This window comes from Labeo rohita, chromosome 9 (assembly GCF_022985175.1).
Source record: "Labeo rohita strain BAU-BD-2019 chromosome 9, IGBB_LRoh.1.0, whole genome shotgun sequence".
NCBI classification, from domain to species: Eukaryota; Metazoa; Chordata; class Actinopteri; order Cypriniformes; family Cyprinidae; genus Labeo; species Labeo rohita.
The window spans coordinates 23,631,092-23,775,270 of NC_066877.1; the positions used below are offsets into that span (position 1 = coordinate 23,631,092).

Consider the following 144,179-nt stretch of genomic DNA (forward strand, 5'->3'; position numbering starts at 1 on the left):
GGCTGTCAGCTGGCAACCAGCAGTAATTGCTTCCCATGGCAGGACCCCACCAGCCAGAGAAGAATGTGTGCGTGGAGCTCGTCAACCCGGGGATCAATTTTCACAACAGCCCAATCATAATTGTTTTCTAAGGATATGGAACTTGTTGCGAATGCGAGCGGAGGGCGAGGCCTGATTGACACTCATTGACCGGCGCGAGCAGGTTTGGGCTGATCGAGCTCGCGGCTCGGAGGCTCGGCGCACTGTTTGTCACTCAGGTTGAGGGGAGAAGACTGAGAAACTCCTGACCCCGAAGAAGCCTCGGCCCACGCTGGAACTGTCAGTTTGCACAAAGCGAAACGATGCTGTTAGCACACAGGTTTCTAAATCGTTTCTCAATTGCAAAAATTTGAACGTTTTTAATACTTCTGTGTGATACAGAAGCACTTGAATGTCCTGCATAGGGAATGTTCAGTCCACTAACGATCTATCATCTGTCTAGAGATAATTTTGTACGCTGTCAAGCACCGAATTGAATTGTAGGACACTTGGATGGCTGCTGCCACCGCCAACGGGTCCCAAGACCATCTCAAATGTCACTTCAGCCGACTGCTAACATGTGGCCCTTTGGCCAGTGGCTCTGACACGCTATTATCTGTCTGGAGAAGAGACGACGCGGTGTTGTCAGAAACCCGTGTCTCTACACATGTATCCATCACAGAGTGGCAGATGGCTTGGATCAAATTATTTTTTGTGTAAAAGGCCGTGTGAAGTTTCAAAACGTGACTGCCGCAGATGCCTCTCACAGGAGGCATAATAGAGCATCTTGTGTGGCGGCTGCAGATGCCTCTTGCAAAAGGCATAATAGAGGAGCACCTTGGGAGAATCCAGCAGCCATACGGATGAGGCTGCGGTTTTCTTCTGGCTCAACCCAACAGATTTACAAAAGAATGCATTAAGGTACCAGGAGGCCCCTAACCGATGTGGGCCTGAACATCAGCGAATCTATTGTGTTTGTTCTGAACGTCAACACTAATGCGCAAGTACAGACTCCAAAACGAATTCAACCTTCGCTGGCTCTAAATATATGACTAAATCTACTGCGTATATAGGTATCTATTTCTGACATAAATATGTCAATGAGTATGCATCATTACAGACTAACAAGTAAGTCTCACTGGGATGCTCCTTCCGCTCTTGTGTCGCTGCCTTCATTAGCATCATCGTGAGGGGAAAATGAATGGAGTATCCCGATAGCATTGTTTAGCAGCATGTGCTGATTGCGCCCTCTTCGCTAAGGCCCTGTTTATTGAAATCTCTTTGTTGATCCGATCAAAAGTGAACGGGGATCTCAAATGCATCTCCTGTGACCACTTGCACTTGGATTTCATGGATAAGGGGCTTGCAACTACATAAAACACATATTATGTCAGTATGTTATTAGGCTATATTCACTTTTTCCCCTATATTATGTTTGCATAATCGTTATTTTAGATTAGGCAAATGTACATAAATTAATATATAAATAAGAAAATACACAGCACTAATTGTGTCACTGTTTCTAAGGTTATTTTATTTTTTATTATTTTTTTAAAATAATGTTTGCGCAATTTCTAATTAGGCAATCTTGTACACAATCTGAAAATTAAATTAATAAATTAGATTGTGAATTATTTATCAATGCACTCATTATGTCACTGTTTATAATTTGTTATTATTATTATTTTAAATAATGTTTGCGCAATCACAATTTATGATTAGGCAAACATATAAATTAACATTTGAATGCACAGAAATTAAAAATTGAATTAATGAATTAGATTGTGAATGATTCATCAATGACATGCAGCACTCATGTCACATTTTCTAGTAAATTAAAAAAAATCACAATTTCTGATTAGGCAAACATACAAATGGAAATCTGAATGTGAAGAAATTAAAAATGTAATTAATGAGATTAATTATTTATATAAATGAAAATATGATTTCAAAAAGTTAATAAATTAAATTTGTAAATATTGTTATTATATAAGCCACAAATTCAGTACTTTTCTCCTTTCAGAAAATTAAAAATTAAATTAGAAATAAAAAAACAAATAAGATTAAATTACTAATTTTTTTAAGGCACTGTTTTTATGCTTTTTAAAATTATGTTTGCACAATTGCCATTTCTGATTAGACAAACATACAAATGAAAAACTAAATGTGTAGAAATTAAAAATTAAATGAATAAATAAATGAATTATTCATATGATTGAAAATATGATTTTTTAAATTAAGTTAATAAAATAAATTAGTAAATATTGTTATTATATGGCCCACAAATTCAGTTTCTCCTGGTTTCACTGTGAATGATATTTGAACAAATCATAATTTCTGATTAGACAAATATATTAATAAATATATAAATAGAAATTATAAATAGAAATTAAAAAATAAGTAAGATTAAAGTAGTAAGTGGTTTTTTTTTAATAAATTCAGTTTTTCAGTACACAAATTCAGTACTTACTGATTTCATTGTAAGTGATTCATAAATGACATACAGCACTCATTATGTCACTGTTTTTATGCATTTTTTTTTAAATAATTAAGTTTGTGCAACTTCAATTTCTGATTTGGCAACCATACAAATAAAAATCTAAATATGTGAAAAATTAAAAATTAAATTAATAAATGAGATTAATGATGTTTTTGTTAACAATGTTTTTTTTTTTAAGTTAATAAATTAAATTAGTAAATATTGATATTATATAGCCCACAAATTCAGTTCCTCCTGGTTTCACAGTAAATGATATTTGCAGAAATTGTAATGATTATCTGATTATGCAAATGAATAAACTATAAATAAAATATTAATAAATATATAAATATAATGAAATTAAAAAATAGAATATAATAGAAAATTAAAAATTAAATTAGAAATGAAAAATAAATTAGATTAAAATAGTAAATGTAGTTTGCTAATTTTAACAATCATTTAAATTCACAATCCTTAAATTCCCTAAGGATAAAATCAAGACCTGTCCTATATTTCTTCTCTTGTTGAAATATCCTGTGTCACGCATCAGATTATGAAGTAAAATGGGTTGCGAATGTTGTTTCATGTCGATTTTAAAGCATGAATATGCACGCAGATCCATGCTGTTTACTATGGGCTACAGCAGGTGTCCCCAAATCCCACCCAGAGTCATGTACTCACACACAAACGCTCGCACCGACTGTCACCCTGTCAGTGGTGTTGTGTCAGGCCCAGAGGTGGACCTGCAAATGACTCCTCAGGCTCATCAGTGTGCTGCTCCAAAATAGTTGTCACGGCAGGAAACCTCTGGAGCTCCTTGATGTGGTGTACAGCTTACCTACAGGCAGGGCTTTGTCTATGCCAGCCTCTTCCCTGTGAGCGGATGAGTGCTGCATGACTACCGTAGCACACAGCCAGCCCTCGTACAGCAGCAGGAGACGGAGCTCACAGCAGGGTTTGCGTGCGTGTTGTGCATCTGCGCACGTGTGTGTGTGCTAGGCATCTGTTGTAATGACTATGTTGATTGGCAATCATGTGTATGTGTGTGAGTGTGTGTGTTTTAACCCACAGGAATTAATTAGCCTGTCTTTTACAGAACAGAGGTGTCTATTGTATGTTGGGACAGCATGCTGAGAGGAGTGATTTTTTTATTTATTTTATATTATTTATTTATTATGTATTATTATTTTTTACATGAGTAGTCATGCTGAGATTTTGTCTTGGATATATATGATGAATGCAAATCTGTATAAATGACTTCATACATGCTGATGAGGTCAAATATCAAGAAATTAATGCATTAATGCAGGTCAGCTGATGCTCAGTCTACACTTGTCTGAATCAGCATTTAGACAGCTGACAAAACTGCAGTGCTGGCATTTGTAGTTGTCAACAAAGATGTCTTTTATTTGCTTAAATGTGACGTTAAAGTTGGCATTAAATGAAAAATCACCCTATTTTCTTTTTTCTATAGTTTTTTTTTTCTCAGAGTGTCAAAGTCAAAGTCAAAGTCTCAACCTTCCAGTGAAACAGACTTCTCTTTGATAATATATGCTGGACCTCTCCAATCATTTTGTTTCTTTTTAGGTAATCTGCTTCCTTTACACTATAAAAAATGTTGGGTTAAAAACAACCCAGTGCTAGGTTCTTTAACTATTGCTTAAAAATTACTATATTTCGTGCTTGATGAACCCAAAATAACATTTATTACTATGTTCAATAAATAAACATTTATTAACAAGCTGAATAAATAATAATTTAAAAAAACTTTTTTTTGTAATAACATTCTTATTACACTATAAAAATGCTGGGTTAAAAACAACCCAAGTTTGGTTATTTGGCAACCTAGTGCTGGGTAAATATTGGACAGAACACATACCGGTTTATTTTGACCCAGCTGGTTGGGTTAGCCCAACATGCTGGATTGTTTTATTTCATCAACTATTGTTTATAATTACTATATTGCTGGATTAAAATCACACACAGAATTACTAGAGGCAACAGCAATAATCAAAAGATGAACATTTATTAATAAGCAAGAACAACCATGGACAAAAATATAAGACAAATTGAATTTATTTGTGTAAATATAGCAATTTAAACTTGTAATCTCTTTTCACAAAATAGTGATAATTCTTGTGTCTGTGTTTTTCCGAAATCTGAGGCGGTGATGAGCTGCTGTTCATCGGGGGAACTGGGAACCTTAGTCTGCCACCTCACGTTTCACTCGTAGCTGAAAGATGCTGTGACTGACCCCATAACCTGCCTATAAACAAACAGTACTGAGATTAGAGACCATATTTTAACATCAAATTAAATATATATAAAATGGCCTAGTGACGCCCGTGACTGATGCATTTAGCTGACTGACACATTTAGCTGGCTCACATCTTGTCCTGTATGTTGCGTTGTGTAAACTAATGTAATTTACAGCACAGTAAAGACTTTATAAATTAAATAAAAGGTATACAAACCTTTATTTTGCTGAAGAAGTGCATCAAATCAGCAGCACTGAGAACCGCTCTCTCCTGTAGAGGACTCAAAAAGCAAGAAGTTTTGTTGGAGACAGGCTCAACCCAGCGATTGTGCAGAAAAAATAACCCAGCAGATTAGTTACAGAAAAACTACCCAGCACCTGGGTAAAAAAAAAAGAAAAATAACCCAATAAAATGACCCAACAAGCTGATCCCAGCATTTGGGTTAGATCCCAGCTTTTTTTTTAGAGTGTAATATATGTCGCCTTTTGATTATCGCTGATGGCTCTGGTAATTATGCGACTGATTTTTAATTTCTAACCTATTTTGGGTTCATTTTAAGCAAGAAAAATAGTCATTTTTAAGCAATAGTTGAGTTAAATGAAACTACTCAGAAGGCTGGGTTAAACATTTTAGCCCAACCGCTGGGTCAAAACAACCCAATCGCTGGGTTTGTCCATATTTCACTCAGTTCTGGGTTGTTTTTAACCCAGCATTTGTGTAGATGTATGTATTTTCATATGACATCACACACCTTTTGATGACTATCTCATTAATAATTATAATTATTATAATAACTCAATAATTATCTTTCCATTTTCTACCTTATAAATAAAAATTGTTATAAACAGTATCAAATGTAGGTTCTTCGAATCATTTGTGGCGCGAAATAGACACATTTTAGTTTAGTTCCATAAAGAACTATCTTTGAAGGTGCTTTATAGGACATTATAAAGGACCTTTTTAATAAGATTTTATTTTCATTAATATTGGTACATTTATATTATTATTATTAGTACTATTATTATTATTTTATATGTTTTATTAATAATGTTTATACCCTTTTATCTGCTTGGATTTATAATATATTGTAGGCTTTATTAAGGGGTTTACATTAAAAAAAGTTTTATTGACATGAAATTGTCAAAAATGACAGTTGATATTGAGCATGAATAAATGCATTAAGAAGCAAAAAACAAAATAGTAGCAGAAAACAAATGAAGACCAAATATTTTCAAAATCATGCCTTTAAATTCATCATGTTTGTATTTTGGTATAAATTAAGTGGCAGTTTCTTTCAGCAGATGATGCGGTTGTGGGATATGAAATGCACATTTGAATATATGAATACTTTCATGTAAAAACAATTCTTTATGAAGGCCAAAAGTGGACAGTATGTAAGCCCTTCAAAAATTTGATATAAAGTTATGGGATAGCTATGATGTGTTTATTTTCTCAAAAAAAAAAAAAAAAAACTGTTGTAATTAGAAAGTAAGATGATCTGAGAATTAATAATGAGGTGCTTTGACAGTTACAGATTTGAAAAACAAAAAGGCAGGAAAAAAAGAACACAAAGAACCATTTCAGCATCAGAAGGATGCTTCGGGCTGATATTGTTCTAAACAATATTTAACAATATAAAATTTTTTAAAGAACTTCAAGTGGCATTTACCCTATTTTATTGCATTTACCCAAACAGAAAGTAAGACTTTCTGAATTAATATAAATGACACACAGACTAAGCGTATTATATTATACTCCATACTGCCGGTGCAACCCACTTTACAGTGCCTAACCAAGGGTCAGGGCTCAGTGTTGAGAACAGAGTGGCTAAGTAATTGCCTGTAACTCAGGTGTTAGGGGACTGTGCTGGTCAAAGGTCAGACAGTTTTTTTCCTGAGCAGAGAAAATGGCCACCAAACTGCATTCCAATTGACAGGTCTCATTATAATCTCTCCAAACGCCCGTCACTTTTCTCTGCCCAGATTTCCCCAATCCCCTACCCCCCTGCTCAACTACGCAAGACCCAAGGACGACGCAGTGTCACAGTTCAACACAGGCACCCTTGTAAACACAACACCCGCAACACGTGTATCAAGTCGGCTGATCGTTTCGGTTTCACCGCGATCAAAATTAGCATCGGGCTGGGTGCACCTCTCGCCGCTACCTTTGCAGAATCTCAAGTATCTTATGCAAACTGTGTGCGTTTGTTGGGGAGCTCTGGCAGCGACTGATGAGTGTCTCATTATCTCCACACCAGCCGTACACAGTAAGAAGAGCATAATCAAAGCCTGGGGGTACGTATTAATTATCCTTTTGAATAGTGATGAAATTTTAAAAAGATCTCCTTAAGGCTCCCATCATCAGCAGATGAAACAAAGCTCGGCACAGCTTGCGCGTTGAGGCTCACATGTGTTTTTACATCTGTTCAGGATATTTCAATTTGATGCTCAACAAGCTGAGCCTGAGATTAAAGGATCATACGTGTCATCCACACAAACATCACTTCCAGAGCAGGCGAGCGTACGTGAGCTCAGCTTTTCCAAGAGAGAGGCGTCACCGCCGCAGACGACGCAGTCGCACTTCTGTCTCCCCGCGTGTGAGGGTGTGTGTGTGTGTGTGTGTGTCCTCTGCGAGTGAAGGCTGATGCGATGCCTCTCACATGTTTGAGATGTCGAGGAAGGAGTCTTTTCTTTTCACTCTGTGTGTGTGTGCGTGTGACGAAATTTGCTTTTAAGAAATATTTATGAGCCGGTGCCCTTTTTTAAAAAAAGGAAAAAAGAAAGCGTTGTCTTTAATGAACATGTTTTAGAGATTGTTTCAGCATCTATAATTTATAAGGTAAGACTTCATCTGTGAACAGGGCTAGTTTGTAAATGTGAATACTTAATAATAATGAAAAAAAAAAATACATCTCACACAGCTGCTGTACTGGCATAATATGACACTTCTGGAGCAGACAGATATTCTCGGTAGAAGGCCGGTGTGTGTGTTTGTCTGTGTCCATATATTTGTGTGTGTGTGTGTGTGTTTTATGGGGTGGGGTTCTTCTATAGTGAGCGTACATGTGTTGACGTTGGCAGCATTTGATATTGGCAAATCAGTGTGCACAAATGGCCTCCCCTACTGCAGCGATAAGAATCTTATTACTATAGTGTACATACAATTAGTCGTGTTGCACCTAATTAGTCAGCTTGTACTTTGGAACCCTATTTAGGAATCTATTTCTGGAAGATATCTAAATACACTGCTGAGAAACATTTGCTCTGGATTTAGATATAACATAAACTTAAAAAACTAGCCGTCTACTGCCTTCATAGGCGGCTGCCTTCCCAACTAAAACAAAACCTTGTTAAGTGATGGATTTGGAACACTCCACAAAGCTAGCGTTGCTATTTGTTGCAAAAATAGTGCTCACATGTTGAAAAACCTGTTTAAAGGCACAATATGTAGGTTTTCGCCACTAGAGGGTGCATATTCAAAACAAACAAGAAACAAAGGCATAGTTTGATAATGCCATGACTGAGTGTGGAATCATGGAAGTTGTTGTCTTCATCCTCACAGCCGATGCAATCAGACAGCATGGAAGCCCCAAACATGGAAACCCCCAAGACGCTTTAATATGTCATGCATTTTATTATACAGGTGACGAACGCATTATAACAGAACTTTCAACACACTCAAGTTTGAACTTTCAAAATGCAGTTTAAATGCGGTTGTAAACGATCCCAACCGAGGAAGAAGGGTCTTATCTAGCGAAATGATTGGTTATTTTTTATAAAAATAATACAATTTATATACTTTTTAATCTCACACGCTGGTGTTGTTTTACTCTCCTAAACTCTGTGTTTTCTAGCTCAAGACAGTAATGGTATGTCGAAAAAAAACTCCCATCTCATGTTCTCCCTCAACTTCAAAATGCTCTATATCGCTGTTTTACCTTTTTTGTTAAGGGTGTTTGATCTTCTTTGCATGTTCACTTTGCAAAGACTGGGTAGGAACTTCTGCAGCGATGTAGGATGATTCTGAAATGATTTTTGAAGTTGAGGGAGAAAATACGGTCTGAGTTTTTCGACATACCCTAACTGTCTTGAACAGAATACAGAGTTCTGGGAGAGTAAGACAACACCAGCGTTTGAGATTAAAAAGTATTTAAATTGTATTTTTTGAATGAAAATAACGATTGTTTCGCTAGATAAGACCCTTCTTCCTCAGCTGTTGTTTACAACAGCATTTAGGATCGTTTGAAGCCACATTTAAACTGCTTTTTAGAAGTTCAACCTCGACGCACCATATCAATCTATTATATGAAGAAAAATCCTGAAATGTTTTCCTCAAAAAACATAATTTCTTTATGACTGAAGAAAGAAAGACATAAACATCTTGGATGACAGGGGGGTGAGTATATTACCTGTAAATTGTTGTTCTGGAAGTGGACTTCTCCTTTAAGGTGGTCTTTCAGACTCCCAGTCTTGCTGAGTTGGTATTTAGCTGGTTCAACTGGGAGGCCAGCTAGTGTCTTCCAGCCTAGTCTTGGCTGGAACCTTGGCCACTTTGCATGGCCAAATAGGCCATATGACTGACAACCAATCACGTTTCGCTTTGTGCTGGGTCATGTTTAGGGGCGTGACAATGTCCCCACAATAACAGACTGGTGTGTAAAACTTTTGGACGTATTGTAAACAAGTCTATGTCACAAACTTTACATATTTCAAATACTTTTGAAAATGCAGTGTTTAGTTATCCTGATAAGCGCTCATTGTCACAGTTGAAAACACGATGGCTTTCTTCTTTCATGTTCATTTGGAACGTTAAAGAACGCAACACACACATCTCGGAAACCCTGTATAATTCATCCAGTCCGCTAACAACTTTGAAACTCCTGAAGCGATTTCTGTTTAGTTGTCATATGCATCAGACGTTCAGCCCACGGTCTGTGGGCGTGACGTCTGGAACTGAGACTGCAAAGTGCCCAAAACCCTTCTAAACAGACCAGGCTGGAAGACCATCTAGGAACAGCAAACAAGCAAAGGCTATTTTAAAATAGCTTAGTGTTAGCATTAATGTTGTAGCACTCTCAACTTTGTTGTAGACTCAACTCTGTTGTAATTTGAGTCCAAGACCATATTTTCAGGAGCATTCACATTCGGCCTGGACATGAACTCGGAAGAGCTGGTCTCGACACGTCAAAGATAACATGTGACTCCGGACCACAAAACCAGTCTTAAGGGTCAGTTTTTTAAAACTGAGATTTATACATCATCTGAATGCTGAATAAAAAAGCTTTCCATTGACGTGTTTATTTGGCCGAGATACAACTATGTAAAAATCTGGAATCTGAGGGTGCAAAAAAATCTAAATATTGAGAAAATCGTCTATTAAGTCGATAATTTTGACCCATACAATGTTTAGTTGGCTATTGCTACAAATATACCCGTGCTACTTGATTTTGTGGTCCAGGGTCACACATGGTCTTGGATTCAAGACTTTAGTCCCAGTACAGCCTTGTCCGGTCTTGAGTACTGCAACACTTGTTAGCATGTTGCTAAGCTAACAGCATGATAACCTAATGATCATAAAAATACATAGAACACACATATGGTGTAAGTTAGATTTTTTTTTTATTTGATTGAATAGTTCATTATTAATAAGCCTACTGTTGATTGTAAATGAATTATTTCACAAATTCTATTATCTTTTTTCCACAGATTAGAGTTTATCATTAGCATATTGCTAAGCTAATGACAATAAAAAATAATTAAACACTAATACCACTGTAAAAACAATTTGTTGTGTCAACTTAAAATAATTTGTAACCTGGCTGCCTTAAAATTTTAAGTTCAGCCAACTCAAAAAAAGTTTATTCAACTTGAAATGTTAAATTATACTAAGTGACAACTTAGATATATGAGTTAAATCAACTTAAAAATTTAAGGCAGCTGGGTTATCTACCCATCTGTTAAGTTTAGCAAACACAAATATCTAAGTTGTTACTTAGTACAACTTAACATTTCAAGTTAACTAAACTTATTTTAGTTGACTGAACTTAAAATTTTAAGGCAGCAGGGTAACAAATTATTTTAAGCTGACTCAACAAATTGTGTTTTTTATTTTTTACAGTGTGGGTAAGTTGTCTGATTTTTAATTTTTTTAATCAATAATTACAGTATCATGGATTCATCATAGATTGTTTTTGTTTGTTTGTTTGTTTTTCCACAGAGCCCACAATGCATTCTGCTTTTTCTACTTTAAAATTTAGCACTCCTTCCACAATTACTTCTATAGAGTTTTCCATTAGCATGTTAGTTAATGAACAACTTGATACTCTATTGAGTACACTCTTAAAAATAAAGGTTCTTTATTGGCATCGATGGTTCCATGAAGAACCTTGAACATCCATGCAACCTTTCAAATGCAGAAAAGGTTCTTTATAGTCAAAAAAGGTTCTTTAGATGTTTAAAATGTTCTTCAAATTGGTTCTTTTCAGAACCGTTCACTGGAAGGTTCTTTGAGGAACCAAAGATGGTTCTTCAGTGGCATCACTGCAAAAACACCCTTTTGGACCCTTTGGAACCTTTATTTTAAGTGTATAAACCCCCATAGGACACAAAAGTTGGGTAAGTTATCAACTAGATTTAAAGTTTTTTGCTTTTTGAACTGAATAAAGTACTGTAATTCCTCTCAATTCACCAACCATAATTTTTTGTCCACAGAGCTCACAATGAATTCTGGGATTGCCTTTTTTGCTTAAGAAACCAAGAAGAAGGCATCTTAGAAAGCGGGATAATCATGCTGCCAACCTTTTGGAACAGCCTCAGTGTTGGGAGCTGGCTTATGATGCCTTACAACATGGCCTACGTAGGCAGCTTGCTGGGTTTTAAACCAAAGTGCCTATATAATGAATGTACGCCATTCATCCTTAAGGAACAACAGTACAGTTTTAGGTTGACCTTTGGAGAGCGCTGAATACAACACCAGCTCACTGCCGGCTCCACGCCCACTACCACGCATCCTCCTTTTTCTCCGCTGAGACTTCCTCCTCTCATCTGTGCTAGTGGCAAAAACTAATAATCAAATCTTTCCTCCCACAGACACAATGGTTTCTTTGGAAAGCCCCTGCCGAACTACCTATCTCTCTGTCTCTGTTTTTTCGTACTGTAGTCTTAATCGATGCACCAGCCCAATGACAACTCGCGTCATACTTCGAAACCTTCGGTCTGTGTAATTTGTCTGTCTGGTGTCGTCTTCCATAACCACAGAGGAGAGTCTTTGCGAGTGCCAAAGAAACAGGTTTAATCGTGACAGGCTCGACTTGCAGGTTAGGTCACAAGTAATAAGCACTAATGAATACCAGATCAGGCTTGGCACAATCAGGCTTACTGCAACACAGACCTTATACTCCTCAAACAGAGCTTTATTTTGAGCGGAGCACTGAGACTGTTAACACAGGAGGGGGAAAAAACGGCTGTCAAGCTCTCGCCCTGTCTGAGGCCGCTGTACGTTCTATACGCGCGTTGCATTTGCAAGTGATTCTTCCATTTGTCAGGCTGTTGGCAAACCTGTCACGCTCGCCCGGTGAAAAGCAAATAATTTATTTATTTGAGTTCAACATAATTAGAAGCATTACCCCACCGCTTGGCAGTGACACCTTTTCATGTTAGCAAGCGCACAAGTGCAAAGAGTTAAGATACGCTTGTTGGAGGTGTGGAAGTTCTCACTTTTTTAAGCTTTAATATAATTAAATAGCAACAAGATGGAGTTGCTTTAAGCTACTTAGTTCTCTAGAATGCTAGAGTTGAAAAATATATATTTGACTGCACCAAAAAAAGTGCTGTTGTCAACAATTTTGTGCAATCTGACATTAGGGTTGGGCCAATAGACGATGCCATCGTCCATACATCATGATGTTGAGCCTGCACCGTGATTCTCCAGCCCTGAAGTAGGAGATGTGAGAAAAAAAATATGTTTCAATTAGAGAAGCACCGATTGCAATTTTCTTGGCCGATTCTGATTTGCAATTTTTTTGTAAGTGTGACCTGCTGGCTTTTGGCTGATTATGATTTTCTTGTTAAAAAGTATAATTGACAGTAAATATATACACTTTTTTTCCAATGCCAAAAAAATAAAAAATTATTAAACATTACAATTCAGATATTCTCGATAAATGCATTTACACTGCAAAATGTCAAATGCATAAATAATTTTAGAAAATTAATTTTTAAATACTTTTCAAACATACAAATAAGAAAAGTTGTGAAAAATGCAATGATACTTTTAAATATGAAACCAAACCACCAGTAGATGACGGCAAAAGACTGTTTTAATGAATGAGTCATTTAGTCTTTATGAACGGGTTTCTGGATCACTCAAAAACATACAGCAGTTCTGCTTTGGCTTTGATCGGAACTATTTTCTACAAAGAAATTGAGCAAAAACATCCAATATTGTGTCTAAAATGTAAGTCGCTTAATTTAAACTTGTTATTTATTAACTACTATTGTATAAAATCAGTGTCACATTGCAGTCCTGTTGATATTTACAGTAGGGAATCATATTGGTCATGCAATGTTGCCTACCTAAATCATATTATAAATATATGTTTTTTTCTACGGCAGTATGCACCTATAACTTTCTGTTAATGATGTTGCACTCATTTGTTTTGATTTCTGCACCAGTCTCTCTCAAATACTTATTTTAAGCTGAGCAAGCTTAATCAGTCACGACATAAACACATTGTCAGTCGCCATAAGTGTGACGTCAAAACGAATCGGCTTTATTATGTGTAAAACCGGCTAATTCTGATTCCTGGCCGATTGATCGGTGCATCTCTAATTTCAGTGGTCTCTCTTGCAATTATATCATTGTGTAATGATACTGTATAACCTATAAACTGCAGGCAGCAGGGGGCCACTATTAGGCACTGAAATCGCTTTTGAATGCACGTTTTTTTAACTTTAAAGATTAGTGATCACACATACATAGAGTACTATGGAGCGACAGTACTTAACTTACCACACATTTTACAAGATTAGATGTTTGTCAGTGGTGCTCAGGATCTGTAAATCATCTCTCCTTACTCTGTTTATGTGATAACTTGACTGTATGTAGGCTACTGTAATGTAACAGGCTACCGCTAACAAGCTGCTAACTAGTGGCTCCCTAGAACGCGTTATTTGTTTTCAGTGCCTTTCCGAATAGAATTTTTTTCAAGATGCGTCATCAGTCAGCAGTATTGGCGGGACTTAATGTAAACAATGGCGCTGAACCGAACGAAACTCGCATATTTTGCCAATTATTGCTGCTGAAAATGGTGAATTGTTGTCATGTTATGGGCTGTAAGGTGGGGTTAAATTGTAGCACAGGTGGTTTCAATATTTCCACACACACTAGCATAATCAAATTCACGGTATTTGCTATGGCAACATTATACAGAGAAAAAATGTGCCAAAATTCAAAAGCCTTTTGATAATATCGCTAACTATTTATTTTACAATAGTAAAAGTAAAAAGCTAAAGTAAATTTTTCTTCTCAGTTTTTAGTATTCATTTAAAATTAGACAAATCTGCTATTATTTTCTATTATTTTCTTTCTATTATTTTATTAATCACCAGTTTGTTGTTTTTCAGTTTATTAATGCTTGGCAAGTCAACAGAAGACACTAACCAGTTTTACATTCCAGTCGCGCTGATGGGGAAAGTTGCAACAGTGTTACAATCTGCCCTGTTATTATTAAACTATGCTATTCTATGATATTAGCCATGTAATTTTCACTACTTACTTTTATCGATTTGAAAAAGAAACCACGAGAAACAGGTGAATAAAGACAAACAATCGACGTTTAATGTTGAGAAATTATTATTTCAAGAAATGTAAAGCATTTTAGCCCGTTTATGTGTCTCGTGTTCTTTTGAAGGGGGAGTGTTTTTTTGTTGTTGTTGTTGTTGACTAATTTACTATTTTTTGTTTTATGTTACTTCGCTTTATTTGATGTTTGATTCATCCCAGGTTCCCTCTTAGGTCATACTCCGGGGTTCCCGTAGGCATTGATGCGCATGCGCACTATTCAAAAACGGCGCTTGCAGTAGAAGCTTAAAAATACATAGATTAAAATGCATTTGTATTTAGATCGAGTGAAAGATATAGATTGTACTGTATGTTACCTTGCTTATTGTGGCCAAGAGCATAATTTATTGAGCCCATATGTCTTACTAACAAGGAACTGTGCTTCTAACCACAGGTTAGAAGTCTGTAGTTCCAACCACGTAAATTTGTGACGCTGTTTGCGAATGTTCGTTTGAACTAAGGTTCGGGAATCGTTGAACTGTGTTGGTAACGACGGAACTTGCGTTGGCTAACGGCTATGGTTTTGGGAAACGCACCCCTGTATAGCTGTTTTTTTGCGTTCAGGGCCGTCCCTGATGTTCATTGTGAACCTCAAAAAATAGATTTTTTTTTTTTCATTCTTAAAAAACGCAATTATTTTATTTGAAAAAGTTAATAATTTTATTTTACTGACAAAATATTTACATTTTTTTCATTCGATCAGATAACATTTTAAGCTGTCATATGGTCATGTTACAACGTGCCCCTCACATGTACCGTGTACAATGTACCCCACATACGGGGCATGTTGTCACTTTTCACTTACAAGACAAGTGTGAAATTAACGTGGATAAAAATTATACTCTGAACCCCAGGTGGATTTACACAAACTGAGAAATTCAGTTAGGTTGTGCTCCGTGCTCCCCTACTAATTGGTCGACCGAAAAACATTTGGAGTTCTATAGACTGCCAAAAGTTTTAACAAATCAAGGAGAAAAATGCAAAAGAACTGTCTGAGGTACAAAAGGCGTTTGTGGTTGGCCAAACCGAAATAGGATTTCCAGGTACAACATTCGTGTTTCTTCTTATGATTTCCAGTCAGGTAGGTGAAATATTAGACTAATATCTTCATTAATACTGCTCGTACATATCTTTACCACCTATTAACTTTGGTTTGTCAAAATATTGTGCCTTTCTTGCTTACTAAGTCCTTCTCTATATGATTTAGCAGCTTCCACATGTTTTTTTCCATGGTTTAGACAGCAAAAATTGGCAGAACAACATACTGAGTAGTACATTAACCAAGCAATCCATGCTGTTAGTTACATCCGAGTATCTCCAATATGGACACACCTCCGGGTATGTGGGATTTGGATCATTTGTTTCCATTTCTGGCTATTTGGCACCAGTTACTATATAAATGTTATTCATTCCTCCAGAACGTTTGGGCTTCAGATGAAACATCTTGATACTATTGTTTCTTTCTTCAACTCTAAATAATTGAATAGAAAAGAGGGCCTCTACAGTCTTTTTTATTGAGAATCTTCAACATCTGTTTTACTGTACATCCACCATTGTGTGCATTCGCATACAACCCAGAAGATGACAAAAGAGGGTGTTTCTTCCAGCTTTGAGCTTTTTGATAAAAAGAAGCATCAAGAAGCCCAGCACAGGTACAATATGGTCAGCCTCCAGTGGGTTTCCTTGCAGTAACATTTGTCATCCACCATTTACCGCCTGGGGGCCCTGACACATTCATCGTAGCATATTAAAAACAAGTTGATGAGAGTGAAAACAACGCAGAGATGTGTAGCGCTTTACATCTCCCTTAAGTGTCTGCTTCAGGGACAGTTTATGTGCTAGAGATGGCGGTTCTTTGACATTGTCATCTTCTGTCACGTCGCCACAGCTAGTCGTTCCTCCACCTGCACGTTTTTTAGGTGCCGCGTAAGTCGTCTCGCTCTTTGTGCGGAATGTCTCGGGGCCTTTATGATAATGAATGCATGAACTGGGTCTTCCCCCACTAAAGCATTACAATAAATAAAACATTTTAGTCCAGCAACGCTGATCTCTGCAGTGTGCGTGTGTGTGCGTGCATATGTGTTTCCTGGTATTTAAGAGTAAAATCATCACACATAGACCCACACGTTTTTGCTTAATGCTTTAGAGAACAATTCACCAGGGAGCACGATTCATTCCCGTTTGCCAGACAGAAAAGCACAATGTATAATTAAAAGTGTAAAGTGTAAAGATGTAATTGTTGGAGTGTTGATTATCATTAAATAGCTCTGCAGAAACATGACTGTAAGCCATATTTAGCATACTTAATTTATTAATCGAGCAAGCTGTTTGTTGCTTCTCTTATGTAAGCTGGAGGAGGTATGAAGACTTTAGCTAGTGTGAACTCTCATGTAACACTCAAGTGGTGACTAGCTACATCTGATTGTTAGCCTATTTAAGCAGACAGCAATCACCATGTATGAAATACAATGTACCACCTCCAGTGCCCCTTCTTGGAAAGAGTTCCTCTGTAAGAGGCGTAGATGGAAAATTACATATAGTGAAAGAGGTTTATCTTATCTTATATCATTTATTATTCTGAGTAAACTTTTTCTTCTCTGTTGATCAGTTTTTTCTTTTTTTTAAACACTTGTTGGGTAATTCCCCACCGCTATATATCTAAAAGATCATTTCTACTGAACTGCCAGATAGCACACAGGTGTTGCTGGGGAAATCTTGTGGTGGACATAAAGATGAAGTGTTTATTAAATTCAAAAATAAAAAGCACAAAAAACACATAAAATAATTCAAGTAAAATAGATGGAAAATTGAATTTTTTTTTTTTTTAATTCATGTACTAAAAGTCTGAAACTGTGTTTAAAAATGCATATATTTTGTAAACTTTTTTCTAGTTTCATATTTAAAAGTAACAAATTATATGATCAACATAGCATTTGGAGTGAAAAAAAATGCATGACAAAAAATTCAAATGAGTATCAGAATGTCCTAGTATTTGTTTTTTATTTTTTAATTTTGGATTTAAAATTGTTGTTTTGTAGATGTAATCTCAGACTTTTGGATCCCACTTCCTGCCTCACACATAAAACCAATACTATTAAAAAAAGCTGTTTTAAGCTGTGACAAGTACGACTGAAACTGTACATTTTTACATTCATGTATCCACCTGTGTAGCATTCGTTTTTGCTTCTATTTCATAATGATTATTTGTTCATATTCTCCTTTACCCCCAATTCCAGTTCATCAATCACAACAGATCGGAGTGTGTAGCTGCTGCCCTGGCTTTGTTACGCCGTCACACTGAAATTCCACATCCATTATGCAGTTTCACATTAATCTTTTAAATCAGTCTTCAAATTAACGTACATCCTCCCTTAAGAGAAGGCTGTTATGCTGTGAAGAGTGTGTTCCTTGTTGGCTTTGATATGGTTCAACTCTTCTTTAACACTTCAGGATAGTCAGAGTGCCCTCCATTGTCCAATTATTGTACTGCACTTGCATTGTTTGTTACAAGCTGATGTGCTCAAATGATTTTCTGTGCACTAGCTGTGCTTTAACCACAATCCTGATCACAGGAACATTTATAAATCCTACAGAAATATCTCAGTTAGCATTTCCATTCATCTCACAGGCACTTTTTTGGCCGATGCAGAAATCCTGGAAATATGTTGCTTAAGAAACATTAATTTCATCAGAACATATGGCTAATTTTGAATGGCCATTAATAGAAAAATACGCTTTTTGTATTCAGATGGTGTAGTTACAAGATCTACCAGCAGAGGCTAACAGAGCCATGCTAAACAAACCGTAATGATCACAAACCCATGTGTTACACCAATCAAATTATCAGTCTTAAAAGCATCAAATTGGCTCATCGATATGATTTCATCCCCTCTCTGTGGGCTTAAAGGGAAATATATCCCAACACGTTCTGAGAGTACTGCGGTTCTGTGTTTTTACCAGGAGTTTCAGAGGAGTAGATGCAGTATGTGCTCTCTGGGCTGGTGTTCATGGGCTGTATCACCAAAGTTTGATGTTGCTCTTCTCTTTCATTCTTCTCAATAATCTCAATATCTGTTGTTGAGCATTCTTCATTCCACTGTGTGAGGTTCCCCCTCCACTTAGAAAGGAAATGACAGACAGAATTATTTCTTAGACCCATACATTTGTAAAAAATAATGTTTATAAAACATGGTTTAGTGTGAGAAACATTTTAATAATCTAGAGCACCTTTTTCCACAATTAAAACTTTTTGTAAAATTGAAAGGTTCCGCTGATGTTCAAGTTTCTTCATGGAAGCATAGATTAAAAATATATATATATATTTTTAAGAGTGGGCCAATCCAGAAAGCATATTTGTCATTAGTTTTCCATTGGGTTTGTAAATAAGTAAGTAAATAAAGTATGTAAAAAGCATCAGTTATTCAAGTAAGGAAGCCGTTTCTGCCACCCACTGAAAAAACTAAAACTAAAAAAAGGTTATTGCCACTTTTTTATCTCACAATTCTGACTCCCCCCCTCAAAATGGGACTTTATAACTTGCAATTCTGAGTCAACTCTGAGTCTATATCTTACAGTTCTGAGAAAGTCTGAATTGCGAGAAAAAAGTCAGAATTATGAGATATAAACTCGCATTTGCAAGAAAAACTCGCAATTGTGAGTTAATATCACGCTATTCTGAGAAAAAAAAGTCAGAGCTGTACGTTAATATATCACAATTCTGAACTTATAACTCACAATTGCAAGTTTATATCTCACAATTCTGTTAAAAAAGTCATAATTACAAGATGAAAACTTGCAATTGCGAGAAAAATTCGAAATTTAATTTTTTATTTAGTGGGGGAAAAGGCCTTCCTTATTAAATGGAGAGTTCACCCAAAAATAAAAATTCTGTCATTAATTACTCACCCACATGTTGTTTAAACCAGTAAGACCTTTGCTCATCTTCATAACATCAGTGGGTTATCTGTAATGTTTTGAAGCTACGAGAATAATTTTTTTGTGCAAAGAAAGCAAAAACAAAAAATAACTTTATTCAACAATTTCTTCTCTTCCCTATCCATCTTTAAGGTGTATTAATGACAGTACCACCAGCCTGATCTAATGCAATTCATACGAATTTGTATGACCTCACACGATTTTGGCTAAATTGTACATATTTTACCCGTCACTGGTGTCTAGACAAATGAGTGAGGTCATACGAATTTGTACAAATTAGCAACCTTGTAAAATACGTATGAATTGTTCGTGAGATAGTGTTGGTACCACGCATGCTTGTGTATAAGCAGAGGAATGCACATGCATGTGTCATGGTACTCTCATGAATGCGCATCGAAGACTGACAGGGAAGAGAAGAATTTGTAGAAAAAAGATATTTTTGTTTTCTTTGCGCAGAAAAAGTATTCTTGTGGTTTCATAAATTAACGTTGAACCACTGATGCCACATAGACTATTTTAACAATGTCCTAGGACTTGGACTCGTCTCGGACTTGATTGGTTAAAGACTCGGACTCGAACCCAATACTATCCTCACTACTTTTCTGGGCCTTGAACGTGTCAGTTGCATTGCTGTCTATGCAGTTTCACCAACATGTGGGTGAGTAATTAATAATAGAAATATGTAAATGCCTTAAATAGTGTTTTATTTATATCGTTCAGATCATGGTTGAAGCCCAGCTGACATTACAAATAGCCTAAACAGCTTTAGTGTGCATGTCTGTTTAAATTTTGAAATACTGGGGAAAAGATTTAAACCTCTCAGGTTTTTAGTGTTACAGTGATACTGCTATTAGTGTTTTGTTGTACACGTAAAAGCACTCTCTGAAAAATTTTAACGGTTTGTTCTACAACATAAATGAATTTTGAAATGTTGTGTGCAAAATGTAAAGTGCTAACAAGCTGCTACAGAAGCACTGCAACTATTTTTAAAGCACAGAACGGTGTCAGAATTCACATTTGATCTATGATTGTAATTTATTTTGTAAAACAAAACCCGGAAAAATCCCTGAAGTGTGAAAATGTAAAATCTCCTCCAGCTATAAGAACTACAAACATCTTTAGGTGTATTCTGTCAGATTAATGCATTTGATATGATAGATGGCATTGGCCTTACTTGCGACTGCTCAGTGTCCATGATTTTATTTATGAAGTGTTTGGGATCGGGTACTTCAGGAAGGATCAGTCTTCTAATTCTTTCAAGACGAAAGAATGTCATAGCATTCAGACGTTTGATAAATATGGTGTCAAGAATATTATAATAATTGAACTGCAGGTTAATACTCACCCCTCTTGGGTCAACAGGAAAACAAGAAGAAAGGCGGTTAGTGGCAGTGCAATTATCAAAATATAAACCCATATGTAGGGGGATGCTTCTACCATACAAGCACCTGTGAACAAAATGTTTATTTGTGAAGCTTTTTACACACACGCATAGAATGTAATTATACGTAATAATTTACTTCTGTTTATATTTCATTTGATTTATTCAGAACAAATTGAAGAACACAACAACAGTTAATTCATACTGGAGACAAATTAACATGTGATCAATGCCCTTAAAATAGGTTCCAAAAGGGTGTTTTTCCAGTGATGCCATAGAAGAACCATTTTTGGTTCCCCAAAGAACCTTTCAGTAAACAGTTTCTAAAAGAACATTTTCCTAAGAACATTTTAAAAATCTAAAGAACCTTTTTCGACTATAAAGAACCTTTTCTGCATTTGAAAGCAGAACCAGACTTTGGACTTGAACCTGAACACATGGTTTTTCAAAGGCAAAGAGACGGTACCTGCATTGTTTCCCCAACTTTGCACTTTGGTCCAGTTGTTCCACTCCTTGTCCAGACACCACAGCTTCATTCTTATTCTGAAATCGTAATTCATCTTCATGCTGATAGTGGACAGGTTCAAATGATATACCTCATGTTCTTGTTTCACTACAATCCTCTGATCTTCCTGCATGTAAGCAAATGCAAAGCAGACTACATGATTCCCCAACTCTGAAATGCTTCAAAGAGCATGTCATTTTAGAACAGATTTATGGGCATTTATAAGTCTTTTACATACAATGGTGGCCAAAATTATTAGAACACTGGTATTTTCACCCCCTAAAAATGCTTTTACGTGAGTTCTTTTGCTGTGCTATATCCGTAGGAAATATCAGTTTATATTTCCAAACATTAATTTTGCCATTCATTGTATTAATGCAGTGAAATTTTTGTGTGCATAAAGAGTCTGACAACAGCCAGTGCTCCACACAGAGATCTGATCTCATCATCAATGTTGATTTAATTTAGTTAATAGAAGTTAATTGATAAAGAAAATCTATTTATGACATTATTTTAGACAACATCCTCATTTTGCAACACATTCTCAGTCCCAACTCGTCACATATTGACGCTTGGTCAGGACCCTTTGGCGTCACTTCTTAACATTTAGGGTACCCCTTTAGAGTCATTTTTCGACGTGCAGGGTCCTCCAGTGCTTTAAATACACTGACCAAAATTATAAATGCAACACACTTGTTTTTGCCCCCATTTTTCATGAGCAGAACTCAAAGATCTAAGACTTTTTCTATGTACACAAAAGGCCTATTTCTCTCAAATATTGTTCACAAATCTGTCTAAATCTTTGTTAGTGAGCACTTCTCCTATGCATAGGTAATCCATCCACGGTTAAATGTTCCAGACCCCCCCCAGCTCCCCCATTGTGCAATAAAAATATGTGTAATAACCTTATATTTACCACCTACATCTCAGTACATCCCGACATCTCATTCTATTCTATTCTACTCTACTCTGTTCTATTCTATTCTATTCTGTTCTTTTTCTATCATCTGTAGCACAACTGTATATACAATTTATTTATTTTCTTAAATCTTATATTGCAATATTTGTTTATTTATATTTACATATGTGTATTTTTTTATTCTCAACTTATATTATTTTCTCTGTTTTTTTGTTGTCGTCTCTGTGCACTGGAAGCCTGTGACACCAAAACAAATTCCTTGTATGTGTAAGCATACTTGGCAATAAAGCTGTTCTGTTCTGATTCTAATTCACCTTACAGGTGTGGCATATCAAGATGCTGATTAGACAGCATGATTATTGCACAGGTGTGCCTTAGGCTGGCTACAATAAAAGGCCACTGGGCATGCAAACCATTAAATTAAGACAAACAGCTGAAAACAATAGAGGACCCTGCGCGACAAAAATGACGCAAAAGGGGTATAATGGGTGTCAAAAAGTGACGCTAAAGGGGTCCTGACCAAGTGTCAATATTTGATGAGTTTGGAGTGAGAATGTGTTGCATTTTACAGCATTTTTACACAAGTGCCTAAAACTTCTAACAATACTGAAGCTTTGCAGGTAGGTTTTTTTAAGCATCTTGGGCTCTGTTTACACCTGGTATTAACATTTGTTTTCATCGATCTGATCACAAGTGGACAACGCTAAGTAGAGGTGTAAACAGGGTGTTAAGTGTTTTGAGCTTGTCCACTTTCGACCACATCCAGAGGTGGTTGAAAACACATTCGATCAGATTACCGTTGTAGTGTAGATGTGCATGTGGTCAAATGCCTGCTCTCCGCCTACTGACCTAATATGTATTCATTGCGAGACATACAAGGATGCGCGATTATCAGATGAGATTTAAACTTTGACGGGCCGAAATGAAATGAAACTACAGCAGCTGCTCTCCGCATTTTCTCTTTTATCTAATTTTATGAACGTGTGAAATTTGTCTGAGCTCATGTCTTCCATTGCTTGAAATATCTGAAAAAGCCCTTACATATACATGAACAAAACTTTGTGTGGGATGTTTGCGAATACTAGCAGCAGTAAGTACAACCTGCTCCTGTTTTAAAGAACGTCAGGGATCTGCCCATTTACCCTCCTCTTGTTGTAATCAGCACCACCGGGGGGTAATGTGGTCAGAAGTGGTCAAAAGTGGACAGAAGAGACGGATAAAAACGGCAGGTGTAATTGGATATGTGTTGTCCATTTTCCAGTGGAGCACTGGCTGTTGTCAGACTCAGTGTGCAAACAAAAATCTCACTGGTTTATTATAATTAATGGCTACATGAATGTTTGGAAATGTAAACTGGTATTTCCTACTGACACACTACAGCAAAAGACCATTTTTAAAGGAGAAGTCCACTTCCAAAACAAAGATTCACATATAATGTACTCACCCCCTTGTCTTCCAAGATGTTCATGTCTTTCTTTCTTCAGTCGTAAAGAAATTATGTTTTTTGAGGAAAACATTTCAGCATTTTTCTTCGTATAATGGACTGATATGGTGCCCCGATTTTGAACTTCCAAAACGCAGTTTAAATGCGGCTTCAAACAATCCTAAATCCGGTTGTAAACTTCCCAGCCAGGGAAGAAGGGTCTTATCTAGTGAACGATCAGTTATTTTGATTTAAAAAATACAATTTAAATACTTTTTATTCTCAAACGCTCATCTTGCCTTTCTCTTGTTGAACTCTGTGAACTCTCTGGCTCAAGACAGTAAGGGTATGTCGAAAAATTCCCATCGTATTTTCTCCCTCAACTTCAAAAATCATTTCAAAATCATCCTACATCACTGCAGAAGTACCGACACAGTCTTTGCAAAGTGAACATGCAAAGAAGATCAAACACTCTTAACCAAAAAGGTAAAACGGCGATATAGTGATTCTGACGTTGAGGGAAAACATGAGATGGGAGTTTTTCGACATACCCTAACTGTCATGACCCGGAAATAAACAGTCCAGGCAGAGTAAGACAAGCTGAGCATTTGATATTAAAAAGTATATAAATTGTATTATTTTTATGAAAATAACTGATCGTTACGCTAGATAAGATCCTTCCTTCTTGGCTGGGATCTTTTACAGCCGCATTTGGGATTGTTTAAATCCACATTTAAACTGCATTTTGGAAGTTCAAAATCGGGGCACCATAGCAGTCCATTATATGAAGAAAAATGCTAAAATATTTTCCTCAAAAAACATAATTTCTTTACGACTGAAGAAAGAAAGACATGAACATCTTGGATGACAAGGGGGTGAGTACATTATATGTGAATCTTTGTTTTGGAAATGGACTTTTAAGATGGTGTTCTAATAATTTAGGCCACTACTGTATACAAATCTGATTTCCTTTTGTGCTAAAATTGAGCCTTACAACAGGTCAAATGTGTAAGTGTCTGTGAGTGTTAAATACCTTCCATTCTTTGACACATTGGCTCTTGTACTGCACTTCAACTTCACAACACTCAGGGTTTATATCAATCGGGGTCCACCATGTTACAGTAATACTATGCGATGTATTACTAATTTTAAAAACAATCTGGTCCAGATCAGTATCTGATGGAACAGAATAGTCATGAGTTCTGTTGGTCCATACAAAATTCAGCAGAAAAATCTGGTCAATCTTGGCATTCAGCAGTATGACATTTCTCAATACTTAATTAGCATTGCTAAACAACAGATGTATAACGCAACTGGTACCATCTTGCATCTTGCTTATTTATAATATTGAAAATAAAATCAGGTCTTTTGGTCAGTGCCCTGTTCACAGAGTCGGTTTGTTTTGCAATAACAACTGGATGTATAACAAATAGCTGGATGTATATTATCCACAACTGTAATTGAAACCGAAGCTACTTTCACTCTTTCACTCTCTTGTATCACACCTCAGACTTGCTGTCATTGCTGATACAGGTCTAAATATTGTAGTGTTAAACAGCAGAAAATGTTTAAAATTTTTTAGAAAACCCTTGTTTAAACAATGTTGAAAAAATCATTACTCAGAAAATGCTGAAAAAGTCCACAGATGTTGTTTGAGATTACAGTATGAGTAATATGTGAGCATTTACAGTATGAAATTGACTGAATGAATAACATTACTGCGAAATCAGGGGGGGGGTTTACTTAATGAATATGTTCTGATGTGAATCTTTGTCGGGTATACAGGATACACCAGCTCATGAGAACGCCTCCCCCTCCTCACGCCTTTTGATGTGGTTCTCCAGACAGCTCATGCACCATGATGCATCGCTACTTATCAGCAAGATTATCATCATCATCATCATTATCAGAAGTTTGTCTAAATGTGTACTGACAAGAATGTGCTTGTCATATGCTCCATTCCTAAAAATTCAACTTATGACCTTTACACTGGGAAAACACATTTTTGTGGTGAATCTAATAATCTTCTAGGGGACTTTTTAGTTTACTCTCAATACTTTGCAAAGTCTTTTCTCATGCTCTTCAGCTACAAAACCTTCTAACAGTTCTTTATAGATAGATAGATAGATAGATAGATAGATAGATAGATGTCACATAAGTAATCAACCTGTTGCTTTAAACAAAAGTTGCTTTAAACAATAAATATTGAATATTTGTTCTGTCAGTTAAGAGCTAAAGTACTGAAGATACTAAAAAATATACAAAAAAGATACTCACCATAATCATCATTATCATCAGACTCAGCACTAGACTCAGGAGCAGAGAGCAAAGCAAGGGCTACCAGATGATACACATTCCAGCTGAACATGATATGTCCCTCTCTAGTTGTCAGTTAGGTCTCAATCTCTAGAGCAGAGAGGAAAAGGTGACAATTTATAGTACCTGAATCACCAAACCCTGCTGTTCCTCCACTCATTTCCTTTCCATCCTCTCAACCTCACTTCTTAGAGTGGTTTGTGTAGTATGAGGGAGGGCTTTGATTTTTAACTGTGTCACATGAGTGGTTTTGTTTTAAATATTTTCTTATTCACTTCACATTTATTTCTTGGGACTCCAGTAGATTCTTGGTACACATTATTGTTAGTGATTTTACCCAGTTATGGGAAACTTTAAGCTCTTTGATGCTTAAAAAAAAAAAAAAAAAAAAAAAAAAAAAAAGACGACCTTGTTTTCTTGCTCTTTTTAAAAAGATCAATATACTGATGTTAAAAAGAACCCAGGGCTTCACCTCTGGTAATGGATTATAACCAAAACCAATAGACTAATCTAAAGAATTTATAATGTAACATCACAAATATATGACTTTAATTGCCAAATGACCATACAATCAACAGAAACATGTCAAACAATTCAAAACTGGCTTTTGATAAGATGGTTATTTGCTGAAATTAATGGTGTTTATTTTCTTTCTTAATTTATAATTATCAAGTCAAGTCACCTTTTTTATATAGCGCTTTTAACAATGCAGATTGTCAAAGCAGCTTTACAGTACTAAACAGGAATATAGTGTGTCAATAACGCAAAAGGACAACACTAAACACTCAATTTTCAATTTTATCATTGAATTCAGTGATGTCGTCATCCAGCTCAACTCAGTTCAAATAGTATCTGTGCAATCAAGTCGATGATATCGCTGGAAATTACATAATTAGATTACTTTTTTCAAGTAACTAAAGTAATGCATTACTTTTCAATTTCTAACTAAATATCTGACTTTTGCATATAAGTAAAGCCAGTTACTTTTTTTTTTCCATTTATTGAATGAAAGCTCTCCAGTCCCCATGTTGAGAGAAATCGGGAGTAAGATGTTACTTTAGTTACTAAATGTGAACATGCATTAATTAACATCAGCTGAAATAATTAAATATGTGAAATAATACAAATATCCTTTATGTATTTGATCCCATTTTATTAACCAGTGTCTTTGCTGATGATGATCCAGTTCAACCATACTAATAAGCAAAAATGAAGATAAACTAACATTTGAACTTTCTTCTTCTGCATTCTACTGTACAGACGTGAATTTACTTTTCCTTCAGCCTGAAGCTTTTGGTGTGAAAGGGCTTTTACATTTGCCAAAACAGAACATTTTATATTAAAAACAAACAAGCAAGCCCTGGTCAGATTTAAAAAGTGATGTTTTCATAAAAAGTAACTAAGTAACATAATTAGTTACTTTTTTCGAGAGTAACACAGTATTGTAACGTATTACTTTCAAAAGTAACTTTGCCCAACACTGGTCCCCAACTAAGCAAGCCAGAGGCGAAGCAGCAAGGAACCAAAACTTCATCTGTGACAGAAATGGAGAAGAGAAATAGAGAAAAAGTAGTCAACGTCTTGGCAACATCTGTAATTAACAGTATCTTTTATACATTGGATCTCTTCCCCTACAGTATCTCAAAGTATCATGATTGTTTATGACTATTTCCTATTTTCTCACGGTATAGAATTTACTTCTGTTTTTTTTAAAATAACTAAGTCCAGAACAGATTATCAGAAAGTCTCACCACAAACTGTTGATCATGTAGAGTTCAAAAGCAGATATATTTAAAACGAACCACAGAGAGAAGGAAGAGAACAAGGCTCAGATAGATAACCAGGCTAATACACTTTACATACTGTTTTTCTTTTACTGCCTACTTTTTGCGAGATCTTTAAAACATTTAACACCATTACGCAATTAGCAATTTATAACAACATCCTGCCTGCAAATGAGCTTTTTGGCAAACACAACATACTTGTTAGATAAATAAAATAACTAAACTAAACTAAAACAAAATCCGACCACCGGATGGTGTTTTGACTGAATTATAAAATGTATGTTATGAATAACATCTGTATTTTTTATACTGTAATTTAAAAATCTTATATGAGTTACATTGCCCGTCCTATTAACCAAACCTTACAAGCAGCTTGATAATAATCTTTATGTTCAAGCCATAGAAGATCAAATACATGCAGTAACAACAATTTCTTTGTTTTTATTTGCACTTATCAGATGTTGGATATTAATTAGCACACAAAAGTAGATGTATGGGAAGTGTTACGTGTGAACAGGCACATTCGTTTTGTAATAGATAATGATCATGTTTTTGCACACAGAGTATATATTTCCATGTCAAAAGAGGAAGTGAGGTGCTGCTTATTCACCAAATGTGATATCTTATGAAAAAGAAGAAAAATCCTTCCAGTACACCTATTTAATTTTGTTTGTCTTTTCTTTTTAATAAAAGGACTTCACAGTTTTTGTCTAAACAATCTACTTATGTTTAAAAAAAAAAAAAAAAAAACATGCTTAACATTTAAGAATCAGGCTGATACTTTGACTTTTCCTAATGTTATGAAAAGTGATTATAAATAAAATTTCAACTTGAAAACATGCATAAGGCATTTTATGTTAAAAATGCATTACTAGTATAAAAATATATATGAATGTCATGAATTTTTCTAACTTGTAATTTCTAACTTCCTGTATTGACTCTTTTATTTGTTAATTTACTTTTTAATATTAAATTGTATTTTTCTACTATTAGTTTTACTGGGGTAAATTTGAGAAAAGTGTTTTAATGTTTTAAAACATGTCTATAAATTTCACATTTCTGAGAAATGCATCCCTATCAGGGTAGGAAATTAACGAGGGCTTGTGGCAAAACTGATACCAAAATGAATAAAAATGCCCCATAAATTCAAGACAAAGGGGCAAAAAAAATAACCCTGCACAATTAAACAACATATTACAGCTGTCGCGATTACAGTTGAATGTGAAAAAGAATGAAAAGTGTCAGTTTGCAGAAGTACACTTAGATTCACACTGCATCACATTGCTTTTACAAGCTGTTTTGTGCACAGTTGAGTCTTATAACCAATCAAACACATTTCTGTTGAACTTAGGAATGCATTGATCAATCAGAGGCGCTTAGATTAGTCAGTGCTGAAAACGCCAGAGCCGTGTTGATTACGCACTTTGCGCAAATTCCCTCATCATAAACAACACAATGTAAATAAAATATTAATTTCATAGCTCCAGTGATAATAACAGGAGTTTTTGCATAACTTGTGCTAGACTTGGCTAACGTCATGGACCGACATGTTTTTATTGTTTTCTATATCGATATTAATAATCATTGTTACAATATAAAGATAATGTACAATAATGATTTTTGATATAATATTGCAGCCAGCCCTATGAGCTCCTAATTTAGAGTCTATTGTTTTTGACAACAGTGTAAAATATTGATTAAAGTAATTAGGTAAACTTAATTATTTGACATTAAAGACAACATTTTATAACAATAAGGTGATTATAATAATTGAGACCGTAAATGTCTACAGGACCATAGTTTCAGAGATTCACTGCATCCCACTGTTCTTTCAAGATCTCTGCTTGTAATAGAGATTAATGAGACTAGTGCTCAGCATTTATAAAACGCTGAATGACACTGACCACACCAACCATGTCATTTCAATTGTGCCACAGACAGGACGGAGATGTCAAGGTAGGGAGTGAAGGGGAAAAGAGAACGTCGATTCAAAAGACGAGGATAAATCTTTGAGCAGCACTCGATTCCGTCTGGGCTGCGGAGCAGTTCTCCCCCTCTGGGAAGGGCTGCGTGTCTGCAGAGAAACCGAGCTAAGACGAGACCTGTCAGGAACAAAGAGCGAAATTCCAATGATATGTTTAGCTAAAAGGGTGAGAGAAAAGTGAATCAAAGCAGTGCAGGATCAAAGAAACGCTTCAGTAAAGTCAACTTGGCCGCCAAGAGACCAGCAGGGGATGCATATGATTTATAAGTTGTTCTTCAGAACCTTCTGATGTTGAAGAATTGATTGTTATTGTTGCTAGAGAGAAGAAGAGAGAGACGTGGGACTGAGGTGGAGGGTCACCTATTTGTGCTTCAAAAGTGGAGCCGTGTGATGTGTGACCGTCATCAAACACTGGAAAGACACCACTGGTCTTCAACAGAGGCTCTGGAACATGTCAGGGCCAATAAGCCACTGCAACAAACGGTGGAAATAAAAGCGACAGTTGTTTTGTTGGCTTTGACCTGACTTACATATAATCAAACAAACAGCTTTGGAGAGTCAGCATGACTGCGAGTGATGATCAGTGGCAGTTTTGTTTGAGTCAAGGGCATGGGAAAGTTCGACAAAAAGGGTCAATGTCGGTGTGGAGTAGATGCGCTACAAGGGATGTCAAGCTGCCTGACCTACTTTTTCACTGGATAAAATCAATCACTACTTGAGATTTATAATACATTCTAAGTGCATTTGCATTAGCAAACCCGCAGAATTCAGTGGATATTCAGATTAAATGTTCATTTATATCATCAATGTGACAGTACGGGTCACTTTCCAAATCTGTTGTACATTTAGTAACTTATCAGGTTTGGTCATCACTGACATTTTGCAGTCATGACAAAAGCAGCTGAGCAAAAACATGTTTATTGTGAGTTAACCACACTAACCACTAGTTCCTTTAAGGTACAAGGTGCTGTAGGTGTCAGACTTTTTTCATCTTCTTTGAGCATTATCAGCCTGACAAGCACATTTCTGCACTGCTCACAAAAAAATAAATAAGTGTATGTTTCTTTTATTATCTCATCTTGTTTTTATGTGAATACTTTATTATTTGCTTTCTGGTGCTGAAATGACTTACTTTTAGTTTTGTGGTCATTACAGGCCTTAGCAGTAAAACAGCAAATTTTTTTCCCCAAAAAGTTTTATTTTATTTTATTTTATTTTATTTTATTTTATTTTATTTTATTTTATTTTATTTTATTTCATTTTATTTTATTTTATTTTATTTTATTTTATCTTATTTTATTTTATTTTATTTTTTCAGGGTTTGTGTGTCACATTGTTAAAAAACAATAAATAATGATTAATTAATTGTTAATGATATATTATAAAATTAATAAATATTTAATAAATGACTGATTCAATAATCTAGAAGTCAAAAGAATCCTTAATATCTTAAATAAATAAAGATGAAATTAAATACACAACACTCTTACAAATACATGTTGCGTTTTTTTTTTATTACGTTTACATGTTTTTTTCATTCTCTCTTTTTTTATTTGAATATTTTTATTATTTGCATTATGGTGCTGAAATGACTTACATTTAGTTTTATGATCATTACAGGCCTTAGCAGTAAAACAGCATATTTTTTTCATTATTATTATTTTTATTTCATTATCATATTTTATTTCATAATTATTGTATTTTTATTTTATTTTTATTTTATTATAAATATTATACAAATATTTTTATTAGAATTATTAATATTTATTATTAATATTTAATAAATGACTGATTCAGTAATCTAAAATTCAAAAGATTCCTTAATTTATTGAATAAATAAACATAAAATTAAATACACAACACCCTTACAAAGACATATTGCTGTTTTTTTTAATTACGTTTATATGTTGCTGTTATTTATTTTTATTTTATTATTTCAGATTGCAGAGCACAGTATTAAAAAATAATAAATACAAGATAAAACAGAGTACATTACTATTATTACAAAATGGGCAAAATAAAATTTTAAAATATTTTTAGGAATATTATATTTAATAAATGACTGATTCAGTATCGTAGAAGTCAAATAATTTGTTTTTTAAATGGGAATACTTTATAGCAGTGAAACAGCAGATTCAGTAGATTTTTTACACGTGTGTAGCTCTTTACAAAACTCTTTATTATTTTATTTTATTTTACTTATTTTTTTTTTTTCACAGTTTGTGGGCCACAATATTAAAAACAATAAAACAAGATAAAATAGAGGACCTTACTATTATTCAAAAATAGGCAAAATAATAATTTGTAAAACATTTTTTATTAATATTATAATATTTAATAAATGAATGATTTAACAGAATATAAAATATATAAATAAATAAATATACAAAATAAATAAACACCCTTACAAATACATGTTGCTGCTTTTATTTATTTATTTACTAATTTATTTTCATTTTATTATTTAGAGGACCATTATTAAATAGAGGACCATTATATTAAAATGTGGAAAAAATAATTAGTTTAAAATAATTTTTAAAATAATAGTAATACATATTTAGTACATATTAATAAATAAATAATAAATAAATCTATCTAGAGGTTAAAATACATCAATTTACTAACAAGAAAAGTCTATCTGCTAACAAGAAAAGTGTATCTTTTAAACAAACCTAAAATTAAGGACACAACATCCTTAGATACATGTTGCTGTTGTTTGTGTTTTTTTTTTTTTTTTTTCAAACAGAATGAAAGAGTATAAAAGTGCGTGACATGACAGAGAACATGGCATGCAAGGCATCTAAAGCCATCAGTGTGTGTATGTTTGTGTGTGTTTATGAGATGCAGCCAGCAGACTGCAAGGTAAGAGTGGTCCACTGGGACAACTCAGAAATAACAACAAAGAGTCATCAGAGGTCTGGATGAAAGCCCTGTCATGAAATATTTCACTTCTCACAGTCCACACCTCAATGAGTATGTGCTCATGGATTGACTGACTGAGGCTGCTGCCAGAGCACTTGGGATTTTGACCACAACAAACCTTGGATCTAGCGGATACCTCAGTACAGTCACATTTAATATCACAGAACACACTCACCGAAATACATGTAAGTGTGCTTTAGCTGTGATATTCGTCAAAGGGTTAGTGGGTAACTCACAAGCTTTGCTTTTTTCACAAGTTGAGTCAAAATGGCTTTAGAAAGCAATATTTCAGAATGTATTTAAAAAAAATACAAACAAATATTAGACTAACAGAGAAAAAAATCACATTCTTTTTAATGGCGAGAATGTGTTGAAAGTTCATGTTTGTTATGATTCTCGACCTGTTTCTTCTAGCAGTTCATCTTACGTCTCACAAGCATTACTGTTTCATTTTCATTTCAACAGTGCCATCAAGTGGACTTCTCATGTCTGTTTAGTAGTTGTAAATTTAGGACAGAAATTTAAAAGCCCAAACATGATTGTTTATTGTGTAGTAATAAAAAATAATAATGTAGAAGTCTTTGCATTTTCACCAAACTCCAGTGAAAATATTTAATAATTCTCTAATTCATACAAGGGAACACAGATAATGTTTTAATTTCATGTCACATGTTGTCAGTGAACACATAGTTTTCCAAAGTATCAACATGTGGAAACAATTGTACATTTCCTGTTATCTAAAGAAAGTTAATGGTTTTAAACCAGTCATTTTAATATCAAAGCACTTAACACTAGTATTATAATTACTTGCAGGTTTGCAATTCCAAAACCCTGTCAAGGTTGCATTTGAAGAAAATTGCTTAATATTTATCTGACATGTACAGTATGCTTGGAGTCGGACGAGGCAGTTCACATTACAGAAGATTGCTTTGTATTATGGCCATTTTGGTAAATTACATTGGCCTTTGATCTCTGGCAGTTGATTGACTTGCATGGTTTTCATTATAAAGACTTGCAAAGTCAGTCTGTTGATACTAGTAAACAAAATCAGAGACATAATAGAGAGACTGTGTCCAGCTGTGCTTAAGATTGTAGATCGGCTTGATTACAAAGGCTTTGAAATGCTCTAGCTGAGGAAGACAATCGTTTTGCTGTTTTTGCTCACCCATTATTGCCATGTATGGATGCTTATTACAAACACAAAGTGAAGTTTCAATGAGGGTTGTTCTGTACTGGCAGAGAAGTAGCATAGCGATATTTTCAGGTAATAGCTACAGCCTACAAAAAGTTGAACTTGGTTAACATTTTGAATACAGTCATGTAAGTGTGGCAAGATGTCAGTAATTGTTTATGTCACCCATAAGTGCACTATTTCGCCATAATGTCTGGGTGACTGTGTATTATCTCAATTATTAGCCTACAAGGCCACACACTAAATAAATAAATACATGGACACGAAACATTGACTCGTTTAAATGATTTTATAATCTTACCTGTGTGTTATGTAGCTTCCGCTAAGAAAAACAGTCCGTTTTAACGTACGAAAACAGCCGGCCTAGCAACCAGATGAACGTTCACTGCCATATTATGGTAATATTTATACTTAAGTCCTCTGAGGACATTTTCACTATAATAAATTGCTTTCTGAGATAAACAGAGCCGGTCTCGTTTGTATTTTGTGACAAAAGAGCGCCAATCCGCGCGTGCTACAAGAAGTTGAAATTGAAAATGGCGCGAATTGAATCCTTGTATGTCAATTTTAATCACAGTCATGTTTGTTTTTGTGAATTGTGGGGACTTTCCATAGACTTCTATAGTTTTTATACTGACCAAACGATATTGTCTATCCCCTAACCCAATGCTAACCCTAAACCTGGCCCTCACAGAAAACATGTTTGCATCGTTACACTTTTAGAAAAACGTCATTTACTATTTTTAATCATTTGCGGTCCCCACAATGTCAAAAATTTCAGGTTTTACTATCCTTGTGGGGACATTTGGTCCCCACAATGTAGCAAAAACAAGTACACACACACACACACCACACACCACACACACACACACACATATATATATATATATATATATATAAAAATAAATAACTTCATATGCTTATCATATACTTCATATGAAGTGTTCATTTGCAATAACAACTCCATCCCTAAAAGCTAATAAAAAATATATATACATATATATACATGTATATATATATATATACACTACCGTTCAAAAGTTTGGGGTCAGTACATTTTTATTGTTTCTTTTTTCTTTTTTTTTTTTAAGAAATTAATACTTTTATTCACCAAGGATGTATTAAGTTAATAATTAAAAGTTTATTAAAAGTTAATAATTTACATTGTTATAAAATATTTATATTTTGAATAAACACTGTACTTTTTAAACTTGTTATTCATGAAAGAATCCTGAAAAAAAAAATTACAGGTTCCAAAAAATATTTGGCAGCACAACTGTTGATATTATCCAACATTGATCATTCTAATAATAAATCCGCATATTAGAATGATTTCTGAAGGATCATGCACTCTAAAAACTTTTACTATGATCTACTCAATTTTTTTGGTGAAACATTTTTACACTGAAAAATATTAAGTAAATTTAAAAGTTGTGAAATCATTTAAATATACTTTAAGAATCAAGTAAATGTAACTAAAAAAATTAAGTAGATTCAACTAATTTGATTAATCTTTTAAATAAAATTGAGTAAATATAATTAAAATCTTTATGCAATGCAATAGTAATTCAATAGTAAATCCGAAACAAAAAAATTGAGTAGATTTAATTTATATTTTGTATATACAAATATCCTATATTTACTTTTTTTTTTTACTTATATATTTTTAATTGTATTTACCATTACACTTTACAATAAATATAACAAAATTAAATGACAAACAAAACACAGTATTTTAATTACACTTTTATTTGCCATATTTGACCATAACTGCAATTCAACCATACTTTGCAAATGACAACTTACATAAATTTTAGCCACTGAACTGTGGGGACTTACAAACATACAAAATTCATCAAAAATAACATTTAAAATAATAGGCATTAACCATTGCTTAACAAATTAGACCAAAGATAAAAACATGTCATTAAAGGGTTAGTTCACAAAAAAATAAAATTCTGTCATTAATTACTTACCCTCATGTTGTTCCAAACCCGTAAGACCTCTGGTTCATCATCAGAACACATATATATTACTGATGAAATCCAAGAGCTTTCTGATCCTCCATAGACAGCAAAGGTCCTACCCATATCAAGTCACAGAAATGTAGTAAGGACATTATTAAAATAGTCCATGTGACATCAGTGGTTCAACCGTAATTATATGAAGCTACAGGAATACTTTTTGTGCGCAAAGTAAAATAACTTTATTTAACTATAATTGAACCACTGATGTCAAATTGACCATTTTATTGATGTCTTTACTGCATTTCTGGGCCTTGAACTTTTAATTTCCCTTGCTGTCTATCGAGGGCCAGAGAGATCTTGAATTCAATCAGAAATCTCTTTATTTGTGTTCTGAATATGAATAAAGGTCTTAGTGGTTTGGAACAACATGAGTGTGAGTAATTAATGATATAATTTTAATTTTTGGGTGAACTATCTCTTTAACTATAGTTTAACCTGGTATACTTTGCAAATGACAACATGTTAAATAAATTGAAATTTTAGCCACTGAACTGTGGATATGTAGACTTGCAAAGAAAAAAAAAATCATCAAAAATTACTTGACCTTACAAAAATTAAAAGGCTTGAGCCTGAGTACAATTAAACCTGACATTAAAAAACAACAACACCAAACCAAAATGCATTTTTACAATTATACAACACGTGGACAATGGAAAATAATATATATATAATAAGTTATTTTTTTCGTTATTGAACCTTTGTTGAAAGTTTCAGCAGATCCAACTCCAGAAAAAGGTTTCAAAAGACCTCCAAAGTATATTTAAAGGGTTAGTTCATCCAAAAATGAATATTAGCCCATGATTTACTCACCCTCATAGCATCCTAGGTGTATATGACTTTCTACTTTTAGACAAATCCAATCGGAATTATATTAAACATTGTCTTGGCTCTTCCAAGCTCTGTAATGGCATTGGGTGGGTTGTAGTGTTCAACAGTCCAAACAAAAATCAGATAAAGTGCATCCGTCCATAATAAAAAGTGCCTCACACGAGCCCAATGCCATTATAAAGCTTGGAAGAGCCAGAACAAATTTTAATATAACTCAGATTGGATTTGTTAGAAAGAAGAAAGTCATATACACCTAGGATGCTTTGAGGGTGAGTAAATCATGGGCTAATATTCATTTTTGGATGAACTAACCCTTTAAAGTTCTTGGGGTATCACAGGTCCAAGGCACATGTCAATCCCAAAAGATAGGAGCAGGCTCTGCTAAGATCATGGAGTTGGTTGAGGACAGTTAATTCCTCTTGAACATCAATAGGTGGACCAGCAACATCCTGAAGACACAAACATAAAGAATAGCAGGTTAGAGCTAATATTACATAAAATAGATAAAGATAAAATACATAAAATAATTTATTAATCAATTATTATTTTGACCTAACCCTTTTTTAATTATTTAAAATTTTTCAGCCTTTATCTAAAGGCTGAAAAATGAGGTTTACCATTTTATGAAACCTTATTAAAGATTTTTTTTTTAACATTTCATATATGCTGAAACATTATATTTTCACATATACTGAAATATTATAGTAAACTGCTCTTACCTCCTGCCTTGTGTTGTTATTTAGATGTTTTTGAACGATTATGTCAGTGCTGTAAAACAAATGTTTTGACCATGAAATTCATAGATTTACACTTCAAATTAATAACAGTAGGGTAGTGGTTGACTGCCCCTTTAAAAATTAGCCAGTGTTACTACAAAAAAAAAAAAAAAAAAAAAAAAAAAAAACATTAATACATTAACCATATCTCTTATCCATGATATTTGTAGTAAAACTGACCAATACAAATAGTAAACAAGCTGCCAAAAACATGGTTAACTTAATACATTTTACTACAATAAAACCATGGTTGATTTTGCGCGCTAGTTTCGTCACTACGTTATGCCTCCGCCATTTGAGTGAATCCGGGTGATGTTTCAGCGGTGCTTTGGTACAAATGTGAGCAGTAGGGGCTCCCGGAAAACTTTGCACCGAGTTTACAGTTGTAATTACGAGTTATACAAAGAGACGTTACGTTAGCTTTTCACACACAGTAATGTTGTAGTTTTTGGCTATTCCGACATGGTGTGAGAACTCACCCAGAGCGACGGCCGATAAATAAATTTATTTCAACCGGCTGCAGCGCACCGGGATTTGTCCCATTACACCAGTTACAATTGCTGGACTACGGATAGACTAGTTTAGTCGCTGTTTTCTGCAATTACTCACACGTATATGCGCATCACACAAGTGAATAACAATGACGAAACCAACTCGGCGGTTAACGTTAACAGTAATACGGCCACTCCCCCTCATACACGGACAGGCTCTGCTGCTTTAAAATAGTAAATTTTACATACATTTCAAATTGCTGAGGTGTATTAACCGTATTTTAGCTGAATATTTGGTGGTTTGAAAAAAAAAAACTACAAAGCCACAGTGATTCTAGAAAAGCCTGCGTTGTTAACGTTACCACAGAACAGCATGGCTGCAACAGCATTGTAAAATTACACCGAACGTGTTGCGTGCCCGAAAACACAGCCAATATTTCATTAACTGTTAATACTGACTTACCTGCATTTTTAAAGGAGTCTTAAGGTGGTTTAAGCCTCAGTTTTCTTGTGACCAGCAAGCAGATTTCCCGTTGTTGACCGCGGTCGTTGTGTCCACGTGATCACGATAGCCGCGAAAATTACTCAATTTCTCAAAAACAAATTACTCAAAAAGTCGATGCAAAATACAAAAGAAATTGATAGAAAATAAGCAGTAATTTCTGTTTATAAAACTGACAAGTTTTATTGCAACTTTCTCAAATATTTTCATTTAAATGTACCAAAAACATTAAGCACATGTGAACAATATAATTTGTTAGTTAAATGCTTAATTTTTTTTTATTAAAACATACTTAAGCAGAACAAGTAAATTAGAGATAAAACAAACTGTGGGATTTTTACTTATTAATTTTGGTAAGCCCAAATAAAATAATCTCTTTAATGATACTCATTTTATTAAGTTAATACAAGTTTTTATTTTTGTGATATTTACAAAGCGACAGAATTATTTTTTACAGTGTGTGACACTTAAGACTGGAGTAACAGCTGATAAAAATTCAGATTTCATCACAGGAATAAATTCTATTTTAAAGTATGTTAAAATAAAAAACATTATTTTATATTGTAAAAACATTTTGCAATATTACTGTTGTTTTTTTTTGTTTTTTTTTTTTTTGTATATTTTTAATCAAATAAATGCAGCCTTGATGAGCATAAGAGACTACTTTAAAGACTATTACAAGTCTTACTGACCCCAAACTTTTGAACGGTAGTGTATATGTGTGTGTGTGTGTGTGTGTGTACTTGTTTTTGCTACAATTTGGTCACATTTGGGACATTTGGTCCCCACAAGGATAGTAAAACCTGAAATTTTTGACATTGTGGGGACCAGCCTACGGAGACAGACTAAATCCAGAAGAACTGTGGCAACATCTCCAAGATGCTTTAAGAGACCTATACCTACAAAGCTACAGTACTGTTAAAATTTTTAGGCAGTTAGGCACATAAAATGAGGATGCTGTCAAAAACAATGTCACAAATAGATTTTCTTTATCAATGAATTTCTATTAACTAAAATAAATCAGCATTTGATGTGACCATCCTTTGCATTTAAAGTAGCTTTTGCCCTAGGTGCACTTGTGCAGAGTTTTTCAGGTAACTTTGCAGGTAGGTTATTTGAAACATCTTGGAGATGTTGAAACAGTTCTTCTGGATTTAGTCTGTCTCCGTTTTTTCTGTTTCTTAACAAAGACTGGATTGAATGATAGAGAGATCAGATCTCTATGTGCACAAGGAGTCTGACAACAGCCTGTGCTCCATACAAAAATCTCACTGGATTATTACAATTAATGGCAAAATGAATGCTTAGAAATGTAAACTGATATTTTCTACTGACACACTACAGCAAAAGACTGACTTTAACTGACTTTAAACCAATTTTTAGCTGATGAAAATACTAGTGGCCTAAGACTTTTGCACAGTACTGTATATATTATTATTATTATTATTTATTTATTTATTTTTATATATATGTTTATAAAACTCTACGGTACGGTTGAGATTTCTGTCCATGGTAAATCTCGATTCAAATTCAGAGAACTATTTCATTAGTTATTTTTCAATAATAAACATTCCTTTAACTTTATTATTATCTTGGATACAATTTATAACCTTCAGGGTCCACAAATATACATACACAGTAGTCAGCATTGATGCCTGTTCTTGTCTTAGGACAACTTTGAGAGAGAGATAGAATTCAGATGCAAAAGCAGCTAAAAGCCATCTTGGTCAAAAATGAGATAATGATACTGAGTGAATGCTTCTGACACATAGTATACGTCCATCAAATACTTTTACTTCAAACTCGCTAAATTCCAGCCTCAGCCCAACTGGTACTGATACTTCTGGTACCAGTACTTACATAGAAACCTATACAAAGTAGCCAGAAAGAAAAGCTAGATTTTAAGAAATATGTCAGATGGATTTAGAGGCTTTTGCATCTAAACTCTTCATATATATATATAATCATAAACGTTGAATTGCCACAAACGCTAAATAAATAAAAACCTAAAACGTGAGGAAATATAGGGTATCCACTTTTATTGAATTTACAAGCATTCTTGGTGTTCAAACATCACTGCAAGTAGTCTTACACCCTTTCTCTCCATAAAGCGTGGAATAAGATTACAATAGCTCTACATGCTAAAAATGGGTATAACGTTTCAGTGTCATTACTGAACTCACAATGCCCTTCCTTACTTGCCCTCACATTTATACTTCTAAAAGCGGGATCTACTTCATCAAGATCAGCCTGACGCAACCAAACACTGAGACTGACAAGAAAATGACCATGAAAATATGACTCCCCTCATTATCCAAGATGGAAAATACTTAAGCGGACTTCCAAAAAGAGAAATCATGGAAATACACTTTTCGTGTCACATAAGGTCTGACTGTGAATACCATGTCTCTGGCTCCACACATTCTCTGCTGGAACACTTTACTAGGCTCTTTTTCGCTGCTGAGACACATAGAGGGCAAATCTGTTGTGAATTAAAGCGTCATATTTAATACGTCCATGATTCCATCGGACACCAGCTCTCGGTTGGTTTTTCAAGTTCAACTTGAGAAAACGTTTCAAGTGTGGGACGTTTTTCTGTGTGTTTGAACTTTACTTTTTTTTCTTGAGAGTGATATTGTATACCCTTGTTACCAGACCTTGACTATGAGAACTGAAAAACTGAGCTGAAGGACTACAAGAACATGGTACCGAACGAATGCAGGACAAAATGCCGTCGTATCACGCCATCTTGAGGAGGTATTGTGGTATTGCATGGTGTTGATGGCTCAGATTTATGAAGCAATATTATAGATCAATAAATCCATATATTTTAATCATGTAGATTATAAATATATAACACTTTTCACTATATACTTCCAAATTTATCTGTAATATTGCTTTCTTTTGATAAAATACAGGTTATTTATGAAGGACAGAGCATTTTCTAAACATAACAATATAGCAATAAACAAAATGAATGAAAATTATTAATTGCTTTTGGCATCTAACACAATTTAACCGAGACCACGTCTGTGCGGAGTGAAGAGGGTTTGGTTAAAGTTTGACAAAGCTGTGTGGTAAAGGCTATTCTACTATTTATTAGCACATATTGTTTAAACAAACTTCTTGAATTCATCATAAAGCACGAGCACAAAAGCGCCCCCCATTCCTCTGAGTACATTAGACAGAGCGCCTTTGAAAAAGGCTTTTCCACCCTCATCACGAGCGATCTTTCTCCAGCAGTCAAGGGTTCCAGTGTACATAATATCCGCTGGGAAAACAAAAGACAAAAGCCTGAGTTGAAATAAATGCATACTTGATGGAGAACAGTGCATATGTTTGAACATGTGTGTTGCATACCTCCTCTGCGCCCGGACTGCATCATCATGCGACGCCGCACAGTGTCAAATGGATAGGACACCACGCCAGCCACTGCTGTCACAGTTTGTGCAATCATCCAGCTGACCACAATGTGGGTGTTTTTAGGGTCGGGAAGCATGCCTGCACACCACCACACACAATAATGCATGAATGTTTCGAATATGATTCTGAACTGAAGAACTGGCTGTGTGAATTTGACTTGAATTAGCCATATAACAAGTTAAATTAGAGTAACAGAAAGAGGAATTGTAATTCTGAATTCTGTATTATAATTCACAGAAATTGTAATTGACAAAAAATATCATGAGATATAAAATAAGCATACATTTTTAAACTTGTTTCAAGCATCTTTATCCATAAGACCTATAAATCTTTAAAATTTAGGGTTTTTAAACTTTAAGTTCTATAATTACTAAAACTAAAACTGAAATAAAAATAAAGTAAAGCTAAAAGGCAATATTAAAACAAAGCTAACAAAAATGACTCAAATAATACAATCTAAAAAATACAATCTAAAGAAAATCTAAAAAATAAAATCTAATTCAAAATCTTATATAGTATATAAACAATAAGAGATTCAAACAAGGCTTGTCAAACCAAGATTCAAAGTTTGTATTTTCTAGTAAAACTAATGTTATTTTTATTGAGAATTGTTTTTCATTTTAATTCACAAGAAAGCTAGTTTAAAATATTAATAAGTAATTTAATAGTATATAAATAACACTAATTTGACAGTTTCAAACAAGGCTTTGTCAAACCAAAATTCAAAGTTTCATTTAAAACTTTAAAACTGAGTTTAAAAAGTGCTAGTTAACTAAAACTATAAAAATAGTTTTCTTTTATTGTAATAAAGCTGAAATGAAGTTAAAAGTTCTAAAATTACTAAAACTAAAACTGAAATAAAATTCAATCAAAGCTAAATAAAAATATAAAAGCAAAGCTAATAAAAATGACAAATGCACATAATAAAAGTATTAAAACTTAAACTAAAATAACAATGGAAACTGAAAATATGAAATTTAAATCTAATTCAAAATTTTAATAAATACTATAATAGTATATAAACAATAACAGTTTCAAACAAGATTCAAAGTTTGTATTTTTAGTAAAACCATTGTTATTTTTTATTTCGAATAATAAGAAAGTTATTTTAAAATAAAATAAATCATTTAATAGTACAAAATAATACTAATTCAACAGTTTCAAACAAGGCTTTGTCAAGCTAAAATTAAGTCTGTGTGTTTTTCTAATTAAAATGATGGGTTTTTTTACATTTAGAATTGTTTTTCATTTCAATTTATTAAAAAAAACAAATTTAAAATATTCATAAATACTATAATTGTATACAAACAATACTAAAACAACACTGTTTTTTAAACAAACTACTAAAACTACTATAATTTTATCCATCTTTTTAAATTCCGCTTCAAAACATTCAGATTCCATTCTGCATTTTGTTTTTACCGCTATTTAAATGATTACACACTATTGCTGGATTAAAAACAACACAGCGCTGGATGAAATATAAACAAACCCAACCTTATGAGTTGTTGTTTTTTTAACTCAACTATTGTTTTAAAAATACTATATTTCTTGCTTAAAATGAACCTAAAATAAGTTGGAATAATAAATAATAAACATTTTTTGAATCGCTTTTAAAGGGTTCACCTTTTGATTATTGCCTGATGCCTCTAGTAATTACGTGCTTGATTTTTAATTTACAACCTATTTTGGGTTCATTTTAAACAAGAAATATAGTCATTTTTAAGCAATAGTTGAGTTAAAACCTACCCAGAAGGCCGGGTTAAACATTTAACCCAACCGCTGGGTCAAAACAAGCCAATCACTGAGTTTGTCCATATTTCACCCAGGATTTTTAGAGTGCAAATTCAGGAAATACACTGGAATATAAGAATAGATTCTGAATGGCGCACAACCCTGCAAATCCCATCATCTGAAGCACAAACCTATTACCTTTAGCAGTATCATAGATTCCGAAGTAGGCGGCCCTGTAAATAATGATGCCCTGCACAGAAACGTTGAATCCCTGGTAGACACCCCGCAAACCGTCTGACCTAAAGATTTTGGCCAGGCAGTCGGCCAGCCCGGTGAACTCTCTGCTGCTGCCAGCTTTGCCAACATCTGCAGCCAAGCGGGTACGAGCGAAATCCAGGGGGTAGACGAAGCAGAGGGAAGTGGCTCCTGCAGCTCCACCGGAGGCCAAGTTACCGGCAAAGTATCGCCAGAACTGCGTGTGCTTATCAACGCCACCCAGGAATATCTGTTTGTACTTGTCCTTGAAGGCAAAGTTGAGAGCTTGTGTGGGGAAATAGCGAATGACGTTGGCTAGGTTGCCACGCCAAAAGGAAGCAAAACCTTGCTCTTTAGGAATCCTCACAATACAGTCGACAATACCTTTGTACTGTTTGTCTGCACTGATCTGCTTGCTGGCATGTTGTACCTATAAAGTGAAACAAAATATTGTAAGATGCATGATATCTTAACCGTTTACTAGCAGTTTATATTAAAAAAATACATTTTAATGTATTTTAAAATTCTATTTATTTATGTGATGGTAAAGTTGTATTTTTAGCATCCATTACTTCAGTTTTCACTATCATATTATCCTTCATAAATCATTCTAATATGCTGAATTGCTGCTCAAGAAACATATGATGAGTAGAAAGTCTGAAGGAAAACCACTTATTTTAAACATGAATGTTTCGTTAACATTACAAATATCAAAAATAAAAAATAAAATAACGTCTTACTGACCCGAAACTTCTGAACGAAAGTCTGTTTTCCACAAAAATATTAAGCAAAAACTGTTTTCAACATTGATAATAATATGAAATGTTTCTTGAGCAGCAAATCCGCATATTAGAATGATTCTGAAAGATCATGCAACACTAAAGCTTGGAGTAATGACTGAAAATTTTAAAAACATTTTAAAAATTTTAAAGATTCCAAACATTTGAATGGAAGCTTTTAGTTCCGACATCATTTACTTGAACATCTTGGCAAAATCAGCTCTAATGCATTAAATCTGGGCCTGTAACAGGAGACGAGACTGCAGAGGACAAGATGTGCCACCCAACCAGCTGTTAGAAATTCACTGTTTGGTATTCAAATACATCTGGGTTACTAAAATCTACAAATAAAGATCCACATGAAAGAATGCAAAAATAGAAACTCTGTATTAAAATGACAATTTGAATGTCGAGATGCTCCAAAGATGCGGATGTTGCAGACAGAGACAACTCAAACATGGCCTCTGAAGGACAAGGTCAGTTCGCATCTTCATAGCCACGAAATAATTAACTTTAATCGGTAATACGAAGGGAAGGGGTTTATAAACTAGCGTGTACAACGACAGAGTGCGTTAAGACAAGCCAAGATGATGATAATTCTCACCTGCAGCAGCAGTTTGACTCTCTCTATCGGTGCGACTGCAGTTTTGGAAATAGCCGCTGCGACCCCACCGGCCAAAAAGTCTTTAGCAAAAGAAAGTGCAGCATCAGCCATTGCGATAAAACTTACGCTCAGTGTATTACAAACACGATGTATTAAACGTGCCGGCAAAAGCAGGAGGTAGAGCTGAAAATGATGGGGATGCTGCGGAGGACACACTGTGCTACTCTCGAGGGTTCTCGCGATATTTGCTCCCAAATCACTAGAGTCGAGTAAATACGCCGTGTACATTTTCATGACTTGCTGTAACTAGTAACTGATTAATAACTTTATAATTAATTGTCCATTATATAATGTTAGTTAATATTCTGATTGATTAAATATTATTCCATTCTAAAAGAGATTTACCTATATACAAAATCGGTGTTGATTCATCTGAAAGCTAAACAAATAAGCATTCCACTGATGTATGGTTTGTTAGGATAGAACAATATTTGGCAGAGAACTATTTTTAAAAATCTGTAATCTGAGGGTGCAAAAACATCTAAATAAAACTAGCTCAAGACAAGAACAATAGTTTGATTCAAAAGCATATTTAATTCAATATACAACAGTCTCTGTAATCAACAGTAATCATGTACAAATATTTTTTTTTCTGCTTTTAGGTCAGAAACATTCAGAATTTGAATACAGCTAAAACATTTTGTACAGTTAATGAACTAGAACAAGTCAGCTGTAGTGTTTCCAAAATGCTGTAGTGATTATATCACTCAAGTTCTGCAGTCTCAGTGGATGCTGAAGAACAGCCTAGTAGTGTTCTTTTGTCATTTGGGTCTTCTTTTACAAATAGCATGGCATCCAGCAGGTTGTCTGTGTGTTTGATGTGTTTGGGAGTGAAGCCATGCTTCTCCAGTAAGTCGTTGTATTCACTGGTGCTCCTTTGTTTTCCTTCTGTCATACTGAGGGCCTGCAACAGGGCTCGGCTTGGCCTTTTCCTCTCCTCATCCAGGAAGATCTCAGACACCAAAAGTCCACAACCTGATTGGCAGCAATACATTCATAAATCAAACATTTAACAGTATTTTTTATGACCTTGGGATGTTTACAATTCAAAATACTGTTAAGGAACTGGTCATTTTAAAGCAGAGTTCATTCTGTATAAATCAGTTAGGCCTGGAATTTACAATCTGGGATGAAGATAAAGAAGATATCCCCAGGTGATAAAAGAAGATACCCCCAGGTGCCTCAAGGGGGCGCTATGGGTCCATTTGCAAAGTCATCATATTAGAGTGTTCTTGGCGTCGAAAAGTTCAGGCTTACACATCAAGAATTTAATAATGTCACTTTTTAAAGCACTTACCTGGTGTGCATATTTTGGACAGTTTACTCAATAATACATGAAGTTTCTCATCAGACCAATCGTGGAGGATTCGTGCGAGAATATACAGGTCTGCTTTAGGCAGGTCATCTGTGAAGAAATCACCTATCGTGCAAATAAACAGCAAGATGAGAATTTAAGAACTTAATAAGGCCTTTTGCACATTACTCAGAATGTATTGTATATGAAACAAAAACACTGTAAAATTCTATATCTTAAATGTTCATATAAAGTCTTCACTGACCTGCAACAAATGACACTCTGTCATCATTTTCTTTAGGCTGAAAATAGCGTCTCATCTCAATGACTTGTGGCAAGTCAAATACAATGACTGACAGTCCAGGATGGGCTTTTGTAAACTCGTATGCCATGGCACCAGTGCAACCTGTGTGAGAACAGAATGCTTTTCTAACATGCTTATACCATAAAATAGATATATTTCATATCTCTAGACTACATTTTAAAAGTCTGGGGTTGGTAAGATTTTTTGATGTTTTTTGAAAGAAGTCTCTTATGCTCAACAAAGCTGCATTTACAGTATTTGATCAAAAATACAATAAAACAGTAATACTGTTTTGAAATATTAGCATTTAAAATAACTGTTTTCTAGTTTAATACATTTAAAATGTAATTTATTCCTGTGATGGTGAAGCTGAATTTTCAGCAACTACTGCTCCAGTCTTCAGTGTCTCACGATCCTTCAGAAATCATTCTAATATGCTGATTTGATGCTCATTCATATTATCAGCATGTGCTGCTTAATATTTTTGTGGAAACTATAAAAATATTTTTTAAAGAATTCTTTGATGAATAGAAAGTTAAAAAAAATAGCACAGAATAGAAACAAATTGTAAATGTCCTTACTGTTACTTTGTATCAATTTAATGCATCCTTGTTAAATTAAAAAGCATTATTTTCTTTTTCTTTTTTAAATAATCTTACTGAGCCTAAAATTTTAAAAGACAGTGTATATTTATTTCATGTCAATATTTTATATATGAAGATGCAAAAGCCTCTAAATCCATCTGACGTTTTTCTATATATATATATATATATATATATATATATATAAATACCATAAGGTGGCTGACTATTTTGGCAGAAAATAATTTGTAGTCCTAAATTTATTTCAGGTCAATATTTTATATATGACGTTTCCATCTGACGTTTATATATATATAATTTGTATATAATATATATGTATAAAATAATTTGTAGTCCTAAGTTTAGGTCAAAGCAGGTAAAGAGAACAAACAGGATACAATAAATACAGATGTCCTTGGCATATAAAGCCCCTGAGAGAAGTGGTAATAAGCAGCATACATAATTTGCATAACAAGCTTGCAACTCCTTTTCAGATAAGCATGCGCTGGAGAACAAACTCTTTCAGAATATTATTATGCATGCACTGTGCTCTAGTGAAATTTCAAATTATGCAAGACAGCAGAGGGACGGTGGTTTCTGCACATCTTATCTTTGCACTCTCGCGGTCAGTAGCTCACATCTAAATGGGAAGTCAGCAACGCAATGTTTTGATCTGTTTTTTTTTTTAATGTCACGCAATTTTTTTCATGAGTGGGGAATGTTGAATAATCCCGAATGCTAGAAAAAAGCTGAGAGAATATGCTCTTTTATTGATTGTTTTTTTTAATCTATATTTGAATTAAACAAATATTATTTTCATTTCTGTTGTATATTTTATTTTATTTTTGTGACTTTAAAATTTACTTGACTTTTGAAATGACCTGATATAATCAATTTCAGGTGATCTGCAAAAAAGAAAAAAGGTTATGGACTGTATTTGATTAATCAGTATATCATTAATTTAGTAACCTAAAAAGGAACCAAATAATAGCCTTTATTTTACCACCTGTCTCTATTTTTGAGGGAAAAATCATTAACCTCCAATATCGCAGGCTGTTTTATAGGGAGAAAGATCAAACGCTGTTGCCACATCTTTTCCCGTCACCCTTGCGATGCTGTGCATTGCATCCATGAATCGCAGCTTAACTTCATCTTTACTGTAGTAGGCATCCTAGAAAACAACAAAACAGTTCTACTTAGATCTAAAATGTCAATAGCTTTTGAAAATGCATGATTCATAGGTGATATATGCAGACGTGCGTTTACCTGAAACACATCCTCACTCTTCTTCCCAAAAGCTCGCTCATGTTGGCTGGTGCCCTCCCTGACAGCATTCTCTAGATGACTGAAGAGAGGCCACACCATATCATTGCAGTGGAGAATGTATCCATGCAGAGACTCTGGGCTGTTCGATACTAGGAAGCAATTGGCCTGTTCTGTATTTCTATACACTGCAATAGACAATAAACAATGTTACATTGACAGTCCACCTCCAGACATGACAATAAAAAGAACATATAACAGAAATCAGTAGGAGGAAATGTATGCATGCGATTGCCTCGCATCAAGGAACAGAGAAGGTGCTTGTAAGTTAAACAATGAGCTTTGAGAGGTTTCAGATCTCACATTTAGGGAAACCACATGCAATTTCTACGACAGTAACACCATCTGTGAGTAAAATGGCAGTACATAAATCTTACCATTTGTATTTTGCTGTTTGACCGTTTTTAGAAGCCCTAAAGAGACAGCAGCTTCCAAAAGCCTCTCAGTGCCTAAAACAGAGGCGTTGATTTGGCCAGCTACCTCTTCTAATGTCAGACCGTTAGAGCTGTTCAATACATCAAACACCTTCAGTTTGGATGCTGTGAATAGAGTCTGATAAACAAATGCATTGCAGAACAGTTACCACCAGTTCCCCATTGGTATATCACGCAAAGCGTTTGTATTTTAATGATCTGTGTATAAATGAATGCACTGACACTATATTACTTAAATTAAGTTAAAACATTAAAGTTGCAGTTCACACAAAAGTCAAAATTCTGTCATTATTTACTCGCTCATGTGTTGGTCTAAACCTACACTACCAGTCAAACGTTTTTGAACAGTAAGATTTTTTTTTTCCCCCCAAAGAGTTCTATTCTGCTCACCAAGCCTGCATTTTCCAAACTACAGAGAAAGCAGTAATATTTTATAAGCAGTAAAACTTTCAATTTAAATATGTTTTAAAATGTAATTTATTCCTGTGATCAAAGCTAAATTTTTAGCCTCATTACTCCAGTCTTCAGTGTCACATGATCCTTCAGAAATCATTCTAATATGCTAATATGCATTCTAATATGCTAGGATTCTTTGATAAATAAGAAATTAATACTTTTATTTAGCAAGGATGCTTTTAAATTGATCAAAAGTGATGATAAAGACATTTGTAATGTTTCAAACTCAGCTCTACTACTGTTTCTACTAGCTGTTTGTAACATAATAAGTATAATAATATTTTTTTTAGCAGCAAATCAGAATATTATAATGATTTCTGAAGCATCATGAGTAATGATGCTAAAAAATCAGCTTTGAAATTACAGGAATAAATTACATTTTAAAACATATTCAAATAGAAAACAGATATTTTAAATACTAAAAATATTTCAAAATTGTGCTGTTTTTGTTGTACTTTGAATCACATAAATGCAGGCTTGGTGAGCAGAATAGATGTCTTTAAAAAAAACATCAAAAATCTCACTGTTCAAAAACTTTTGACTGGTAGTGTATATGCTTTACATTTTGAGGAGAATTTTTACCAAAATTGCACTCTGGCATAAGCAGAAAAGTCATAAACCATAGAAGTGTGTGTGTGTGTGTGTGTTTAACTATTCCTTAAAATTTAAAGAACCTAATCATGACTACCTTCGAAGCTTTGAACCCATCCAGTAAGCTGATGATACTGTGGGGGACGTCCTGTCTGCTGCACTTGGGACACTCCGGCCCAATCACATTCTGTTCTTGCATAGACGTGCTACTTCCATCTTTACCATTTTCCAGTAGCTCAACCTCCCCGTTTGCAGCACCTTTAGACAGGCTGTTAACCAATGTACAAGCCTCATCCGATTCCCGTTTGACCTTGTGGGCTGGACTTTCAGGTGGGCTGTTAAAAATCAATCCCAGCTGCTTGCAGAAGTGGTTAAGAGGGAAGCCTACCACATTAAGAAAATCTCCTTGCACATACTCAACCAACATGCCACCCAAAGCCTGGATCCCATAACCACCAGCCTTGTCCCTGTCAAGCACAGATAAATCTTGTCAGTCTCATCACTGATAAGATTCTCCATGGCAGGCAAAACGCTAGAGTACAGAAAACGGATTTATTTACTCAAAGTGGACAAAAAATACTTTGTTGAATTTTCCCTTGTCATTTTCAACACGTCAAAGCAAACACAAAAATGACCAACTCAACAAAGGTCCAAATTCCACAGGTTCAACAAGTTCAAATTTGCTCAGCATGCTCAGAAAATGTGATCACCACCTGCAATGCATTTAACATATGAAAATCAACACATTAACTCACATGGGCTCTCCACTGTTGATGTATTCCCAGAGCATCTCCTCAGATAATTCTGCAAATTTAACTTTAGTCTCTTCATAAAAATCAACGACTTTGAAGTCTGTATCTGACCCTGCAAAGAAGGATGTTTAGTCTATTTTACAGATACAAGACTTTAAATGTAAAAAAAATACATTAAACATTCACATACCTCTCTTGTCATGGCAGAGCACAATAGCTACACCTGTGAAGACGCTATGTTCCTTACCACTCAGCCTGAAATACATTCATTTCAACATATTTCAGTTTCTGCATCAGTGCAATATCCACCACACTTAAGACAAAAAAGAAAAAACAATGCACCTAGACAACATGCGGTAAGCATCTTGTTTATCCGTAGGCTTCTCCAAGATCAAGCCATCAACTGTCTGAGGAAAAAAAAAACACATTTAAAAAGGCAGTTTTCAGGACAGAATATCATATGCACAGTTCATTACAATATACAGTTACTTACCACAACAGTGTCTGCTCCAATTACAATATCTGGAGTTTTCAAGTGTTTCTGAAAATTCAGCACATATACAGTTATACAGAATAAAAGAAACATTGTCAGAAACTAAAATGCAGACAACAGCTGCTTTCTCACATACAGAAACATGCAACTTACAAATGGCATTCGGTGAGCCACTTCCAAAGCCTTTTGTTTGGCTGTTTCCACTGCATAGTCATATGGGTTCTTAAACAAGGATTTGTCCAATGTTTCTTTAAACCAAGAAGGAACCACTTCGAATCGTAAACCCTGCCTCATCAATCCAGAAGAGGAAAAGAGAAAGCACTGATTATTCAAAGATCATTGCCCATGCAAAAACCTAAAAAAACCCCAAACTTACAGCATTAGATAAAATCTCCAGACGTCGTGGAGATGCGCTTGCCAGGACAACAAGCTTCCCACTCAGCTTGGATATTACTGGACTTAACAGCATGTTACACCTCTCTTTTCTTTCACTTCCAGAAATCTATCCTGGAAATCAAGAGAAACGCTAAATGCATGTTAAAATCTGCTTGTTTAGTACCTGCTTATACAGCACATTAATAATTGCATGTTTTGAACCAGCAAAAGTCTATGTTCTAAGAGACAGCAACCTCGATAATGGTTAAGGCCAGTTTGACTACAATTTGGACAGGTTATTATTGCCTTATCGTGGTTTTTTGAAACAGAAAATATCAGCTTTCTAAGAAAAAGGATACATGCACAGTGTGATTGCATTAAGAGTGTATTTACTTAGTGTAACTAGTTACACAGCAGTGTATACCTGGCGTGACGAAGAACGCCATTCATTTATTCATGTTTTATTTTTTACATTAATACAGTTAAAAACGACACATATCTAAAGTATGTAAATATTAATATATCTTTATTCTTTTCAAGCATTTACCTGGAAAGCCTTGTTCCACTCAACTCTTTGCGCTTCCCGAAACGCACTGTGCACTGACAGCCGGAATCCTGAAGAGGCGGAGTCTACCACGCACATGCGCGGTTACGTAATGTAAGAGCGTCACATACTTTTGCGTTGCCACGTTCAGGGAGTGTAGATTAGAAAATTGACTGTTGCTTTTAAAACTACGGCACTAGTATCGTCATGACAAAAGGTACCAATATTATATAAAATATAAAATGTTACATCAGTAGTTCAATTCGGATTTACACTCAGAACTAGGTTCAAGATATTGTATTGGCATGGTATAAGAGTAGGCTTTGCATTGAAAAAATTCTTTCCGTAGAGGAGAGTGGGATGCAAGGAGTCAGTGAGTGTCGCCGTGTTTAATCTAACTTTATTAAGTATATTGTCTACATGGCAGATAAAATACATTTTAAAGCCAAAAACACACTTCAGGTATATTTCACAAGTGTATTTATAAAATACAAGCAGAGCTGGGTAGTAACTGATTACATGTAATCTGGATTATGAAATCAGATTCCAAAAAATTTCCAAAAAAAGAAGTCCACTTCCAAAAAAAATATTCACATATAATGTACTCACCAGTGTTGGGGGTAACGCATTACATGTAACACGACTTACGTAATATTATTACTTTTTCCAAGTAACTAGTAAAGTAACGCATTACTTTTCAATTAACTTTTTTTAAAATTTTTATTGATTAAAAGAGAAAAACGGGAGCAAGATTAGTTCTAGAATAAATGTGAACATGCATTAACTCTTCTCACTCACAAAAAACAAATTCAGTATTCCTCAAAATGAATGAAAACAGTGAAATTCAACTCAGAATATCATGCAAACCTGCAACAATTAAATATGTTAAATAATACAAATATTCTTTATGCATTTAATCCAGTTTTATTAACCAATGTCTTTGCTGCCGACCTTCGATGATCCAATTTAGCCATACTAATGAGCAAAAATTACTTAAGATAATCTAACATCTGTTTTCCTTATTTTTATGTCTCGAGAGTTTTTTTTTTTTTTTTCTTGCGGTCTACTGTACAGACGTGACTCGATTTTGAACTTCCAAAATGCAGTTTAAATGTGACTTTAAATGATCCCAAATGCGGTTGTTAACGATCCCAGCTGAGGAAGAAGGGTCTTATCTAGCGAAACGATTGGTTATTTTCATTAAAAAATATATATATATAAATATAAATATAAAAAAATAAATATACTTTTTAATCTCAAATGCTGGTCTCGTCTTGCTCACCCTGTGTATTCTGACTCAAGACAGTTAGGGTATGTCGAAAAACTCCAAAACTTCAAAAATCATTTCAAAATCATCCTACATCACAGCAGAAGTACCGACACAGTCTTTGCAAAGTGAACATGCAAAGAAGGTCAAACACTCTTAACAAAAAAAGGTAAAACAGTGATATAGGACAATTTTTGAAGTTGAGGGAGAACATGAGATGGGAGTTTTTCGACATACCCTAACTGTGATGAACCGGAAAAAAACAATCCAAACAATCGTTTGACAAAGCGATTATGACAAACATGTTAAAATGCATAAATTCACATTTTTGTCATCTGATCCTCTTTTACCTAATATATTTAATTGGAAGTACGCCTGAGATTTTCAAATAAATATTTTTATAATTAAGTATAACATTTGCATGTTCATGTTTCTCTGACATTGGTTATGGTCACATGACATGCAGGTAAACAAATAAAATATTAAATTTTTTATGTAAGTCCTTTCTTTTGATTGGTTTTAAAATGATCCATTTTAATGATTCAATTTCATTTTTATTATTTTACATTTTTATGATTTTTTAAATTATTATCGTTTTATTAGATTCATAAACCCCGCTGCAGTTTCTTCACAATCCTTTGACATAATGTAATGTTTAAGGCACTTCATGTCGCTAGTAACAATGAATGTATTATATCTTCTCACAATTTCTATTTAAATCAGTGCGAGAAATTAGGTCAAAATTAATCTAAAAGTAAGCTTGTAGTCAGATTATATTACCTAAAATATTTAATGTAATGGATTATGTAAATACAATTTTTGTTATGCAATTTGTAATCAGTAGCGGATTACAGTTTGTAAGTAATCTACATAGCTCTGAATACAAGGATGCTCGTAAATGATCTAGATTAAGATTACTCAAACATGTATAAATAAAGCATTTTTCTCAAAACGATAGCTGTGGGCTAAGATGAGATGAGTTGCTCACCTACAATAATAGTAACCCTTCAAATGCAAGACACTTAAAACAAAACTTAAAAACAAAAAATAAATAAAGCATTTCTTAAAATTGTCAGTTTTTTATAAACCTTCTCATTACAGGTTTGTGAATATCTTAAAAATAAAAACTCTGTTTATATTTTTATTTAAAATACAAATGGGTAGTCCCCAGTGACTCAACATAATTATTGATATGATGCAGCTTACCACTAAAATTACACCAACTGTTTTCATATTTCTAAGTAGGGTGACCATACATCCTCTTTTTCCTGGCTGGGATTACCCAAAATATTTGGGTTTTGGTTTTGTTTCCTTTGTTTTTATACTTGATGACAGTGAAAAGTAGTTTGACCAGAGTATGCAGGCATTGTTCGCCATAGTGTACGAGAGGGCGTGATCTTTGGTGATTTTAGATGATTTTTAAATCCTAGGTCAAAAGTGAACATATTAAGTCATACTTCTAATTTCAGTTTATAGCAAGGCATCCATATGTAACCTAATGTAAAATAATATTTGTGTGTGTGTGTGTGTGTGAATAAATGTTGCTTCTTAAATGTTGCAACTTAAAAACATATCCCACTCCCATACAAATTGATAAATGCATCTGTTATAGAAAGTTATATCTCTCACTTGAACCATAACGTCACCTGTCGTAGTGCACTTTGAAGTGGCGTTTGCAAACTGCTTTGTTTCCTTTATGTGCATTGCACTAGCCATTTTCTTTAGCATTGAGTTGAATACTTCACATTGGTCTGAGACCACTAAATCCATTTCCTGGAAGCTAGTTTATTTCCACTGAGGTTTATTTGCACTGATTCTTTTTTACTTCTGAAAAGTTCCATTTGTTCAGGACATGCACTTTTGCACAGTACTTCGCTTGACATGCCATAGTTCTCAGTTTGAAAGGAACTAAAAAAAAATTTTGACCTCACTGTGACATGTCTGTGGTAGATGTTCTCAGAACAATTAGCCTAACAAAAAAAAGACATTTGGTGGTCGTAACATTGATTTTGTTGAGTAAGCCATATTTAATCTTAGAATAACAATGATTACAAAGTCAATTTGGTTAGATTTATTTATTTTAAAAAAAAAAACATTACAAAATAAATGCCCCTATATGACTGTATATGTGCCCCTATATGTGTAATTTGCTACCACAGATATGTAATGCCAACAATAAAAACAAATAAGAAACATGTAAAAAAAATAATAATAATAATAATAATAATACAAGGCACATTATAAACAGCATAAGTAAAATAAATATTAAAACAGTTTGGCTCATAGAAAAGAAAATGAATTCTTAACTGCTAAACAATAAATGCTTTATCACAGTATAAAAATATTTCACAGATCTGACATATATAGCTGCCACAATAAGTATTTGTACCTTTTCAGTCAGATCAGAAATGACTGAAGTTGCTGCTAAGTTTAACCACACATTACTGTACAAAAAATATGCCGAGTTACAGTGAGAAGGAACTTGGGCGCCTGATACCAGAAAAAAACAAAGATACACAACATCACGCGCCCTGAATGCATGTGAGCAGCATGCTTTTCCTCAGCTGCTCAGCCAGGAAATCAAAATAGAACAAAAGCGAAATGCTACTAAACAATAACAAGAAAACAATGTGGGAAGTGGTCCTTCCTATGACTTTGCATCAGATATATTATGAAAACTACAAAACGTGTGAGAGATGTGGCCTAGCGGTTAGCGCTTGTGCTATGACTCATTTAACAGTGCTCATGTGGCCGCTGCAAACCTGAAACGTGACATCCAATATCTTCTTGCTTCTAAAATAAAAACAACAGAAACTAAATATAACATCAAATGTTAAGAATTTTCATCTTCATTTGCATTGCCCATCGTACGTCCAGAGAAAAAGCTTTCTCTGTGGCCCTCGATCATTGCTGTCTCTCCAGTACTTAGAGTCTGCAACCTCAGCATTTGCCTTAGCTTTCGGCGAAACTCTTTCGATGCAAAATAATAAATAAATGGATCAATGCAACTATTAATGCAGCTGAGAGACAGGGAGAGTTTATAGTACATATAGAGAGACTTGTTATAGTACAGCCTTGTGACTGTGTGGGCCAAGAGTAAGATGTTATTGGGAGCAAAACAAAAAATGAACACAAACAGAACGATGCACGCCAAGCGCACAGCGCGGCCTTTCTGCTGACTATTGGTCTTTCTGACCAGGACACAGATGATGTTAATGTAGCAATACACTGTGATGATGAATGGACAGAGAAAGAGGATGATGAACATGCCAAACAGGAAGGCCGCCCAGTGAGCAACGCCCGGTAGCATGGACCTCCTTAACACATCAAAACATGTGGTGATATTGCGCTCCGTTACGTAATATGTCAGGTCTGAGCGTTCCAGCGGGATCAGAATCACAAGGACTAGCAGCCACATGAATATGCAGGCAACAATTGCATATGTTTTCCTCTTCCTCATCTCTCTGAAGCGCATTGGTTTCACAATTCCCAGGTAGCGGTCGGCACTAATAGCAGTCATGGATAAAATGGAGCAGTACATGTTGGTGAAGAAAACCACGGTCAGCACATTGCACATGCTCACACCCAAGGTCCAGTTGTAGCCTTGCATTTGGTATGCAATCTGAAAGGGGAGCACAGTGCCCAGTATCAGGTCGGTGAGGGTGAGGTTGATCATGAAGATGATAGAGGGGGTTTTCGGAGAGGTGCGCATCAGTAACAGAAACAGAGAGACGCCATTGCCGCTCAGATTGGCCAGAGTCACGATGACATAGATGGCTGACACAATATCACTGGCCTGTTTGTTGTCAAACATGGCCAAGGTGGCATTGTCCATTTTGACGAAGTCTGTTAGTGACCCATTCATGGTTGTTTTTTCACCTGTATGAAGAGACAGAGAAATTACACCTATCATACCATCATAAACTGTGACTTCGCTACTTCAACCACAATTTGTGATAAACATCTGCATTGCTGGTTAGTTTTATTTGTTGTACACAAACAAATTGGGTCTAGTTGTAGAAACTATTTCTAGCAAATTGTACAAATAATTACAAAGAAACAGAACGTAAACATTGAAATAAATGTGAAATTGTGAAGTAGAAAGACTGAAATTGTACTTCAATAATGTGTTTTACTTTACAGCTTTAAAAAAAATCATATTTTTAAACAAAAATACCCCATATAAATTCAAGGCAAAGGGACAAAAAATGCACCTGCACAATTAAACGGCGTATTACGGCTTTCGCGATTAAAATTAAATGTGAAAATGAATGAAAAGAGTTTTATGCAGCGTTGAGTCTTATAACCAATCAAACGCGTTTCTGTTGAATTTAGGAATGCACTGGCCAATCGGAGGCGCTTAGTCAAACGCCGAAGCCGCTGATCATAAACAATACAGTGCAGATACGAGGTAAGTAAAAGATTAATTTCGTAACTTAAGTGATTGCAACGGGAGTTTTTGCATAACTCATGCTAGACTGGGCTAACATCATGTACAAATGAAACTATGAAGCCAGAATGTGACGTGGCCAAAAGGAAACAAAAACGTTTTATATTGTTTTCTATCTCGATGTTAACAATCATTTTTACTACATAAAGAGCAATAATCTACGATAATGATTTATGTCATAATATGAGCCCTATTTTTTGTAGTCTACTGTTATTAACAACACTTTAAAATATTGATTAAAAAGTAATTGGGTAAATTTAGATATTTGACAGCAAAGACAACATATGGTTTTTATAAAGTAATTATAAAAACTGCCCTCACAAATGTAAAAAAAAAAAGCCTCTGGAAATAATTTCCAGAGGGCAAATATGACCTTTTAATGAAGAGGTTAATTTCTGACCCTGCTATAGTTGTACTTCAAGTATTTGATTTAAGATTCTTTTATAAAAAAAAAAAAATGTATCACATTAAAAATGATAAATATTACATAACTGAACATTTATATAGTTATATCATATATGAGGGGAATAAAAGGTACAAAAGCTGTCACTTGGACTGTACGCTTTCAAAAGGTACGTTTTGTACCTTATTTACTTAGGGTGTATATTAGTACCTTAAAGGTATATATTAATGCCTAAAATGTACATAGTAGTACTTAAATGGTACATAGTTCGTTTGAAAGGGCACCGTGACAATTTTCGTACCGTTTTTTTTTCTGAGAATTTGCGTAAAGTTTTAGCATTTATATATAAATTATAGTTTGATTTATATAAATATTTTATAAAACTAATTCAGTATTAAAGCTAATATGATATATTTATTATTATTATTTAAATTATAAAAGATGTATTAATCTTTAAATTTATAATAAATAAATTAAATGAATATTTTATTTTAGTATCTGCTTTTAAGATTGTACGGTTTTGCTGAAAAGACTTCTTCCTGTAGTCACACACATGAAAGAAATGAGATATAACACTATAAAGTGATGCTACACCATCGCATAGGTTGGGGTGCAGTTCTGTGAACAGGAAGTGTGAGGCCAGGTTCTAGGCTTTCCAAACATGCTACTTCAGCAGGTACACACAATGCAGATGGCACGTATAACCAACAAATCTCAGCCTATCGTAAGTCTCAGCACCGTTTCATAAATGTAGACTGAAATGATTCACACGGACAGAGTCTCGAGAAAGGGACTTTTCTCGTGTTTTTTCAAAGGAAGTGAAAAATTATGTTAACGCCACAGCGTGTGCCAGCATGATTGATAGTCATTACAGATTTAGTGCAGCTGTCTTGCACAGATTGAAATTGTAGAGGTGGGCTGTAGTTTCAAATGCTTTACGTAAAATTACGTTTTCAGAAACAGTGTCCTTATTTCTTTAAAAGACATTACGATACGCCTTCTTGAGGTCATGATGCCAGCTTATAGGTACATCACCTTTCTGCATACTCAAAATGAATATTTAGTCAGTGGCTAAAATGTGTCCCTAGCTCTGTTTAAAAGTCAATCCTACACTCTTGAGTCATTTATTTTCTGCTCTATAGTTTATTGAATTTTGTGCGACCTAAAGCCGACTTACGCCAATGCACTACGTAAAAAAAAAAATTCCCTCTTGTTCAGTTTAATAATTAAAATGAGCTTTTATTGTGTTCACTCTACTTAATATATTTAAATTTGAAATTAAATCATATGTGTTAAAACCTACAACTTAAAACTGAATGGGCAGTGGATCTGTAGTTCACAGCATGCTTCACAAGAAATTGCATTAGGAGAGTAAATGTAGTAATTAACTTTATTTTAAGTGTTTTTAAGTTAATGTTTAGTTGTTTTGGACATTTAGAGGAGTTGTGTACTGTTTGTGTATTTTGAGGTTAGGCTGTGGGCAGTCAGTAGCATCTGTTGGTGTTAATGCTGACACCAGTCTTTCCTTGTTTGTTTGTTTGTTGTACATATCGTAAACAGTGATGAACACAACTGCTTGTTATAACATAAGAAAATGAATTAAATGTAAATAGTAAAAAAAAAAGTATAAATGTAACAAAGTTAACTTGAAGTTGGACCTGAACCAGTTAAATTGTGTTGACCCAAATAAACAGATTTATTTTGAATTAACTAAATAAAATTGAGTGTAAAAACTTTCTTCAGTTAAATTTAATAAGTGTAGTAAATTCATTTTTTTAGTGTATATGCAAATATATTCTGAGATTTTGGGCTATTTGGCTTTTCATAAAGTATTGTTTCAAACTATTGGTAAGAAAACAACCAAAATATACTTTTAAGTGTTGCTTTTGTTGTACTTTAACAGTTTGAGTCTTTAGATTTTAGTTACAAAACGTATGTGACCCAGAACCACAAAACCAGTCGTAAGGGTCAATTTTTTGAAACTGAGATTTATACATCATCTGAAACCTGAAGAAATAAGCTTTCCACTGATGTATGGTTTGTTACGACAGGACAATATTTGGCCGAGACACAACTATTTGAATATCTGGAATCTGAGAGTGTGAAAAAATAAAATATTGAGAAAATCAAGTTCTTAGTAATGCATATCACAAAAATAAATTTTTAATATATTTACAGAACATGATCTTTTTTAGCATTCATTTTGACCCATACAATGTATTTTTGGCTATTGCTACAAATATGCCTGTGCGACTTATGACTGGTTTTGCGGTACATATCTTTAAAGGCCATTTTCTCAAAACAAAGCCAGTCAAAAATCTCCACCTCTGTATCACTTACAGCAAATTTAAGTTTTATTTATACCCATATTCTGAAGGTTTTTACAGTTTTACAGGTTTTTACATTTTTATTTTATCCATATATATATATGATATGTAATTTGCTCAGTTTTACACAACAGTTTTACGTAACAAGGTTATTTTAATCTTTTTTTTTTTCTGGCTGTTGACGATATTTGAATTAATGGGTGTGTATCCCATATATCAGTATCAGGATTTATGGAGTGATGAAAAAAAATCTCTTGATATTTTAATACTTTTCTTGACAATTGATGCAAGTTAGTGCAGATTTATTTAGATAATGCATCATTTCCATATTTAAATAGAACATTTCAGAAAACTTGTAATACAAAAAAAAATGTTTGCAATTCTTAATGTAGTTAGGGGAAAATACTGCAATATCTATTGGTTTTTTATTTAAATTTTTTTACCCTATTCACCTGTGGCGTATTGCCTTAAAGGGACAGTTCAACCCCCAGTGCAATTTTGTTCAATTCAGTCATCATTTATTCATTTCATGTTGTTTAAAACGCCTACAGTATGTCTTTGTTTTCCGGCAGATCACTAAGAAAAGATTTCTGAACACTGCTGGGATCTAGACAATATTGAACTCTGTTGACTTTCAGTGAAGAAAAGAAAGTCATACAGCTTTAAAACAACGTCATTGTGAGTAAAAGACAGGATTTTATTTTTTGGGTCATTGACCCCTTTAGCTAAACCATTGTTCATTATCTTGAGAACTGCCATTGTTTATCATTTTTTTCAGTTGCTGTTTGATTTTCATGCTAAGTATTAGCTACACACTGTCCTTGAAGTCCATCAGTTCCATCCTTCACCATTTATTAGTACTAATTAAGCACATATTAATGCCTTATTCTACATGACCATATTCTACATCACTAATCCTACCCAATCCTACCTAAACTTAACAACTACCTTACTAACTATTAATAAGCAGCAAAGTAGGCATTTATTGAGGGAAAAATCTTAGTTACTAGTGAATAAGTGTTTCCTATTCTAAAGTGTTACCGTATTTTTATATGGCTGTTTCTGTTATGATGCAACAAGTTTTAAGCACAAGTTTTGTGCACGCGTTCATGCAGCACATGTGGTGGAGAACACATTAACTGCGTTAAACTGTTAATCAGTACAAACTGATGTATACTTTACCTGTCATTTTGAATTCGGCATCTGCCTACTTAAAAATGGCGAAATGTATAATCTACTAACCTATTATCACACTTAGTGTTGCATGTTTTTTAACATAACCTTTTATTTTGCTGTCAAACCATGCCTAAGTGTCAAAAACAACCTACATGCAGAGCACGGCTCATTGCCACACTTGCTCGACTAAATAGTTCTCAAGGTATGTTTTTCTTTTTTCATTTTAAAAAGTCAGTTTACATATAACCACAAACCATCTCGGCTACAAAACAGTGTGAGCGTTCTCACAGTTACTGCCATGCCAAAGTTCAATAACGCGGCCTCACACTTTCTGGGGTGAGTTGTCACAATGGAACCTTTCCTAAGCTTGTCAGCGAAATGTAAACAGTTAAAGCAGAAAGAATGTAAGAAGTAACATACAAAAACATTTTAGTTTGAAGAACCAAATTATTCATTTAAAAAAAACTTTAGATTAAGATTTTAAACCTACCAATTTAAAATCACTGCTAGATAAACACACATCTTGTAAATTGGATTTTGGGATTGTAATACTGGCTCAGAGTAAAATCTGTTTGGAATCTCACAGTACTTTCTCATCACTCCTAAAGTGTTACACCATCATGACTCATCTGCTAGTAGTCAAACTAGAGAGAGCTCTCTGTTGTGAAATGACGTTGATAGTATAGGATCAGTGAATTTAGAACTCCAGCATGGAAAAATGTTGTTAGTGTTTCTCTTTTAAACATTACATTGTTGTTTGTTTTCATTTGTATCAATAGGAGTTCCAACTGGAATGTTCAAAAAACGTGTAGAATCTGGACTGAGATTGTTTGAGATCATACGTTCTGTGAACGATCACACAGAGCTACCTCGACGAGAGCTGCGAAACATTCAGGTAACAATTCATCTGTTCTAAGTAACAGCAGAGCACATTTACAAAGTGTTACTTTTCACTAAAATCTGAATTTTCAAGAAAAACCACATAAAGTACCTTGGACTATCACAGCGAGTCAAGTATATCTGTGCATATTTAGGAAGTACAATATTTTAAAAATCACTATCAGGCTTGTGTACGTACCTCAAGAAACATGTGCGTCTTCCCTCATGTGTTGATGGCAGTTAATCTGGCATGACTGTTAGACGCAGGAAACTTGATGAGAGGAAGTACACCGCCTGACTACTCATTTCGATCAAATATAGTAAGTTTAGAGGTACACATATGGGAATGTAACAACATATTCCATGTTTCCAAAATATCATAAACATATAACATTTCTAAAAAGATTACATAGTTTCATCATCAAAGTTATCTTGTTTATTAATTCATAAGTTCAGTGGCTTTTGCAAACAAAACTGAATTTAAGGCATCCACAGAGGAAGTTCCTCTGATGTTATGCTGGTTGTACACAGTTTCTCTTTCTCATTAATAATGTGTGTCTTTTAATGGTTTTTGTATTTGATTTTTAAACACCTGCTAAGGTGAAATTGATGTGGTAGGATGTGGTGAAGGCAATATGCCACATAAACCAATAAAATAAAGGCACACACCTTTCCTCACGCCAAGCACAAGTACTCTGAGGGGTCCCACCCAATCAAACAGAGAAATGAGCAATTCACTTTTGAGATGTGCCAACATTTTTAGTAGTTAACTTACAGATGCTTCATTGTTTCTTTGGTCAGGCCTGTAAAATCCCATGTGGATATAAATAGAAAGAGAAAGAAAGAATTTATTCATGAATTTTTACAAAAGAAAAACAAAAAAAGGAAACTGTAATGCAGAAACTCGTTCAGGGGGGTTTTATCAGCGTCATACCTGTGAACTTGTTTCCTGTTTGCATTGTGAGCTTGACTTTTATGTCGATTATTCACACATTTTACTAGACAACACACTAACCTAAAATACCCGTTTTATTTTGGAATAAGGGGAACTGCTATTTGTTTTCAGTACTGATCGTATAAGATAACTGTCATTAGTGACAGCTCACTTGCATTTATCACACTTACCATCATTAGTCTTTATATTCTTCACTGAAAAAAAGGAAAGCAGTGGTGATAGGTATGAAAAAAACAGCCTAAGAAGTAAAATTAGAGGTAATAAGTCATGTCGCGACTGGCACAGGAAGACATTATGACTTGTTTTCTCAGTCTTAAAGTGTGGGAACTAAAGATGTAGTATGAGAAACTGCAAATTAGATTAATTTCTGTCTTTTCAGTCCAAACTGATTCTGGTTTACAGTTGACTCACTAAGAGCAGACTTTGGCTGCTGAGCTGTTTTGCAAGCAAAAGCAATAAATCTTAAGAAATCCAGGCTTTGTATTGTTTCAATTGTGATTTAGCTGCACAAGAGAAACTATGGTTATTATGTTGCAACTTGGTCTGTTATCTTTGGAATTATTCCCATGTTTAATGACCTAAAAATACTGAATTATAGAATCTCAGAATTTCATCAAAGTGATATGTTACAAATTTAAATGTCTAAAGTAAAATAAAAATAATTCAAATAACACTTTATATAATCATATATCTTTATTGTACACAAATGGTCAATCCATCAAATACAATATCACATTTTTAATATATTCTACAGAGTTCACTTTTTTGTTGGACTCAGCAATGATTTTAAAAACTGTATTTTTGTAGGCTATTTAATAACAGAAGGGATCTTTAAGTGCAAATCAAAGGTAAGGCATGTGACCCCATGTAGCCTCCCACCACTGAATGACTGCAAAAACATGCGCATTGGTTAGAAATATCACAAAACATGTTATTTGACCTAACAGAAGACGATTTTAACAAACAATTTTGTTCTTCTTGGCCCGCAGGTAAAACAACGCTCTGAAATTTGCTATATCCTGTTGTATTTCTTAATATAGAAAAGCCACAATGTATACACGTCAGGGACAATAGAGGCATCATTCAAAGGCATTACAGTGTGAAAATGTGAAATGAAGAGTTGCATGCTTAAATTTAAGTTTTATTAATACAGTGTAGCATTTTTATATCCTAAAGAAAAAATATGTCTCTGTTCCCCATCCCACATTACATATATTTAAAATACAGATTTCACAACACACTGCTTTTCTTTACAGTAAAATCTATATATATCTATATTCTCATTTAACGGAATCCATTTCTTGCACTACAAAAGGCATACAAATCTGATCTCTGTAAATAATGAGGTATTTTTGTCAATGAAGTGGTGTGAATCCTTTATAAGCGTACAGAAGAATTTATGACACTGTAGACTTTGTGTATAAAGGGGATTTCAGTGCACTATACTCACACATCAGAAGACAGAAAACAAGGTAGAAGTTAAGTGTTCTTTCAATACTGGCACAACCCTCGCTTCCTAAAGTAGACTTCTTCCTGTCTTGCTTTTTTCTTCACTCGTCTGCACTCTTCTCTGAGCCTGTACCTATGACCGTCTTGTAGCAGTGTTCTCCACCGTGTTCAGGAGAGATTGGTGGAAAGTCAAATGTCTTGTTCCCAGAGCCCATTCGCTTGCGGTTTCTAGCACCAGGCTGGTACAGCTGCATTGCCGGTCGGTCCTGTGCCGTGAAATGAGTAAGACACAAGAGACAAAAGCAATACATTCATATTTCATACCACAAACATAGATTACAGGCTAGTCAAGAAAAAAAATACGTCCCCGTATGAATCACATTTCACTTAGACAACTAGCTACTGACAGCCCCTCAAAATCCATTTAGTTCATAACAAAAACATTATACTGCAGTGGTATTTGTTATGCGCTTGTTTGCATTTAATATAGTAACGGTTTGTGGTGGTGGTGATGGGGGTGACACATAATGGCTAAAACTCAGGGCCAGTAGTAACTGGACTACTGTTGCTATCATCACTTCTGAAATAAGTGTATTGGAGAAAACCATCTGCTAAATGACTACTAAAATGTATAAAGTGAATCCAGCATGTAAGCATTTCAATGTGCAACATTATATGTATTCTTCTATATACATGTAGGATCTGTTCCAAAACCAAGTGAAATGCTATTTACTGTCTATTTGACAAGAGAAAATAATAGTTGAATTTATAAAAAAAATTGCCTTGTTCAAAAGTTTACATACGCTTGATTCTTAATACTGTGTTGTTGCCTGAATGATTCAGGTTTTTTTTTTTTTTTTGGTTGTTTACGAGTCCCTCGTTTGTCCTGAACAGTTAAACTGCCTGCTGTTTTTTAGAAAAATTCTTAAGGTTTTTCAGCATTTTTATGTTTTTTAACCCTTTCCAACAATGACTATGATTTTGAGATCCATCCTTTCACATTGAGGACAACTGATGGACTCATATGCAACTATTACAAAAGGTTCAAACGCTAAGTGATGCTTCAGAAGGAAACACAATGCATTAAGAGCCGGGGAGTGAAGACTTTTTGAATTTGAATATCAGGGTAAATTTAACTTATTTTGTCTTCTGGGAAACATGTAAGTATCTTCTGTAGCTTCTGAAGGGCTGTACTAAATGAATGAAAAAAAAAAATTTTTAAGCAAAATAAGAAAAATGTACACAAAAACCCCCCGGCTCTTGATGCATCGTTTTTCCTTTTGAATCATCAGTGAGTGTTTGAACCTTCTGTAATAGTTGCATAAGAGTCCCTCAGTTGTCCTCAGTGTGAAAAGATGGATCCTAAATCTATATCGTCATTGTTGCAAAGGGTTCAAAAACAAAAATGCAGATTTTCATGAACAACTCATGAACAACTATCACTAAACACAAAAAAACACAGCTGTGGATAATTCCGGTAACAACACAGTATTAAGAATAAAGCATATGTAAACTTTTGAACAAGGTCGTTTTTATAAATTCATTATTTTCTCTTATGGACTGTGTAAACGTCTTTTATGTGAAATATCTTTTTTGGGTCAGTACTAAATTAAAAATAACATGCATGCTCTTATTTTGGTAAAATAATTAACATTTTGCAGATTCTGTAAGGTGTTTGACTTCAGCTGCATTTTAAAGTCCTTAAACTTTTTATTTTCAGGTTTAAAAGCAATGTTGAAATTAACTATAATTATAATTTCTCATGCCTCGTCCACTATCTAGGATGGATTTATTTTCTCTGAAAAAGCAGAATCTTATGTATTATTCAATTCCAGGTTTAAATGAGCTGTTGAATCTAATTTATACATTTTAAAACTATATTTACAATTTACATTTCTCTTGCTTAATCTGCCATCTTGAATGGATTTTCTCCCCCTGAAATTAGTGTGGCAGAATCGTAAATATTTGTTAAGAATTTACGGTTTAATTGATTTGTTCAATCTTATTTATACATTTCTTGTCAGCCATCTTAAATGGACCTTTCCCATCCCTGAGCTCAATGCAGTTATTATTTTCTCTATTCTACATGTTTTCTTTTAATTTGTTATAAAAATGACACTCTAACACTTCTCTATTCTTCTTCTGTTCTTCCGACTTATTTAATATATTTGATTTCTATTTATTCTATTTCTATTTGTTTTCTTTTTATTTGTTATATATATACACATATATACATACATATACATATATACATACATATATATATATAAAAACCTTTAGGCTAACGGAGACTTGTCACAGCACTTACATATTATTGCTCTTTTGTTGGTTTTGTTTGCTTCCATTGTCCTCATTTGTAGCATCTGCTAAATGACTAAATGTAAATGTAAATATAAAATGTGACCCTGGACCCCAAAACCATTCTTAAGTAGCACAGGTACAATAACCATAGATTATTAAACGTAGCAATAACCAAGAATACATTGTGTGGGTCAAAATTATCGATTTTTCTTTTATGCCAAAAATCCTAAGGATATTAAGTAAAGATCATGTTCCATGAAGATATTTTGTAAAATTCTTAGAGTAGTTTGATTAGTAATATGCATTGCTAAGAACTTTATTTGGACAACTTAATGGTGACTTTCCCAATATTTAGATTTTTTTGCATCCTCAGATTACATATTTTCAAATAGTTGTATCTCAGCAAAATATTGTCCTATCCTATTGTCCTAACAAACTACACATCAATGGAAAGCTTATATATTTAGTTTTCAGATTATTTATAAATCTCAATTTTGAAAAATTGGCCCTTATGACTGGTTTTGTGGTCCAGGGTCACATATTTTATAAATATATCAAAACTTACACGTAATTTTTGATTAGTAATATGCATTGCTAAGAACTTTATTTGGACAACTTTAAGGACGATTTTCTCCAGAATTTCAAATAGTTGTATCTCGGCCAAATATTGTCCTATCCTAACAAGGATCTATCAGATGATGTATAAATCTCAATTTCAAAAAACTGATCCTTTTGACTGGTTTTGTGGTCCTGGGTCACAAATAAGAACTATTTTTGCACCACCTCTACATTGGGAGCAAGATGCATACGATGCCCTAAAATGCTGCCCATGTTGGCAACTCACTACATTTTGGAACAGAGCCGTAGTTTTCAGTTGTATAAGCTTCTTCTATTTGGAACCGCTCCTCATCTGTGCCATTACAGCATTAGCAAGATTCTGCTGTCAGCAAGTACGCCTGGCACTGTAAGGTGCGGGGCCTCTCAGTAAACAGCATGTGTAGCATCCCCTCCCGTGGGTAGAAAGGCTCAAAAACTAGCTGTACCTTTGCTGGCAGAGCCCCTCCTATCTGGTCTGGCCCCTCAGACTGGGAAGTCCTTTTCTCCTGATGCACTAACACAGACTGAGAGACACGTTGTCTTCCGTCAATAATATTGCCAACAGCCAAATTACACCTAACTACCTCAACACATCAGTGTAGGCTGCATTGAAAGCCCCTAGTGGGAGGCAGATTCGTATGGCATTTCCCACAAACATAATGATGTATAAATCAACTACAGATGTAAATACTGAATGCATTAGTGGATTCATCTGCTACACAGACCGGACAAACTGACTGATGACAATAACTGTACATAATACCACAACCAGAGCTGCAAATGGACTGTGGCTGAGATATCGCTACTCTGTTAGCTTTTATTTACCTTATTGCGAATCCGTTCTTTCCTGCTGCCCATGTCTTCTCGGTCCTCTTTGCCCAGTTTGTCTCCGGTCTCTGGGCAGTAAGAATAGCCATGGTGTTGGTCTTTCTTGGCTCTGTCCTGACAGTAGCCTTTGCCCCATTTGGTCTCCTCTTTGCGCCGCATGAACTTGTCAAATTCGTAGTGATGCCTCTGTCGTTTGCGCTCCTCGTCTCTGCCGCGATGCTCTTTGTCCCTCTGCCGACGGCCGTGACCTTCCCGCTGCTCCTTGTCACTCTCGATTTGACTCCTACTACGAAAGAGAGCTCATTTAATGAATTCAGCCACTTCAATATGACTTTATAAAAACATGCATATACAGTGGTGTCCAAAAGTAACTTAACATGAAAAATCAGCAAAATCTGATGATCATGTTATCAGCGTGATTTGATCTTGTGCCTTTAAGGGTTAGTTCAACCAAAAATTAAAACTCTGTCATTAATTAATCCCTCATTTCATTCGAAACCCTTCGTAAGACCTTCATTCATCTTTGGGACACAAATTAAGATCTTTTTAATGAAATCCGAGAGCTTTCTGACCCTGCATAGACGCAACTACCATGTTCAAGGCCCAGAAAGTTGGATAAGGACATTGTTAAAATAGTCCATGTGACATCAGTGGTTCAACCTTCATTTTATGAAGCTACAGGAATACATTTTGTATGCAAAGAAACAAAAATAACGACTCCATTTTACAATTTCTTCTTTTTTGTGTCAGTCTTTGACGCACGTTCATCTTTGAGTCAGTCTTTGAATGCCACGACTCTATGAAAGGTCAGAAAGCTCTTGGATTACATCAAAAATATCTTAATTTGTGTTTCGAAGATGAATGAAGGTCATGAAGGTTTGAAACGACATGAGGGTGAGTAATAAATTACAGAATTTTCATTTTTGGGGAAACTAGATGGCACAAGATGCCCTTTAAAAAATGCAAGAAAGGGGTGGAGTTTAGGTGGCTCTTACTTATCCTTGGAATCCTTTGACTTGGTGTGTCCTGTTTGCTTTTCCCATCTGTTCTTCTCTGTCTCTCCACTGTCTCCTTTATCTTTCAGTCTGTCTGAGTCCACGTCATCGTCTCGATCACACTTCTTCAAAAGCTAAAGGAGTCCGTATGCAGATCTCATGTAATGACTGGTTGATAACCACGGGTGAAAACCTGTCATCTTCAGGATGTGATGGGGTGTTAAGTCATACCTTGATTTTTATCTCCTTTTCAGATAGCTTCTTCTGCTTTTCAGCCTCTTTTCGCTTTCGTCTCTCCTCTTCTCTGCGCTTTCGCTTCTCCTCTTCCCTCTGTCGCTTCTTTTCCAGTTCCCTCCTTCGCCTCTCCTCTCTTTTTTCCTCTCTTATTCTCTAGAATTGAAAAGGATTGTGTATATACAAGGCCAAATTATAGTCTATAACATACATTCAGATGGTGCTCTTACCTGTTTCTCTAATTTCTTGTTTTTGATGTACTCCAGCAAGGGTGTTGTCCTTTTGGCTACAAATAAGGTCACACGGAGAGAAAATAGATCTCAGTTTATAGAGAGCAATTTGTTCACCACATGTTTTTAATCATTCATTAAAGACATAGTCCATCCAAAAATGAAAGTTACCTCATGATTTACTCACCCTAGGTGTATATGACTTTCTTCTTTCAGATGAATATAATCAGAGTTATATTAAAAATGTCAGTGAATGGCTGTTGAGATTTTGAAGTTAATAAAGTGCATCCTTTCATCATAAAAAGTACTCCACACAGCTCCAGGTGGTTAATAAAGGCCTTCTAAAGCAAACTGATGCATTTGTGTAAAAAAATGTCCATGCTTATAACTTTTTAAACTGCAATCTCTAGCTTACTGTCGTACGCACGTTCATGACAGACAGCGGTCACAAATTAGAAGTACAAAATGAGGATTTGTAAAGAAAAATGTCCAAGAGGAAACTGGTTTTCCTTTGCTGTGAACAAAGCTTGGTTCTCGCGAGACTAGCATATTCTCAACGGTGCTTGCGCTACACCTACATCCTACATCTTTCACTGGAACACCACTCTCTCATGAACACACAGTGGAAGCTAGAGATTACGGTTTTTAAAGTTGTAAATATTGATATTTTTCTTACACAAATGCATCGATTCACTTCATTAGCCCCTAGAAACTGTGTGGAGCACTTGATGGATGGACACACTTAATTGGACTTCAAAATCTCAACAGCCATTCACTGCCATTATAAAGCTTGGAAGAGCCACAACATTTTTTAGAGAGGTCATCGGATGCCCATTTTCCACAAGTTGATATGATTCTTTAGGGTCTTAATGAAAAGTCTATAATATACTTTGGTAAAACAACACCCTTTTTACCTTGCCAAAATAAGCTCTGCAAAAAACATCTCATTCTGATCAAGGCTGCTTTAAATGCAAATGAGCTCTGCTCACCACGCCCCTCTCTTCTCTCTGTGGAGAGACGAGCCTTTTTACTTTAGCCGCATTTAGCTGCTAAACTTGCTAAAAAAAACCCTTATACTCACTTCTGCTGTAAGTGGAACTGGATCATCAATGATTCGCGCGAACATAGACGGATATATGTAGATCGGGAGGTGCATTCCCTTCACAAACAAACGTAATCCACTGCAGCTCAGATGTCGGGAGTAAATGACGACCACTATGTTCATTATTACATCCAGCAACACAACACCTCAATCGCTCAATGAGATATTCTTGTCTAACGTAGATCCCTGCTCCGGCATCGAAACAAAGAGGACGGACTGTTACAGCTGATCTGAGGTAAAACGCTCATGTCAATAAACTATCGCGGGTATATTACAGACTTTTCATTAAGACCCTCTGTGGGTATGACGCCACAACGACAGGCATCTGAGAACGGCTCGATTTGAAAAAGGGAATATTATTTTTACAGATTAATTAAAAACCACTGCATGGATTTTTATCATTATAGGGTAGATTTGTACATACACTGCCAACACACATTAATGTTCAAACTGCATGTAAAAGTGAACTTAGCATCCGATGACCCCTTTAAAATAAAAGGGTGATATTATGGTTTTTCATTTTTTGAACTTTAGTCAGTGTGTGGTGTGTATCTTTGGGCATAACAAAGATCTAAAAAGTTACAAATCTCAAAGTCCACTCTAAAAGGAGATATTTCGTTTTTAAAAAATCCCTTTTCAAGAACTACAACGAACGACTCCTTTGGACTACAAAGTTTGTTTTCCGCATGCAATGATGTGACAACGTGGACCATTAGAATATCATTAAAATAAATCCTGCCCACGGAAATTCTAATTGTTGGAGGGAGGGTAGGGACGAGGTGGGGGATTAGCCTAACTTTAGCGATGCAGCACAGAGAGCCACTTCAACGAGCCGCAGCACGGCAGGTATAAACACAAGCATTGACTAGAGTGGCCGCTCCAGAGCTGTAACGCACCGCAGACGTGTGCAGTACAGGGGGTCGAAACACATGCCGAAGCCACAGCCTACTCTGGTTGCGCGTCGGAGCCATAACGCGCCGCAGATGTGTGCAGTGTGTGGTAAGAGATTTATTCATCATACAGTGTAGATAGCTTAACTTATAACGCAAGTGTTTTTTAAAATGCATAAACTTGCACTAGAATAGGCTAGGCTGATCAGTGATGATGTTCCTCCAGGGGGTTAATAAAGGCCTCCTGTAGTGAATCGATTTAAATTTAAAACGTAAAAATCACTTTAATCAGCTTGCGCTAACAGTTGTACACAGAACTTGCTTCTTCGACAAGGGGCGTGGCATTACTGAAACACCGTCTAAGCTGTTCACCATTCGCAACACACTTGGACAGCTAACCAATCACAACACATTTTGTTTTTCGGAAGGCGGGCCCGGAACTAATCGAGCCTTATTTGCCAGGCTGGGAGAGATGTATTGTAATAATGTAAATTATGTTAAAAATAATGTGTTTTTCAAACCACCAAGCATGAAAGCATGTTTTAGTACACCCCCAAAACAAAATCAAGACTTTGTAAAAGAGCATAATAGGACCCCTTTAATATACCTCCGATTGTATTCATCTGAAAGAAGAAAGTCATATACACCTAGGATGCCTTAAGGTTGAGTAAATCATGAGGTAATCATAAGGTCACTTTTAGGTGAACTATCCCTTCAAAACCTCTATTCCCATAAACCCACAGCAGCCCATTACAAATTATCCTACCAGACTGTTTTCAACATCAAAAAGTGTTATAATCAAAATGAACTAAGACCAGCTTCATAATACTTGTCCTATGATGTCCTATATGTAATACTTCTCCATTAAATATATGTCCTGGACATATATTTATCTACAAAAATTTCCAAAACAGTACCTATGAGTTCTCGGGTTTTAGCTTCAATCTCTCCCAATAGTGTTTCGGGATTGGCCATTGATTTCTCCTCATCACAAGAATAGTTTTCCAGAAATCGCCTGTATTCTGGGTCTGAAAACAAAATTAAATGGAGATAATAGAAGTGTTTTTAATTTATTCGTTTATTTAGTATATATTTGACTCAGTAAAGCCACTTTTTATGAATACTTGAAATGTATAAATAATATAAATAATGTTTTATAAATTCAAAATTGTAAATACCTTCTTCAATAGTTCCTGCTTTAGCATCTTTCTTCTTTAACTTTTTCTTGGAAACCTTCTGAAATGGTGCAAATTCTACGACAGCTGGATACTCTTGGCCTAAATTTAAAAATATAAAACAAATAGTACATTCACATTTTATGAACCTCAATATAAGCCATTTATATTACCACTATTATAGTTACAACTATGAACTAGATTAGGGGAGATTAAATGGTAAAAAGAGGAACATGAATAACCTTTATTGTCAATGAATACATAACCATCAAAGCGATCTCTGAAAATAATGATATCCTCTGGGTTTTTGAAGTTGATGTATGCTCTTGAGAAGAGATGCGGGTATAAGCTGCGTAGAATAAATATATAAAGACACATACATGTATAAGATGCTGACAGTGCTCAGGATCACAGTATATTCATAAACACAAACCAAAGATACCTCTGATCAGCAGGGAAGAACTCAAAATAGTCAAAAGATGGAAGAGGACTCAGATGCTCTTCAAGCTGGTCTTTTGATAAACTGGGTGGCAATCGGCGTATGACAACCTATATCAAAAGAAGCATGTATAAAGAAAATTGCACTAAAAAATCATCCACGTCAAAAGCAAGATCAGCACCCACATTTGCAAAATAACAGTTGCAAATATTAGAAATAAAATTGCAAAGACATAAACGAACATGCCATGATGTGTGTAAAACACTGCAAAAGAGACAAAAAGAGATAAAATATTAGTGCTGAGCATTTCTTCACTCATGACAATATAATGTTGAGGAGTCCAAAATCCCTGTGCATGAATTAAACTGAATGTTTTTATAGTGTTTTCGTGTCATTTTTAATGATTAAAAATCCCGTCCCCATGAATTGCAAATGCATGGAAAAGAACGAACAGTACATTATTTAAATTTTCTATGTGTTCCATAAATGTAAGTCATACATGAGTGTGAGTAAGGCAGAATTATCCCTTTACACACACTGGCTATTTATAAAAATTAAAAATGACAATTTTCTAATGTCTCTAATGCACCATTGACTGTGCTCTTTTATAAAATTATATATGCATATAAATATTCAACGCCTGAACTATTAAATCAATTTAATCCAACTGTGCATGAATGCATTTGTGTTAGATGTGATGCTACAGGGATATTCGTTTCACTTGGCTGTCCTGCGTTTTCGCTGTCTATGGTGCTGAATCCCGTTCCCTCCATCATCATCATCATCATCACACTCTCCCAACCTACCAAACAACTGCGCCACTTACCTTGGTGAAGACCTCCTTCTTCTCCTCCTTGTGCTTCGGGTTCACCGCGACGTTGTCCTGCTCCCTCTGACAATCCCTGAACTGGATCTCGACGCTGCCTCGCTCCCTGCTTCCTGTCCTCTGCTCCTTTTCAGACCTCATATCTCCATTTCGCCCTCTTCGCTGTCCGAAATCCGCAAACTCTCGCGGGAATTCTCCCAAATACCGCGAGGCTTGCACGTTGGCGTTTATTCTCTTCTTGTCATTTCAAGGGTAACGTGTTACCGTTGCATTTTGTTTATAGAACAGAAATGTGAAGCACTGCTACATTCTTTTAAAGATAAATAGAATATGGTTGTTTGGACATTATATATTTGGTTCATCTTTTGATTTAGATACTAGAGAGATACAAATATATTACTCAAGTTTGGCGTTTGTTTTGGATACAACAAATCCCTTCATTTCAGCTAGGGTGGGGTATAAAAACGACGACCATGACTGTCATCGTTTAGCGCCGGGAGGCGCGTTGTCGTCCTCGGAGTCGCTGTCTGTGCAGCTCGGCTGTACGCATGGTCGATCCGGACCGAACGGGCTGCCGGTGCTTACCGTGCTCCATACGTCCGGGCTGCTGGGCTGACTCACGGAGCGCCCGTAACAGTCACGACTAGGAACTGCAGGAAACACAAGACCACAGTCTAAAAACGTATCTATCCACGTATATTTGTATTTATCTGCAAAAGTATCTATCCATCCGTGTGATAAAAGCACAATTCATCCATTAAGATCAATCCATCTATACCGATATTAGCCTATATTTATTCAAAAATGTAACCTAAAAGTCTATCCGTTCGTCTATATATTAACCCAACCTTCTGCGAATCCACAGCTAGACATATATTTAGCTGCAAATATATGTGACCCTGGACCACAAAACCAGTCACAAGGGTCATTTTTGTCGTTTGTTTTTCTGAATAAATAAGCTTTCAATTGATGGTTTGTTAGGACAATATTTCGCCGAGAAACAATATGAAAATCTGGAATCTGAGGGTGCCAAAAAATCTAAATATTGAGAAAAATCGCATTTAAAGTTGTCTAAATGAAGTTCTTAGCAATGCATAGCCCATTACTAATTCAAAATACAGTTTTGATATATTTACAGTAGAAAATTTACGAAATATCTTCATCATGGAACGTGATCTTTACTTAATATCCTAATGATTTTTGGCATAAAAGAAAAATCGATAAATTTGACATATCCAATGTATTTTTGGCTATTGCTACAAATATACCTGTGCTACTTATGACTGGTTTTGTGGTCCAGGGTCACTATCCTCTATCCATCTGTCTATCTTTCCAAAGCTAGACCTGTATTTATCTGCAAATATATAAATCCATCTGTATGAAAGGCATGTCTGTATGTCCATTTATGTATCTGCAAATTGATCTATCCATCTGCATTCATCCTTATGACAAAAAAACCTCTCTGCAAAGGGAGACATTCATTCTCTCCATCTATCTTTTTGCTAAAGCACTATCCACCCATTTATTTATCTAAACAAATGTTTTTGTCCATCAATCTACGTATCTCAGATATATCTGTAAAATTATCAGTCCTCTCATTAATCCATATGCAAAAAGTATCTCCAACCATTTACTTGCACAAATTCTATTTTAGTCACATCTGCAAAAGCATCCATCAGCAAATCCATCATCTTTCTCCAAAAGCATTAATCCATTCAATTACCTGCAAAATATATGTATGTGTATATAAATCTAAACGATTAGGCTATCATAATTGTTTAATCTACAAAAGTATCAGACCCACTTTATATTAAGTGTCTTTAACCAACTTTAATGTTGATTAATTGTCTTTAATCAAAGTGAGATTTGATACAATGCAATTACGGTGTGATCACAGTATCGAAATTTAGGCTTAATTTCTATTAGTTATTGTCGATAACATAGCGATGTAAAAGTACAACTCATTTAGAAATGTCTTTCTAACAACAGACTGGCGAATTCGCGTCCACGATTGGGAACTTAGACGATTTAACGCGAGACTCCAGATCGTGCGGATTCCTATTAAAATGACTGGATTTGGCCCATGAAATTTACAAAAGTTTACCGAGCAACGATAAACTTACTTTAAAAAAAAGTTTTATATCTATGATTACACCTGTCCTTAACTTTACCATAAATGATTTGCAATACATCATACAATTACGTACAATAGATGCAGTGTTCCTAGCATTCATTTTATTTTTATTATTTAGTAGTTAAAGTAGAAAGTGGGAGCAAAATCCATTCTACAAATTTTACTTATATTTATCTACATTATTTCCTCCGAGTATCCCTATCCACATTAAAGGTGTTGTAATATAGAATATCTAATGTCTTACCACTGAGAAACGTTTGCTTCCCGCTGGCCGTCTCAAGACAGAGCTGAGGTGAAGGCCTCTCTGGTGTGGAAACGGAGCTCTTTAAACTGGGCACAAATGTGGAACAGGTGTCCAGATCTCGACTCACGCGCACGTGCGAGTAGGTGATGTTGGATTTGGATGGTGTGCAGCCCATGACTAATTCTGCTGCTCACAAGCCAGCTTCCATCTGGGGAGCATCCAGTGTGACACAGCCTGCACATTTCAGTGACTACAAACAAAGACACTTCTGCTCTACTTCAGGGGCCGATCTGAAGACCCCATGACGTTCCTGGATGCAAAATTAGGGAGGAGGTGCCTGATGACCCCCTGAGAGGAGCTTTAAACGAATAATAATAATAATAATAAAAAAACAGGAACAACTTTCAGTGGTAACATCAACATACACTTTTGGCCAAAAGTTTGGAATAAAAACACCTTCATATTTTATTCTTCATATCATACAAAGTGCATGTTATTTTTTTATTGAGTACTGACCTGAATAAGATATTTCTTTCCTTTATATTTTTGAAGTTATATTTTTTGGGGCTTGTTTTGTTACTTTATTATTCAGATAGGACAGTGTAGAGATGACAGGAAAGTATTAGGTAGAGAGAGAGAAGCGGGATCGGCAAAGGACCTTGAGACGGGAATCGAACTCGGGTCGACGCGCTAACCACAAGGCTGTTGGTGCGGACTTAAATAAGATATTTTACATAAAATACGTTTATATATATAGTCCACATGAGAAAAAAAATAGGGACAACTGAGGGACTCATATGCAACTATTACATAAGGTTCAAATGCTCACTGATCCTCCAGAAGATAAAACAATGCATTAAGAGCCAGGTGTGTAAACTTTTGAACAGAATAAAGATGTGTACATTTTTCTTATTTTGCCTAAATATCATATTTTTTTCATTTAGTAGTGCCATTTAGAAGCTACAGAAGATACTTACATGTTCCCCTAGAAGACTAAATAAGTTAAACTTTGATCTTTAAATTCAAAAAGTTAATGCAAGAGTTCAAATACACAAAAATGCTGCAAACCAAAGAATTTGTGGGACCTAAAGGATTTTTGGGCAGTTTAACTGTTCAAGACAAAAAAACTCATGAACAACTATAACTAAACAAAAAACAAACAAACAAAAAAAAACACAGCTATGGGTCATTCAGGTAACAACACAACAGTATTTAGAATCAAGTGTATGTAAACTTTTGAACGGGGCCATTTTTATAAATTCAGCTATTATTTTCTCTTGTGGTCTATATGTTAACGTCTTTTATGGGAAATATCTTATTCAGGTCAACACTAAATAAAAAATAACATGGATTTTGTATGATCCCTCTTATTTTGGTAAAATAATTAACATTTTGGAGAGTGTATGTAAACTTTTGACTTCACAATTGTAATAATATTTCAGAACATTATCAAATAAATACAGCTTTCGTGAGCATAGGATACTTATTTTAAAAACATTTTTAAAATTTATTCCAAACTTTTGACCTGCACCATACACTGTTATCCCATAAATCATATTAAGTATCAAATTCTTGCATTTCACTACTGATCTGGTTGGACAAACCAACCTAAAGGGTTTAACTAAAGTAAGTTCCTTAAATTTACAAAGTCTCTAATCAATCTTTGGGCTGATTTTGGTGTCTTGCACAGAGAAACGCACAGATTTCCTTGCATTCTCATCTTTAGACGGATTTGTGACAACTGATAAAATCACTAATCAAAGACGCTGCAACAAACTTCCTTTGGTTGACTAAACTCACGGTTCTATAAAAAAAATGCAAATGTCAGCAGATGTTATTGTCTGACAGACAATGTAAAAAGGACATTTTGTTCAGCCTCAACCCCACAAATCAGGTGATTCAATAGCGCACCAATGACAATACACAAATCTGTGTAAAAATATGGATGCAGGGTTTATTGATGAAATCATTCGAACCCTTGTGCATTCACTTCTTTACATTTATTCATAGTAAAAAAAATCCACAGGGGTCCGACACAGAGGACACAGCGGATGGAGGGAGGGTGTGTCATCTCTTCAGCGTCACATTCTAACATCATCTCATGCTCAAAGTTCCTCTCTGACCCATTTGTAGGTCCCAATCACGTGCTGGTGTCAGACATGGACGTCTCCAGCATCATGTCGCTCTCGTGCATGTCGCATTCTAAGAGGAAGCGCTGGAAAGCATCGGTTTGTTTGTCAGCGTTGAAAGACGGCGTTTCCAGGCACACGTTCACCTCTTCTACGGGCTGCGCTCTGCTCTCATTGCCGTCGGCAGAAGTGTTGAGCATCTTCATTAGTGCAGGCGTGCTGAGGGTCTTTCTCACTTTGTCTTTAATATCAGTTCCTGGAAAACAAGACAACTTAATAGTTGCAAGGACACTTTGAATCTATAATTTATGAATTGGATGCTGCATACTAGGGGCGGGCGATATACTGGTAGGCTTAATTGGCAGAAATCGGTCAACCGGAAGAGAATTGAGTATCGCCTCTTTTGCGGTTATGATGTTGCTGTGGTATAGAACGTATCATTTGCACTTGTTTTTAAGCATTGTGGTTTAAAAACAAGTGATGTTAAGTGATTAACGCAATCAGCAGCGAAAGAGAATTCATTTTGCTATATGCGTGTGCTGTCTGAGACATATGCATGTGAGTATTTAATGTTATTTTTGCCACTTTATAAGCCTTGAGCGGTTAAATACACACATTTGTATGCTTCAAAACTGGTCATATCGCCCACCCCTACTTTATACACATCACATAGATAGTTTTCTTACCAATGTAAGCATCAGAATCGCTGATATACATCTCAATGCAGTGACCCAGCATGGTTACAGAAAATGTGTCATCTCGTTTAAGACCAAGTGCCTAAAGAAGACATTTATACGTGTTGAAGTGCATCATGGCTGATTCAAAAACTGACCAAGAAATTGTGGTGGTTATATATTCTCACAGTGTGAAAGTAGTCGATGGCACTCTCAAAATCTCCCATGAGGCTGTGCACGTAACCAATGGCTGAGTAAGTGGAGGCATTCTGTGGGATGAGGACCAAAGCTTGCCTGTGGTATTCAAGAGCCTGTTCGTATTTCCTACACAAACAAGATGAAAGCATTCACTGACCTGATTTTTGTCTATTTTGCAACAGATAAACGTCTAGACAAGCTAGCTATAGAGGCAGCGGAAAATTATTCTGAAGCCATTGTAATTACTTTTGAAATTAACTTTGAAATTAAAAGTCTACACAATCCACATTATCAATTCTCCACATTTCAGTGTGGGAGGTTGGGTCTGGGTTGGCATTTTTATGTTTGCTCAGGTTTCAGTTCCACGTAGATGAAATGCTCAATGCGCGTGTTGTTTTCAGATGTGGCTTTAAATGCTTAAATACTTGGAAGATCTATATATCTATATATCAGAGGTCGCCTTAACCGAAAATTGTCTGTCATTGACCGAATTTCTTTTTTTTTTTTTTTTTTTTAAATCAGTGACGGGAAAATCTAAAGGCCGTCCGTAACTTTGACAGATTACACTGACAACATGTGTTGAGCTGAATTAAAGAAGAAGTCCACTTCCAAAACAAAGATTCACATATAATGTACTCACCCCCTTGTCATCCAAGATGTTCATGTCTTTCTTTCTTCAGTCGTAAAGAAATTATGTTTTTTGAGGAAAACATTTCAGCATTTTTCTTCATATAATGGACTGATATGATTTTGAACTTCCAAAATGGTTTAAATGCGGCTTCAAATGATCCCAGCCGAGAAAAAGGGACTTATCTAGCATAACAATCGGTTATTTTAATAAAAATAACAATTTAAATACTTTTTAACGCCAAACGCTCATCTTTTGTTCCTGTTCATGACATCTCATGTTCTCCCTCAACTTTAAAATCATCCTATATCACATTTTACCTTTTTTGTTGAGGTTGTTTGATCTTCTTTGCATGTTCAAAGACTGCAAAGACTGGGTCGGTACTTCTGCAGCGATGTATGATTTTTGAAGTTGAGGGGAAAAAATACGTCACAGTTTTTCAACATACCCTAACTGTCTTGAGTCAGAATACACAGAGTTCAGGGAGAGAAGGGCAAGATGAGCATTTGAGATTAAAAAGTATTTAAATTGTATTTTTTTAAAATGAAAATAACCGATTGTTTTGCTAGATAAGACCCTTCTTCCTTGTCTGGGATCATTTACAACCGCATTTAGGATCGTTTGAAGCCACATTTAAACTGCATTTTGGAAGTTCAAACCTGGGGCACCATATCAGTCCATTATATGGAGAAAAATGCAGAAATGTTTTCCTCAAAAAACAATTTCTTTATGACTGAAGAAAGAAAGACATGAACATCTTGGATGACAAGAGGATGAGTACATTATGTGTGAATCTTTGTTTTGGAAGTGGACTTCTCTTCTAGGTTTGCAGGATGTTAGTACAAGTCATTATATTAATACAGTCCAAACAAACAAAAACAAAAGACATAATTTAAGAGCCATTTATAACTATAGAATCTGGAGTGGAATGATCTTCAAGTGTGAATTGTGAGCCCTTTGATATCCAGTGGGCGGACATGCATAATTCATGAAACACTACAGTGACGGAACAAAACAAGCACTCTATTAAAGTGGAGAAAACAAGACACACAAGAGAGAAAGGATGCCATGTGACCATGCCCAGATCATGCTCTTCATTAAAAATGCCACTCCTGATCATTTTAGAAGCAGATACATTTTAGTCACAATTCCAGGCTAGTGCGTCACTATGGCCCAAATCCCGCCTATTTTAACTGGGATATAATGAGGTACTTTAGCTGCAACATTTGCCAATATGTAGTATAGTTTATATACACTACCATTTAAAAGTCTGGGTTGTGTCAAATGTCAAGTGAACAAAGCTGCATTTATATGTTGTATAATTTAAAATTATATTTTACATTTTTAAACAAATATTTTAAAATATAACTTATTACTGCGATGGCAAATCTGAATTGTCAGCATCAGTCTTCAGTGTCACATGATCTTTCAGAAAACATTGTAATATGCTGATATGGCACTCAAGAAACTTGTTTCTTTGAAACCCAAATATTTGAAATGGTAGTGTAGGTCATGAAAAACGAAAGTAAATGTACTAAAAACTAAAAAGTACAGTGAAATCAGGATTCTTTCAACTTACTTCAATTTTCGACAGACGTGACCCAAATTGTTTAAGAGCGGCTCCCATTTGTCTACTGTCACCTGAACAGAAATAACAAAAAAAAAAGACCAGAACATTTCACAAAGGTATGATTCTTACCATGTACCAAAAGTTAATATGCTATAGAGAACAGACACATTTTATTATGACACAGAAGAAAATGAGTTGCTGTTGACCCAGAGAAAACCAGGAAGTTTGTGTAAAGAGGTATTTTCATTGTTTCATTACTTGAATGATGAAACAAAAGTACATCATACTGAACTAGCTAGGCCATCTACTCTGACTAAGATCTGTCTTGACCAGAAACAACTAGATGATAGACGCAAAAAGATGGTTACCTCATTTCCAATGGCCTTAATCTTATCCATAGCATCTAGAAACAACTTCTCGGCTGTTTTATAACTGCAAAAAAGCAAAGTGCAATCAGCAAACCACTAACAACTGATGAATATAGTGTGAATGCTTTTTTTTTTTAAATCACTTACTCTCCATTTTGGAAGGCAACCACAGCTACCTCATGTATGACAAACGGGTCCTCAGGCGCAATGCTGAGGGCCTGGCTAAAGAAACGTTCGGCCAGCTTGGGGTTGTTAGTGAGTCCATACTCCAAACCGATGTACAGCATGGGCAAGTGGCATCTGCTCAAACAGGTGAGAATGTTTTTTTCCTAGCCTAAACTTGAGGCAAATATTCTTGTCCTAATGAATTTTACCATTACAAGGTCTACAAACCCTTTCATGAGCTGGGCAGCAGTGAAGTACGCAGCCATGGCCTGATCGTGTTCACTCTCCACAGCAAACGAGTGACCGTATGCTATCCATGCCGGTCCGTACGTGCGCTCCAGCGTGGTGGCTTTACTATAGAAGGGGATTTTGAAGTTAACCACAAGTTTTGTCATCTACAAATCTGTCATCATTATGAAACCTTTTGCCAGATTTACCACAGAAACACGTTTCGCGAAAATGACCTCTATAGGAAATTGAGTTTTGCAGGATCAGCACTAAAAAGTTTTTCCCCCATAATCTCTGCAGTTATACAACAGGGCAAAGGTTTACAATACTTTATTTACTTATGTTACATTTCTTTCAAACACATGAGTGACTTCCTTAGTAAGCAACGTATGTTAGACAACATTACGTGACAATTTCAATAAAATATTTGAATGTTATTGAAATAATTCTCTCATGCTTACCAGGGCTGCATTTATTTGATCAGAAATATAGTACAAACTGAAATACTAAATATTGATATATATGAAATATAATTTTTTATAAATATTAGAATTTAAAATACACTACCAGTAAAAAATTTTTGGACAGTAAGATTCTTAATTTTTTTTTAAAGAAGTCTCTTCTGCTCACCAAGCCTGCATTTATATGATCCAGACTACAGCAAACAAAGTAAAATTCATAAAATCCAAAAATTTTCTATTTAAAATGTAATTTATTCCTGTGATTTCAAAGCTGAATTTTTAGTATCATTACTCCAGTCACATGATCCTTCAGAAATCATTCTAATATTCTGATATTCTGCTAAAAAAAAAACCAAAAAAAAAAACACATTATTAATATGTTGAAACAGCCGATTAGATTTTTTTTCAGGTTTCTTTGATGAATAGAAAGTTCAGAAGAACAGCATTTATCTGAAATAGAAAAATTTTGCAACATATAAATGTCTTTATCATCACTTTTGATCATTTTAAAGCATCCTTGCTAAATGAAAGTATTAATTTTTATAATTTCTTTCCCAAAAAAAAAATACTCCAAACTTTTGAACGGTATAGTGTGTAACGTTACAAAACCTTTTTCTTTTACAAAAACGCTGATCTTAAATATTGATAAAAAAAAATGTTTCTTGAACAGCAAATCAGCATACAATTTAGCTTAGATCACAATAATAAAATCTATTATAATAGAAAGCAGTTATTTTAAATATTAAAAGTATTTCACAATATTACTGCTTTTGCTGTACTTTGGATCAAATAAATGCAGGCTTGGTGAGCAGATGAGACTTTAAAAAAAAAAAAACATTAAAAATTTGACTGGTAGTGTATTTAAAAATGTAATTTATTCCTGTGCAGGCAAAGCTGAATTTTTAAGCAGCCGTTACTACAGTTTTCTTCCTAATTCTTCTAACATTATGATTTGTTGCTCAAACTATTTTTATTATCAAATGTAGAAAACAGTTTTGTTGTTTAATATTTTAGAAAGTTTAAACAGCATTTATTTGAAATGTCTTTACTGTCACTTCTGACCAATTTAATGCATCCTTGCTGAATAAAGTAATTCATTTCTTTAAAAAAAAAACAGTCATACCTAAGATACCGTCTTGCGTGTTCGTTTTTGTGCCCAACCATGAGGTAGTAACAACCAACAGCAAACCACGAAACCTTGAAAAGGTTGACAGATAAAGAAATGATGAGAAATCAATCACATGAAACTTAGCTGAAGCTTGTGTCATGAAAAAGAATCTAACTCACTGGATTGCTGGGATACAAATCCACCAGTTTATGAGACAGGTAAAACAACTCTAAAGAGACAACAGATGATATACGTTATGAATCCACAATAAGTGTCACTTAAAGCTGAAATCAGTATTTAAGTTCATACCATTTGCTTTGCTCAGCTCAACAAGGGTGCCTATGTGCACTGGTAAACAGTTAGCATGAAATGGGTCTTTCACCATAACCCTACATTAAAAAAAAACATCAGAGGATATCAAACTTGCCCTAAATGTCAAACCAAACCTTAGAAACCAACGTCTGTTTTGAAAACTTACATAGACGTAAGTGAGTAGCACATTTTAAAGTCACAGTTGTAATAATGTCGCTCTGCGAGGGAGACGACAACATCCAAGTTGTCCTGGAGACCATTGACTATTTCTGGGACGACCATCTCGCTGGGTTTGTTATACTGGAAAAGGAGAGCTGCTGATTAGCTCTTCAGTGCGCACTTCAATACCACTGACTGAATAAAGAGGTGCTTCAAAATCTCAGTAATTTGTGCATGTTCTTTTTTTAAACTGAAGGATAAACAACAAAATCAGGAAAATAATAAACAGAATCTGAGCCACGTGATGACGTGAATGTTCAAACAAAGCTATTTCATATATAAATCATAGAAAACCATTTTTGGTACACAAATGTTTTACCTAATTTAACCGTCAGATGAAGAAAAAGTCCCTCATACCTTCTTTAACTTATTTTCAAAAAGGAAACGCAGCAATTCCACTTCCTCTTCTGTACACTGTTGACTTAAGGGCAGAGAATCCAAGAAATCTTTTTCTAAAACAAAATAACATTTTATGAATTTAAAAGCATGTATATATTTCATCCAAAGTGACTTTCAAGTGAATACATTTATGACAAGCAAAAGTTTTTGAACAGTAAGATTTTAATGTTTTTAAAGAAGTCTCTTCTGCTCACCAATTCTGCATTTATTTGATCCAAAGTACAGCTAAAACAAATATTTTTACTATTTAAAATAACAGTTTCCTATTTGAACATATTTTAAAATGTAATTTTTTCCTGTGATTTCAAAGCTCAATTTTTAGCACCATTACTCCAGTCACATTATCCCTCAGAAATCAATATTAATTAAATTAAATTAAAGTATTAATTTCTATAATTTATAATAAAAAATATATATACTGACTCCAAGCTTTTAAATGGTATAGTGTATAATGTTACTAAAGCTTCTTATTTCTGATAAATGCTGATCTTTGGGGGGAAAAAAAAATTTACTTAACTGTTTTAAATATTGATAATAATAATAATAAGAAAAAATGTTTCTCGAACAGCAAATCTGCTGATTTCTAAAGGGTCATGTGACACTGAAGACTGGAGTAATGATGCAGAAAATTTAGCTTTGATCACAGGAATAAATTACATTTTAAAATATATTCATATAGAAAGCAGTTATTTTAAATAGTAAAAATATTTTTAAATTGTACTGTTTTTGCTATATTCAAATAATCAAATAAATGCATGGTTGGTAAGAAGAAGATACTTTTTTTAAAAACATTTTTGACAGGTAGTTTAGGTAAAAATCAGAGAACAATACAATACACTAAACAAAAACTGAAAAGCATCATGCTTTGCTGTTTTAAATGTATTTTTGTTTGGCTGTAAGCACATTATGTACAAAAACAGAGAATTTCAAAAACTGAATGAAAATATGAAGAGCTTCTCTCACCCTCTTGGGCGGTCAGCATGTGATGGGACGTCAAAAGGTCAAAGGCTTCAAAGCAGTAGACGTCCAATTTCAAGGCCTCTTTGTAGCTAGACGTGGCTAGGGGTCTGTTGTCCATGGCATCATAGATCTTCCCCCGCAGGAGACAGATGGAACTATTGATCTGAGAGAAAAGGCCACAGGGAGTAAAAGATCCTGTCAAACTGTTACACCATTCAAATACCAAGTTTATTTCTAAAGACCAGCTGCACTCATTCATCCAGGTACAGCGTTAAATTCAAAAATGAAACATAATAAACATAATCAATGGCTAAGAAAATGTTCCAGAAATCTGAAAGAAAACAATGCAGTTTTGATCCTGGACTGAATAAATTAAATGATTAAATAAAAGAGGTAGGCTCACTGAGGCAGGAGACATTTCCCATTCCTTCGCGGTTTCCCTTGAGCCATTTTCCTCCTTTACATTCTTCTCCAATATTTTTTTACTGGCTGCTTCCTCCATGTCCAGTATGTCTAGAGCTTGTTGATATTCTTTGGCAGCATACTGCAGATTCAAAAAAAAATTAATAGTACAATCACTGATTATTCCTTACGTTTTCAAAAAAAAAAAAAAAAAAAAAAAAAAAAAAAAAAAAAAGGTCTATCAGTCATAAAATTACACAAACGCCCCACCAATTGTAATTGTATGTTCATATATTAAATATTTTGATATCTCATTACATTTTCAGACATTCGTACATTTGTTTATTTACATTGACATTGTAAAATCCATTTTACAAATTTCCCCAAAAAAAGGGAAAAAATCTACTACCAGTCAAAAGTTTTTGAACAGTAAGATTTTATTTTGAAAAATTTACTATTTAAAATAACTCTTTTCTATTTGAATATATTTTAAAAAAGTAATTTATTCCTGTGATTTTAAAGATGAATTTCTAGTATCATTACTCCAGTCACATGATCCTTCCGAAATAATTCTAATATTCTAATTGCCGCTTAAAAAACATTTATTATTATTATTATGATGAAAACAGCGGAGTAGAATTTTTTCAGGTATCTCTGATGAATAGAAAGTTCAGAAGAACAGCATTTATGTGAGATAGAAATCTTCAGAAACATTTTCAAATGACTTTTATCATTACTTCAATTTAAAGCATCCTTGCGAAATAAAAGTATCAAAGAATCCTGAAACAATGTACTCAACCGCTTTAAATTTTGGTAATAATAAATGTTTTTTGAACAGCAAATCACCATATTATAAATAAGATTTCTGTAGGATCTTGTGACATTGAAGACTGGAGTAATGATGCTGAAAATTTAGCTTTGATCACAGGAATAAATTACATTTTAAAATATATTCAAATAGGAAGCAGCTATTTTAAATAGTAAAAATATTTCACAATATTACTGCTCTGTGCTTGGCTTGGCGTGCAGAAGAGACTTCTTCAAAAAACTTTACAACTATTACACTTTTGACTAGTAGTTTATATTGTATATAATGCATTTATATGCAATCTCACAATATTTTATTTTATGTGAAGCATAAAATAAAACTTTCATAACATCAATGCAAATACTCACGTGACATCTTGCAGCTAGATACTGACAGGCTCCATACAACTGAGAAACAAAAACCGAACATGAAGTTATAAATAACAAACAATGTATATCTTTATTAATTTCCTTGAACATGATTTCTTTACTTCACTCTACTGCATTAATGCACTCTTCCAGCATGGAAATACAGATGTGTCAACTATTTTATCGAGTTAGGTTTGTGAAGGACTGCAACTTGGAAGCCTAAGAGTATCTGCAACTATTGAAATGACTTTTATCAATCAATCAACATCTCCTACCTTGTCAAGTTTGCGAGATCTGAGCGCGTGAGAGGCTCTGTGATACTGTGCTGTCAAAAAAAGGCACTGTGCTAACCAATAAATGTCTTGAGGATCCTCTATAAGAGATTGAAGAGTCTGGGATTAGTCCAATAAGCAATTAAGAGTCAAGATAATTTAATGAACACAAAATATGAATTTAATCTAAGACTTCCACTGCTATTTGACAGTATCCAGTGTTCAGGATGAAGATACTTACCATGTGATAAGGATGCTACTTTGTCAGCCCAAAACAGAGCACTTTGATACTGTTGCTATAAAACAAGATCATACAATAATTATAGAGGAAAAACTACAACCAACCTATATTTTCACTATGAAGATAAAACTTTTTATTTAGCAATCAACAGATGTAGATGATCATCTAGCCACATCAGTGCAGTTTGACATGCACACACCCTCTTAGAGATTATTTATATCTCAGAATAAAATAGTCCAAAACAACACGATGTCATATCTATTAATAACCAATAATTAGGTTATTTAAATGTAAACTAAGAAGCTTTCAAACCTGTTAGCATAAGTCAGCTGGCTAGCTTCAAAAATACACCCAGTTGTTCCGAACTTCGTGTATTAACTCTACCGTTTTCATTTTTTACAATATTACGATAACGTAGCGTCATATTAACGGCTTTATAAATTTAAAATTCTTATCTGGTGAGCAAATTAAAGCTACAGTCGTAATGCTAAATATACTGCCTCTTCTTACCTGATCAATGTAGTGTCTCACTCTTTTACGAAGCCTGTCAAGATTCATGGTGATTGTACTGTTTGTCAAATACAAAAAACTGTCATTCTTGTCAAGTGTAATAGATTGAAAATGAGTTTTGTAAGACTGATCCTCTGTATGTAGATTGAAGCCCGCGGTTAGCATAAAACGTGTGTTACATTGATAACGCTCCGTAGAGAATCACGGATTTTGTGAAGTTCCGTCATTTTTTTATTATTTGTGTGTGGATTGGAAGTAACAACGAAAAATGCAAATTTCAGTGAAAATACATTTTTTTACACAGTTAGAATATTATAACATACATACAGACACATAATAAAAACGCAGCAATACATAAATACACAAGCTCTCAAACGTGAACGTGAAGCCTCTTTGGGTTAATATAAACACATTTACCGCTCTCTTGTGGTACACAGTGAAATTGCATCGCAAGTTCCTTTTTTTTACCGCCATTGAAGGAATAGTTTACCCAAAATAAAAATTCTGTCATCGTTTACTCACCCTCATGTTGTTCCTGCTACTTCCTTTCTTCTGCGAATCACAAATATTAAGAATTTCAGGCAGAATCACAGTCTAAAATCTTACTTTCCTCAGAGAAAAGTCATAATCATACTCTTTTAAATACACTAATTTGATATAATCATGTTTTTACTGCTTATATCCACTAAAATAAAAGATCAGCCTGTGATGTGGATTAAAAAACCTACAAAAGGATATAATATTATTGGCAAAGCTTTAAATCTTCCTATACATATTATGTTTATTTGAACAGAATGGATGAAGGAAACACTGGGCACAATCCAGAGCCCAACTAGGCAACATTAAAAGAGGAAAGATGTCATATGGGTGACCAAGAGGCCGCGATGCAGAGACTTTGGCTGACATCAATATTCTCAGCACTGCAGATTTGGCACTCTTCGACGAGAAGGAAACCACTTCTGAAAAAAGATGAGCATTACATCATGCCGAAATTTAGCTAGAAGCCTTGTGACAAACCTAAAAATCACAACTCCATCTTAGGCTTTCGGGTTACTTCAGTGATTTATGAGACGTACTAATCAGTTTGATTCATAAGCATGTTGAATTTGTGACACTGATGGGAGAATGTTTCATAGTGAAAGCTTCTTGAAAGCAAAGCCTCTTGTTGTCCAAGGATAGACGTCCTGTTAAAGAATAACAGGGTTGTTAGAGATTGAGAAGAACATAAAGGGCAATAATTTATTTCTTAACATAAATCTGGTAAACAAAAAAAAAAAAAAAAAAAAAAAAAAAAAAAAAAAAAAAAGAAAGAGTAACACTGAACCGTGTTGTTACAAGTTCCACAACAGGGCAGATGACACGTTTGACCTAAAATCACACAAGAACATGGTATGGAGGCTTGTTTTGACCACGCCTTTCTTTCATATGTCTCATATTTCATATAATAAAACATCACTGATAATACATTTCTCTCTGTACATACTGCTGCAGTAGATACAGTATTTTACAACTGTAACAATAGTGCTGGTGTTGTGAGCCGCATGCTGTGCTGCCCATGAACGTCTGGCTTAAAATGCGGACATGATCGGCGTCAAGTCCTGCACGAGATACACACCCAGACAGATGGGTACATAATCTAAAACGAAACTGGAGAGACTATTCCATAATTCAGACCGTGAGGAGTGGATAGGCAATGAGGACTCGGCCCTATAGAGTGACACTGATTGCTATGGAGATGAGGTACTAGGTTCGAAGTTATCCACCCAAAATCTCCAAGGGTTTCGGGCTAGAATTGAGTCGCCAGTGCAAATATAGCTGGCCATGTGCATTTGATGGCTCTATAAGAAATCTCAAGTTGCGCACTCTTGTCCTTCCTGTGTGATGTGTGGAAGTCTGAGTCATCTTTTCCATCCTGTTTTTCCTTTTGCAAAGCTTGTCGGTTTCAAGTGTTTCTCTTAGTTCTCTCTTATTATGCTTACAAGTCTTTAAAAAAACTACAAAGTCAATGAGGCGACCGAGGCGTGAGTTCTCGCCCAGCGGCAGCGGTACTATACAGTTTTGCGTTTTGATCCCGTCACAATTGGCCGAGCGTATTCCACAAAGTCGTCGATGAGAACAGGCCATGCTCCTGGAACAAAACAGAATGTCACATGATTAAAATTAATCACTAAAAATTCAATCAGCGTATGAGACCCTCAACCACAAAACCAGTCTTAAGTAGCACGGTTATGTTTGTAGCAATAGCCAAACACAGTGTATGGGTCAAAATGATCGTTTTTTCTTTTATGCCAAAAAATCATTAGGATATCAAGTAAAGATCATGTTCCATGAAGATATCTAGTAAATATCCTACCATAAATACATCCAAACTTAATTTCTGATTAGTAATATGCATTGCTATGAACTTCATTTGGACAACTTTAGAAGCGATTCAATATTCAACACTCAATATTTTGATTTTTTGCACCCTCAGACTCCAGATAGTTGTATCTCCAAATATTTTCCATACATCAATGGAAAGCTTATTTAATCAACTTTCAGATTATCTCAGTGTAAAAAAAATGTATCCTTATGACTGGTTTTGTGGTCCAGGGTCACATATTAAAAAAACGTATATGTGTGTCACCTTCTTCATCATAGTTTGACATGTCATCTGCAATCATGTTGCCAAAATCCAGAAGCAGGTTCCATGTGTCTTTGGGAATTGATCGCTTATGATGCTCCTGCACAAAACAAGAGAGCATCTAAATTAATTGCTAGGAATTATTCCACTATGTGGTTAATGTGCTGCGTAGCAGCCAGAAAACCCATTTTAATTTGCATTCAGTGCTAAACAGGGTCAAAAGTCCAAAGCTGTAATGACTTACCAATAAAAATCTGTTCCAGAGGTCTAGGAACTTAAAACGTCCAGCCAGAACCAGGTTCCAATATGCTACCGCCATCTCTAAATCTGAAATGGGAAAAAGACAATTTATACAGATGACTGTGTAAGAAACCAGAGTGAAAACTCACATGAATGCATTAAAGGTGCAGTTACCTAAACCTTTTTGTCCGGGATTCTTGGCAAAGTTGAAGGTGAACTGGTAGAAATCTTTGAACTTTCCGCTATCTTTCAGATCCTGTTCTAATCTGGGTAGAAGAGCTCGAAGTTTCTCCGGACTGTCACACCTGCAAATGAAATGATGAAACTTTTAGGCTCGTTGCCAATCTACTGGCTCATTCACATGTTGTTCATACAAAATTTCAAGATTTATATTAAAGGAGAAGTCCACTTCCAAAACAAAGATTTACATATAATGTACTCAGCCCCTTCTCATTCAAGATGTTCATGTCTTTCTTTCTTCAGTCGTAAGAAATTATGTTTTTTGAGGAAAACATTTCAGCATTTTTCTTCACATAATGGACTGATATGGTGCCCCAATTTTGAACTTCCAAAATGCAGTTTAAATGCGGCTTCAAACGATCCCAAATGCGGTTGTTAATGATCCCCGCCGAGGAAGGAGGGTCTTATCTAGTGAAATAATCGGTTATTTTCATTTAAAAAATAGAATTTAAATAATTTTATTCTAATGCTTGTCTTGCCCTGCTCTCATTGAACTCTGTGTATTCTAGCTCAAGACAGTTAGGGTATGTCGAAAAATTCCAAACATATTTTCTCCCTCAACTTCAAAAATAATTTCAAAGTCATCCTACATCGCTGCAGAAGTACCGACCCAGTTTTGCAAAGTAAACATGCAAAGAAGATTAAACACCCTTAACCAAAAAGGTAAAACAGCGATACAGGACGATTTTGAAGTTAAGGGAGAACATGAGATGGGAGTTTTTCGACATACCCTAACTGTCATGAACAGGAACAAAAACAGTCCAGGCAGAGTAAGACAAGATGAGCGTTAGACATTAAAAAGTATATAAACTGTATTATTTTTTATGAAAATAACCGACCGTTTCGCTAGATAAGACCCTTCTTTCTCGGCTGGGATTGTTTACAACTGCATTTGGCATCGTTTAAAGTCGCATTTAACTGCATTTTGGAAGTTCAAAATCGAGCACCATATCAGTCCATTATATGGAGAAAAATGCTGAAATGTTTTCCTCAAAAAACATAATTTCTTTATGACTGAAGAAAGAAAGACATGAACATCTTGGATGACAAGGGGGTGAGTACATTATATGTGAATCTTTGTTTTGGAAATGGACTTCTCCTTTAAAGGTGCTGTTAATGGTTACAACCTGACTTATAACTACACAGGTTCTCCTCAACGTGTAAATTAATTTGAGATACGTCAAGCATTTCAGAATTGCTCATTTAGCCAAATACTGTCACCGAAAGAGTAGTTATTTCTCAAGACACCTATTTCAACAATTCTGCCAGGTAGTAGGACAGTTTATGTGTGATATTTTCAAACATATTTGATAAGATATTTCCAAAGCAACTAATATTGTCAACAGGGCGCATGACTAAATAAAGACATGAGGTCATAGCCCACCCCAGCTCTGTCATGCCATCAATGAACTCTTTCTTGCTGAATTCACACTGTGTTGCTGCACGGAATTTCCATGCCACAACCAGAACACTGATGCTGGCTGGATCCAGATTGAGGTCGTCACAGAACTGTTGAATTCCATCAATCCCAATCTTATTTTCATCCTGGGGATCTGAGGGAGAAAAACAAAAGTATTAAAAAAAAAAAATCAAGAACACTAAGTGTCAGTTTAGTAAAGCAAACATTTCTACGAGGAATTCAGCATTTAAAGATGCAGGAGTAAGTTTTTGTTAAGTTTTCCTAGCTCTTTTTCATTCTAGTGGTTTTCGGATTCATAGTGACATGTGAACTTCAAAATCGCCCTACGTCGCTGGTTTACCTTTTATTATAAAGGGTGTTTGACCCGCCTTGCATGTTCACTTCGTAAACGCTGGGTCAGTACTTCTGCAGCGATGTAGGATGATATTGAAGTTGAAGGAGAAAATGAGATGGGAGTTTTTTGACCTACCCTAACTGTACTGACCCGGATTTCACAGAGTTCGCATGCTCATTGAAGAGCTAGACAAGACGAGCATTTGAGGTTAAAAAGTATATAAACTGTACATTTTTTTAGAAAATAACCAATTGTTTCGCTAGATAAGACCCTTCTTCTTCGGCTGGGATCATTTAGAGCCCTTTGAAGCTGCATTTACACTGCATTTTGGATGTTCAAACTTGTGGGCACCAAAGAAGTCTGCTATATGGAGAGGAATCCTGAAATGTTTTCCTCAAGAAACATAATTGAAGAAAGAAAGACATGAACATCTTGAATGACAAGTGAGTGAGTAAATTATCTGTAAATTTTTGTTTCTGGAAGTGAACTACGCCTTTAAATTTGTTTATATGTCCTGCTATTTTTTCATCACTCCGTGGCATGAAAGCTGCAGGTCTTGTTTTATTCTCTGTGCTCTAACAGGAATGTCTTGTTTAGACATTTTAATCTTCCACTCAAACTTAGTCTTTATTCTAAGTTTAATTCTATTGTGTTATTTAGATATACATATATATTTGGTTAAAGTTGCAATGTAACAAAAGTAGAGACAAAATAATTTTTCCGTATTGTGATTTATGAGTGAAACTGATAACAGTTGAAGTCAAAAGTTTACATACATCTTGCAGAATCTGCAAAGAGCTGGGGGTGGAAACTTTTTGAATTTGAAGATCAGGGTAAATTTAACTTATTTTTTCTTCTGAGAAATGTGCAAGTATCTACTGTAGCTTCTGAAGGGCATTACTAAATGAAAAAATATGATATTTAGGCAAAATAAGAAAAATGTACACATCTTCATTCTGTTCAAAAGTTTTCACCCCCGGCTCTTAATGCATCGTTTTTCCTTCTGAAGCATCAGCGAGCATTTGAACCTTCTATAATAATTGCATATGAGTCCCTCAGTTGTCCTCAGCGTGAAAAGATGGACAGTCATTGTTGGAAAGGATTCAAATACATATGAATATGTAGGACCTGAAGGATTTTTCTGTAGAACAGCAGGGAGTTTAACCGTTTAGGACAAACAAGGGACTCATGAACAAAAAAAAACACAGCTGTGGATCATTCAGGTAACAACACAGTATTAAGAATCAAGCGTATGTAAACTTCATTTTTATTAATTCAACTATTATTTTCTCTAGTGGACTATATGTAAACATCTTTTATGTGAATTACCTTATTCAGATCAGCACTAAATAAACAATAACATGCATGTTGTATGATCCCTCTTATTTTGTAAAATAATTAACATTTTGCAGTTTCTGCAAGGTGTATGTAAACTTTTGACTGCATCTAAAAAAAAGTTACTTACAGTTGAATGTTAGAAAAGTTTATGTGAATGAAATAATTTGAGAAGCCTGCCATAAATCACCAAAGAGAAATGTCGTTTCACCGGAAGAGTTATGAAATTTTGATTAAAAAGTTACAAAGTCAAAACATTTTTTTTTTAAATGAAACATACATGGACGAATTAGAATGTGTTTCCATTTCATGACAACTTTAAGCACCTGCTGGATAAGAACTATATAAAGTAAACTTGTTTTTATTATTAGTAACTCAGCATGACACAGCTGGTCGTGCGATGTCAAACTGAAGGCCCTCACTAGAGTGCAAGCCACTCTGTTTAGAAAAGTAAAATAGCTTTAAATTTGAATCATTTTCTCAAAAGTAATAGACGAAAACTCAATTGCATCAATTTCTTTATCAATAAGACTTTGTTTAGGAGAAATAAATGCCTAAGTGCACCATCAAGCATGCAGTAGGGCTCTTAGGCACAGGACAGCAGGCACAATAAACATCAGAATTAGATTAAAACTCACCTTTATATCGATTGTAAAGCTGCTCCAGCTTTTTCCGGTCCACTGAGCTTTTCATGGATTCCTTGTGGTACAAATCTGGGTTCTGAAAGTAGTTGTCAGTAGCCACCTCTAGTTTCCAGTCATTTTGAGTGAGGCAGTATACGGCGGTCTTCTCCCCGGCTTGAGTAAAGGACATGAACTGCCGTACCTTGTCCTTTTGGGAGGATTTTAGTTTATGCTGTGTGGACACAAAAGATATGCCCTCAGACATGAACTCAGACAGACGGAGGAATACACTCAGCAGTGTGTACAAACAGAAAGAGACACAAACGAACATACAGAGAGAGAAAATTGCACACATTCAGGCACAAGACTAAAGCTGACAACTGGAACAAACATAAACAAAGCGTTGACCAAACGTCCAGACCTATGTGGCAATTTAAAAGGACATTCTACCGGTTATAGCAACTTCGACTGAAGCACCAAGCATGTGAGGACCTGTGACAGGCCACTTGCGCTTGGCATGTAATATGAGATGGCAAGCTCAGGGCGGCCAGTGCAAAACAACCGGGTTACCCGACAGTTATTTCCATCGATGCACAGTAAGCTGTTTTTACACTAGTTTGTAAAATGAGTTCAAAAGAACCGTTATGACTGGGCCATCACAAAAGACAGAACCAGAACATAATGTGCAAAAAGTTTGATAGCATACTCAAGGCATGTTTAGAGGGTATTACAAACTGGAAAACAACCAGGCTACTATTGGGGGCTGGGTTGAAAGGGCAGGGCTAAAAGACTTACGTTTGACATTTCATGGCTGGGTATGGATGTCACTTAACCCTCCTGTTCTGCTGACATTGACTGCCTGCTTGTTTGGGGTCCCAGAGACCCCTGTTTTGTATGTGTAAAATCAATGTAAACATTTAAAAGCATCAGTGATGTCATAGCATATATCAGGTTTTAAACTTGAAGTCTCAATGACACCACAACAGGAATAAGCTTTGTTTTTAATGTAAAACTATTTAATCCTAACATCAAGCAGAAAGCTTGTTTAGATACAGATCTTATGCATTTTAGAAAAGCCATAACGTCTAACCTGATTGTTCGATGTTAAGTACGATTTTGATGTGTTAAAACAGAGCTTGGAGGATCTCTAAACCCAAAACAGAACATCAGCGTTAACAGCATGCAGGCTTGGCTAAAGCACGTAATGATTTTAATTCTCAGATGCATTGTGCATTACACAGGACGTGATTCCAAGACACATAAGCGGAAAGGTACATGCTGAACTGCCTAAATATCAACAACTGACCTTCCTGCCCATACAAAAACATACACACAATTATGATCATTCTCGGTGCGACACGCGCAGGCAACAACTCGTACAAGACGCGGAATATCTACGTTTGCCAGAGCTTCTCCGTCGAACGCAGAAGCACAAAACGTCAGCAATATTTTTAATTTCTATGTCACCTACCATTTTATCACCCGCTGTTTGACCAAATTGATACCCAATGCTCCCATGTACATCTGCGCATGCGTGTAGGCATCAAGGGAATGCGCTAGAACACCAGCGAGTCTGCGCGGTGGAAACAGTTACACGTTGGGGGTTGTAGTTCGTAAACGTGCGTTCTGTAGTTCGAAGAATATAAGGGTGTGACTGACTGTGTATAATTAAAATCCCAGAGATGAGTAGTAACACATTAAAAGTAGTAAACTACATTTTCTATAGTGTGATAGCTTATATATTTCCCCTCTCTCGTACAAACTATCATGAATCAATTCATTGAGCTCAAATGATTCACTTATTCATATATAACGAAAGTCTGATTCGTTGACGTGTTATATATGTTATGTATCTGTTCACAAAGTATTTATCGATTAATTTGAGATTCTGTCGTATTTTTAATTAGAAATAATCAGTTTCTACCTTTTCGCCCCTCTATGGTAGCCTCGTTCATACTTTTTTAGTAAGTACCCTTTTATTAAAATTGTAAAAGAAAAAAAAAATGTATAGAGGCTTTGCACATACGTCGCGATTTGGTTTGGTCACTTACCCGGATACGTGGCCATATTGGTGATACTCGGATGTAAACAGCAGCATGGATTGCACATTTATGCTGTGTAATATTTTAACAATATTTTAACAAACTATAGTTATTAAGCAGTAAAGATACGTACGGGCAGTATTAATTAAGATATTAGCCTAATATCTCACCTACCTGACCGGAAATAAAAAAAACAAACATGAATGTTGTCAAGATTTTTGGCCTTAAAGAAATCATGGTTCAGTTTGGCCAACCACAAATGCATTTTGTTCCTCAGACAGTTTTTTGCACTCTTCTCCATTTGTTATAACTTTGGGCACTCCAGATGTTTTTCTCAGTCCAACCGATTAGTACAGCCCAAAACGTGACAATAATTGACCATTTTCAGCAACAAAAATCAGCAAAACATGCAAGTTTTAATTCGGTTCAGTGGCATTGTTTACTTTCAGTCCTGCCAATATGGCCAATTGATGACGCGCCATGAAAACACTCTATACCTTCAGGTTGTAGCACACATGTTTTTATGCTGTGAAATCTATATAATTTGCATGAGCATGAAAATAACTTTACTGGACTAAAACAGCTTAGGTTTACTTGACTATGCATGCATCTTTTTCGTATCAAGTTATGATTCAACAGGCTTTTGAGGATTTATTTGTACATCTGTCAGTAATAATAAAACTAAGCATTTAAATATCATCTTACTAAGACATACAGGAAGATGTAAAGTGACAACTGATCGACTGAAACTCATCGATTTACACAAGCTACCTGAATTTTATTTTACTTTTAGGCCATATTACAGCAAATTTAGCCCTCTGAATAAATTTTAAAATTCATTTTAATTAATTTTTTAAAAAGTGTAAGCTGATTATACCATATTCTCATCATAGAATATAGGCCGTTAAAGCATTTTTTGCTAATAAAATCATTTGCAAACATATATATAATACGCACAGTGCTGTTAAGCATATGGACATGGTCAAGGCGATCTCCTGAAGTTTAAACTGAGCATTAGAATAGTGAAGAAAGGTGATTTCAGTGTGGTCTGAAAAATGCTCTGGAAAAGAGAAAATATCCAGTCAATGGCAGTTCTGTGGCTGAAAATGCCTTGTTGATGCCAGAGGTCAGAGGAGAATGACCAAACTGGTTTGCGCAAAAGTTGTCTGATGGGTCTCGATTTCTGCTCCAACATTTGAATGGTAAGGTCAGAATGTGGCATAAACAACATGAAAGCATGGATCCATTCTGCCCAGTATCAACGGATCAGGCTGGTGCTGGTAGTGTAATGGTGTGGGGGATATTTTCTTGGCACCCTTAGGGCCCCACAGTGTACTCATATGGTTGCTTTCAATTTGTGCCATGTTACAAAGCTCAAATAATCTCAAACTGGTTTATTGAACATGACAATGAGTTCTGTATACTCAAATGGACTCAGTCCAGTCACCAGATCTCAACAGACGACGGGAGATTCACATCTTGGATGTGCAACCACCAAATCTGCAGCAACTGCGTGATGCTATCATGTCAGTGTGGACCAAAATCTCAGATGAGTATTTCCAGCATCTTGTTCAATCTATGCTATGAAGCACTAAAGCAAAGGCAAAAGGGGTCCAACCTCGTACCAGCAAGGTATACTTAATAAAGTGATTAAACAAATTACCCTGGGGGTAAAAAAAAAAAAGAAACAGTGTAAAATCTTACAGAAATCTGAATTCTGTTTTAATTATTCATGTTATGAAAATACTACTGTCATCCCTCAGTAGCACAATCTGCAGACTGTGCCAGCATAATCTAACACTGGTTATGACCTACTTTAGAGCATGTTCAGCTGACCAGTGCAGTATGGCTAAACCCTTTGAGTAGATAACAGTGTTGGATGTTTAGTGTGAACACCACAAAATGGACTGATTCTAAAACATGTTTCACATATCTGTAATAGCCTACCTATGAAAGGTCTGTACATCATTCATGCATGATATAACTCAAGTTACCTGCTGCTCAAAGTCTTTCAGTAATTCTTGTAATAAATAAACACAGACACAGCTTGTGTTGCAAGAGCAAGACCTTCTCTGGTTTATGTCTTGTGCAGTTATTTGTAAACACAAGCTGTGTTTACAGTCAGGCACATGAACACTGTGTAATTTGATAAAGGGTGTTGCAATGAATGCTGATTTTTTTTTGCTTGGTATTCTGCATGTATTTGTTTTTGAATAGTGTTTTTGTTTAATTACTATACCTAATCATATTTCTTTTATATTCTGTTTTCCAAAAGCTGGAAAATTCATCTTCATAAATGTACAGTATTTAACCCAGATAACTTCTTCAAATATGTCCACCCAGAAACCTGAAAATGATAGTGACATAAAAATGGTGACACCCTTTTTTGAACTTCTCTGCATTTAGTTATCTTTATAAAACATACTGTACAGTGCGTTCTGGATGGGCAGCATGAACACAGATAAACAGGTTCCAGAGCCCAAAACCAAACCTAAAGACATGTAGTTAGACATTTTTATTTATTATTTAGCTGATTCATACTTTCTAAATCTTGACCTCTGTTTGCTTAAAAAAAATAAAATAAAAAATAAAATAAAACAACAACAACAAAAAAAAAAAAAAAACTTTTGCAACTTAAGTATTATTTTGAAAATTTGTCATTAAAACTCTTCTTACTCAACTACATTTGCATATAAAAAAACCTTTTTATTCTATTACAATGTTATGCAGTTCAAAATACATATGTCATCAGGACTTCTATCTTTTCTCAATGATTAAAAAATACAAAAATACAAATAATTGTAACTTTCTTTTTATTTAAACAGGAATTATTTGTTTTTATTTATGTAGTTTATCTCTTCTGTCTCTTCTAAAAACTAAATAAAAAAAATAAGAAAGGTGCTTACTTTTAAATACTTGTACATTTTAAATACAATTAAATGTGAACACTTTTGTTAACTTTCACTCAGATATTTTTGGTGGCTACGTACTTAAGACTTTTAATTGAGTCACATTTTTGACATAGTATCAGTACTTGAACTTAACCTCATTTGTCAGTACATTTTACACTCCTGCCTAAAAATAACTCAAATAAATAGGAGAACATTTATGTAACAGTGCAAAGGGGAAGTGGCATCAATGTACATATATCGTTAGAAAGTGCTTTTAAAGTGTTAATTAAACTTGTAAACACTGATAACAGCTATTATTACAGTCTTAGACTCTGTTGATCAAAATTTATTCGATATTTTATAGACACGAACCTTTTTATTAGTGAGTTTCTCTTTATTATTTACATTTTTCTTACGCACGCTCCGCCCTCAGACGCAGTGGGGTGGGATCCAGTGAAATTAGCCAATGAGAAAAACCTAACACAGGTACTCTAGAGTCCCATCCAACCAGAATTTAGTATAGGCGTGGCTTCCGTGTTACGCTCCCCCGACGTCATGGGCATTACTATCCAATCGGATTTCCCGTGGCGTAGACACCGCCAAGCTCAGTTTTACAGACCCAGAGAGGGAGCAGTTTCTACTGTGTGCGCTCCTATTCATTCAGCACTAGACAGTTGAAGGCGGATGCAACCGACCGTAAGTGAGACCAGGGGGGCTTTGAGTCCACGTAGACGGCTTTGACAGATATTTTCTGTGTTTAGAATTCATTAAAGCATAAAGGAGTTGTCATTTATGCGCGTTTGAAAAATGATAAGGTAATTTGGCATGAAATAACTGCGTTTGCTAGCTGAACCGGCCAGGAGCCTCAGCGTTTTTCTGTATGGAGTTATACATAATGATCGCTAGTCTGTGAACCCTCAGTCCGGATTAATTATCACTTATGTGGAATATTGAAACTGTCTGTCTTCAATAGCTTGTGTTAGCCGACAAGCTAACCCATGTCAAGTGCTTCTGTCAGTGCAGGGCAATGGGGAATGCTCAGTGATCTTTACTCATTCCACTGCACGAAAAAGCACTCGTATACAAAACCAGACGTGTAATAGTATGTAGACCCTAGATTGATTATATCAAAGCTGCTCAGATGACCTCGATTTGAGTGGAAGTTAGCTTCCTAGCTCGCCTGGTCGCTAGCTGAACAGCTTTGCCATATTCGCTCTAAAGCGTCTTTGAAATACTTTTGCAGAATTAAACGGTTGTTGTTGTTAAACTTGCATAACCGTGAGGGGTTTGCTAACTAGATATTAACTAGTTTAGGTCGGCATATGGACCTGTCACTTCAGCTAGCAGGCTATTAAGAAAGCATCACTGCATGATGGCTTTAGCTTCCATGTAAAATGGCTGCCAGGCATTAAACCAAATCCATCCTGCTAGTTATATTAGTTCTGATGAGTTAGTTAACAGTTATGTCATATTTTGAACGATTATTTTCCATTTTTGAAGGACTATCTGTCGTCTGTGGCGAAGCCAGTGAATTGTTACCCTCAAGCAGAATAGTGTTATGACTGTCAGTTCTGTTGATGAATAAAAGAAGTCGTTTCTATATACTGTGCCTAAGATAAATTGTGGAAACTCGTTAAAGAAGATATCAGTCATTTTAAATCTTTTCTGAAATCATACATGAGGAGGATTTCACAGTTGCCATGCGTCTTTTATGTGCATGCTTATAACATCCGCATCCATTTTGGGTTTTATGAACGTGCCCTGATCTTACAATCCAACATCTCCCAAGTGCAAGCTCGTTACAAAAGCGTAATCATTCACTGCACATGGGTTTTATTTTTCATATTATTTGATTTATCTTTGTTTCCTGTTTGAGAGATGGGCTTCAGACCTCCTCTTCCTCTGTCCTCTTGCTAACTGGCTATGCCAACAAAAACAGCACCTAAGAAGGCAAAGGGCTTCAGGACTGTAAGTTCAGAGGAAAGTTTACACACTTCATTTCCAGATGGCCATTTAAGTCCGATCCGTTCGCAAAACGGTACGAGCACGTGCACTATACTCGATCTGGTCGCATTTAAGCAGGGGGGGCACGTTTTGATCACATTTGGAGCAGGGTTTCGGTGCAAAACGTGTTTGAAAGGCAGCTAGCTAACTGGGCTAACACGCTTTATTATAGTACATACTGCTCCGATTGTGCGTTATGTTTGATGCGGGAAATGTAAACGAATTAGACGCATCTTCGTTCTGCTTTATGCGTTTACATGGTTTTTAGAACTTAGGACATTGGCCATGAATATTTCCTACATTTAAGGGCCCATTGCTTTTGCAAAAAAAGTTACTTAAAACGACAGGAACTGTTGCATATGGATGCCTTTCAGAAGATTGCATGCGTTTTTTGAGTGCACGAGTTAAAATTTTAATGTTAACAAGATGGAAAGATTCGTCGAGGTCTTTGTCTGGTAATATAAGCTGCATGAGTGCTGGAAGCAAATCGGCGGGCCTCGTTTTCATCAAGAATGGCTGTGTCTCAAACCCTAGTGAGCTACCTATCTAGACAGCATTGTAAAATAAGCAAACTTGGACCCCATTAAGTGAAATGAGTGAGAAAGAACCCAGCTGTCTTTGTATTCACACTGTCCCTGGGCTTGAAAGTAGGCTCAGATCACATTTTAGTCCACTTTGCCTGTGACAGGGTTTCAGTCCATTTCCCATTGCTGTTGTGCAGAATATCAACTTACGACCAGAATATCAGATGATATTTTTTCAGTGATACAGCATGATTGCAGGTTTACTGAACTGTTGCATAAAAACAACATCATACAAGCAATCAATATTGAGTAATTGAGTTTTAGGCAAAAAAAGTATGATATCAAATATCATCCAATATTCTAATATATTAGGGTCATTCCGTGTCAACTCAACCTATCTCTGGGACTGAACAATGCAGGGCCTTGAAAATGAAGATTCCAAAAGAAAAGTTTAAGAAGAACTATAATCTAAAATCATATTGCGATATCTTATGAGTTACAGGTGCGCAAACTTTGCAAAAAGAATATTTATGGCACTCAGACGGGTATGTTCAACGCAGTTGTTTGGACAGAAGGAAACGAGATACATTTCTAGTTTCAACATTATTTCTTCTTCGGATATTCCTCTTTAAAAGAAAAGAAGCGCCGTATTTTTGCAAAGTGACCCACATTTGGTTCTTGACCATTGAAAATGTGTACAATTTTGATTTACCCCTGGAGCCATATTGAAATTCAAGTATCTCTGGAACTGAACCATGTAGGGTCTTAAAGTAAATGGCAAAAGGAAAGTTTGTGAAGACCCAATATCTAAAAGAGTTTTAAGATATATTTAATACTGAGTTACAGGCATGCAAACTTTGGCGTACAAAATTGTAAAGTGATGTTTCCCCATTTTTGAATGGTCACCAGTGGTGCACAATGTAACAAAGATCGCTAAAGTCAACAAGTTTTACTAACAGACCTACCAATGTCTGTTTACAAGTAACATTAGGATGCTGCTATCTTTCTGAAGTCATTTTTACCCCCTTGTAATTTGGCTCTGAATTTCAGGCGAAAATGGCATTTTGACCTCCCTCTACAAAATAGTAACTCAGTAAATATTCATCCATGCCATTTAATAATTTGGCTTTTATCACTATATTAGCAAAATCAAAAATTTGAGCTGGGGAAGTTTCTAAAATTTGGTTGCTTTGAGACAGAATGACCCATTAGTGTTTTTTTTTTTTGTATGTCTTAGAAAATGTATGCACTGAAACTTGTAATGAATATATATAAATTTGCTGAACCATTGAAGTTTGAACCCACTAAGGGCTAATAATGTTTCCTTGCTGGTTTTCAGACATACAGCCACATTTTTTTGGATCATTTACTGTGAACAGTTTGGATGAATGCTGATCCTGTCTTGCTCGTAGAGGGTTTTGGCATGAAGGCAAACCTGAAGCCTATCATAGAGAGCAGCCATGTCTGTCTAAACGTCTGATCATAGATAAAAAAAAAAAAACACCTGAAACTGCAAGATACTTGTTTGAAAGGCCATTGATCATTACATCTTTCTGGCAGTTGTGCAAATGAAAACTTTCCTCGTTAGTCACTTTTCCTATGAGAAACAAAGATTTGTGTAGTAACCTTGGTTACAGTCTTCAAGTGTCCTCAGCTTTTGTGCCAAACCAGTTTCATTTCTGTTGCAGAGACATTTTGTTGTGGAAATTTGGCTCAGGTTTTTCAGCTAGACCAAGCATCTATTCCTCAGCCCCAGGGATCATGGCCAAAGATGTGAGTATTCTCTAGGTCTGTTAGATGTAATCGACTGAAAATAGAGTGTAAGTCAATGAGTTGATGGTCATCTTGTTCTCCACAGGCTGGTCTGATTGAGGCCAATGGGGAGCTGAAGGTTTTCATTGATCAGAACTTGAGCCCTGGCAAAGGTAAGAGGAGCATTAGGAGTTTCTGAAGATAATGGTGCACTGCATAAACAGCTGAGTTTTTTTAAAGATAATCAAGGATGTTAGATCTTACAGTAATGCTTTACAAAAGCCCAAGCACCTGCTTGACCTTACATAGCACTGCATTAAGATGTCCTCTGTGAATACTGCCCCTGCAGGTGTGCTGTCTTTAGTAACAGTGCATCCACAGTCAGTGGCAGTTGGAAAACAGCTGTTGCCAAAAACACTGGGCCCTTCCAACGTGAACATCGCACCACACATGGTAAGTTTTGAATGGAGTTTGATTGCATCTATACTGACACGTATAGATCACATAAGCGCAATTCCAGTTTGTTTTTCAGGTTTAACCTCCTTTGTCTACATGCTGATTAACAGCCAGTGCTCGAATTGAAAATGTTCAGGCATCGTATACAATTTCTGATTTTATCAGTACCTAGGGATAGTTCACCCAAAAAATGAAAATCGTCATTAATTACTCACCCTTATGTTGTTCCAAACCCGTATGGCCTTTGTTCCTCTTCGTAACACAAATTAGGATATTTTTGAAGAAATCAGAGAGCTTTCTGACTCTGCATTGACAGCAATGCAACTGACACATTCAAGGCCCAGAAAGGTAGTAAGGACTTTGTTAAAGTAGTACATGTGAAGTCATTCAACCTTAATTTCATAAAACTACAAGAATACTTTTAGTGCACAAAGCAAACAAAAATGACTTTGACAATGACAATTTCTTTTTATAATGTTGTTGAAGAAAGTCTTTTATGATCACCAAGGCTGAATTTATTTGATTAAAAAAAAACACCACCACCAGTAATATTGTGAAATATTACTGCAATTTAAAATAACTTTTCTAGTTTATTATATTTTAAGATATGTGACCCTGGAACACAACTCTGGTCATAAGTAGCAAGGATATATTTGTAGCAAAAGCAAAAAATGCATTGTGTGGGACAAAATTATCGTATTATATATTTTTCTTTTATGCCAAGAATATTAGGATATTAACTACAGATCATGTTCCATGAAGACATTTTGCAGATTTCCTACTGTAAAAATATCAAAACTTAATTTTTGATTCGTAATATGAATTGCTAAGAACTTAATTTAGACAACTTTAAAGTTGTTTTTTTTTTTTTTTTTTTAATGCTCTCAGATTTTAAATTTTCGAATAGTAGTATCTCAGAAAATATTGTCCTATCCTAACAAACCATACCTCAATGGAAAGCTTATTTATTTAGTTTACAGATAATATAGAATAAAACCTTATGACTGTTTTTGTGTTCCAAGGTCACGTATAATTTATTCCTGTGATGACAAAGCTGATTTTTTTTTTTTTTTTTTTTTAGCAGCCATGATTTAATGCTGCATTCACGCCGTGCCATAATTCCAAGATGAAAACACGTGACATTCTTCTCTATCTGAATTATGAGTTTCTACGGCAACACTTACAGCTTGTAAACTCTGAATGTTTTTAGAATTACGACTTAAACCAGGTACAGATGTACCACGTGACCGCCGTCAGGTTCGTTTTGGCGCTACTTAGTCCGACAACATGGAAAGCTATTAGTAAAATGTCACATGTTGTCATCTCGGAATTACGGTAATTACGACATGGCGTGAAGGCAGCATCAGTCCTCAGTGTCACATGATCCTTCAGGACTCATTCTAATATGCTGATTTGGTGCTCAAGAAACATTTCTCTTTATTTTCATTGTTGCAATGAGGTGGGCTGCTTAATATATATATATATTTTTTAAATTCTTTAATGAATAGAAAGTTCAAAAGCACAGTATTTATTTGAAATACTTCTGTAACATTATAAATGTATTTACTGTCATTTTTGATGTACCTGTGCTTAATTTACTGACCCCAGCGTTTTGAACAATAGTGAATATCATACATTTGAAAATGAAAATGCTGCTTCTGGGGTGTAAGAATCAATGAATCTGTGTTTTTTGGATGCAGGATTCTTTTGTAACATCAAAATACTCATAAATCCAAGGCACTTGAATAGTGTGAAGAAACAAACAAAAAAAAAAAAATATATATATTATATATATATATATATATATATATATATATATATATATATATATATATATATTTTATATTTATTCACATGGCTTTAAAGTTTTAAAAACACCTTTGTGCACTGACGCATTGCGGCTATTAGTGTATATCTTTAAGGTTTTGAAAAGCGTAGGCTATTATATAGCAGTACATATTTTTCACTAAACAGTTTCTTTGCAGAATGGCCTTTTTACTCCTGTAGTATTTTTTTATTTTTTTTTTGATCCATTTTAAATGCATTTTAACTGTTTCTTGCATAATGATGAACAAATGTAAGATCATCATTTAGGAAACAAAAGAACTGAAGTTTTAGCAAAATAAGGAAAGTCACATTTTTGTCAACTGGCACGAAACTCTTACTTTGTGCTTGGGCCATCAGGCCTTTTAGCCCTGCAAGTGACATTTGTTTATGACAACTAAAAGTAGCCAGGCATCAATATGGGAAGAGCTTATGGAAACTGGAAATAATTTTGCCTCTGCTCTTGTATTGTTTTACACATAGCTAGAGTCATGATGTTAAACAAACACCATCTCCTGAATGAAGAAAGGGAATGATTTGAATTCTGATCTAGCAGTTCAGAGTGAAACAGATTTCCAAGAATGGTTATGTTTAGTTTAAAGTTTTATTAATCCACATGGAGCAATTCAGAGTAATCACTGAACGAGTGAGGTACAGTACATCTTTCTCAGGGATAGGAACCAGCTTTAATATATCTGAGGGATGCAGCTTTTAATTGCTGAAGAGAGAGTCAGGGTTTGTTGGACACTGAAGCAGTCTTCCCTAACAACTAAAAAATAAAATGAACTAATTTAGAAAAGAGGGATTTTTGGCTCATTTAATTGACGCTTGCTGTTTAGCCACCTGCATATTCACAGCTGCTGTTGTTAATTCCTTGCCATATGTCAGAGAATTGGAACCAAGTCCTATATGTAACCAGCATAGAAAACAAACATGTTAGCTTGCATTTGTCCCAGTTGAATAAATGCTCACCTTCCTTAACATCAAACTGTTAATTACTCTCTTAGTGTAGATTTCATCATAGTAACGGTTTATAATCAAGAGATATACTTTGGAAACAAGCATTGTTTACTCTTTTTATTACATTTGCTGTATTGTCTCTTAAACCTGATTGTCTTTCTCACAGGTCATTAGCACACCTCAGAGGCCCAGTGGCTCCAATGTAATCCTAATGAACAGCCCACACACACCCAGCTCTCAGTTTATCACCCAGAGTCAACCGTCGGAAGCCTCTCCGTGGTCCTCGGGGTAAGTCTGTCCTCAGTGGGCTGCTTCATAACATGTAATGACATTTCTCTTTCAGAAATAGATTCAGTGGAACCAGGTGCTTTTCTGTTCTTGAATGCTTTGGATTTTTCTCTTCACAGTGGAGAGAAGATTTTTGAAGATTAGATTACATTTTTCATGTTTTTTTTTTTTTTTTTTTTTTAAAGAAGCCTTTTCTGCTCACTGAGCCTGCATTTATTTGATCCAAAGTACAACAAAAACTGTAAAAATGTGAAATATTTTTACTATTTGAAAATGGTTTAAAATGTAATTTATTTCTGTGATTTCAACATGGAATTTTTAGTATCTTTACTCCAGTCTTCAGTATCGTATGATCCTTCAGAAGTCTAATTCTAATTCAGAATTCTAATATTCTGATTTGGTTCTCAAAAATGTTTCTTAGAAATCTTTTGTAACATTATAAATGTCTTTATCATCACTTTTGATCAATTTAAAGCATCCTTGCTAAATAAAAGTATTAATTTCTATAATTTCTTTCCCAAAACAAAAATCATACCGACTCAAAGCTTTTGAATGGTATAATGTCACATTTTTGTTTTGTTTTTTCAGATAAATGCTAATCCTTGAATCTTTCTATTCATCAAAGAATCCTGAAAAATTTACTCAACTGTTTAAATATTGATGATAATAATAATAAAACTTTTTCTTCGATCACAGGAATAAATTATATTTTAAAATATATTTAAATAGAAATTAGGTATTTTAAATAGTAGAAATATTTCACATTATTACTGCTTTTGCTGTATTTTGGATCAAATAAATGCAGGCTTGGTGAGCAGAAGAAACATTAAAAATCTTCCTGTTTAAAAACTTTTGTCTAGTAGTGTAAATAAAAATATTATATTTACATGGGACAAATCAGTAGTACAAATATTATAAGGAGTGTAAAATTGAATGAATAAATTTTTGTTGTTATTTTTACTGTTATTATTTGGCTACAGTCAGAATATGAAAGAATAAGATGAGAATAATTCATGATTTTATGGATGGGAACTTTTTTGGGAATTATTATTTTATGTAATTATTCACTGACTTATTATAATTTTTTGGCTTCGGTATTTTAACTTCAAAATCATATAGAAAAGTATTACATGAAATTTGCATTGGTGGACACTAATTTTGTTTTCTTCCAAGAAGTACCATGGTGCCTCTACATAATTTTTTTTTTTTTTTTTTTTTAAGGAAAGCAGCAGCAAAACATTTCTTTCTGCCTTCTTTTTTTCCGGCATCTGTCATAATGTTAAATATCGTGCCATAATTTGGTTTTTGTTCTCTTTTTCCTCAGAAAGAGGGGTAAGAAGGGGGAGAAGAATGGAAAGGGCCTCAGGCATTTCTCAATGAAGGTTTGCGAAAAGGTCCAGCGGAAGGGTGTCACGACCTACAACGAGGTTGCCGATGAGCTTGTGGCTGAGTTCAGCTCTGGTGATAATCATATCTCCCCTAATGATGCGGTAAGCCTCTTCCTGTGGCTACGCATTGATCCAGAGCTTTGTTTGTTGAGTGCAGAAGAAGTACAGCTCTTTAAACTGATTAAAGAGTAGTGAATGAATAGTGCTTCATTTTCTGTGTTTGTCCCTTTTCAGCATGTATACGACCAGAAGAACATTCGGCGGCGTGTATACGATGCACTCAATGTGCTGATGGCCATGAACATCATCTCCAAAGAGAAAAAAGAGATCAAATGGATTGGCCTGCCCACAAACTCTGCTCAGGAGTGCCAGAACCTGGAGGTGGGCGTGCTAATCCTTCATTTCAGTATCGTTTTTGAGGGCGTATAGTCTGATTCTGATTCTGTTTTTAAGGTGGAGAGGCAAAGACGTTTGGAGAGAATCAAACAAAAACAGTCACAACTTCAAGAACTCATCTTACAGGTCAGAAGTTGCTCTTTTGTCTTGAATTATTTTGATGATGAGCTTGTTTTGAAAATGAATGTGTTTCAATTGCAGCAAATTGCCTTCAAGAACCTTGTACAGAGAAACCGCCAGAGAGAACAACAGACGAAAAGGCCCCCACCTGCCAACTCGGTCATTCACTTGCCATTTATCATCGTAAACACCAGCAAGAAAACAGTCATTGACTGCAGCATCTCCAATGACAAGTATGATATCAAAAGCCAAACCATTTAGACTGTTATTGGCATGACCCGAACATCAGAGATCCTTATTCACATGCTTTTTTTTTTTCATTTGACATCAGGTTTGAGTACCTCTTCAACTTCGATAGCATGTTCGAGATTCATGACGACATTGAGGTGTTGAAGCGCATGGGCATGGCTTGTGGTCTCGAGGTGGGCAAGTGCTCTGCTGAGGACCTGAAAACTGCCAGAAGCTTAGTGCCCAAAGCACTGGAGCCCTACGTCACAGGTTAGTACCACTTGGGTCACCACATTGGTGTATATATACAGTAGTCAACATTTTAAGTGGTCAAAACCTTTCATCAAAGTTGTTCTAAAACCAAAACAATACGCGTTTTTGTCTTAGGACAACTTTTAACTTTTTTGATCCACTTCAGATGTTGACTGCTGTGTATATATGTATGTATATATATATATGTGTGTGTGTGTGTGTGTGTGTGTGTGTGTGTGTGTGTGTGTGTGTGTGTGTGTGTGTGTGTATATATATATATATATATATATATATATATATATATATATATATATATATATATATATATATACACACACACACACACACACATATATATATATATATATATATATATATATATATATATATATATATATATATATATATATATATATATATATATATATAGATATAGATATAGATATATATATATATATATATATATATATATATATATATATATATACACACACATACATACATACATTAGGGCTGGCAAATGATACAAAATAAAAGTTTGAGTGTGCCTAATATATGTGTGTGTGTACTGTGTGTAATTATTATGTATATATAAATACAAGCACATTCATGTATCTATTTAAGGAATATTTACAAGTATATGCATTTATTATATAATTATATTATATAATTATATAATATTTTGTACATAAATAACATATTTTTCTTAAATATATACATTAATTTGTGTATTTATATATACATAATTAAACACAGTACACACACATATATTAGGCAAACTCAAACTTTTATTTTATATCACAATTAATTGTTTGCCAGCCCTAATACACATGCATACAATACAGTGCACAGCATAAATGAGTACACGCCCTCTGAATAAATATAAAAGATGTATTTCCTTAATGATCATTAATATAATTAATGGAAAGATGGCAAAATGTAGATGTATTAAACATATACTTAATAAAAACAGCAAACTATATGCCAATATTTTCTGTAAAATAATTAAATTAGCCAATTTTCTTTAAATAAAGGATTGTAGAAATGAGTACACCCTAGATATAATTCAGCAAATGTATAATATTCTAGTACTTAATATGTCCTCCAGAACTTCAGGTATACTGCTCTGACCCTTCTTGGCACTGAGTGTACAAGTTCATGACAAATTTTCCCATCTGTCCTGTTTAACTCCTGGAGGACGACCTCCTTAAATGCCCTGGTCTTTAATGGGGAGTTTTGCTCAGTTCGTCTCTACAGAATCCCCCACAGCTGCTCAAAAGTGTTAAGATTGAGTGAAATACATGTCCACTGAAGAATTTTCACCTTGGGAGAATAAATATCTTCATTGCCATGCTGAAAAAATGCCCAATAATGCAGGGAATGAGGGGAGGGTAGCCTCTTCAGTTTCAGTTTTTTGTATTACATCACACAATGGTCTGTGAATTCATTACAGCATTGATAAAGCACAACTCCCTCACACCTTGAGCACTCATACATCCCAGTATAAGAGCTTTACTAGCACTGAACGTCACTCTGAGTACCAGACACTTCTCACTGTGCTCCTCCTCTAGCAACGCCAGAACATTTTGGATGCTTTTGGATCCGAAAGGATTGACTTGGTCTCTTAAGACCAGAATATGGATTCCCAGAAGTCTATATTTTGCAAATATGGGCCTTGGAAGAGGTTAAATGAGTTTATTGTGCTTTGGCTACAGTAGGTAATTCTAGTGGTGACAACAACTATGCATGTCACTTCTGCAGGCTGTGTCATACTCTGTGAGATAAAGTGTCACTCTTTTCTTAGCTTTTGCCAGTTCTGAGACACTTGCATGGTATTTCTCCAGCTCTTTCTGTAGCAAAATTCACTTATCATTAAATGAAAACTTAAAGCGAAGACCTGATTATTTCAGGAGCCTTGTCACAAGTCCATTGTTTTTGAAGGTCGGTGCTACTTCTGCTATATTTTCACACTTAAAACAATAATTTGGTATTCCTCTTGTACCACTGTCTTCTTTTATGCTAAGAAATAAGTCACCTGGCAGTTCTCTCACAAGTGGTTTCATCGTTGACAGCGTTAAGTCTGTGTATGTTTCAGTAAGCTATAAAACGCCTTTAACTGTCAGGAAATTACTTTTCTTTAAAAGTTTTGGTCCAGTATTCTTACCTGTTGATCAAAAATAACTTTAAACCTAGAATTTTCTTTTTTTAGTTTTATTTAGTAACTTTCAAGAGGGTATATTCATTTTTGCAACAACATTTTATCACTTTGATAAGAGAATTTTATTTTGCTACGTAATTTTGACATTCTTCCTTGGTAATTGATCAAGCAGGCTTGTTGGAACATTATATCTCCAAAGAACCCTAATATTTCTTGCAAGTAAAGAGCAATTGCTCGTTTTGTTAGGTTTTAGAGGGGGTGTACTCATTTATGCTGTGCATTGTGTATATATATGAAGTTTTGTGATGTTTTGTAAAGATCAAATGTTTAATTTGATGGTTATTATTTTTGTGTGCAGAAATGGCACAGGGGCCTATCAGTAATGTCTACATGACAGGGGCTTCTTCTGCTAACGGAGGCCGCTATCATGTTGGGAGGTGAGTTTCTTTTGCACCTTTTAGTTGTTCATTAATTAAACGAACGGAGCTGAACACAGGAGTAGCTATTGAATGAGTTTACACTATGAGAGTTCTCAGTTATACACTACTGTTAAAAAATGTGGTGCATTTAATCAATCAAAAGTGACAGTGAAGATGGTGAAGAATTTATATTTTGAATAAAAATGCGTTGTGGTGCTGCTGTGAACATGCATCGAAGACTGGCACGGAAGAGAAGAAATTGTTGAACCACTGATATCATATGGACTATTTTAACAACGTCCTTACTACCTTTTTCGGCCTTGAACGTGGTAGTTGTGTTGCTGTCTATGCAGGTTCAGAAAGCTCTCGGATTTCGTCAGAAATATTTTTATTTGTGTTCCAAAGATGAACAAAGATCTTACAGGTTTGGAGCGACATGAAGGTGAATAAATAATGACAGAATTTTCATTTTTGGGTAAACTTTAACCTGGGCTGTTTTGACATTTCCCATTAGTAACTTTCCTTCAAAGCAAGCTGAGTTGAATTATATTATGATTTTTGTAGATGATAAATAGATTATGATAAATGTAGTTCTGATATTGATTTTTACTTTGGTCTGGTTGTTTAACAGTAAGTGGAACCTTAGTGATACAATACCACTTTTTGAGCCTTATAATTGAGCCTCAGGCATTTATGTTTAAGAAATACTTCAGCCAAATTTAAAAATGTTTCATGTTGTTTCAAAACTGGAATGATTTTGTTCCCAAAAGATGATATGCAGAATATTCATGCTGCTCTGTTTTCATTAAAACACTAGTGAATTGAGATAGACTCTGGCTATGTTCACACTACAAGCCTTAGTGCTCTATTTTTTTGTATAGCTGTTCACATTTTTGCTTTAAATCAGAATTCCAGTGTGAACAGATCATGCTTCTGAACTGACATGTATGCGCAAAACAGCAATACGAACAGGGTTGCCAGGTTTTATAAACTAAAACTAAATCTGCCTTGTTTTCTCAAAACTAGCCCAATCACATCCCAATATTGCATTAGTGGGGTCATTTAAACCCACAGAGTTGAAAAACAACCCATGGCAGCAGCGAAAAAGTATCCCAATTCTGTGGGAAAACTGTGGATTTGGCAACACTTGCACACTGCACCATCATACGGAAGTAAACACGGAGGACATAAAGTAAGCGATTATGTGTTTATTTATTGTGTGATCTGCTGCAGAAGCCAGCAAAATCAGTTGCAGGCAATATGAAAATTAAAGACAAGGATTTGACAAAAGAGAGAGATTTTTTTTTTTTAATTTTTTTTAAACTTATGATTTTGCTTGTATATAGAGTTGTGACTGTAATAAGAGTTCAGAGATATCACTGTGCTTCCACTGACTACCTTTTGCAACTGTGTTGATAACTTTGGGTATGTAAAGTTTAGGGATGTAACAATATCAAAATCTTACGATGCGGTAATATTAAGTCCACTTTTAAGCTTTTATTTTGATGGAAAACTTATTTTTAAGGAAAACTCTAGCTTCAGTGAAAAAAGGCTTACAAAAACACATCTCACTACAAATTTTGTGAAATCATCTGCTGCGAAAATAAAGCATAACTGGTGGCCGTTGCATTCCCAAGAGCATGCTAAACTCACAGTACATGCAATAAACAAGTTCACTGCATTCATTCACTGTGAACGGAGATCTTCTGAGGCATGGAAAACATAGGATCACGAGTTGATCTCCTACATGAAGTTAGCTCTTTGCTTTAAAACATGCAGCGTAAACTAAAGTTTGCTTTTGGTTATAGTTCATTTGACTTGTAGTCCCTTTAAGAATTTTTAAATATATTTTAAAAACTACACTTTTTGTCTGGACGACGTATCGTTTGATATCGTCATGTGGCCATGATAATATCGAGACAGTTTTGCTATCACAATATCACGATATTGAAAGATATTACATCTTTACTAAAATCTTTAAAGTGACTCCCGTAAGTGCAACTTTGTGCATTGATCTAGAGTAACATAAAAGTCGCAGGACATTTCAGACTGCGGCCACATTGCAAAACATCTGACTTGTATTGCATTTAGTACCGCATATGGAAGTGGCACAAATCGGAATTGAAAAGATCAGATTTTGTGCTGTTCACACTGTCATGACAAAAACAGATCTGTCACATGTGAGCACATTTGGGCCACATTTACAGTGTGAACATAGCCTTTGCTTCTCCAAAAATGTACCATAAAAGTAGTCCATAATACTTATGAAGCCATGTAATAACTCTGTGTGAGGTGGAGGGGAAGAATTTAATTGAATAACTTACTTGAAATACAGTAAGCATACCCTTTGGGCTAATAACAAAGGAAGTAAGTCATACTTTCTTTTGGAATGACAGGTAAATTTAAAAAAAAAAAAAAAAAGAATGTTCTGTCTCGTATTTCAGTGTGTTTCACTTTCCTGTTTCTCTGACAGTGACGGTGGGGCAGACGGCACGATGGCCTCTAGTTCAAACGACTCCCACTACAGCGGCTCTCGAGTGGAGACTCCCGTCTCTTACATGGGCGAGGACGATGACGACGATGACGAATTTGATGAAAATGACGACGAGGACTAAGCCCGGTCCCCGTTCAACCTGTCCATCGTGCACAAGTTCTTCCAGCTGCCATGTCTGAGGATTGATCAACCACATCGTTCTTTTTCCTCTTCTGCAACTCACCGTTTCTTTCACTCTCTGTCTGAGAAGGGCATTGAAGAACACGGGCTTTAATAGGATGAGTTGTTTTCATCCTCGTCTTTCTGAGCTCAGGACAAGCCACATCGTCACAGGCTGTGTGCTTTGCCTGCTGGGAATTATAGTTTTCAGCAAAGGACTTTGCTGAAGTTTAGAGGTGTCACTTTGTTTCCTGTCGCAGCGTTCCTTCTGGATGTTATCCGCTCTGATCTGCGTGACCCTCTGAAACCATCCCTTGCGAGCTGTTGGAAATGTTGTGTGATATCTGTGTGAAGTAGTTCTCTTTTGTTTTTGAATGATCTTTTTCTTTTTTTTTTTGTTTGTTTGTTTGTTTGTTTGTTTTTGAACTTGCTGGCTTGATTTGCATTCTGATGATTCGGAGACTAATGAATCGAAGAACCTACAAAGCCGGCTGCTATTTTTTGCCCCATGGGGGGCAGGTCTTTGGATGTGTGGACTCTTTTCGTATGCTGACCTGATGATTTCTTGCAGGCTTTTTTTGTAGAATCTCCTCCCGTGTGTGTTCGGCTCCTTGGCGTTCTGCAGAGCGCTGCTTTTTTGGAGGACTCTGAGAAGTCAGTCTTGTTTTTTTTTTTTTTCCTGTTCTCTTTTGGTTTCAGAGTTTTCATAGGCCAACCTGTCCTAGAGACACCCGAGGACATCGGAGAAACTTCAGTACCTTAAAGCAGTTATCGGAATATAAAAATGCTTTGTTTCTTAACCACATGATATCAAGATTCGTTTCTAGTGTCCTCTCTCTGCGTCAGTAATACCTTGAAGCGTGTAAGATTATTGTTGTGTATTAAAAAGATATGGGCTTTAGGTCTCTCTCAGCTTCCCTTTGAAAATTTCCTTTAAAAAAAAAACAAAAAAAAAAACTGAATCCTTGTACTGACTCCTCAAAGTAACTTTTCTGTAATCTAATATAAGTTTCAAATTTAAATATAAAGAATGTTTTAAGAATTCAAACTCATTGTGTTTATTTGCGACACTAATGTAATACTACTAATTTCAATAAACTTTATTTTATATATGTGCCTAGTGTGACTAGATTTGCATTCAGGAAGTTGACATGCTATAATGTGTCTAATTCTTTCACAATAGTATTTGAGAGACTGTTTCTATCTCTTTTTAATTAAGAATATTTGTACTTTTAGGATTCATTGCCACACCACAGTCATTGAAATTAACTTAAAGAGGACATTGGATACCAATTTTCCATAGGTTAGGATCTTCATGAAATGTCTGCAACATACTGTGGTTAAAATTCCTCAACGGTTGAGTAATAACAGTTTTTACAGATCTGTTCACAGTGACCCGTTTTGGTGCATGTCTCTTTAAATGATAATAAGCTACTGCTCACCCCGCCCCTCCCTTCCATGGAAGAGGAAAGGCGATTTGCAAGTAATCATATATAGTAAAAATATAAAGACTTCTTGAGGTAAGGATCCTCAAGTTTTACCTCTTTAGTGAAACCTGCCTTGAATCTTGAATTGTCCCTCGGAGTAAAATGATTTGTGCAGACATAAATGAATTTAGGTGTATTCAGTGATCCATTGATGTTGGGAGAAAATGAAGACTCACGTTCACTATTACATCTACAAAACACCTGCATTGCTTAAGAGACATTATTGTTACAGCTGCTCAAGTACGGAGAAAATTGCAGGCAGTGTACAACTGGCCGAGGGCGGAAATATGCTGATACGGGACGGTCTGTCAGCAGCTGTGGGCGGGGCTTGAGCAATATGATGTCATATTGCCCTAAAATCAAAACTGCTTGATAATTGAGATTATTGTTGGGTGGTTGTGTCCACACACTGCTAAGACATATTTATATACAAACATCATGTAAAAATGTAATTTGATGTTTCATTTGATGTCCCTTTTAAATATTGGGGAATGTTAAACCTGTAATTTCCAGACCTGGAAAAGTCATGAACATTTCTACAGCAAATTATTTTAGTTTATGCTTTCCTCTGACATGTTTTTTTTAATTATTATATTGCTCACTAAGTGTTTTATCACTGTAAGTGGAGAGGTTTTGCAAATTTCAGATTTTTGTCATGTGACCAAATCTGACAAAACACTCCCTGTGTGATCGAGAGTCAAGCCCTCCTTCAGGACTCTCCTTCCTCTCATTCTTTCTTTATTATGCTGTTTGCAATGGTTGTAAACAAGTCGTCTTATTCCCTGAGTGACGTCTCATGAGCTTGCCTTTTTCAAACCTGTATGAGAGACAATTATCTTGGGAACTGTTTAGAGTAGTTTAATGTTAGTGTGTCTTATTGTTTGTCACACTTTCTTTGAGGATGAATGTACCTTCTTAAAATATGATGCTGTTTATTCCATCTGATCATATACACTACTGTTCAAAATTTGAGATTTAGATTTTTGTGTTTGAGTCTTATGCTCACCAAAGGTGCATTTATTTGACATATTACAATTTTAAAATAACTTTTTCAAAATAAGTAAGAATTTAAAACTGCTGTTAATTGTTAGAATTTAATTATGTGAATATTTGAAATTTTAAAAATCGAACTTATGGCAAAGCAGCCTTTACTTCAGTCTTCAGTGTCACATGATCTTTAAGAAATGATTTTAATATGCTGATTTGGTGCTTGAGAAACATTTATTATTATAATCAATGTTGAAAAGAGCCATTCTGCTCAATTATTTTTTATTATTATTATAATTTTTTCTTAGTGGAACCCATGATAAATTGTGCAGAATTCTTTGATAAATCCAAAATTCAAAAGAGCAGCATTTATTTGAAATAGAAATCTTTTGTAACAATATATAAATGACATAATTATACATTTGGGAACAAAACAACAGCAACATAAGCAGCCTTTTTTAGAAATAAAAAAAAACCATTGTGACAAAGTGACAATTACAAGTAGTACAAGTGGATAACTGAAAACAGAAAACTTCTTTTTATCCTGAAGCGAAAATGAGCTTCCATAGTTTTTAATAACCAAAAATAATATACGAGGTATCAATTTTTTCAATCATATTTTTTGAGATCCTGTTTTTTTGTATTATTATCAGGAATAGTACCACTCAGCAATGATTCCTTGTAACTTTGCAAGTGACCAACAGGTGGAGCACCTTCCCTACAATATTGAGGCTGCTGGACTTATTCAAAGGAGAAGTTCACTTCCAGAACAAAAATGTACAGATAATTTACAGAAAAACTCCCATCTCATTTTCTACTCCAACTTTAAAATCGTCCTACATCACGGTTTTACCTTTTCTTTTTTTTTTTTTTTTTTTGTAAAGGGTGTTTGACCCTCCTTGCGCATTCACTTTGTAAACACTGGGTCGGTACTTCTGCAGCGATGTAGGATGATTCTGAAGTTGAATGAGAAAATGAGATGTTTTTTTTGACATACCCTAACTGTACTGACCTGGAATCCACAGAGTTCACGCAGAGTTAGTCAAGTTGAGCATTTGAGGTTAAAAAGTATATAAATTGAAATTTTGGTAACACTTTATTTTAAGGTGTCATAATTCTGAGTAATTACCTAATTAATTACTTAGTAGTAGCTGTTGTACTTACATGAAACAAAATGTACTTATCATGTAACTAAGTTATGGAACAACCTGTAGTTACAGTTTGTAATTATGTAGCTGTAATAAACAGCCACTGTTACACATATGTGACCCTGGATCACAAAACCAGCCATAAGGGTCAATTTGGCAAAATAGTTTGTTAGGATAGGACAATATTTGGTCGAAATACTTTTTGAAAATCTGGAATCTGAGGGTGCAAAAAAAATCAAAATATTGAGAAAATCGCCTTTAAAATTGTCCAAAGTTCTTAACAATGTATATTACTAATCAAAAATTATGTTTTCATATATTTCAAAATATCTTCATGGAACATGATCTTAACTTCATTTCCTAATGATTTTTGCCATAAAAGAAAAATCAATAATTTTGACCCATACAATGTATTTTTGGCTATTGCTGCAAATATACCCCAGCAACTTAAGACAAGTTTTGTGGTTCAGGGTCACATATGTAACAGACCGATTCTGTTACACAGCTACATGTGTAACCAAAAGACTGTTACATATGTGTTGCACACTTATACTATACTGTACACCTCATCCAGCCGTACACCTTAGTTTGATTTAACCCACCAGTACACAGCTTAAGTACATGTGATACTTTTCTAATTACATTACAGTTACATAATATTCCACAAACATAAGCTACTTAAAATAAAGTGTATCAAGATTGTACTTAAGTGTACAAGTAGCTGTGTAAAAGACTATTACATCTACATTATTACAAACTGTTATTACAGGCTGTTCCATAACGTAGTTACATGGTAAGTACATTTTGTTTCATGTAAGTACAACGGCTACTACCAAGTACATAATTAGGTAATGTATTATGGACACCTTAAAATAAAGTGTTTAGTGTAAAGTGTTTTTTTTTTTTTTTTTTTAATAACTAATAGTTTAGCTAGATAAGACCCTTCTTCCTCGGCTGGGATTGTTTAGAGACCTTTGAAGCTGCATTGAAACTGCATTTTGGAAGTTCCATGTTTGCCTCAAAAAACAATTTCTTTACGACTGAAAGAAAGACATGAATATCTTGGATGACAAGGGGGTGAGTAAATTATCTGTAAATTTTTGCTCTGGAAGTGAACTTCTCCTTTAAGGTACAATCTCCCATGTACAGTTCTTGCTACACATCATGTTGTTGGGCTGACTTCCTTGCAGTGGCCTGGTAGATCCTGACCTCCTCTTGTGGGATCTCTTCCAGCAATGTGACATTAAAAACATTTTTGAAGTTTTCAATGAAATGCAGGTCAGATTGGAATCGCACCTGTTCGAAACATGAACTACACGTTGAAACATAATGAAACACTGACAACCAACAGGTCTTATAAAAAAAAAAGTAGCAACCTCAGACTTAAAGGGGTCATTGGATGCAAAATTCGCATTTACATTTGATTTAACATAAATGTGTGTTGGCTGTGTGTGTACACATCCACCCTATAATGATAAAAAATCCCCATAAATAATGACCCCTTTCTCAGATCAAGCCATTCTCAGATTCTGGGCAGAGTGACATCACACAGGCCAAGGGCCTCCCACTACAAGTCTTACCTTAACAAACCATTACCTTTGACTTTTTTTTTAAAGTTTACAACCTCAGAGATCAGCTTGTCACCCCACGGAAAAGAGGGGCGAGGTGAACAGAGCTCTTTCATATTTAAAGGGACATGTACCAAAACAGGTCGCTGTAAACAGAGCAGTTTTTGACAAGGCAAAAAGGGTGCTGTTTTACACTACCGTTGAAAAATTTTAACCCAAGTATGTTATAGACATTAAGACTCTAAAGAATCATATCAGCTTGTGGACAATGGGTATCCGATGACCCCTTTAAAGACATAAAGCTAACATGTTAACTAAATGAGTGGTTTAATATAGAGCCTGACCTTATTTGCCCAGAGTAGGGTGGTTCCTGGCTTGCAGAAGTGCTGCATAGTGATCAGTAGATCCTCTAGAAAGTTGTGATGATAGACCACATCTGCACACAGCACATAATCATAACTGTAGACTGAGCTGGGGAAGTCACGTTTCACATCCTGACCCCAGACCAGAGGCGCCACCTGAGGTGTGTATCTGCAGCGGCCGCGTGTGTTGCGCGAGAGGTTAAAGCTCAGGTTTGACAGGACATCAGGCAGATCTGTGGCTGTGACCCAAGCACCTTAATGTAGAAAAGGTGTAAATAATTACAAACAAATAATTGAAAGTGACATAAACTGACCTTTGAACTTCTACATCATTGTGCACACAGAAAAAAAGAGATTAGTTTAAGTACCCAGTAAACTTGCCACTACGGACACCAGTCCTGTTCCCGCTCCAAGTTCTAGCACTGCTTTATCCAGCAGGTCCACCTGTTCCCGGTTCTTCTCCAAATACCGACAGAGAGCCACAGCCTGTGTGCAAATACATTACATACATATGCAAACTTTGCAAGCGCCACAAAACTCTAAAGAACTCATAATATAGGGTTTTTCATACTTTAAATAGTTAATCCTGGATCATTCAAAACTCCAGGTAAATAAAATCCTGGGTTTTCTTGCTTCACACTGATCATAAATTAGCCGGGGTTAAAGGGATAGTTCACCCAAAAATGAAAATTCTGTCATTAATTACTTACCCTCATATCGTTCTAGACTCCTAAGTACTTTGTTCATCTTTTGAACACAAAGATATTTTTGATGCGATCTGAAAGCTTTCTGATCCTGCATAGACAGCAACAAAACTACCACGTTCAAGGCACAGAAAGGTAGTAATGCCATTGTTAAAATAGTTCATGTGACATCAAAGGTTCAACTGTAATTTAATGAAGCTACAAGAAGACTTCTTGTGTGTGAAGAAAACAAAAATAACAACTTTATTCAACAATTTCTTCTCTTCCGGGAGACTCTTCAGCCATTATCAAGAGTACCATGATGTATGCGCGTGCATTCTGCTCGTAAACAAAGCACAGCACATGCATGTTCTATATCATAATGGTTGAACCAGTGATGGACTATTTTAACGATGTTCTTACTGTTCTTAGCAATGTTTCTGTGCCTTGACCATGGAGGGTCAGAGAGCTTTCGGATTTAATCAAAACTATCTTAATTTGTGTTCCGAAGATGAACGAAGGTCTTACGGGTTTGGAACGACATAAGGGTGATTAATCAAAGACAGAATTTTCCTGTTGGGGTAAACTATTTTACGTTTTGTTTTTTTTAGATTTTTTTTTTTCCGTTATCATAATGGTATGAACCTTGGTAAAGGTTTTGGCACTTGCTGTGTGAACACAGAAAAAAATCATAGACATGAATCAAAAAGGTTGAATGGTGAAAAAAAAAAAAAGTCACACGTCATGGTCAAAATGACAACATTTGCAGCTATTTTTTTCTACTGGAATGTTTGGTTTTGCACCCCAACAAAATCATACTGAAAGCTCATGTTGTAAGATATCAAACTCAAATTTGAAACATGTTCAGATGTTATACGTCAAATTTTAAAATAGTATTTTTGTGTATTTCTCAGAACAATTAACTTTATCCTCTATCCACCATTTTCTTCAATGTGGAAATAAGCCTATGGGTGAGACTTCCAGTTTATTATTTGCTATATATGTACTACAAACCAATGTGCTCATAATTAAAATAATACATTAAAATAACTTGGTAAGACACACCAATTTGCAATATCAAGCAGCAAAACCAGCTGTTTTGTACAGCTAAAAATAGCTGGATGTGGATGAGACCAGAAGCCAGAGAAATTAAATTTACAAATGGCCGCGCCACCTCTTACGGGAAAAATAAGGTGGATAAAGGTAAGGTAGTTAATGTCACATTTTTTTCATTCAACTGCTGTTTATACAATGCACAGATTTTCTGTGATCTAGACATAACATCCTAACACCGAATCATTTCACACTGCACAGGTTTTGCACGGGATTGCTCTGTAGCAGTGTTTCGCTAGTGAAAAGCGGTGGGCTTCTAAATCGCAAGTGTGAACCATCTACCAAGGGTTCAAAGCGGGGTTTAGAACGACGTAATCTGGGGTTAAGCGAAGTGTGAGAAGTCCTAAAATATCTGTTCTCACGCCTGGCCAGACGACGGCGCCAAAAGAGTCGAGTGATTCTCGGACGCTGATCTCCTGTCCAGTGAAGAAAAAGGTCTCTTTGCCAAGGGAATAGAAGACACTGCGCTGCCAGGCATTGCGCCTGTTCATTGCCTCCTTATGCATGTTTTCATCGTCCAGATCCTCTGAAAAGAGCACCAGTAAGATGTGTTATTACAATTCAAACACTGTATTTGCTGAACACCTACATGCACATACACCAAAACACAGTGGGATCCAAAAGTTTCAAACTGCATTAAAAATCTGGGCTAAAAATAAAAAAAAACATGCAATTCAGCACTCTTTCTAGGTCACTAATCAAATGCACAGAAATTTAAATATGCTCAGAAGTCTAAACCACTGCTATGACAATTTGTAACTATTAATGCATGGTTTGTTAAATTGGTGGCTAAACTGTGTGAATTCACATGATCTAATGTTTTTGTACATTTTTGTTACATTTTGATACATTTCCATACCAATAACATAAAATCATATGATGCATACTAAACTGCCAACCTGTAAAATATTTTTCTCTTGAGATCAGATTGTAAGTTTTGTCACATGGGCTACAAATCCTGTTTGGTAGTAAGAATTTTACCTGTATATTTTCTAAAAAAGTAAACAGTTTTCAGTAGTTAGTTACTTCGCTACTACACCATAATGGAATTTAAAACAAAAATGCAAAGATGTTGCATAATATGTTAATTTTTATTTACTGTGTTTTGGAGCCCACTGTCATGTTGCTCCAATGTCTAAATTTTTCGACATATTTACCTTCTTCTGCGTTGTTTGGTGGTGGTTTGACAGGGTCAGGCTGCTTCACGATTCCTTTTTTCTGCACATGCAGTCCTGGCCTTCCTTCAATCTCCATTATTGAATCGAGTCCAAATGTCTTCTCACTCAGTACAGCTATAATATAGGAAGATTTACATTTTTAATTTGCAATAAAACCATTTTCTTAAAACATCTTCTCACATGCATTTTCCCCAGTAGTTATTAAATTAAGGTAGAGCAAACAAAAGCAAGCAAAATTCCATGCAAAAGTAATTTGAATATAAGCTAGTTTTAACAACAAACAGCAATGAAAACACACTTACACATATACATAGAAACAGAAACAGCTTTACAGTTGACATCCTCAGGGCAAATTGGCTTTTATAAAGAAGCAGCATCCCTCTGCTCCTCCCATGGAAGAACTGAGTTAAATATGCAGTTAGTTATGAGTGAGAGAGAGTTGCCACTTAATTCCACAGCTCTGAGTTCAATCCTCTCCTCAGGGAACACTGATCCCTTTCACTGGTTCCCGTGTTTTCGAAAACAGACAGAGATGTAGACTAAGAATGGGAGGGGAATAGGTATTTATGCTTGTGCATATGCTGACTTCATCTGGAGCCAGATTCTTTTAAATATCTTAGCATGCACATGAAGGCATATCCCTTTATCCACAGCCTGGGCACGGCTCTGGCAGATATACTGTGGCCTGTGGGATCTTGGAAGCTGAAACTGGGGTCCAATAACCTGTGCAAGCACAGATGGTAAATGAAGGATGACAAACATTTTATTGTCTGTACGTGTAGGATGACCCAACGGTCAGTTTTAATAGCTGGGATGGAATCAGACATCAGAAATAACCTGACATACAAAACATGATGATATCTGGCAAGACTGGCATAAAATATAAGCCAAGAGGGGCTTTTGGGAGTAATTTTGCCATTGGTATGGGGTGTTCATGCCTGAAACCCATTTATAAAATGTGACATCAGGGGTTCAACCGTAATGTTAGGAAGCTACGAGAATACTTTTTGTGCACAAAAAAAAAAAAAAAAGACTTTATTGAACTTTGTTTTCAGTCAGAGGAATGCATGCGTCAAAGACTGACACGGAAGAGAAGAAATTGTTGAATAAAGTCATTATTTTTGTATCCTTGTAGCTTCATAATATTAAGGTTGAACCATTGATGTCACATGGACTATTTTAGCAATTTCCTTACTACCTTTCTGGGCTGTTTAAACGTTTCAGTTGCATTGCTGTCTATGCAGGCTCAGAAAGCTCTTGAAGGAAAAGAATTGTCATTTTTGGGTGAACTATCCCTTTAAATGGCATAGAATAGTATAGAAGTACATGATTTGGGACATACCTCGTGTCTCATTGGAGGACAAACAGCAACTGTAAATTACAAACAAACTATTATATTCATTCAAAATGAGAAAAAAAAAGACTACTTCCTGGTCCCCTTGCATACTAAACAAAATTTACACTAAGAGATTATCGTGTCTCTCAGTCTTAGGCTGTGTTTAATCAGACACCTGGAATGAGAGCACTAGCATCTGATTAACACTCCTGTTGAAGCTGTAAACACCGACCTTGATGTACTGTATCACATTCAGGTCTATAGTAATTCTGAGAACATAGTTAACTAGCTAAGCATTGTTGTATCAGGGTTAAAACATCTATAATACCTAAAACAAATACAGGTGAAATTATTATTATTAGTGCAATATTTGGTTTCATACACATGCACATATTTGGTTCTAAAGTGAAAAAAGTGACCAGGGAGATGACAAGTATTAATTTGTGACTGAAATGGCTGGAGTGGTTTTGGTTTAGTTCCTGCAAATCCTTCACTGACACTCAGTAGTGAAAACACAGCTGCTGAGATAAAATGGAAAACTGACTCAGCCATGAAGAACAATGTGTTGTGCATGCCAACGTAAGCTTCAACCCCATAATTCACTGTGTGTGTCGGACAGAGTGAGAGAGGAGGCGTTAATCTTTACATATTCTGATAATATTATCTATCTGAACCTTTCTGGAAAATCTTTGACTTTAAAGATTCAAGCAGATCTCTCAGCAGCTGATCCTCAGTATCCGCAGTATGACCATTAAGACAAAACACTCTCGAAATACCTCATAAAAGATTCATTTTCCAAAATCAGAGGTTTAATGTATGATCTCTAAAAAAGAACTAAGCATATCTGTGCTAAAGTTAATTTTTAAAGATGATTTTGTTAGAATTGTTCATATTTATCCTAGTAGTAAGGCATTCTTTGTTACATCACAATAATTTTATTACCTTTTTTTTAAATGTAAAAGTATGTGGTGATGCTACTGGCACAAAAATACGCACTTTACCTTTAAAACCCCTTGCACTAAAGTTCATTTTTAACATTATGACTGTCTCAGGGTCCACCGCTGGCTTCACAACAAATGCTTGTGTCAGACCAAGTGACTCTCTCTTTATCCCGTAGATGATGCATAGAAACATGGGAATCCTGGCATTCCTGACCAGATGATGGGATGGAAAACAGCATGCATGTTGGGCTCATGTTGATGAGAGCTATTAGTGTATCAGCGCCTACCTAAAGCCTTTGTGAAGCTTTAGTGAAAAGCCCTGCAAGGATTTAACATTGAGTGACCTTTCAGTTATCAGCTAAATGAGTCAATGAGTAAACTACTGGCATGAAAATTACAGCCTTAGATACAGTTGTAGCACCCCTGCCCTCTTAGGCTGGCCTGACCTAAACTCTGAAGGGCGGAGCACCAGGTTCCTTTAATTGGTGTCTCTCGACTATGAATTTAGGCCCCTACTCTGATACCACGGTTTAGGAATATGAACTTCACTAAATAACTAAATAAACAGATAAGATTATACAGCAATGGGGATTTATTTGCAAACAGAAAAAAGGGGGATAAGGAAAAGACAGGATATAATTATATGTATAAGACGACTTGTATTAATTTCAGGTATGAATAATCAGTAGAGATATTCTAATAATAACCAATAGGTAAATTCAAGATGAAAAGGTACAGATAGTAATACTCAATGTACAATTTGAATACACCGAATGAAATACACAAGTATCCCCTAGGGAAATGTACTCAAGTCAATGAGTGTCAACAAACTTTACGTTTCTTGTTTATGGAACACTCTCAACGAAGTGTGAATCCCTAGTGAAATACTGAATTCACTAAACTCACTTACCACCCAGTGCACTGATACAACCAGGGTATAAAAGTAACACTTTTCACAGTCTTATGAACTGTAACAGTAAACTTGTAATACTATTTTGAATAATCTGAATAATCTGAATAATCACGGGGGCAGCCGTGGCCTAATGGTTAGGGAGTCAGCTTGTAACCAAAAGGTTGCGGGTTCAAGTGCAAGGTCCGGCAGGGATTGAAGATGGGGGTAGTGAATAACCAGCGCTCTCTCCTCCCTCAATACCACGACTGAGGTGAGTTCCTTGAGCAAGGGACCCCGGGTGCCGCAGCGATAGCAATATGGCTGCTCACTGCTCCGGGTGTGTGTTCACGGTGTGTGTGTGCGTTTATTCACTACTAACGATCATCTCCCGATGCTGGCAAACACACTCCTCCACAAGCGACTATTTATCCCTCATAGCTGGAGGAACACCCAGCACTCCCGGGCATCTCGTTCTGTCCCTCGCTGTCAGAGGACCTTTGAGCGCTTCCTCTTTCACACACCACGACGGATAATAAACAACGTGTGGCAACACGATTTACTTCAAAACAAAGCTCAACAGTGCAGTTGTATTCAACTACTGCTAACTGAGAGCGCTGGCTCTCAACGCCGGCCTCGATGTCTTCAACCAGAAACAGGTTATATTCTTTTAAACAGACCCATCTCTTTCAGGAATGTGATTAACTGTGCATATATTTTCCTCAGTGCTGCTCCAAGTATATTTTCCAATAGAAAGTTTTATTTATATTTTTTACATGCGTCTTTTAATAATTTCCTTTCATTTTTATCTGCATGACATTCCATTATCACATGCTGTACAGATACAGGTTGATTACAGTGTAAACACAATCCATTTGTATGTTTACTTATTAAATGAAGTGTCTTATTGAGTCCTGTATGTCCTATTCTAATACGGGTTATGACCATTTCTTCCCTTTGGTTTCTACCCAAATCTCTTCCCCCTCCAACTGTACTTTGAATGTTATACAGATGCCTTCCTGTGTCATTAATATTCCAATATTCCTGCCATATATTTTGTGCATGAACCTTAATTATTGCTTTAGTTTCAGCTTTACTTAATGCAATCTCCAAATCTGCTGCTGGTCTTCTCTAGACAGACCTCTTAATGGCCCAATAATGTAAGAATCACCTATCGGAGGTGCGGGGGGGGATATATAAACAAATATATATCCAATCAACTAAATCTAAATCAAATCTGACAGCAAAACCCACATTTTCTCCCAAGTGCACATCAACCAAACATTTGTGTTTCACAAAGGGTTCCTTAAAGGGGAACACACATGCTATATATATACAATATATAGCAAAGAGCTTATATATATATATATATATATACAATATATATGAGCGGGTCTAAACAAATATATACAATATATATGAGCGTATATATGAAGGTTAGGTTAAACTTCCGGCTGTCTAGAGTGGACAGGAACAGATGAATGGTATGCGGGTGGTGCATGCTTCATCATTGAACACCAGATTATCTAAAAATAGACAAAGCTTTGTTAAACTGGTAAAGACAGATCATGACAAAGAGGAAAGCATCTCTATAAAAGGAGTGAAAGAGTTAAAGAATTATATATTATTCCTTTAGATTATCTGTGTGATGAATGCAACTTTTTGTTGACAGATTTTTGTTAATTGTTGTTCAGTAGCAAAACTTACGCCACATCTCTACACAGTTCTCCCTCCCATTAATATTATTGGGCTCTCCTCTAGCCCAGCCATAATAGTTCCACCATGTTCCATCCGACCATATGAACGTATTTGTCTGTCAAAACAACAAAGTAACTTACTGGGACTGATATGGTGGAAAAATGAATAAACCATGTGAAAAAGTGAAACACTGCAAAACAAATGAACATACGCCAACGATTCTCCGTCCTCCAAGCCATGCGCGAGTGCGGCCGCCATTCTGATCCATTAACTTGCCAAATTCACCAAGAATGTAGCTGCTTGTCACTGAGGCCAGGTGGCCCCTATGACAGATGGACTGACAGTGGAACTAAGGAGAAGCATAGTTGTTATAAAGTGAAAATAAAAGAGAAATATAGTTTCATTAAAAACTCAGTAAGTCATTAGCTAACCAGTTAATATTATTATTATGTATATAGCATAGAATATAGTATATATATATATATATATATATAGATAGATAGATAGATAGATAGATAGATATAGTATATATATATATATATATAGATAGATAGATAGATAGATATGATTATCAGGGGTGCACATAGGTGGTCTGAAGGTGCGCATGTGCAACCAAAATAAAAAATGTGCTGTGTAAATAAGTTCAGACCGCTCATTTGCATACTGACATAGTTGACAGCTGTTCATGCACAATTATCTTTTTAGATCAAAAACTGTAATGCTGTATAAGATTGATATTCGAACTGAAAGCATAAATCTGTTCCGCTGCCATTTTCAAGGCACAATACAAAACTGTGACAAGGGACGGTCTGGGACTAAAAAAAAGGCCCTGGATTTTCTCCCAAATAGGCCCACTACAACTACAAACAGTTGCTACTATCTCTCAACATTACAACAATCCTATTGCATTTATGGCAAATAACATGACAAAACCCATGGTGACTCTGCTGACAAAAACAATAGAAACCACCACAGAAATTCTAATGATTTCCACTGCAAATACCATTCAAAACACTACAAACCATCAACTTTTAACCATTAAAACCTTTAATTAATGGTTTCCTGTAGTGTGTTTTGTGACATGTTACATTAGGATTTAGTGGCTTTAACAAACTCAGTAGCTCTCAAATGCAACCTGCTGTATAATCGCTACTGTCTCTTTATGAATGAATGGAATATTAACGTCAGACAATGCGGAGTAATAATTAGCACGCGAGCATTCGGAATAGGGTTGTCCTGGGATTTTACTATAGTGCTTAGGTTACATGCTCTATTGTTAGAGAGAAAGGCAACCTGATGTAACTGTTAGCTTTTTTTTTCCTTTTAGCTTCTCCCAGCCACCTTTATCTTTCGCTTGCATCACAAGCGAATTGTGTATTTTTATTATAAATACCTTTAAAACAAAACAACAACAACAACAAAAAAAATCTACTGGACATAACCAGACAAAATGTTGCTTGATGATGGTTCTCTTTGATTTACATTTCATTTGACTGCAAGAGCCATATTACACTGAATAAACAAATAAGCATATATGGTCATAAATGACATTAATACCTCAGCATGATAGGCATCAAAGTTTATTCTGAAGAACTGGTAACATTTGCCCTGTAGGATAACTCCTCTACAAGCCCACCTCCCTGTGGACACATCACCACACTCATCATTATTCCATTACATTACACGTCACGCCTGCTTGACAAAGGCAACTGTTTACAATGATCCTGAAAACTGCAATATTCAGTGCATTTGGCCAAGCATCAGACCTGTTTGCTACTTGTACACAGTGGTAAAACAAATATAATTTAAGGTGGCTTACCAGTATTCGCCCTTCGACTTCCCCTTCCAGGTTCCATTTGTATTTCTGTATTTGTTTCATTTTCATTAGTTCTATTAGTTTCAGACTCTAACTCTGGCACAGCTTCCTCCACAGCCATGTTGTTTCTGTTCGTCTGAATGGCAGTTATTTCTGGCTCAAGCTCCTGTTCAGTCTCTGGCTTCTCTTCAGACAGGTAATTTGCCTCTAGCACAGGTTCTTCCAACATCACTTGTGTATCTTCTGGTACTCTTTGTTCCTCTGTTGTCTCTGGCTCCAGCAGCACTGAATCAGGCTCCACCATATGTGAATCTGCACCAGCTTCATCCTCAATCAGAGGATCTGCTTCTTCTTCTGTGAGCTCTGCTGTCGGTTCTTTTTCAACCAAGGACACTTTTATCACTTGATCAGGAGTCTTCTCATCCTGAACCGGTGGACTGGCAAAAGCTACAGAAGCTAATTATGATTAAATAACAAAGTAATAACATTAATCAGTCTAGAGATTAAATATAATTATTTACCACTTTTAAGATTTCATTTAGCATTTAGCTTGTTAGAAATTCTAAAGTTTTGCCAATAATGACTACTTCAAAAAAGTAGATATTTTGTTGAAGATGCATTACTAAAAAAATGTAGTTTAAGGTGTTGGTATACCCCCAAGTTTTCAAAAATAAGGGTGTACTATTGTAATCCACTTGTATTCCACTCTCAAAAGCACAAGGTGTTGCACAAATAAGCAAATAAAAACACTTATAACAGTTTTAACCAAAAGTGGCAATAAATGCACGGATGAGAGTATAGAAAATAGGATGAAGCGTTAAATATTAAACTAACACACTTAATATTGACTATGCTTGAACAATATGTAGCCAGAGCACAGATCATACCTGTTACAGTAAGAACCAGCAAGAGAAATTTTCTCATCTTGTCAGAAATCTCCAAAGAGTTGCTCTCTGTAGATGATTTAATAATAAAATCAACATAACTCAATCAATTATTTTAGTTTTCACTTAATGAAGTTTTTATTGACTGTAATTTATAGAAGCCCTCATCAGGGGACTGAACAACTCTAAAAGAAAATGTTATTTAAATTAACTTAAAGTTAGTTAAAAATATTATTTAACATCAGTGAATCAACCAAAATACATTTGGTTACAACAACTACATTTAAGGGTCAGATCATTATATAGTGCAATTATCACCCTTTATTTTAAACCATCAAACAAATCAGAACAGACAGAAAGACAAAAGGAATGTTATTTTTCAGAAATATGTACAGAAGATTATTATTCTCACCAGTGTTGATCTTGTTGGTCTGTTTTGACTCTTCACCTGTGTTTCTCTCTGTGTTGTGAGATCCGATCAGTGCTTCTTATAAAAGACAGTTTTATGACCTTTGTCTTGTCACTTTTCTGAGACCCCAGTAGCTATTGCCATCACATGTTTCTACATGTATCACATTTAAGACCTCATAAAGTTTTATTATTGTTTGCTTCAGAGTGAGTTCAGAGTACCAAACCACTTCAGGCTGAGGTATATACAAGTTTGAATGCATTTTTTCTGCTTTCCTGTTTTTATTTGTTAGGTTGATTTGTATTTATTAGTCCTAGTTTGATAAACAATCTTTGATTGAATCTGCTTTCTGAAACCAGAAAGATACACTTTTTTTATACGGCCTTTGACTTGATGTTTCTTTTAGCCTATGTATATTGTGCTAGAGTGACCATATACGTCCTCTTTTTTCCTGCACGTATCCTGGACGGGATTTCTAAATTGTCTAAAATGTCTGGGTTTTGGTTTTGTTTTCTTATTGATGTGCTCTCTACAGTTCTCATGTACATGCATTTGCATACTTTGATCATTCTCTGCAGATCCTGTCTTGTTTCACACCACAATTGAATGCTTGAAACTGATTGGTTAATATAGCAAATGTTCTAAATGGGTGTGCCATTATTTTACTAAGGAAAGAAAAGCAGCTGTAAAAAAGTTTCATACCCACAAGCCACAGTGAGTGGTAAGTCTCAATTCCAGGCAGGTCTTGACTGCATTACAGATCCAATCACTTCGCTAAGTGATTTCAGTTATTTCGTACGGTCCTTACAGCCTTCAACAGCAAAATAACCAAAACCCACAATGACACTGAGTAAGCAAATAAATACAGTAAACAACAAGATAAAAACGGCAAATTATTTCCATGTTTTTGCCACAAAATTAAATTTCATTATGCATGGAAAGAACATGTAGCTATTTATCTTGCTCTTCTCACCCTTACAAACTGCACACATAAACACATCTGCACACATGGAAGCATACATGCACACAGTGTTTGTCCAGTCCAGTCCTGAAGCTGGCTGATCTCTGCCCTTGTCTTTAGGTGTTTCCAGATTTTAGGGATATTTTTTGGATGTTTAGAAGAAGAGGGCATTGGCCTAATTATACCCTGTATCCATTGTTTGGTGTTTTTCTTTGAACTTTGAGAGTTCTTTTACATTCTTTTATGGTCAGGGCCCAGGACTGGCAGTAACTTTCTAGCAGATCCAGGCTGTCCTGCAGTACTTCTTTAGAGTGCAACAGGAGAACCAGGATTACGTCTGCATAGAGAAGGCACTTAATGTGTCATTTAGAGTGAAACTTTGATTAGGAGAGTGTTCTAGTGTATTAAGCAATTTGTTTATATAAATGTTGAAAGGGTTGGGCTTAAGCTGCAGCCCTGTCTCTCTCTATGCCTCTGAAGAAAAAATACAGTTCTTTTGTTTCCTTTTTTTTTTTTTTTTTTTACAGCACATTGACTGGCTGTGTACAAATTGAGCAAATCATAGAATTTCCACCCATACCATTGTCAATCAGTTTCAGATGTAATCTATGATGCCACACTAATTTGAATACTTTATTGAAAACTATGAAACAATCAAATAACAAGTTTAGTTGTAACAACTAAAGCAAACTCTAAGGGTCAGATCAAGTTCTTAAGATGCAGGTAAACATTCAGACTGATAAAAATGGATGTAAAACACAGCTGCTGGCTTCCAATCTATGTTTACAGTGGTAATTTCATTGTAAATATTAATTCATGCAACTTGTTTTATTTTTAATGAGTTACTATTTCAGGGAAGTGTTTGGCATAATATTGTTGTTGTTTTATTCCTGTCGTAATTCTGAAGATTATTTACTTGTGCAATTAAGATAACATGAAATAGATATTATGCAGTTTTACTGCATTTTCTCTTTAGGTTTGTATTTCATATGATAAGGGATGCAGTGTTCTTGCATTATACTTTTGAGAATTAACACTCACTGTGGTTTGTGGGTATGAAACTTTTGTCAGCTGCTTTATCCACTGTATCACTTTCCTCACTATAACATGGCATTTAGATATACCTATAACACCTTATCTACAGTGTCAGCTCCTGTGCTGTTGTCAAATCCACACATGATGTTAGCCATACAGGCCTATATGCTCCCACACACACGTGCCCAACAGACCCTGCTGAAAAATCCAGCATAAACCAGCATGGATGCCAAGCTGGTTTATGCTGGTTAACGCTGGTATAGTGCTGGTCCAGGCTGGTTTATGCTGGTATAGTGCTGGTCCAGGCTGGTTTATGCTGGTATAGTGCTGGTCCAAGCTGGTATATGCTGGTTAGTGCTGGTATAGTGCTAGTTTATGCTGGTTAGTGCTGGTCCAGGCTGGTTTATGCTGGTATAATGCTGGTATAGTGCTGGTCCAGGCTGGTTTATGCTGGTTAGTGCTGGTCCAGGCTGGTGGACCAGCATATTCATGCTGTTCTCAAGCAAAATGGAGCTGGTCATGCTGCTTCACCAGCATGGTCTTGCAGGGTTGAGTGTCAGTAGGCCAGTTGTCTTTATGCAAGTAGTGTTTTGGGGACAAACAGTTTTTGCTTGCATATTTCTCTATTTAACACATTAATGATGCAAAAGAGAAACAATATAGGCTTAAAACATGATTTACTGAATTATATGGTAATCTGTAATGTAATTTTTTTGCTCCCTCTGCTGAAAGTAGAACTGACATTTTTTTTAATTGATTTAGTTATGATTATATTATTAATTAATGTCACTGGTAAACTGGTAAAAAAATTCAAAGCATCAAAGGAATTGTCTCCTGTTTCATAAGATCTGTACACAAATCAGTTAAAATCAGTTAAAGGAGCTTGAGTACATAACAGATTCATTTAGAGACATTTAGAGAACCAGCAAACCAGAAACCAGTATCCCTTGCTGGTCCCAGTGTGCAAAACATACCTTATGCTGGTGACCAGCAATACTGGGCTTTTCAGCAGAGGAAACACACCACTCTGTTGTAATTAATGTGGGAAAATGTAATAGTAGTGATAAAAAGTCTGTTTGTTCAGTCTTTTGACAAGTATATAGAGAGACTGCACAATTAGCGTGACCATATGTCCTATTTTTCCTGGAAATGTCCTGGCTGTGATTTGGCCTAAATTTCCTAAAATGCTGGGGTTTTGCTTTGTTTTCCTATATTACTTTTGTACTGACTGATGATAATGACTGAAACGTAGTTTGACCAGTAGTGTGCAGGCTTCATACACAATCGAGCAATTGTGGTGTGCAAGAAGACCGGATCTACACAGAATAATCAAAGGATGCTAATACATGTACATGAGGACTGTGGTGAGCACGTCTATAGGAAAAACAAACACAAAACCCAGACATTTTAGGCAATATAGGAATCCTGTCCAGAACACATCTAAGAAAAAGAGGACATACAGCACTGAGAGAAACGAAGGTGAAGAGTCAATACAGACCAACAAGATCAACACTGGTGAGAATAACCATACTGTACATATTTCTGAAAAATAACTTTCTATTTGTCTTTCCGTCTTTCTTTCTCACACTAGCAGTAATTAGTGTTTGATGGTTTAAAATAAAGGGTGACAACTGCAGTATATATTGATCTAACCCTTAAATGTATAGCTGCTGTATCCTAATATGATTTAGTTGATTCACTGATGTTAAATAATATTTTTTACTTTCAGTTCATTTAAATAACTATTTCTTTCAGAGTAATCCAGTGCCCTTTAAGTCCCCTTTTAAATGAAAAGGGCTTCTATGAATTACAGTCAAGGAAAACTAAAATGATTGATTTCTGCTGATTTTATTATTAAATAATCTCTTTGCAGAAAGCAACTCTTTGGAGATTTTTGACAAGATGAGAAAATTACTCTTGCTGGTTGGTGTTTCACTTTTTTTTACATGGTTTATTCATTTCTCCACCATATCAGTCCCTCTAGTAAGTCACTTTCCTGTTTCGACAGACAAATAAGTTCAAATGTTTTTACCAGTTTAACAAAGCTTTGTCTGTTTTGCGATAATGTAGCGTTCAGTGATGTACCATGCTCATGACTCAAACCATTCATCTGTTCCTGTCCACTTTAGACAGCCAGAAGGCTTACCTAAATTATGCTTCTGTGCTGCATGCGCCATTATGGATTTAAAGGGAGGAATAAAGCATAAGGTAAGGCTGCAAATATGTAAATAAGATTAGAATTGCACTTTCTGTTTGTATATATGCATCAGTCAGGGTATAAACAGTGAGAGCTGTTGAGGCAGGCGCGATGCTTCGGTGCTGTGTGCGCCATTATGGATTTAAAGGGAGGAAAACCTAAAGTAACGTAACAAATAGGTAAATAAGTATAGAATTGCACGGTCTGCTTACTTACGTGCATCAACCAAAGTGTAAACAGTGAGAGGCAGCTGCCACAAAACCTGCCATAAATTACCTCGTGCAAGTTTATATTTATTTACATATTTGCTACCGTAACTTATGTTTTATTCCTCCCTTTAAATCCACAATGGCGTGTGCAGCACCAAAGCGTCGCGCCCATTTCAACATCCACCGTATACACTCCGATTGATGCATATCTGGCGGTGGCAGGCATGTATAGCGGTGGTGGGTGGAGTGGCAGCTGCCTTTGACGGTGGCAGGTCGAGTGGCAGGCGCATATAGCGGTGACGGGTCGAGTGGCAGGTTTTTGTGGCAGCTGTTCCTGCCACACAACCGTGCAGCCATGGGTGGCCGTGGCCTAATGGTTAGGGAGTCGGGCTTGTAATCGAAAGGTTGCAGGTTCGAGTACCAGGTCTGGCAGGGATTGAAGGTGGAGGGAGTGAATAACCGGTGTTTTCTCCACCCTCCATACCACGACTGAGGTGAGTCCCTTGAGCAAGGCACCGGACCCCCAACTGCTCTCTGGGTGCCGCAGCGATAGCAATATGGCTGCCCACTGCTCCAGGTGTGTGTTCACAGGGTGTGTGCGTGTGTTTGTTCAGTACTCACTACTGTGTGTGTGCACTTGGATGGGTTAAATGCAGAGCACAAATTCTGAGTATGGGTCACCATACTAGGCCTCATGTCACATCTTTTCCTTTTCCTTTTCCTTTTCCTTTCCTTTCCTTTCCTTTCCTTTCCTTTCCTTTCCTTTCCTTTCCTTTCCTGCATTGATGTCACGAATCTGGCTGGTGGCCCTCAGTCCGCTTACCATCAGATGTCGCCCTCTCATTTTATTGACATTCACATCACATTGCACCACTACATTTATTTTTTATTTTTTATTATTATTATGAACCATATGTCAACCAATGAGAAAACAGTTGCAATATAAAATGACAAAACAATAATAATAAAAAGAAAATTAATTAAATAAAAAAATGCAATAACAAAACAAATAAAATAATAGACAGGGGTATAAAGTTAAACAAATCACATTGCATTCAAAGTAAAAGATTAAACAGCTTATAGATTTTTACAGTTTTTAAAGCCTTTTTATTACACGAGTTAGAAATAGTCTTAAAGTAATGTTGTATTTCAAAAAGCAAAACATGAAACATGAGTGGCTTCTGACAAGAAAATTTACATTTATGTATATAAAATTTTAACAAAATAAGGAGATTAAGTACATACAATTTGTTTTCCTGTAAATGCACTTTTTTTGAATTAACAAAACCAAACAAGACATTTTCCCAAAGTAAAGAAAAATCTTATTAAATCTTATATCTTATATCAGTATTCTCAATAACAAATAAAGAGAGGTTTTTCCATAACAATTTAGGGTAATGGCAGTGCCAAAATAAATGCACTATAGTCTCTGGGTGCTGTTTGCAAAAGGAACAGTTTGTATTAATATCTTTTTTATATTTCTTTAAGAAAGTGTTGACAGGATATATACGATGGATAATTCGAAAAGAAACTTCTTTTATCTTATTAGTTATTAAGTATCTATTTGGAATCAACCAAACTTTCCTCCAGGCAATATCAGAGACAAAAGCATTCCAGTAAACTGTAACATTTGAAGTTGATACAAAATCATTAAGAAATGACAAACATATTGATTTATTAGAAGAAGAGGCAGAAAAGCACTGTTTTCCCATAAAGAAGGTAAAATAGAAGGATAGGGGATGATTTGAAACAGTCTAATAACTCCAGACGGTATGGCATCAAAAACAATAGCAAACTCTTTAGGAGTAATGGGAATATTAAAACGACAAAGAAATTCTTCATAATTTAATAAGTGGCCATTTTCATTAAACAACTGGTTTACGAGTAAAATATCTGCCTCAAACCAACGCTGGTAAAAAAAAAAGATTTATTTTTATACAGAATATCACGGTTGTTCCAAATAAAATATTTATGAGGGGAAAAGTTGTGTTTGTATAACAGAGCCCAGGCGAGAAGAACCTGCTTATGAAAATTAGATAATTTAGCTGGTAATTTTTCAATAGTATAATTACAAAGTAATAAAAAATTAAAACCTCCAAATCTGGAGAAAATGTAATGTGGAATAAAGTTCCAGATAGAGGTTGGATTTTTAATAAAGTGTTTGGCCCAATTGATTTTAAGAGTATTATTAAATGTACAAAAATCTAACATATTAAGACCACCATTTTCATAGGTATTTAAAACCACAGATTTTTTTATGTAATGTATGCTATTTTTCCATATGAAATTAAATATCATTTGGCCAATATTCCTGAGAGTGTTCTTATCAACATGGAGAGACTGAGCAGTGTACAATAGTCTGGAAATACCCTCCCCTATTTGCAAGTAATATTCTTCCCCTCAGAGATAAGTCTCTCTGCAACCATAAATTTAATTTTCTCTGTGTTTTTTCAATAATAGGGGAGAAATTAGATGCACATCTGTCATTTTGATTTTTACATAAAATGATTCCTAAATGAGTAATCTTATCTTTGACTGGAATATTATTAATTGTGGATAGTTTGCATTCTTTAATTGAAAGTAACTCACATTTAGATAAATTAAAAAAAAAGACCAGAAGCTTTAGAAAATTTTTCAACAGTGTTGATTGCGACAGGGACCCAAGAGGATTTAAAGGGAGGAAAACCTAAAGTAACGTAATAAATAGGTAAATAAGTATAGAATTGCATGGTCTGCTTACTTACGTGCATCAACCGAAGTGTAAACAGTGAGAGGCAGCTGCCACAAAACCTGCCATAAATTACCTTGTGCAAGTTTATATTTATTTACATATTTGCTACCGTAACTTATGTTTTATTCCTCCCTTTAAATACACAATGGCGTGTGCAGCACCAAAGCGTCGCGCCCACCTCAACATCCACCGTATACACTCCGATTGATGCATATCTGGCGGTGGCAGGCATGTATAGCGGTGGTGGGTGGAGTGGCAGCTGCCTTTGACGGTGGCAGGTCGAGTGGCAGGCGCATATAGCGGTGATGGGTCGAGTGGCAGGTTTTTGTGGCAGCTGTCCCTGCCACGCAACCGTGCAGCCATGGGTGGCTGTGGCCTAATGGTTAGGGAGTTGGGCTTGTAATCGAAAGGTTGCAGGTTTGAGTACCAGGTCTGGCAGGGATTGAAGGTGGAGGGAGTGAATAACCGGCGTTTTCTCCACCCTCCATACCACGACTGAGGTGAGTCCCTTGAGCAAGGCACCGGACCCCCAACTGCTCCCTGGGTGCCGCAGCGATAGCAATATGGCTGCCCACTGCTCCAGGTGTGTGCGTGTGTTTGTTCAGTACTCACTACTGTGTGTGTGCACTTGGATGGGTTAAATGCAGAGTGTTTGGCCCAATTGATTTTAAGAGTATTATTAAATGTACAAAAATCTAACATATTAAGACCACCATTTTCATAGGTATTTAAAACCACAGATTTTTTTATGTAATGTATGCTATTTTTCCATATGAAATTAAATATCATTTGGCCAATATTCCTGAGAGCGTTCTTATCAACATGGAGAGACTGAGCAGTGTACGATAGTCTGGAAATACCCTCCCCTATTTGCAAGTAATATTCTTCCCCTCAGAGATAAGTCTCTCTGCAACCATAAATTTAATTTTCTCTGTTTTTTCAATAATAGGGGAGAAATTAGATGCACATCTGTCATTTTGATTTTTACATAAAATGATTCCTAAATGAGTAATCTTATCTTTAACTGGAATATTATTAATTGTGGATAGTTTGCATTCTTTAATTGAAAGTAACTCACATTTAGATAAATTAAAAAAAAGACCAGAAGCTTTAGAAAATTTTTTAACAGTGTTGATTGCGACAGGGACCCAAGAGGCATCTCTTAAAAAAAGAGCAGTATCATCTGCTAATTAACTCCGGACTACGTTCCCCATCATCCATTGCGCTGATTACACACACACCGCTGCATCCAATCAGAGACTCTATATAAGCCTCGGACTTCCTCTTGCTAATTGCGGAGTATTGTACTTTGCATTTAACACTCTCCAATTGTTAGCAATTATTACAGAGCCATTTGCTAGTTTCATGTGCTTTGTCTGTTTTTTTTTTTTGGTATTCTCGCCTAGTTATCTCGTTTAGTCTGTTTCGCTGCCTGCGCTGCATCTCTCGGATGTCTATTGGATTATGTTTTTGTGTCTGTCACTCCGTTACAATTGATTACAAAAAAGAGTAATAACAAACATACATTTTTATACACCACAACTGATTAATTTAAACTGGTATAGCATTAAATGATTGTAAGCAATTTAACTGTTTACTAGCTAAAACATCCTTTTATACACTTAACTGTACTGTAAATAAAGCTGACTTTTATTATTTAAAAAAAATGTTTATGGTATTTTATTACTGTATCTAAGGCTGTCACCATGAGCCTACCATGCCTTATTTGAACCTGCAGGTTACACTATGGTATAACAAAATTAGAACATAATTAAGAATAACAGTAATAGAAGGAAGAAAGAAAACACAGACAACCAACACCATAACTCAAAGCAGAAACAGATAATAACTAACAAAACAAAAAGAAAGAAAAGGGCATTACACAGATAAAAATGCATTAAACATTGCATAAAGTGAAAAGTGTGTAATCTGGCAAACTATTATAAAATTTAGGAGCTGCAGCTGCAAAGGCCCTGTTTCAGTTTCGGAATTAATCTCAGATGAAAAAAAAAAACCTGCCCTTTTCCACTGTACTAATTTGTTCCTCAAAGTTGAGTAAATGGATCAAGTGTAACCCCAAGATTTCCTAAGGTTGAACACTGACAGAGAGAGACTCTACATTAAAAACAGATGAAGACCTAGAGTGGCTTAAAATCGGAATTTCGCTTTTGCTTTCGTTTAATTGCAAAAAATTAAACCAAGAACCATTAGGAAATCTTTTGCCCATGCACGAATTTCCAGCTCCACCTGTATAGATCAGCTTTGGGTTATTATATTATATTACATTATATTATATTATATTATATTAAATTATATAGATACAAACTTGCAATTCTGATTTTTTTTTCCCCAGAATTTTGTGATATAAACTCAAAATTGCGAGTAATAAAGTCAGAATTGCAAGATAAAAACTCACAAAAACTTTTTTTCTCAAAATTGCAAGATGTAAACTGGCAATTGCAAATTATAAAGTCAGAATTGTGAGTTTATATTGACGTTTTTTCTCATAATTAAACAAAATCAAGCTGGGGGAAGTCACTGTCACCCTCAATGTACTTGGTGAGAATGAAAATCTTTTTCATTTTTCAATCTTTTTCTCTCAGTTTTTTATTATTTACATGTGCAATTGCACCAACAATAGTCTAAAAGTTGGTCACTAATCAAATGCACAGAAATTTAAATATACTCACAAGTCTAAACCACTCCCGTGACAATTTGTAACTATTGTCAAATTGGTGGCTAAATTCTATGAATTGGTATGATCTCATGTTTTTGTACGTTTTTGTTACATTTTGATACATTTACATACTAATAACATAAAATCAAATGATTCATATTAAACTGCCAACTTGTAAAATTTGTAAGGTTTCTCTGGAGATCAGGTTGTTTTGTCACACGGGCTACAAGTCTCGGAAACACAAATCCTGTTTATCAGTAGTTAGTTATTATACCACAATGGAAATAAAAAAAAAAGCAAAGATGTTGCATAATAGGTACATTTTTATTTACTGATCTTTGGAGCCCACTGCCATGTTGCTCTGATATCTCAATTTTCGACATATTTACCTTCTTCTGTGTTGTTTGGTGGTGGTTTGACAGGGTCAGGCTGCTTCACGATTCCTTTTTTCTGCACATGTAGACCTGGCCTTTCTTCAATCTCCATTAGTGAATCAAGTTCAAATGTCTTCTCACTCAGTACAACTATCATATTGGAAGATTTACATTTTTAATTTACAATAAAACTATTTTCTTATCATCTTCTCACAAGCATTTTCCCCAGTAGTTAATGAATTAAGGTAGACTACACAAAAGTCTATGCAAAATTAATTTGAATTTAAACTAGTTTCAACAACAAACAGCAATGAAAACACTCTCACACATACATAGAAACACAGAAACAGACCTGAGGCTTTATAGTTGACATCCTCTATAAAGAAGCAGCATCCCTCTGCTCTTCCCACGGAAGAAGTGAAATGTGCAGTTACAGTAGCTATGAGACAGAAAGTTGCAGACAGTGTCAAAGCCACTTAATTCCACAGCTCCAAGTTCAATCCTCTCCTCAGGGAACACTGATCCCTTTCATTGGTTTCATGTTTTAGAAAACAGATCGAGATATAGACCAAGAATGTATGGCGTTATTTTTTAGTCAAAAGTTATGAGCGCGTGTAAGACATGCTCACGAGCACATTATGTTATTTCACACGCGCAAAAATGAACCTTCAGCTGGCATGATAAAAGAACTCGCGCACAAATTCAACAACCGAGAGGTGTACAGGCAGCTGCGCGCGAGCGCCTGGCATACTCTCATAGGTTAACTCTGCTTGTACAGTGGAATCCTGCTCGCGCGCAGCGGGCTTCTGCTCGCGGAGTGCTG

At 35.3% G+C, this 144,179-nt stretch overlaps 9 protein-coding genes across 21 annotated transcripts; 1 reads left to right on the forward strand and 8 right to left on the reverse strand.

The window, feature by feature from the left end:
- Positions 1–17,534: 17,534 nt before the first annotated feature.
- crlf2 (cytokine receptor like factor 2) lies at positions 17,535–26,247 on the reverse strand. Of its 2 annotated transcripts, none has more exons than XM_051119579.1 (6): positions 26,036–26,247; positions 24,792–24,934; positions 21,378–21,543; positions 20,876–20,978; positions 20,705–20,777; positions 17,535–18,712 (listed from the first exon to the last, which is right to left on the reverse strand). In XM_051119579.1, exons 1-6 carry the CDS (start codon positions 26,124–26,126, stop codon positions 18,497–18,499), a joined length of 792 nt encoding a protein of 263 aa, XP_050975536.1. In that variant the 5' UTR covers positions 26,127–26,247; the 3' UTR covers positions 17,535–18,496. The 2 variants fall into 2 exon arrangements, with proteins under 2 accessions (XP_050975536.1, XP_050975535.1); XM_051119578.1 differs by having other exon boundaries at positions 17,536–18,712; positions 20,705–20,783.
- A 14,355-nt stretch (positions 26,248–40,602) lies between these two features.
- On the reverse strand, positions 40,603–45,608 carry slc25a6 (solute carrier family 25 member 6). Its single transcript, XM_051119972.1, has 4 exons — positions 45,376–45,608; positions 43,936–44,422; positions 41,941–42,081; positions 40,603–41,851 (listed from the first exon to the last, which is right to left on the reverse strand). The coding sequence occupies exons 1-4, from the start codon at positions 45,484–45,486 to the stop codon at positions 41,694–41,696; spliced, it is 897 nt and encodes a 298-aa protein (XP_050975929.1). The 5' UTR covers positions 45,487–45,608; the 3' UTR covers positions 40,603–41,693.
- A 347-nt stretch (positions 45,609–45,955) lies between these two features.
- On the reverse strand, positions 45,956–52,668 carry asmtl (acetylserotonin O-methyltransferase-like). 3 transcript variants are annotated; one of them, XM_051120086.1, is made up of 14 exons: positions 52,586–52,668; positions 52,040–52,170; positions 51,817–51,948; positions 51,664–51,711; positions 51,513–51,577; positions 51,361–51,425; positions 51,174–51,282; positions 50,516–50,885; positions 49,315–49,489; positions 48,881–49,065; positions 48,653–48,785; positions 46,995–47,135; positions 46,733–46,855; positions 45,956–46,410 (listed from the first exon to the last, which is right to left on the reverse strand). In XM_051120086.1, exons 2-14 carry the CDS (start codon positions 52,130–52,132, stop codon positions 46,139–46,141), a joined length of 1,911 nt encoding a protein of 636 aa, XP_050976043.1. In that variant the 5' UTR covers positions 52,133–52,170; positions 52,586–52,668; the 3' UTR covers positions 45,956–46,138. The 3 variants fall into 3 exon arrangements, with proteins under 3 accessions (XP_050976043.1, XP_050976044.1, XP_050976045.1); XM_051120087.1 differs by having other exon boundaries at positions 52,040–52,189; positions 52,586–52,658; XM_051120088.1 differs by lacking the exon at positions 52,586–52,668 and having other exon boundaries at positions 51,817–51,952.
- Positions 52,669–55,934: 3,266 nt separating this feature from the next.
- p2ry8 (P2Y receptor family member 8) lies at positions 55,935–63,372 on the reverse strand. The gene is made up of 2 exons (XM_051118478.1): positions 63,284–63,372; positions 55,935–57,728 (listed from the first exon to the last, which is right to left on the reverse strand). Exon 2 carries the CDS (start codon positions 57,712–57,714, stop codon positions 56,683–56,685), a length of 1,032 nt encoding a protein of 343 aa, XP_050974435.1. The 5' UTR covers positions 57,715–57,728; positions 63,284–63,372; the 3' UTR covers positions 55,935–56,682.
- Positions 63,373–64,713: 1,341 nt separating this feature from the next.
- upf3a (UPF3A regulator of nonsense mediated mRNA decay) lies at positions 64,714–77,733 on the reverse strand. 3 transcript variants are annotated; one of them, XM_051118905.1, is made up of 12 exons: positions 77,484–77,733; positions 75,106–75,755; positions 74,283–74,389; positions 74,083–74,189; positions 73,844–73,942; positions 73,583–73,693; positions 70,674–70,729; positions 70,441–70,599; positions 70,210–70,343; positions 69,212–69,497; positions 68,833–68,910; positions 64,714–65,754 (listed from the first exon to the last, which is right to left on the reverse strand). In XM_051118905.1, the coding sequence occupies exons 2-12, from the start codon at positions 75,244–75,246 to the stop codon at positions 65,590–65,592; spliced, it is 1,443 nt and encodes a 480-aa protein (XP_050974862.1). In that variant the 5' UTR covers positions 75,247–75,755; positions 77,484–77,733; the 3' UTR covers positions 64,714–65,589. The 3 variants fall into 3 exon arrangements, with proteins under 3 accessions (XP_050974862.1, XP_050974861.1, XP_050974863.1); XM_051118904.1 differs by having other exon boundaries at positions 69,212–69,500; positions 77,484–77,731; XM_051118906.1 differs by lacking the exon at positions 68,833–68,910 and having other exon boundaries at positions 69,212–69,500; positions 77,484–77,731.
- Positions 77,734–79,413: 1,680 nt separating this feature from the next.
- On the reverse strand, positions 79,414–89,785 carry cdc16 (cell division cycle 16 homolog (S. cerevisiae)). The gene is made up of 18 exons (XM_051118903.1): positions 89,504–89,785; positions 88,994–89,048; positions 88,756–88,853; positions 88,481–88,519; positions 87,306–87,446; positions 86,906–87,065; positions 85,901–85,995; positions 85,491–85,624; positions 85,322–85,401; positions 85,192–85,241; positions 85,028–85,101; positions 83,444–83,569; positions 83,198–83,350; positions 83,051–83,114; positions 82,692–82,753; positions 80,475–80,610; positions 80,299–80,389; positions 79,414–79,868 (listed from the first exon to the last, which is right to left on the reverse strand). The coding sequence occupies exons 1-18, from the start codon at positions 89,666–89,668 to the stop codon at positions 79,624–79,626; spliced, it is 1,968 nt and encodes a 655-aa protein (XP_050974860.1). The 5' UTR covers positions 89,669–89,785; the 3' UTR covers positions 79,414–79,623.
- A 130-nt stretch (positions 89,786–89,915) lies between these two features.
- Positions 89,916–97,855, reverse strand: dcun1d2a (DCN1, defective in cullin neddylation 1, domain containing 2a). Of its 5 annotated transcripts, XM_051118908.1 has the most exons (8): positions 97,114–97,137; positions 96,334–96,550; positions 93,991–94,159; positions 92,541–92,671; positions 92,371–92,453; positions 92,130–92,226; positions 91,519–91,631; positions 89,916–90,687 (listed from the first exon to the last, which is right to left on the reverse strand). In XM_051118908.1, the coding sequence occupies exons 1-7, from the start codon at positions 97,120–97,122 to the stop codon at positions 91,552–91,554; spliced, it is 786 nt and encodes a 261-aa protein (XP_050974865.1). In that variant the 5' UTR covers positions 97,123–97,137; the 3' UTR covers positions 89,916–90,687; positions 91,519–91,551. The 5 variants fall into 5 exon arrangements, with proteins under 5 accessions (XP_050974865.1, XP_050974866.1, XP_050974864.1 ...); XM_051118909.1 differs by lacking the exons at positions 89,916–90,687; positions 97,114–97,137 and adding an exon at positions 97,790–97,855 and having other exon boundaries at positions 91,301–91,631; XM_051118907.1 differs by lacking the exon at positions 89,916–90,687 and having other exon boundaries at positions 91,301–91,631.
- A 3,993-nt stretch (positions 97,856–101,848) lies between these two features.
- tfdp1a (transcription factor Dp-1, a) lies at positions 101,849–117,783 on the forward strand. 4 transcript variants are annotated; one of them, XR_007828463.1, is made up of 13 exons: positions 101,849–101,947; positions 105,468–105,552; positions 105,638–105,704; positions 105,881–105,984; positions 108,938–109,059; positions 110,384–110,549; positions 110,682–110,828; positions 110,901–110,969; positions 111,045–111,196; positions 111,295–111,461; positions 113,960–114,038; positions 115,047–115,212; positions 116,494–116,619. XR_007828463.1 is itself a non-coding variant. In XM_051119587.1 (12 exons), exons 2-12 carry the CDS (start codon positions 105,541–105,543, stop codon positions 116,633–116,635), a joined length of 1,227 nt encoding a protein of 408 aa, XP_050975544.1. In that variant the 5' UTR covers positions 101,849–101,947; positions 105,468–105,540; the 3' UTR covers positions 116,636–117,783. The 4 variants fall into 4 exon arrangements, 3 of the variants coding, with proteins under 3 accessions (XP_050975544.1, XP_050975547.1, XP_050975545.1); XM_051119587.1 differs by lacking the exon at positions 115,047–115,212 and having other exon boundaries at positions 116,494–117,783; XM_051119590.1 differs by lacking the exons at positions 101,849–101,947; positions 115,047–115,212 and adding an exon at positions 102,689–103,289 and having other exon boundaries at positions 116,494–117,783.
- Positions 117,784–121,309: 3,526 nt separating this feature from the next.
- mettl21cb (methyltransferase 21C, AARS1 lysine b) lies at positions 121,310–125,608 on the reverse strand. The gene is made up of 6 exons (XM_051119839.1): positions 125,502–125,608; positions 125,179–125,313; positions 124,384–124,547; positions 122,594–122,711; positions 122,208–122,479; positions 121,310–121,591 (listed from the first exon to the last, which is right to left on the reverse strand). The coding sequence occupies exons 1-6, from the start codon at positions 125,509–125,511 to the stop codon at positions 121,451–121,453; spliced, it is 840 nt and encodes a 279-aa protein (XP_050975796.1). The 5' UTR covers positions 125,512–125,608; the 3' UTR covers positions 121,310–121,450.
- Between the last annotated feature and the right edge of the window lie 18,571 nt (positions 125,609–144,179).

Coding starts and splice junctions, on each gene's coding strand:
- crlf2 (XM_051119578.1), bottom strand. CDS start 26,126: ATGTTCAGCTGGAATGTGTATCATCTGGTAGCCCTTGCTTTGCTCTCT. Junction 24,935..26,035: donor TGATGATAATGATGATTATG/GTGAGTATCTTT, acceptor CTGTTCCATCAG/ATACTGATCTGGACCAGATT. Junction 20,784..20,875: donor TTCCTGTTGACCCAAGAGGG/GTGAGTATTAAC, acceptor TCGTCTTGAAAG/AATTAGAAGACTGATCCTTC.
- slc25a6 (XM_051119972.1), bottom strand. CDS start 45,486: ATGGCTGATGCTGCACTTTCTTTTGCTAAAGACTTTTTGGCCGGTGGG. Junction 42,082..43,935: donor AATCTATGATACTGCTAAAG/GTAATAGGTTTG, acceptor GGTGGTGTGCAG/GCATGCTTCCCGACCCTAAA. Junction 41,852..41,940: donor GCAGTCCGGGCGCAGAGGAG/GTATGCAACACA, acceptor TTGTTTTCCCAG/CGGATATTATGTACACTGGA.
- asmtl (XM_051120086.1), bottom strand. CDS start 52,132: ATGCTGTTAAGTCCAGTAATATCCAAGCTGAGTGGGAAGCTTGTTGTC. Junction 49,490..50,515: donor ATGGGTTCAAAGCTTCGAAG/GTAGTCATGATT, acceptor TTTGTTTATCAG/ACTCTATTCACAGCATCCAA. Junction 46,856..46,994: donor CAGAGTGTCATTTGTTGCAG/GTCAGTGAAGAC, acceptor TTTGCACGATAG/GTGATTTCTTCACAGATGAC.
- p2ry8 (XM_051118478.1), bottom strand. CDS start 57,714: ATGAATGGGTCACTAACAGACTTCGTCAAAATGGACAATGCCACCTTG.
- upf3a (XM_051118904.1), bottom strand. CDS start 75,246: ATGAGGTCTGAAAAGGAGCAGAGGACAGGAAGCAGGGAGCGAGGCAGC. Junction 74,190..74,282: donor TTCTTCCCTGCTGATCAGAG/GTATCTTTGGTT, acceptor TATTCTACGCAG/CTTATACCCGCATCTCTTCT. Junction 73,694..73,843: donor AGCAGGAACTATTGAAGAAG/GTATTTACAATT, acceptor TTTTGTTTTCAG/ACCCAGAATACAGGCGATTT.
- cdc16 (XM_051118903.1), bottom strand. CDS start 89,668: ATGCTAACCGCGGGCTTCAATCTACATACAGAGGATCAGTCTTACAAA. Junction 85,402..85,490: donor TGCTACTCACTTACGTCTAT/GTAAGTTTTCAA, acceptor TTTTTAATGTAG/GGTTATGGTGAAAGACCCAT. Junction 85,102..85,191: donor ATTTGTATCCCAGCAATCCA/GTGAGTTAGATT, acceptor AACCTTTTCAAG/GTTTCGTGGTTTGCTGTTGG.
- dcun1d2a (XM_051118908.1), bottom strand. Junction 92,227..92,370: donor TCTGGAACAGATTTTTATTG/GTAAGTCATTAC, acceptor TGTTTTGTGCAG/GAGCATCATAAGCGATCAAT. Junction 91,632..92,129: donor GTCAAACTATGATGAAGAAG/GTGACACACATA, acceptor GTTTTGTTCCAG/GAGCATGGCCTGTTCTCATC.
- tfdp1a (XM_051119587.1), top strand. Junction 105,705..105,880: donor GAACTTGAGCCCTGGCAAAG/GTAAGAGGAGCA, acceptor CTGCCCCTGCAG/GTGTGCTGTCTTTAGTAACA. Junction 105,985..108,937: donor TGAACATCGCACCACACATG/GTAAGTTTTGAA, acceptor TCTTTCTCACAG/GTCATTAGCACACCTCAGAG.
- mettl21cb (XM_051119839.1), bottom strand. Junction 124,548..125,178: donor ACCAAACAACGCAGAAGAAG/GTAAATATGTCG, acceptor TGCTCTTTTCAG/AGGATCTGGACGATGAAAAC. Junction 122,480..122,593: donor CGTAGTGGCAAGTTTACTGG/GTACTTAAACTA, acceptor TTCTACATTAAG/GTGCTTGGGTCACAGCCACA.